This window comes from Mirounga angustirostris, unplaced genomic scaffold (genome assembly GCF_029215605.1).
Source record: "Mirounga angustirostris isolate CCGP_5_RB_7025 unplaced genomic scaffold, mMirAng1.0.hap1 SCAF_7, whole genome shotgun sequence".
Taxonomy (NCBI): Eukaryota; Metazoa; Chordata; class Mammalia; order Carnivora; family Phocidae; genus Mirounga; species Mirounga angustirostris.
Genome location: NW_026991715.1, coordinates 101401317 through 101545495, shown reverse-complemented (window position 1 = coordinate 101545495; position 144179 = coordinate 101401317). Strand labels below are relative to the sequence as shown.

The following is a 144179-nucleotide window of genomic DNA, read 5'->3' as shown; positions in this document are numbered from 1 at the left end:
CAGCCTTACCTGCATCAGAATTACCTGGGAGGGGGTGGTGGGGGGGTTCATTTAAAATGCATATTCCTGGGCCCTACTCCATCTCTCATGAACCCACACCTCTAAGGTAGGGACTGGCAATGTGCATTTTTACTTATGCTCCCACAGTGAATTTTAACTAGTTCTCCAGGTGAACCATTGTATTTGATGATTCAGAAAAGGAGCAAGGCAGAGTCTAACAATCTCTACCAGAAATTTACTGATAAAAAAGGCATTGTAAAGTAACAACCCAGGAAGGAGCTTTTGCTTGTCTGCGTCATACAATTTTTATTTTTTTAGAGGAACAATTATTATCAACAAACATCTGAAGGAAATCTAGTCCATTTATTTTACTTGTTTTGACATCTGCAGATAATGACAAGCTACAGGGAAAAACAGGTTTAAGGATGGTAGCAATTAGTCAATTTGTCACTGATTATTAAAAAATAATATATGCAGCTCCATGTTTCTCCAGAGGGGAGAGTTACAAATTAGTATGGTTGTTGCTGCTGCCACTGCTGTTGTGATTGTTGTTTTTAAAGAATTGCAGCCTCCAAATGTTTGTGAGTAGGTAATATTGTTTGAGGTTTGTTAGGTTGCCATGGCCACCTCAGTTTCCTTCTGCCCGCAGGACATAATGCGCTAGGAGTCAGAATTATGAAGGAGCCTACATATGTAAAGACAACCTGGGAAGCAGTTCAGTCTGGAAATGGCTTCTTCCCTCCCATAATTCCCTGCCTTTTTCATTTTGATACATTGAAAAGCACCTGCTTCTAGCCCGCTTGCCTTCTCCCCCTTGTTTTCTCTCCAGCTCAGTCATTCTCCCAACATCTCCTCGACTCCCCTAGTTACCCTTCACTGGGTTCTTTTGAACCCTTGGACACACATTCTCACTCAACCCTTCTGGCCACACTTCCTCTACATTCCCTTCTAAACTGAAACCTAGCTTTTCCCTAGTAATGATAATACTGAACTCTTAAGTGTGCAGAGATCCTGGTGACACCAGCTTTTTTCTCCCCCAACCCACCCTTAGTCCCATAATCCCAATATGTTGGAACTAGAGGTAGGTCACTATCAATCTCAATATTTCTGCTTCCTCCACTGTTTCACTATTTCCTCTCAAGGACTCCTCTCTCCTTTTAACTTCTCCTGTCTCGTTATGCCATCTTCTTCTGATCTCACTCTTTGTCTTCTAACCTCTGGGGCAAACCCCTCACCTTTCCTGTTGGTCCTGTCCTCTCTTATCCCCCTGAGAAATTGAACATGAACTAGACCCCGCCACAGCTACTTTATCTCCTATAATCCAAAGCTGTTACTTCAGTTCCATCTTTTGTTGATTTAAGCTCCACTTACAGGCCCAGATCCAGTGCTTCTTGTGATAATTTTCCTACAACTTGACAGACATTCTCTCTGCATCACGAAAGCATAGGAACAGCAGGATGTAGTGCTTAGCAATGTGGTTTCTGGATTAAACTACACAGGCAAAGTCCTGGTTTTACCATGTATTGTTTCTGTGATTCAGAGCAAGATATTTAATCATTCCAGGCCTTAGTTTCCTCATCCATAAAAGGATGAAAATAATATCATCTATTTCATAGGGTTGTTATGAAGATTGAAAAAGATAACTCCTGGGTATAATTTAGACTGGTTGAAGTAAGAGAAAACCCAACTCAGACTGGCATAACAACAAAAGTGTTTTATTGACTCACTTTCCTCAAAGTCCAGAAGAAAGGTAAGCTTCAGGCTCAGTTGGATTCAGTGCTTCAGCCATAAGCTCAAGGATCTAATATCTTTCTCTCTCCCTCTGCTCTTTATTCTAAGGTGTCAGATTCAGCCTAAGCCTTACTTGCCCTCATAGTTATGAGAGGCTATCATTAAGTTATAGGCTTCCTCATCCAAAACAGAGTAAACAAAATGATCACTTCAAAAAGCTCTCCCAGAATAGTGAAGGAGAATTTTTTCATACATCCTCAAAAAACCTCTCATGGCCCATTGTCCAGAAATGACTAACAAGCCCATACCTTAACATTGCCCAGAGCACAGGAATTCTGAATTTTTTCAGATGAACCAATCTGCCAAATGGACCAATCACTGTAGCATAGGAGAGGGGATTACAAACCCCAGAAAATATCTTTCTGCTCATAAACTGCACAGTAAATACGAGATGGAAGAGGAGAGGAGAATGGATGCTGGGGAGATGACCTAACGCCCACCATGGGGAGTCAATTCCTTAGCTAACAATGGGCAATCAGTAACACTATACTAATATTAGCACTTACTATTATGCAATTTTTACCTTTAGATTATTACTTCTCATTCTTTTTGTATTGTCATTCATTATTTACATGATTGCTTCTTTATACTCTCCCATCCTCAAGCTTGTAAAATCCTTAAGGCAGTGTGCTTTATTGATTTTTTTTTTTAACACTAACATGGCCCACCCCAAATTCTGTACCTGGTAGGGTACATAAGAAAAACATAACTTCAATAAATGCTGGTTGAATACATGAATAGACTATAAAAATGGTTCTACCCAGTGACAAAGTCTCTCTCTCTCTGGCAGGAATTAGAGATTATAGAATGCTCTTATGCCTTTCACTACAGAACAATTTAATACATTTTAATAATGTTCTTTCTTATACAAAATAATATTACTAACCCACCATTGATTACACAGGCACAGAGAGTGTCTTTGGTATTTTCTAACTGATCAGTAAAAGCTTATTCTTTACCACAATTACATGCAATTTATCCTTTTTAAAATTTTCTTTCACAATAACTTTTGAAATAAATGATTCCATTTGACCAGACTAGATGCACTACAAAGAATCCTAGGAAATGCATGATTTTTTTGGTCCATGTACGCTCACAATGAAAGCTAAAAAATCCTTAAATCAGTACATTTTTACTAAGACCTGTACTTCTCAAAACCATAAATTATCAGGAAAAACTCCAAAATTACATAGTGTGAAGTTATATTTATACAGGAAAAGACTTCCCTGTTAAGATTAACCTTTAAAATGTCCCATTTTCCATAAAATGTACTTCAATTTTAAACCAACATAAAGACAAATAATGCCTTACTCTGCCCTATTTCTTTTTAGCAAATAACATCATTTCCAAACAAGTTTATTTTAATGCTTTGGAAAAGCAGGTAATATTAACAATTCCATAATAATGCAACTAGCAAATGAGTAGCTGTAATTTTTAGATAGATATGGTAAATGGCTTTGTATGTGAGATTTTTGTTGTTTGCATTTCTTTTAAAGTCTGCAGGATTCCAAAATTTTATTACCTAAAAATTATCTGACCTTTTAAAAATATATTATTAAACTTGAAAATGTCTTTGAGAGAAGAAAAGCATGTGAGAGACTATAAAACATACTGCCTAAGAGTAAAATGAAGGAAAATGTGGATTCCTTGTCTTTTAACTGAAATGCTGTAGCCGTGCAGAACCTTTGCTTCTTGTCTGTAGAGATTATGCAGTGAATTTTAAGAGTGGAATCTGATGAAAGAGTAAAACAAGAAATGTTTAGAGAATATAAATTAGTCAGACCATCTGAACTTCATGAAAAGACAGTAATAAATTTTAAAATCATAATTATAGCACATGAACACAATCCTGTTAACACTAGATATATAAAGCTATATTGTACATTTTATATCTAATAATCCACATGCATGACCAGTCACATTTTTATTTCACATGCGTCTTAAAATTGCCACTTTGGTTTATCTCTAGCCACAAGCTTTTCACCACACAAAACAAAGTAAAGCCTCTGAAAATAATGAAACAACATGAAAGATAGTTAATGCAGTGGACAGTAATATATCTCCCTAGAATCTGATGCCTGATCCAACTCCATGAAGTAGATATTATTACCTGAGGCCAAGATGTTAAACATTTTTTCTCTATGCGTCTGAATATTGGCAATCAGTCCCAAAGCCCCTGACTGCATTGTAATGTGAGGTCTAACCAATAAATCTCTTTCCCAAAGCAAAATCCAGCAGAGAACGTGGGCACCATTGATCTCACACAGCGAACTAAATAGCTAAAAGGCTGTACACTCTAAGTTATTCTATTACCTCTGTTGGATCTGCGTGATGAGTCACTCGGTTGAAGCTTTTGATGTTTCCTCAGTAATCAGCCTCCTTGATGGAGCAGGCAAAGTTCATTCAAACTCATCCTTCCAACAGCCTCCACTCTGGCTTCCTTGGTGACCCTAAGTATAGAAACAGTTTAGGATGAAACCAAGACAATGTAAAGAGCCCTAACCTCAGTAATTGTTTATAAAAGGACCTCTTGGAGATGTTCAATATCACAATGAAGAGGAAAATTAAATGCCTTTTTGTCCATAAAATTTAAACAATATGAATTTTTTTAAAAAAAGGAAAATTTCTCACTTGTGGGAGGATAAATTGATGCACTCTTGTTGGATTTAAATTTTAAACATGCATACATTTTGAACCAGTAATTCCATTTCTATAAATATGTCTCTAGAAAAGTGTTCAAAGATACACACAGAAGATATTACAGTGTTGAATAAGGAAGTAGCTAAATTTATTACAGTAAATCCACGCAATAGAATGCCCTGATGGCTATAGAAAGAATTGGGTAAATCTATATACACTGGTATGGAAAATATCCCAATTATATTGCAAAGTGAGGAAAAGCATTTTGGGTAACAGTATCCATAGTATGATTCCTATTTGCACATTATGATTCTGGTTTGTGAAAAGAGAATATACATACTTTTTTCCTTGTACAGACAGAAATTTCTGGAAGTACTCACAAAATACTGGTAGTCTGTGGAATGACGAAAAGGTCAAAGGACCTTAATTTCCCCCTCTAATTTTTTACTTGTTAAAATTTTTTTACCATGAGGGGGGCAAGAAATTCTCTTCTCCCGTATCTTGCTTGTATGAAAGTAAAAATGGATGGTATAAATGTCTGCTATAAAGACTCTGTCAGACACCAGGAACCCATGAATGTTGATTCTCCAATTCAAACAATCATGCATGTCTGCACATGCATGTGTTAGCGTGCACGTGTGCACACACACACACACACCACTGCTTCCTTCCAACACCTTCTAAATCCTGATACCATTTTACATGGCACCAATCTTTACAGTACACCTCCATTATCTCCTAGATATCCTTATTTCAAGGAAGGATTGAAGGAACGGACAAGGAGAAGATTTCATGTAGACATTGTTGTTGTCCCCAGATATTTAGCTTAGGTTTTTCAAAAGAGAAAGTCAGAATCTTGTATTTTATTTTCCATTTCCGAAACAGTAGAACAAAAATATCTTCCCAGATCTATCAGTGACATACAGAAATGCTTCATCTTGCTCCCTAATTCAATCAATCTTGAAAGAAAGACTGGGGTGGGAACATTTAAATATACCAATGCTATTACTGAAAATCACAAGAATGATGAAACTTTGTGTATAATGATATTGAAATAACTTTCAGTGAATTGTGGGTTCTGACAGGAAGTGAGATTTATGACTCCTTTCCTCCATCCCAAATCACAGAAACAGTAAAAAACTACCTTCCAGGTGATTGGCCTCTAAAATAGATGATCTCATACCCTAGCAGTAAAAAAATTTTGAGCAAGCATCCTCCATAGATTTTTATCTATTTATAAATCATATATGTCATGCCATTGTACTAATATAAACATTAGCAAATACAAAAATTAAAATTAAAATGGAGGAAATTTTAAATATATAGAAAATCAAGCTCCTGGGATTTTATTTGCACACTCACCCAATGGGATATCGTTCCAAAATATCAAATAGTAACTATGACAGTGTCTCATACACAATTATAAATTTACATCCCTAAAATATCACAACTTAAGTTATTTTGCCAATGAAAGTTTTCAGGACAACTCTAGCTGCTGAAATGCCTCCTTAGATGGCTGAAGGGTAAAGAATTATATTGAGAAAATATATTATTCTTCTTTCAGTTGGATGTGGGGGGGGGATAGATAATATTTAATGAATGCCTTCTAGGTACCCAGCCTTGCTAACAGTCCTGAAACATATTTAAGATTCCCAACAACTTTGTGTGGTAGATCTCATTTGTCCCATTTTATACATACAGAAATTGTGGATTAAAGGTCCTAGATCAGCCAGTTAGAAACTGATAAAGATATAGTTTCAGAATCTAGTTCGGCTAATTCCAAAATCTAAACACTTAATCAATCATATTTACTGCTCAGAAAAGGAAAACATTAGAAGTCAAAAATTTTATGAATGTGGTTATAGAATATGAAATCACAAAGCATTATATAATCAAAAAATGAGAAGCAATCTGCGAGTTGGGTCTTTTCTTCCTATTGTCTCTGAGCTCTATCATTCTACTGCTACACAGAAAGATTTTCCTCTACCTAGAGATGAAACAGGACCCCACCATATTTATTACCAGGCATGTTAAACTCTAAGAACTTCAGTAGGAAAGGATTATGAGAAATTTTTTTCACACATTTTCAAGTTGTCTCTTTATATCCTATTTTTTCAAATTAAAAAGAAAACCCCACATACATTTTTTTAAACTTTAAATCATGCATACAGTATATGTGACAAATTCTTCTTCAAAGAATGTACTCTGTGGCAGTGGTTTTCAAAGGGAGAGAAATTTGGCTCTCAGGGGACACTTGGCAATGTCTGAGACAGTTTTGGTCGTCACAACTGGGAGTGGGGACACTACTGGCATCTAGTGGGTAAGGGTCAGGGATTCTGCTAAACATCCGGAAGTCCACAGAACAGTCCCCTATAACAAAAATAATTATCTTTCCCAAAATGTCAATAGTGAGGAACTTTGCTCTGAGGAATAATCACTGATGTCAAAGGTGACTATCTAGATGTGTTCTCACATCACTGTTTCTCTGTGACAGTTTAATAATATGAGACTCATAATCCATTAGAAGAATATTTAAAATGATAAAGAAATGTTCATGATATTTACATGTCCTAAAATAATATGTATAGTATGATTAGAGCATTGTAAATTATATATATAAAATTGTATGTAGGCATGGAAAATATTTTGAAAAAGTATCAACCAAAAAAATAGAATTCTCTCCTAGGAACTCTCTGCCACCCTTTAGAAATAAAAAGTATACTTCTTAACAAATGTCATGAAAAATATCTACACCATTACCATCCTACCATCCTGAGGAGGAACACAGTTTATTATTTTTTTAAGATTTTATTTATTTATTTGACAGAGAGAGAGACAGTGAGAGAAGGAACACAGGCAGGGGGAGTGGGAGAGGGAGAAGCAGGCTTCCCGCCGAGCAGGGAACCCAATGCAGGGCTCGATCCCAGGACCTGGGATCATGACCTGAGCCAAAGGCAGACACTTAACAACTGAACCACCCAGGCGCCCCAGAACACAGTTTAAATAATGCATCATCTCAAATTTATATAAGCTTCCTAAGTACATAAGATTTTGTACCCTCTCTTTTCAGAATGTGTCACTGGAAGAGTTTTATTTCCTGACATCAAGTTCTTTAATGATAGAAAAGAGAAGCAGCAGGTGCTTCTCACCAGGAGCCTTTGTGATGGCAGCAGACAGAGTTCACTGTATATTTTTGTTAAGGACCAAAATAGCACCTACTATTCTCATTCCTTCTCTTTAAAAGCTTTCATTGTTATACTATGATTCAAAATTAGAATTACTCTCTTCCACCCACACCAAAAACAGTATGATCACGACACTGCAAACTCAATAAATGTTTGAAACATCGAATATCCCCATTTCAGAATGTTTTATGAGTAAGAGTCATTATGATATTGTCCACTAGGCAGCCTTATAACTTCATTATTGGAATTCAGAAGTATTGATGTCCCTCCAGAGACACAACCATTATTTTAGTAACTAGTAGCCTCACGTGAAGAAAGAAACAACATGGCACAAGTTCTCAGGAATACCACAATGTTTATATCAGCTGACAAAATGATTAGAGAAAGTTTGCTCACCAGTATAAATGAACCTCTAATCTGTATTGGAGAGAAAGGGAGAGAAAGAGAAAAAAAGAAGTTGAGACCACTTGGCCAAGTTACTTGATGACAATATAAAATAATTAGAAATTAAAATTTTTAGAGTAAAGAAAAAAAAAAACTCCCATAAGAGACTGATCTCCCATACAGAATTCTGAATAATTTTTGTAGATAATGCCCCTCACAGAGGTAGAGCTTAACTCTCCACCCCTGAGTATGAGTTGTGCTTAGGGACTTGCTGCCAAAGACTAGGAGTATGAAAGGAGGAAAAATGTAACTTTACAGTGGTGATCCTGATAAGTACTACCTCAGCCAGATAACCAAGGTTAACATCATCAGTCATAAATTATGTTGATAGTATATTCTCTTGGTATGATAAAATGAGAATAGCATTTCATCTCTGTGATTTTCCTTCCACAACTGTATGTTAATCAAAAGAAAAAAACTTTTTTTTAAGATTTTATTTATTTATTTGACAGAGAGAGAGAGTGAGAGAGATCACAAGTAGGCAGACAGGCAGGCAGAGGGAGAGGGGGAAGCAGGCTCCCTGCTGAGCACAGAGCCGGACATGGGGCTCGATCCCAGGACCCTAGGATCACGACCTGAGCTGAAGGCAGCCGCTTAACAGATTGAGCCACCCAGGCACCCCAAGAGAAAAAAACTTCAAACAAATCCAAACTGAGAGGCATTCTATAAAAAAAAAAAAAACCTTGATCTCAAAACTGTTAAGGTCATCAAAAAAAAAAGTCTAAATAAATGTCATAGACAAGAGGACACTAAGACATGTAACATGATATCCTGAATGGGATCCTGAAACAGAAAAAGGATAGTATGGAAAAACTACTAAAATTTGAATAAAGTATGGAGTCTAGTTAGCAGTAATGTACTGATGTTGGTTCCTTAGTGGTGACAAAAGTACCATAGCAATGTAAGATATAAATAATAGGAAAAACTGAGTTAGAGGCATATGGAAAGTCTGTAATATCTTTGTAACTTTCCTGTAAATCTAAAACTACTCTAAAATTAAAAGTTTATTTAAACAAAAAATAAATTTAAAAGTACAGCAAAAATCTGTCCTGCTAGAATTTTTTTTTACTACTGGGTGAAAAGGAACATTAAAACTGAATTTATTTTTTTTAAGGATTTTATTTATTTATTTGACAGAGAGAGACACAGCAAGAGAGGGAACACAAGCAGGGGAATTGGGAGAGGGAGAAGCAGGCTTCCTGCAGAGCAGGGAGCCTGATGTGTAGCTCAATCCCAGGACCCTGGGATCATGACCTGAGCTGAAGGCAGACGCTTAACGACTGAGCCACCCAGGTGCCCCTTAAAACTGAATTTAAAGGGCACCTGGCTGGCTCAGTCAGTAGAATATGTGATTCTTGATCTCAGGGTTGTGAGTTTAAGCCCCACATTTGGTATAGAGCTTAATTTTTGAAAACCTGAAATTAAAAACCTAATAAAAGAACAGTATAAGTAATTTTATGCCAACAAATTTAACAGAGATGAAAGGGACAAATTTTCTGAAAATGACAACTCACCATGACTGAAACAAGATGAAACAGAAAATATGAATAGTCCTATTAAATAATTGAATTCATTATTAAAACATCATCCCAAACTATAGGCCTAGATAGTTTCACTGATACAGTCTGTCACACATTTAAGGAAAAAACAACACAAATCTCATACTAACTCTATCATAAAGTTAAAAGGTGAAAGAACTTCTCAAGTAGTTATATGAAGCCAACATAATATTCATAGCAAAACCTGATAAAGATATGATAAAAAAGAAAAGCATCCCTCAAAAACATATATACAAATATAACTTTTTTTTTTTTAATGTCAAACTGCTTTCAGCAATACACAAAAATAATACATCATTGGTAAGCAGGGTTATCAGGTTATGCAAGGTTGTTGCATGTTCACTCTAAAATCAAAATTCATATGATAATCTCAAGAGATGTAGAATAAGCATCTGACACAATATAACACCCACTCATAACTAAAACCCTCAGTCAACTAGGACAGAAAAGAACTTCTTTCATCTAATATAGGGAACCTATGAAAAACCAATAATTGACATCATACTTAGTTGGAAAATATTGAGCACTTTCTCATTAAATAAATAAAGAATCAGACAAAAATGTCAATTCTCACTACTTCTATCCGAGTGGAGATCCTAGCTATTGCAATAAGGTAAGTAAAAGAAATTTAAAAAGCATACTGATTAGAAAGGAAGAAGTATAACTGTCTATATTTGCAGATTACATAATTGTTTAGATAGAAAATTCTAAGGAATCTAAAAAATAGCTTATACACTAAAAAGTAAATTTGGAAAATCTGCAGGGCTCAAGGATAATATACAAAAATAATTTGCATTTTATATAGCTGGCACTCAATAATTTAAGAAATTATTTTAAAATTCCATTTATAATAGCATCAAAAAAATTAAGAATTAGAATTAGAAAATAATTAGGAATACTTTTAGCAAAAGAACATCAAAATCTGCAGGCTAAAACTTGCAAAGCATTGCTGAGGGAATTTTTTAAACACAGAAAAATAGATATAGATAGATAGATATAGATATATATAGATATATATAGATATATCATTAATTGGAAAATTCAATATAAGTAAGATGTCACATTTCCCCAAGCTGGCTATAGGTATAAAGCAAGTTCTGTTAAAGTTCAATGGGCCTTTTTTTTTTGTAATTGATAAGCCAATATAATTTATATATAATTTATATAGAAATACAATGACCTAGAATAACCACAGAAATTTTAAATAAAGAAAACTAAGTTAGAGGACTTTGACTACCTATTTTCAAAATTTACTACAAAACTACTACAAAGCTACTACAAAATTTACTACTTGATTACTAAGTAATCCAGCAAGGCTGGTACTGGCATAACTTACATGGCTGATACTTAACAAAGGCACCAAAGTAATCTAATAGAGAAGTGAAAATCTTTTCAACCAATGGTGATGAACAACTGGCTATCTATCTGGGAAAAAATAAACTGTGACCCCCCACCTAACACTATACAAAAATTAATTCAAGGTGCATTATAGAGAGACCTAAAGTAAAAGCTAAAACCATGATGCTTTTAGAGAAAACAGAGGAGAATATCTTCATGACTTTGGGTAAGGAAATGTTTCTTGGACAAGTCACAGAAAATCATAAGCATGTAATGTTATACCTCTAACACAAAAATACCTCTAACACAATAATAAAAACACAAATAACCCAATTGGAAACTGAGCAAAAGTTTTGAACAGAAACTTCACAAGGAAGATATACAAATAGCCAATTAACCCATGAGAAGATAATAGTACAAATTGGAAATAGCCCAGCTTTCCATCAATAGGAGACTGGATAAACAAATTGTGGCATAGTCTTACAATAGAATAATATTTAACAATAAAAAATGAATAAATTACCAAAACATGAAAAAACATGGCTCAAGCTCAGAAACATTATGCTGTGTGAAAAAATCTTACACGTAGGAACACCTATTTCATTTGATTTGTATGAAATTCCAAAAATGCAGCACTAATCTATGATAAAAAAACAGAAGTTGCCTCTGGAGGTGTGGGGCAGAGATTGAGTGGAACAGGATATAAGGGAATTTTCTGGGCTCATGGTAATGTTCTATATCTTGACAGTGGTTTGGATTACACAGGGATGTGCATTTGTCAAAATTCTGCCAATAGGCACTTAAGATCTGTGCATTTCATTGTATGTAATTTTTAAAGCCAACACAATAAGTTGTTAAGAAAACTGAACTCTAGTTAAAGATATGCATGATGACACAGGTAGGGGGAAATATACAGAAATCTGCAATTTACTCTGAAATGTAACCTCAAAAATACAATGGCTTAATGCATAGACAGAGCAATGGGTAGATGAGTAAGTATATGGTAAGCAGCAGAATAAAAGGGTAATGGTAGAAGCTAGGTGGTAGGTATATGATCTTCATTCTGAAATTATTTCAAAATTGCTGAATGTTCATAGTAAAATATTAGAAAAACTGAGATTAAGGAAAATTTAGAATTAAACTATGCTATCAAAAACTATAGAAAAAGTTAAATTTATGGTAATAATAGTTTCAGGTGAGTCAAAGAACTGCTCTACTGGAAAAAGTACTTGAGGAACTGGAAAACACCTGTACTGGAGAAAGTAGATTGAGACAGCGGGTTATGTTCAAGGTAGTACATTTGTTGACATTTGAGGTGCTACTTTTTAAATGGTTCTAGGTGTGTCGATGAAACTGAAAAGCTGGTGGAGTAAAGGAAAAGATCATTAATAATAAGTTCAAGAACAAGGAAGCCAGATATTGAAGGGTGGCAACTGGATTTGCCAAGAATGATAATGGGCATTGAAGTCACAAGGAGAACAGTGTGATGTGGTAAGGGATTATGGAGCAGGGTTTTTTCAAAAAGGAAAGAGTTCTAGTCTAGAAGAAGGAAGAGAGCAAGGAGGATACCTACTCTAGCATCTACTCTTGAGGTACAAGGAGCATGAGGGAAGAAGAAAAAAGTACAGCCTTTTCAAGAGAGGTGAACCCATAGAAGACACCTATGTTTCAGTTACAGTAAGAGAACATGATACAAAGAAAGGAGGAGAGGACTGTTTACAGATCAATAATTCAAGTCCCCTAGGACACAGTGGAGGCTCTGGAGTCCAGGAATAAGGGGTTGGCGATGTACAGAGCAGTACACAGATGGCAAAATGAGATGATGAATGTTAAAGAAGATTTTATCTTCTAGAGGTGACTGAGGTAAACAGGAATGTGAGGCATGGTGAGACTAATCCTATCTTTAGGGGAAAGAGAGTGATCAGGTCTAGTGCTGTGGACCGAAGTGCCTCAGGAAAAAAATTCAAACCTCACTCCTCTCTCAGACAGCACCTTGTGGGATGGCTGGAATAAAACTGAAGGAAGGAAAGGATAGCATTCACCAGAAAAAAAATCTGAAATTATTTGAAAATAAAACAAATTTCAAAAATGTAGGCACACACAAAAAAAAGCTCACATTCTTGGAAAGACTAATTTAAAATAGAAAAACTTTTAGAAAGTTTTATCAAAAAAAATAAAAATTTTCAAATAACCAGTGTTAGTCATGAAACAGGGAATATAACTAGAATACAAAGATATTTTTGGTTTTTATTTTGGAAAATTTCAAATCTGTACAAGAGTAGAAAAAATAGAATAATGAATCTGAATGTACCCATCAACCAGCTTCAGTAATTACTAACTCATAGCTAATTTTGTTTCATCTCTATCCTCCATCCATTCCCCCCAGCCTAGATGATTTTGAAGTAAATCTCAGACATCAAATTATTTCATCTGTAAATATTCAGTATGTATCACAAAAACGGAGCATCTATTTTTAAAGGCAGCCACCATATCATCATACTCTCAGTATTCATATTTTAAGATTTCATATTTCCCAGTCATCTTATAATTTTTTTTTAGTTTGTTTGAATCCAAATAAGATCCATACATTGCTATTGATTGAAATGTCTTTCTTTTAATGCATCGTTTCCCTTCCTTCTTTATCTCTCCCTTTTTCCCTATAATTCTTTGTTGAAATGATGTCTTTCATCCTGTGGTTTGCCCACACTCTGGATTTTGTTGATTACATCCTGCAGTGTCATTTAATATGTTTCTTTGTAGTCTTCATAGGCTGAAAATTGGCAATCAGATCCACAGCTTTGTAAGATTCTGGTTCCATTATTTGATAAAACAACTTAGTTCATAGGTGGTATCATGTACTTCCATAAAGATCTGAGTCTCTGTTTTTGTGACATAACAGCTATTGATAATCATTGCCTGTATCAATTAATTCATTAAGGATGAAAAATGGTCATATTCTATCATCAAAAAATGTCAGAGAATATTCTGAGCATCTTCATGACAGATCAACAACTTTAAATAAAATAGACTGTATTGCTGGAATATATATTATGGAAATTGTGTCTTGAATCAGTAAGATACTTTTATAGACTAATTACAGTATAAGAAATTGAAAGGTAATTAATGAAATATCCATGTTTTAAGGACACATTTTCCCAAACCTTCAAGAATTGGATAGCTCCCTTATTATAAACAGTTTCAGAGCACAGAAAAAAAAATTAAAAACTTCACAGTTCATTTTATGAAGCAATAATCATTTTGATATGAAACCAATAAAAGAGTAATAAAAAGAAAATTATAAACCAGTTTCACTGTGAAGATAAAAAAATCATTAGCAAAATGAATCCAGTAATATATTAAAATAACTTAAAATAATAACCAATTGGGATAGATCCAGAAATGCAGAGGTGGTTGAACATCAGAAAATTATTTATATTAAAAGAAAAAACAGATGGATGTTCTCTCTCGCTTCAATTATTTAACATTGTTCTGGATATTTTAGTTAGTGCAAATAAAATGTGAGGTTGTTTAATATTTGAAGATGATATGGTATAACCATATACTAGAAAAAATTTAAAAAGCAAGATTTCAACTGAATAACTGTCACCCAGTAAAGAAAATGCAAATAAGTAGGCTGGAATAAACCTAATATACAAAAATCGATGCCTTTCACATTTGCAGATAATAACCATGTACAATAATGGGGTAAATATGGTAAAATCAATAGCAATAAAAATATAAAGTAAGAATAAACATAAGAAATTCACAAGATAAAAATAAAGTTTTTAATGCTCTTCAGGGACCTAAAAAGATGAACAAATAAAAGCATACCATGTTCTGAGATAGGAAGATTAAACATCATAGAAATGTTATTTCTTCTTAAATTAATCTATAAATGTAGGGCAATCTTCACTCCAAAATTTATATGGAACAATAGAAAAGCAAGAATAGCCAGGAAAAAAATCTGAGCAAAAAAAAAAAAAATCACAGTATTAAAAGGGAATGGCCCCAAGAGGCATTAAAACAATATAAAGCCACTAAATGAATTTAAATAAAAAATAAACAATATAAAGCCACAATAACTAAAGCAGAGTGGTAGCAACACATGAAGAGATAATCAATGTGTTAGAGAAGAAAGTACCAAAATGGACCCAAAAGCATACGAAAATTTAGTATATGTTAAAGAGCATCTTAAGTCAGTAAGAGAAGATGGCTCATGCAATGACAACTAGATAGCCATCTGGAACTCTGGATCCATCTTATCCCTAAATAAATTCCAAAAAGATGAAGGATTTTATGAAACATCAAAGTGTTAGAAGAAACCATCTGCAAATCCTTTCAGAACCTCAAACAGTGAGGCATCTAAAAGAAAAGCTTGATAAAAGACAAACTAAGCAGAGATGTTTAACAACTAATATTATAAATAATGTTTCACAATGAATCGTGGATCACCACATCAAAAAATAATGATGTATTGTATGGTGACTAACATAACATAATAAAATAAATTTTTTTTAAATAAAAAAGATAAATAAATAAATAATGTTACAAATATGTGACATAGAGGGAAATTCCAGCCATAGTACAAGAGTTCCTCTTCTAGAACACCTTTGTTGAAACAATGTGCTAATTACCTTTGCCACACTGATAGATGAAAAATAGTATTTCCACATAATTTAAGTTCATGCTATGACTTTTTAATTTAAACTCTCTATATTCACTTGAAGAAAAAAAAAAGACTGCTTCCCATATTTTCTATTGCATGTAGATACAAAGCTTTGATTACTTGGGAAGTACCCCCAAAACTGGGGGCACCTGGCTGGCTCAGTCGGTAGAGCATGTGACGCCTGATTTTAGGGTTGTGAGTTTGAGCCCCATGTTGGGTGTAGAGATTACTTAAAAATCTTTTTTAAAAAATCTTCCACTTTGGGAACCTAGGTGGCTCAGTTGGTTAAGTGGCTGCCTTCAGCTCAGGTCATGATCCTGGGATCCTGGGATTGAGTCCCACATCAGGCTCCCCTTGCTCTGCAGGGAGCCTGCTAATCCCCTCCCTCTGCCTGCCACTCCCCCTGCTTGTGCTCTCTCTCGTTGTCAAATAAATAAATAAACTTTTTTTTAAATTTTATTATGTTATGTTAAGCACCATACATTACATCATTAGTTTTTGATGTAGTGTTCCATGATTCATTGTTTGCGTATAACACCCAGTGCTCCATTCAATACGTGCCCTCTTTAATACCTATCACCAGGCTAACCCATGCTCCCACCCCCCTCCCCTCTAGAACCCTCAGTTTCTTTTTCAGAAACATAGTCTCTCATGGTTCATCTCCCCCTCTGATTTCCCCCCCTTCATTTTTCCCTTCCTACTATCTTATTTTAACATATAATGTATTTGTTTCAGAGGTATAGGTCTGTGATTCAACAGTCCTACACAAGTCACAGCGCTCACCATAGCACATACCCTCCCCAATGACTATAACCCAGCCACCCCATCCCTCCCACCCCCCACCACTCTAGCAACACCCAGTTTGTTTCCTGAGATTAAGAATTCCTCATATCGGGTGCCTGGGTGGCTCAGTTGGTTAAGTGACTGCCTTCAGCTCAGGTCATGATCCTGGAGTCCCAGGATCGAGTCCCGCATCGGGCTCCCTGCTCGGCAGGGAATCTGCTTCTCCCTCTGACCCTCCTCCCTCTCATGCTCTCTGTCTCTCATTCTCTCTGTCTCAAAGAATTCCTCGTATCAGTGAGATCATATGATACATGTCTTTCTCTGATTGACTTATTTCGCTCAGCATAACACCCTCCAGCTCCATCCACGTCTTTGCAAATGGCAAGATTTCATTCCTTTCGATGGCTGCATAATATTCCATTATATATATATATATAAATACCACATCTTCTTTTTCCATTCATCTGTCGATGGACATCTTGGCTCTTTCCATAGTTTGGCTATTGTGGACATTGCTGCCATAAACATAGGGGTGCATATACCCCTTCGACTCCTACACTTGTATCTTTGGGGTAAATACCCAGTAGTGTGATTGCTGGGTTGTATGGTAGCTTTATTTTCAACTTTTTGAGGAACCTCCATACTGTTTTCCAGAGTGGCTGCACCAGCTTGCATTCCCGCTAACAGTGTAGGAGGGTTCCCCTTTCTCCGCATCCCCGCCAACATCTGTCATTTCCTGACTTGTTCATTTTAGCCATTCTGACTGGTGTGAGGTGGTATCTCATTGAGGTTTTGATTTGGATTTCCCTGATGTCGAGTGATGTTGAACACTTTTTCATGTGTCTGTTGGCCATTTGGATGTCTTCTTTGGAAAAACGTCAGTTCATGTCTTCTGCCCATTTCTTGATTGGATCATTTGTTCTTTGGGTGTTGAGTTTGATAAATTCTTTATAGATTTTGGATACTAGACCTTTATCTGATATGTCATTTGCAAATATCTTCTCCCATTCTGTTGGTTGTCTTTTGGTTTTGTTGACTGTTTCTTTTGCTGTGCAAAAGCTTTTGATCTTGATGAAGTCCCAATAGTTCATTTTTGCCCTTGCTTCCCTTGCCTTTGGCAATGTTTCTAGGAAGAAGTTGCTGTGGCTGGTGTCAAAGAGGTTGCTGCCTGTGTTCTCCTTTAGGATTTTGATGGACTCCTGTCTCACATTGAGGTCTTTCAACCATTTGGAGTCTATTTTGTGTGTGGTGTAAGGAAATGGTCCAGTTTCATTCTTCTGCACGTGGCTGTCCAATTTTCCCAACACCATTTGTTGAAGAGACTGTCTTTTTTCCATTGGACATTCTTTCCTGCTTTGTCAAAGATGAGTTGACCATAGAGTTGACGGTCCATTTCCGGGCTCTCTATTGTGTTCCATTGATCTATGTGTCTGTTTTTGTGCCAGTTCCATACTGTCTTGATAATTACAGCTTTGTAATAGAGCTTGAAGTCCAGAATTGTGATGCCACCAGCTTTGCTTTTCTTTTTCAACATTCCTCTGGCTATGCGGGGTCTTTTCTGGTTCCAAACAAATTTTAGGATGATTTGTTCCATTTCTTTGAAAAAAGTGGATGGTATTTTGATGGGGATTGCATTGAATGTGTAGATTGCTCTAGGTAGCATTGACATCTTCACAATATTTGTTCTTCCAATCCATGAGTGTGGAATGTTTTTCCATTTCTTTGTGTCTTCAACAATTTCTTTCATGAGTATTTTATAGTTTTCTGAGTACAGATTCTTTGCCTCTTTGGTTAGATTTATTCCTAGGTACCTTATGGTTTTGGGTGCAATTGTAAATGGGATCGACTCTTTGATTTCTCTTTCTTCTGTCTTATTGTTGGTGTATAGGAATGCCACTGATTTCTGTGCATTGATTTTATATCCTGCCACTTTACTGAATTCCTCTATGAGTTCTAGCAGTTTGGGGGTGTTTTGGGTTTTCCACATAAAGTATCATATCATCTACAAAGAGTCAGAGTTTGACTTCTTCTTTGCCGATTCAGATGCTTTTTATTTCTTTTTGTTGTCTGATTGCTGTAGCTAGTACTATATTGAATAGCAGTGGTGATACTGGAAATCCCTGCTGTGTTCCTGACTTTAGGGGAAAAGCTCTGTTTCTCCCCATTTAGTATGATATTAGCTGTGGGTATTTCATAGTGGTATTTATGATATTGAGGTATGTACCCTCTATCCATACACTCTGAAGAGTTTTAATCAATAAAGGATGCTGTAGGGGCACCTGGGTGGCTCATTGTTAAGTGTCTGCCTTGGCTCAGGTCATGATCCCAGAGTCCTGGGATCAAGCCCCACATCAGGCTCCCTGATCCACAGGAAGCCCGCTTCTCCCTCTCCCACTCCCCCTGCTTGTGTTCCCTCTCTCGCTGTGTCTCTCTCTGTCAAATAAATAAATAAAATCTTAAAAAAAAGGGGGGGGGATGCTGGACTTTATCAAATGCTTTTTCTGCATCTATTGAGAAGATCATATGGTTATTGTTCTTTCTTTTATTAATGTATTATATCACATTGATTGATTTGTGGATGTTCAATGAACCTTGTAGCCCAGGAACAAATCCCAATTGGTCGTGGTGAATAATCCTTTTAATGTACTGTTGGATCCTATTGGCTAGTATTTTGGTGAGAATTTTTGCATCCATGTTCATCAAGGATATTGGTCTGTAATGCTCCTTTTTGATGGGGCCTTTGTCTGGTTTTGGATCAAGGTAATGGTGGCCTCATAAATGAGTTTGGAAGTTTTCCTTCCATTTCTATTTTTTGGAACAGTTTCAGAAGAATAGGTATTAAATCTTCTTTAAATGTTTGGTAGAATTCCCCTGGGAAGCCATCTGGCCCTGGGCTCTTGTTTGTTGGGAGATTTTTGATGCCAGTTTCAATTTCCTTAGTGGTTATGGGTCTGTTCAGGTTTTCTATTTCTTCATGGTTCAGTTTTGGTAGTTTACACATCTCTAGAAATGCATCCATTTCTTCCAGATTATCTAATTTGCTGGCATATAGTTGCTCATAATATGTTCTTATAATTGTTTGTATTTCTTTGGTGTTGGTTCTGATCTCTCCTCTTTCATTCATGGTTTTATTTATTTGGGTCATTTCTCTTTTCTTTCTGATAAGTCTGGCCAGGGGTTTATCAATCTTATTCTTTCAAAGAACCAGCTCCTAATTTCGCTGATCTGCTCTACTGTTCTTTTCATTTCTATTTCATTGATTTCTGCTCTGATTTTTATTACTTCTCTTCTCCTGCTGGGTTTAGGCTTTATTTGCTGTTCTTTCTCTAGCTCCTTTAGGTGTAGGCTTAGGTTGTGTATTTGAGACCTTTCTTGTTTCTTGAGAAAGGCTTGTATTGCTATATACCTTCCTCTTAGGACCGCCTTTGCTGCATCCCAAAGATTTTGAACAATTGTGTTTTCATTTCATTTGTTTCCATGAATTTTTTAAATTCTTCTTTAATTTCCTGGTTGACCCATTCATTCTTTAGTAGGATGCTCTTTAGCCTCCATGTATTTGAGTTTTTCTGACTTTCCTCTTGTGATTGAGTTCTAGTTTCAAAGCATTGTCATCCGAAAATATGCAGGGAATGATCCCAATCTTTTGGTACATGTTGAGACCTGATTTGTGACCCAGGATGTGATCTATTCTGGGGACTGTTCCACGGGCACTAGAGAAGAATGTGTATTCTGTTGCCTTGGGATGGAATGTTCTGAATATATCTGTGAAATCCATTTGGTCCAGTGTGTCATTTAAAGCCTTTATTTCATTGTTGATCTTTTGCTTAGATGATCTGTCCATTTCAGTGAGCGGGGTGTTAAAGTCCCCCACTATTATTGTATTGTTGTCAATGTGTTTCTTTGCTTTTGTTATTAATTGGCTTATATAATTGGCTGCTCCCAGGTTAGGGGCATAGATATTTACAATTGTTAGATCTTCTTGTTGGATAGATCCTTTAAGTGTGATATAGTGTCTTTTCCTCATGTCTTATTCTAGTCTTTGGTTTAAAATCTAATTTGTCTGATATAAGGATTGCCACCCCAGCTTTCTTTTGGTGTCCATTAGCATGGTAAATGGTTTTCCAACCCCTCACTTTCAATCTGGTGGTGTCTTTGGGTTTAAAATGAGTCTCTTGCAGACAGCATATTGATGGGTCTTTTTTTTTTTATCCAATCTGATATCCTGTGTCTTTTGATTGGGGCATTTAGCCTATTTACATTCACAGTAACTATGAAAAGATAGGAATTTAGTGCCATTGTATTGCCTGTAAGGTGACTGTTACTGTATATTGTCTCAGTTCCTTTTTGGTCTATGTTACTTTTAGGCTCTCTCTTTGCTTAGAGGACCCCTTTCAAGATTTCTTCTAGGGCTGGTTTTGTGTTTGCAAATTCCTTTAGTTTTTATTTGTCCCAGAAGCTTTTTATCTCTCCTTCTATTTTCAATGACAGCCTAGCTGGATATAGTATTCTTGGCTGCATATTTTTCTCATTTAGTCCTCTGAATATATATCATGCCAGTCTTTCTGGCCTGCCAGGTCTCTGTGGATAGGTCTGTTGCCAGTTTAATGTTTCTACCATTGTAGGTTACATATCTCTTGTCCCGAGCTGCTTTCAGGATTTCCCCTTTGTCTCTGACACTTGTAAGTTTTACTATTAGATGTCGGGTGTTGACCTATTTTTATTGATTTTGAGGTGGGTTCTCTGTGCTTCATGGATTTTGATGCCCATTTCCTTCCCCAAATTAGGGGAGGTCTCTGCTATAATTTGCTCCAATATACCTTCTGCCCCTCTCTCTCTTTCTTCTTCTTCTGGGATACCAATTATTCTAATATTGCTTTGTCTTATGGTATCACTTATCTCTCAAATTCTGTCCTCATGATCCAGTAGTTGTTTATCTCTCTTTTTCTCAGCTTCTTTATTTTCCATCATTTGGTCTTTTATATCACTAATTCTCTCTTCTGTCTCATTTACCTTAGCAGTTACAGCCTCCATTTTTTATTGCACCTCATTAATAGCTTTTTGATTTTGACTTGGTTAGATTTTAGGGGGTTTTTTTCCTCCAGAAAGTTTCTCTAATATCTTCCATCCTTTTTTCAAGCCCAGCTAGTATCTTTATAATCATCATTCTGAACTCTAGTTCTGACATCTTACTAATGTCTGTATTGATTAGGTCCCTGGCAGTCAGTACTGCCTCTTGTTCTTTTTTTTGAGGTGATTTTTTCCATCTTGTCATTTTGTCCAGAGAATAGATGAATGAGAGAATAAAATGCTAACAGGGTAACAGCGACCCCAGAAAAATATACACTGAACAAATCAGAAGAGACCTGAAACTGGGGGACAAGAAAGGGAAAGAAAGAGAAAAAAAAAAGATTAAAAAGAAAAAAAAGAATATGATCAAATATGATCAGGCTGGTGAATAGATCAGTGCCACACACTAGATTTTTGGCGTATTTTGGTCTGTTAGAAGAAACTGCCTCCCAAAATTTTAAAGAAAAAATAGCTTATATATGTACAAAAATAAGGGTAAATACAATGAAGAGATGGAATAGGACTATAAAGATGAAAATTATAAAAGATTTTATAAAAGGAGTTGATAAGATAAGAAGTTGGTTGAAAAAAGAAAGAGGAGAAATTTTTAAAAAAAGGGACAGAATGTGATCAGGCAGGAGACTAGAACAAAGCGATACACTAGAGATTTAGGGTATATTTTGGTCTGTTAGAAGAAACTGTATCCCAAAATTTTAAACAGAGAACAACTTATATATATACCCAAAATAAGGTTAACTACTATGAAGGAATAGAATATGACTCTAAAAATGAAAAATAAAAAGAATTTTTAAAAAAGGGATTGATAAGATGTTCATTGAAAAAGGGAAAAAGAAAAATTAAAAACAATAGAAAAGAAAAAAAAAGAAAATTAAAAAAATTAACTTTGAAAGACTAAAGAATCAGGGGGAAAAAAGCCATGAATTCTATGCACTGTATTCCCCTAGCTCTGGAGTTTTGCTCTTCTCGTTGATTGGTAACCTTGGTCTTGGCTGGCTGTTCTTGCTGATCTTCTGGGGGAGGGGCCTGTTGCCATGGTTCTCAAATGTCTTTGCAGAGGCAGAATTGCCCCGCCCTTGCTGGGTCTCTGGGCTAAGTAATCTGCCCGGGTTTGCTCTCGGGAGCTTTTGTTCCCTGAAAGCTTTCCATACAGCTTTGGGGGATGAAAGTGAAAATGGTGACCTCCCAATCTCTGCCCTGGAGGAGCTGAGAACTTGGGGCCCCGCTCCTCAGTGAGCCCCCAGAGAAAAGCAGTCAATCACTCCTGTCTCCCCAGTCTCTGGCCGAACTCCATGCTCACCTGGCCTTTCTATCTCTGGCACATGACCCCATTTGGAGTCTCCAAACCCAGCAGATCCCTGCAGTGTGCTCACGCACTGGTCCTCCTGGGGGAGGAATGGGAGTCTCCCCGGATCTGCCGCTTGTTGGGTCCCTGCTGGAGGAGCAGTGGCCTGACTGTGCTGCGGATCACAGTTTATGGTAACCCCAAGCTGAGAGCCCACTCCTCAGCTCCATCTCTGCAGCCAGCTTCCCTGATCTGATACCTGGGAGCTCTGCCGCACTCAGGCACCCCTGGTCTTCCTGTGACCCCAAGGGTCCTGAGACCACACTGTCCCAGCAAGGGTTTCAGCCCCCAATCAGCCACTGGAGCGATGTCCCTCAGAGGAGCAGACTTCTAAAAGTTTCAATTTTGTGCTCTGCTGCTCTATCACTTGCCAATAGCAGCTGACGGAGGCCCCCATTGTCTGTCTTCCCGAATAGCGCCTCAGATTCACTTCTCTGCATGTCCTACCTTTCTGTTCAGAGAGTTGCTACTATTCTTTTCTTCGATCTCCTGTTGAGTTCATAGGTATCAGAATGGTTTGATCCCTAGCTAGCTGAATTCCTGGGACCAGATGAAATTTAGGTCTCCTACTCCTCCACCATCTTGCTTCTCCTCCTAAATAAAATCTTTAAAAAAAAAAAGGAAGTACCCCCAAAACTGGAGTCAAACTGAGCTGAGGTCCAAAACAGTGCTCTGCCACTTTTTCAATGTATGCCTCCATATAAATTACTTAATAATACCAACCTTGAGCTTCTCCATCTGTGAAAAAGTGCTAGAAGTACCTACTTCATGGGATTCTTGTTGGAAAGAAAATGAGACAACACTGTAAAGTTCTGAGCACACAGTAGGGATTTGACAGGTGGTACCTTTTCTACTCCCTCCTTTCCTTGTGCTCACATGTAGGGCAGCTATATTTCTTCAAAGGGCAAGCTGATCTGGATGGGAAGCACTTGACAAACACCTTAGACTCCCACCACAGTGTTCTAAGGGGAAAGGAACAGAGAAAATAATGAAGAGAACCCATTCATTTTACAAACGGCAAAACTGAGGCCCTTAGGGATGTTTCCAGAGGAATCCCACAAAGATGTAGGTGAACGATGACAATTTCCTCCCATCTCCCAGAAACTGTCAAAACCACATCACTGCAAAACCTCTAACTCCAAACTTCAAAAGGGCTTTTGGCTGGTTTTTCCATGTCCCATGAAATCCCAACAATCTAGTCTCCTCTTCAAACTATCCAAGTTGGGAGTCCAGGAGTGAAAAAAAAACGTACTTTTTCTTTTTCTTCTTCTTTTCCTTTTTCTTTTTTCTAGGCTGTGTCCTTTCTAGAACTGCATAAACAAGTTTGGAAGAGTTAAGGCTTAGAATGCCTCTTGGACACAGCACAAGGGCTCCACCTTCAGCTCTCAAACTGAAGAGGACTTTTTCAAAAATGTTGCTGTCTGAGTTCTCAGAAAGCACATCTGAAATATAATCTCTTCTCACAAAATTTAATCCACACAACCTTTCACTTTTAAATATTTCAGCCCAGAATATTTACCCACTATACATAGGTGAAATGAAAGGTAAGAGTCTCAAGGTGAGTTATACTGATATTAAACAGACAAGATAAAAAATGTATTACATTTTCTTTATGTTCTTCAGGATGCTTGTCTTGATGTATTCTTTATAGTTACAACAGAGTCTGATAAGCTCGTTCATTCTAATTCTCCTGTGGTTTCACTCCATCTATAGTCTCATAATAAAAGAAAAGGTTAATTCTTACCCAGCAAGACTATTCATAAATTACCAGCAATTTTTTAATATCTCACTAAATACATGCCAATTTTTTGGAGGGAAATTCATCTGGACAAAGGGAAGTAAAATTCAGTTCTATGAAGGAGCATTAGTTGGGCCTTCAAGATTGATGTCAACCAATGAGTAGCGGTAAGGAATATTAGTTTATAAAAGCAAAAATAAAAAGCAAATGACCAAAAGATAATTACATAGGATGAAACTCCCAAATTTAGTTGAATTCTAAAGCAGTTTATATAATTACATACAGAGTGGACTAAACTTTCTTCTATCGCATATTTTATGGTGATCTATTAAAGAAAAGCAACAAAGTGCCCAATTCTTTGCAAATTGTGGCATGTAGGAGGGAATTAGTTACATTAAAAGGTATCAATAGGTATCAGTGATAAGCAAATATGTACACAGACACTCAATCTTTCAAAATCCGATTATAAGAGTAAATTTGTTGCTAATTTTCTCCCTGTTGTTTTCTTCTTGTATCAACCAAATTCTCAGGTTTCTGAGTCTCAGTGAAAGGAAGACATAGACATATGCTTACCTTCCTGATAAATATCCTTAAAATGTTTTCTAATCATTGTAATGATCCAAAGACTCAGTTTTCTTATCATCCTCTCTTCTACCATTGAGAAAACCAAACCTTAAAGAAATTAAATAAACCCAGAGTGATGTAGATGGACCAAAAGCCCAAACTCTTAATCCCTCGGCTCTATACACATATTACCCCCAACAGCCCTCACAATAATCTTGTATGTAGATGAGTACCCAATTGAACAAATATTTTTCGAGCAATTTCTATCTGACAGATGTCATGCCTGATGGAAATGAAGCACAGCAATGCCTAAGCTCTCAGAGTCATTCCCAAGTGCTGAAACCAGAACTCAGGCTCTGCAATCAGACCCGTGCACATTCAAAGAGGTATAGCTCAGTGGTAGAGCATTTGACTGCAGACCCATGCACATTCAAATCCTGCCATCATTGCATACTAGCTGTGGAACCTTGTTCAAGTTATCCATCATTTCTATACCTCAGTTTTCTCTATCAGTGAATTGGGAATAATAATAGTTTGCCAAACTGCTATGAGTATTAGAACTACTATATAAAAAGAATCTAGGGGCGCCTGGGTGGTTCAGTTGGTTAAGCGACTGCCTTCGGCTCAGGTCATGATCCTGGAGTCCCGGGATCGAGTCCCGCATCGGGCTCCCTGCTCGGCAGGGAGTCTGCTTCTCCCTCTGACCCTCCCTCTCATGCTCTCTGTCTCTCATTCTCTCTGTCTCAAATAAATAAATAAAATCTTTAAAAATAAATAAATAAATAAAATAAAATAAAAAGAATCTAGTATAATGTATACATACAAGTAGTATTAGTTCTCATTCCAGGGAAACTAGGATCTCTTGGAATTTTTTTCTTCCATGAAAAATTGTACCAGGTCATCCTGACATTTAGTGGCCAGTTTTTCCTGCTTGCCCCAAACATGAGAAATGTCCAGAAGAATGAGCCTAGGTCACGGTTTTTCTCAAGTATCTAATGGAAATATTGTTGTAGGTAGAAAGACAACATAAATGCCCAAGTTCCCTTGTTCTAGCCACTCTCCTCCTCCTTTTTTCTCTCTTTCTGTCTCTCTCAGTTACACACATATACCCGCACACAGTGTCCCAACAGCAAGTAGAACCATTAATAAGATTAGAGTGTTTCACTCAGTGAAAATAAGACAATAAATACAAACTCTATAGAAAGATGCTTGATTAAAGTGTTCCTGTCTTTCTGATGATGGAACCATATCTCACAATGACAAATAATTATCTTTTGGCTAATTATTTCAATTGAAAAAATTGAAAGTTATAATGCCTTTTTTTAAAGTCCTTTCCTGTCTGGCTTTATGTCAGATTTGGAAGGCAGCCACACCTACCTAGGCCCTTTTACAAAATAAGAAATAGCCCAGGAGTTATCAGTAAGATTATCATTACTGAGACAATATTTTTTTTCTTTTTTTTTAATTCTTATGTTAATCCCCTACATTACATCATTAGTTTTAGGTGTAGTGTTCCATGATTCATTGTTTGTGCATAACACCCACTGCTCCATGCAGAATGTGCCCTCCTCAATACCCACCACCAGGCTAACCCATCCTCCCACTCCCCTCCCCTCTAGAACCCTCAGTTTGTTTTTCAGAGTCCATCATCTCTCATGGTTCGTCTACCCCGCCGATTTCCCCCGCTTCATTCTTGCCCTCCTGCTACCTTCTTCTTCTTCTTCTTCTTTTTTTTCTTAACATATATTGCATTATTTGTTTCAGAGGTACAGATCTGAGATTCAACAGTCTTGCACAATTCACAGCGCTTACCAGAGCACATACCCTCCCCAGTGTCTATCACCCAGTCACCCCATCCCTCCCACCCCACCCCCCACTCCAGCAACCCTCAGTTTGTTTCCTGCAATTAAGAATTCCTCATATCAGTGAGATCATATGATACATGTCTTTCTCTGTTTGACTTATTTTGCTCAACATAATACCCTCCAGTTCCATCCACGTCGTTGCAAATGGCAAGATCTCATTCCTTTTGATGGCTGCATAATATTCCATTGTATATATATACCACCTCTTCTTTATCCATTCATCTGTTGATGGACATCTTGGCTTTTTCCACAGTTTGGCTATTGTGGACATTGCTGCTATAAACATTGGGGTGCACCCTTTCGGATCCCTACTTTTGTATCTTTGGGGTAAATACCCAGTAGTGCAATTGCTGGATCATACAATAGCTCTATTTTCAACTTTTTGAGGAACCTCCATACTGTTTTCCAGAGTGGCTGCACCAGCTTGCATTCCCACCAACAGTGTAGGAGGGTTCCCCTTTCTCCGCATCCCCGCCAACATCTGTCGTTTCCTGACTTGTTCATTTTAGCCATTCTGACTGGTGTGAGGTGGTATCTCATTGAGGTTTTGATTTGGATTTTCCTGATGCCGAACGATATTGAGCACTTTTTCATGTGTCTGTTGGCCATTTGGATGTCTTCTTTGGAAAAATGTCTGTTCATGTCTTCTGCACATTTCTTGATTGGATTCTTTGTTCTTTGGGTGTTGAGTTTGATGAGTTCTTTATAGATTTTGGATACTAGCCCTTTATCTGATATGTCATTTACTGAGACAATATTAAAGAAAGGTTATTCACTTCCTGAAATCCCTCACCAAGACCATTCTTTAGCAGAAAAGCTCTGGATTATGTTAAAAAGGCAATTCTTCCCCACACTGTAGTTCATCCAATTTTAGAGCCATAGAGACTGTTTAGCTACCATAGAACTTAGATACTACAGAATCTGCCCAGCTTTTATTCCCTCTTCTCTGAGAATTAACTCCCGCAAAATACTGGAGTGGACCTTTCAGCCATGTTTGTAATAAGTGATTTTTCCTAATAAAATATGTATTCCTAAACCACAGTGGGATATCAGCCTAGACTTGAGTCTCAAACATGCTAATTAGCTTCTGGAGTTAAAACTAGAAGCTAGAGAAGTCATCTTTGATCATATGCATACCAACCCAGAGGAAGTAGTCTATGGTACTAGAGAAAAAGAGAATAGAAAATTTAAGAAGAGAACACATATGGAATGAAAGAGGAATAGGAAAAGAGAAAAAGAATACCTTCTTCAGATCCTGATTATTTCTGGCTCCAGGTTATTAGAAATTTATGAAACCAAACTCCATTTTCTGCCCTTAGTTTCCATGCCTAATCAGGATTCTTTCTGGTCACTTCTTTCACCCTTAAATTACAGTTTGTTTCCAGCAACAAATAATCCCTCACTAAAACATTAGACCCATGCTCTCTTCCAATGCCATTCTACAAAACAGAGATAGACCAGAAAGGCAAAGTTCCAGCCCATTGTCACATGCATAATTAGCAGAACTGAAGCAAAACTGAAGGCTCTTTTGTTTGTAAATCTTCTTTCTACAACACTAATTTCCATTAATTCTCTAAAATGCTAGAATGGAGGCATGAGAAACCCAAATACCATATTTCACAAAATCTAAGATCCATCATTTGTATGACATACCAAACATTACAAATTAACTATGACACATTGCTAAGATGCCAATGATGGTAAGAGACATTCATATTTCAGATATATTAAAATGTGAAGTAAAATGCTCACTTGAGAAGCAGTGAAAATAATAATATAAGGAATTGACTGAATATGGACCAGGGTAAGTTGAAATATATTAATTTTGATCACTATTTGGGAAGAACTCACTGTAAGGTTTCAAGTAGGAAGATGAATATCATGATATTCCTGTTTTAAAACCCGCTCTACACATGTTGCTAACAGTGAAGAATCTTAGCCATGCCGAGAGTGCTTCAAAGATGGCTATAAAGGACACTTTTAAATCCTCTCTTGATTTTCACATCCTCCGTTTGACTGATGTCAAAGTCTTAACACTGTGATAGGAACTGAAATAGAGGCAAGTGGGGTGGGGAGAGAAAAAGTAGGAACCCTGTGTCTCACCTTCATGCATTATTCTTTAATCAATAATAGTTAGTAAGTCCCCACTCTGGGTCAGGCACCATTTCAATACTGGGCCTATAGCACAGAACAAGGGAAATAAAGTCTGTCATACAATATTGTATGTGGAATATTGTAGTGGAAGAACCAGATAATAGACAACAAAATAAAATTAAAGTATCATAGAAAAACATCAAGTAGTAGAATTACTCAAGAAGAATAAAGCATAAAAAAAAGAAGAAGAAATCATAATAAGGAGTCACTCCTTAAAAAATATACAGTTTAGAAAGGAATCTCACATGCATGAAATAATTTTGCAAATCCTTTAAGACAGTAGGTGACAAAGTGCCAATGTGAGTTTGGACACTTAGTATACTAGAATTCAGAGATACTCTCCCAGAGGCTCCCTTTAGTTTTAAATTTTGATCTATGAACCCCATCATTTCATGACTCTGTAGAAGTCTTGATTCAAAGATGTGGTGCCTGATAAGAAACAGCTACTCTGCTGAAATGTCAACCCAGCAAGTGGGAATGAGTTGCACTTAACTTTATTCCTGATTTCCATAGGGTAGCCAGAACCAGTCACCCTAGTCTTTCTTGCTCTGTACTGAATCTTCAAACATTCCATAAGGCAAATTTTTGCATATGAACCTAATCACTGTCTCAAAGTCAGTGTCCCTCCAACCTCCCTCATATCACATGGTGCTTTCCTTACTGAGAAATACCAACTCTTTCTAACTGGTTGTCCAGAGGTGTTCTTCATTACTGTTCAGAGCTGCACTATGTACTTCCCAGGACAACAACCTGAAGCTAAGTCATATCTCTGCCATCACATCACCTGCCCAGGGTTAGCAGATTATTTAATTTCCAGTTGTGGACAAAACAAAAATCTAAACTTCTCAAATGGCCTGAAATCCCTTTTCAGGAACACTTTTAATTTTTGTATTTAATATTTTTTAATTTCCAAAAACCTCAAGCAATAGAGACAATGAATAGCCTACTTGTTTCCCAAACAGCCCAATCTCCAGAGAAAATTACTCTTAAAAGTTTCATGTGTATTCTTATAAAGCGATTCTGTGTTTTGTTTCTTAAAGCATATATAAACATAAATGGAATTTTCTATATGTGTAATCTTCTGTAACCCACTTGTTCACTCAAACAGTAACTGTAGATATCTTTTTCTATAAATAAATATAAATGTCATGTTCTTTTTAGGAGCTACATAGGAGTTTATTGTATGGAGGTACTATAATATGTTAAACTATCACCATATTGATGAGAGTTTAAGTTCTTCCTAGTTTTGAGTTATACAATGATGCTACAAAAAACATACATGTACTTGCCTGATGTATTTGAAATTTGAACTTCTAGGTCAAAGAAAATGCACATCTTAATTCTATCAAGGTAACTATGTTGACTATGAAAAAGAATGTACTAATGTGGATACCACTGTTATATTAGGAGACTGCCTATTGTCCCACACCTGCATCCAAACTGGTTATTACCAATCATTTTCACATTTAATTATCTGATCATTGACAAATAATTATATCATTACAATGTTTACCAAAAAATCAAGGTATTTCCCGCAGTAATTATTCCTTTACATTTTTTTAAGAAAACATATTTACCCTGCCAATAGTATATATTCTGGTAGAAAACTTAGAGAATAAACATTTAAGGAAAAATAAAATATCAGGAAACTTCTGGTGCCAACTAAGGTGGAGAAGCGGTTATAGATTCTCTCTCCCAGTGATTACAACTAAAAATTCTGAAAAGAATGCAAAATGCATGACTTGAAGAATCCAAAAAGTAAAAAACAAAAATCTATCTATAGAAACATAGATACAGATATAGACAGAGACATAGACATAAACAGCAGGTGGATGGAGGACTAAAATCAGAATTTAAATAATGGTCTGCAAAATGGGAGGCTCCAGTCATGAAGAACTTCATAACAGTAGAGAAAACTAAAAGTCTGAGGGAAATAAATCTTTGTGACCAGAGGTACTGGGAAAAGAAACCCCTGGGGAGTCAGAGAATATCCCAGAGAGGAAAGAGCCAGAGAAGGGGATTCCTCCAATTCTGTGCATGAAGTGACGAAAGTCCTGAGCCTGCCTCCAAGCTATGCACACACAGACAGATGCAAAGAAAATAACAATGGCTTCAAGAAGTGAACTACCATATAAACTACTGCCCAGGTTCAAGTCTAACCCCCAAGAGGCACATGTGCCAGACTGAACCATAAAGCATAAAAAAGGTTTGAAAACTGAACTGGCATTGCAAACACCACCCTCAAAAAGAGAATCAGAACTTGTAGTCTGATTGTAACAAGGTTGACTGCCTGCTCAAACAAAAAAAAATAACATTCTGCAGAGGATTTAACAGGACCCAGACTCTACCAACATAATTTCAAAACATCCAGGATACAATCCAAAATTATTCAGCATACAAAGAACCAAAATTATCCAACAAATACCCAGGAGAATAAACAACAGATAACAAGCCTAAGATATCAGATGTTGGAATTATCAAAGACTTTAAAGCAGCTATTATAACAATCCTCCATGAGGTAAAGGTGAACATTATTGAAATTAATGGAAAGATAAAAATTCTCAGAAGCAAAATTAAAACTACAGAAAAGAACTCAATGGAAATTTTAGAACTAAGAACTACAATAACTTAAATTAGAAAAAGTCATTGGGGGGCACGTGGGTGGCTCAGTCGGTTAAGTGTCCAACTCCTGATTACAGCTCGGTCATGATCTCGGGGTCTTGAGGCTGAGCCCCATGTTGGGGTCCATGCTTAACATGGAGTCTGCTTGAGATTCTCTCCCTCTCCTTTTCACTCTCTGTCCCTCCCCCCACTCACACTGGCTCTCTCTCTCTCTCTCTAAAATAAATAAATAAATCTTTTTTAAAAAGCCAATAACAGAGTAATAATAAGTATGCAATCTACACAGAAAGAAAAAGATTGAAAAAGTACATAAACAGAGCCTCCAACCTGTAGGACAAAATCAAAAGATCTAGCATATTATTGGAGTCCCAGAAAGACAGGAAAAAGAAATTGGCACAGAGAAATATCACCAAGAATCCTGTCATCAAGAAATAATCAATTTTAATATTTGATGTGAACTCTTCTAGGCTTTTTTCATACACATAAAGACACACACACACATACACACATATACACAAATACACACACATGGTATTAAAGTATCGAGCCCCACATCGGGCTCCCTGCTCAGCAGGAAGCCTGCTTCTCCCTCTCCCACTCCCCCTGCTTGTGCTCTCGCTGTGTCTCTCTCTGTCAAATAAATAAATAAAATCTTTAAATAAAATAAAATGTTCTATAAAAGATCATTGAAAATAGATTGTTACTGTTACTATTACCTAAAAGTTGATTCCCAACAAGTTAATCCATTCTCCTATATCCTTTTAAGAACTAATCTTTGGGAAGATAAACTGGTGGTGGGAGAAGAGTATAAAACCTATCATTAATATGAGCTGTTCTTATTCCTCAGCTGGAACAGTAATACTCAACTATTTTGGTCACTCCTTCCTTTGTTACCTCACTTTATCTTGAATAGACTACCAGCATAGCACATATTAAACAATTATAGGATTATATTCTTTGAATTTTGTCTCTTGTAGTATACACTGAACCCTTGAAGGGCAGGAAATGAATCGAATTTACTTTTATATTCCCACCAGTTAACCCAAAAGATGCTAGGTACAGGTATGCTGGTTTTTTTCTTAACATATTTTCATCAAAATATGTTCTCCTTCCTCACTGCGAATGCAGAAGATATTCCACTTAAAAATAAAGTGAATTAAAACAATGTATGGTTGCCAGGTGAAATACAGAACACCCAGCTAAATTTGGATTTCAGAAAAAACATTTCTTAGGAATAAGTTTGTCCCAAATACTGCATGTTTGTCTAAAATTCAAATTTAATTGAACATCTATTTTTATTTGCTAAATCTGGCAATCCCAAAATGAATGCAATTGAAATAACTCAAGATTTCCTAGAATATCACTCAAACCAGAGCAAGTTTCTCCCTGAACTAGGAAGTAAGAGTCTCCAAAATCTCCACATATGGAATGTGGAACTTTTCAGCTAACAGCTCTCTAGAGAAGTTTAAACTGGGGCTAGATAACCCCCCTATCAGGAATGGTATATAATAGATTCTTGTATTGCTTCACAGTTTGGACAAGGTCACTTCTAAGTCTTCACCTTTTTGTACATTATCACGGTGTCCCTGTGCTTTGATTTCTGGAGTCCTTACTGCTAGTGGAATTAGAGAATCTTGAAGATTAGTATTTTACTGATTCATCACCACCAGTCAATCCTTGTGGCTTTGAATCATACATCTGTCTCTCTATGAGCGGTTCCCCCACCTTGTTCTGGAATGCCACCCTACTGGGTCCTCCTAGGGAAAAATCCTTTGGGAGCAGGGCCCATGTAGAGATCAAAGCAGCTGCATCAATGCACAGCCAGACTCCATTTCAGAAGCTATTTTGTAAGCATAGATTTATTCCCCTCAAATAATTCTTGCTCAGTTACCTTCCCCAAATCCCCAACTGCTGCCAAGGTTAATGCAAGCCCTGACTCTGCCTGTTGATTCTTATTAATTAAGCCAATCAATGATCTTGTATCATGCAATGTCTATTTTTAATATAACCTATTTGACGGGCTGTATTAATTTAGGAGAAATATGCACTGGCATTCTGGCACATACTTTTCCTAATTATTTTACAGCCCTCGTTCAGCAGTGAAATTAGTCTGTGGTTATCACAGTTAATGGAAGCCCATAGCTCTTAGCTAAGTGATCTCCACGAGTCACCTGATCTTTTCTTGCTCTCAGCTGTATAAACATGATTGCACTATCTATGCAGTCCCTGGTGAATGCATAATTTGAGCGTGGGTGTGAATGTTTTAGCAAAATCTCCTACTTCTGTATGCTTCTTTAAGTGGATGGATAACAAGATTGGGAAGACAAGGCTGTGAAGGGAAAAGTTACACAATAATAGGAGCCAGGTAAGAAGATGCAGCTTCTGAGGATACAAAGGAAACCTGAAACATGACCTTTCCAGTTATGTGTTAAAAGTCAGAAGATGTATTCTCCATGAAAAGCAGATAGGGACATAAAAATTTTCCATGCCTTTGCTCATCATGCTTTTGAGCCCTGCCGTGTCTCTCCTACATTTTCCATCTTTCTCTTAAAAACTTTGTGGAGTTCCTAGTCAAAACTATTAACCCATTCTCTATGTTCCCACTCACCATATTCATTCATTCATTCATTCAATAAGTGCCTACTAGACACCAGACACTGTGAAAGGCACTGGGAATAAACCTGAGCAGAACAAAAATAGTCCTTTCCTTCATGAAACTTTGAGCTAGTTAACGAGACAGTAAATTAAGCAACTTAACTAAAATCAATAACCATAATTGTTAAAATGCTAGGAATGGGGGAAAAGCAGGGTGCTGTGATAGAAAATGACCAGGAGGAACCAACTTTTCAAAAAATTTTGAGGAAAGGCCTCTCTGAGGAGGCAATACGAGCTGAGGTCTGAATGACCAAAGGAACCAGCCCTTCTAAGAACTAAAACAGAATGATCCAGCAAAAGAAAAGCAAGTGCAAAGTCCTGGGGCAGGAATAAGCTTGGTATATTCCAGAAACCAAAAGTAGTCTAGATTGTCTGCAGATGAGGAGAGAGACTGAGAATATGACCCTCTATTAAGCGCTCTGCCATTGGAATCTAAGTTATAAATGGTTGAATATATGTTTCCTTCCCCATTGCTCAGTGGATAATGAACAACTTAAGGGCAGAAATGATACAGTATTCATTTTTCATTACTCACAGTGTTGAGTATGATGCTTTGTGTAAAGTAGGTGCCCCAAAAATGTTAACTGAATTTACTTGTATTTATTTATATGTACTATGAATTCCAATTTTATTTGTGAAAAGAGAAAGCAGCTTCGTCTCTGGAAAACTAGCTAATTATAATAGTTAATATTTATTGAATAGTTATTTACTAGGCACTGTTCTAAGCTGCTTATACACATTCATTTCTTTAAGGCTTACAAAAACCCTATGGGGAGATATTATGTTTATTTCCATTTTAAAGATAAGAAACTGTGGAACAGGTCAATAAACTAGAATTGAGAGCATAATAAGTGTCCAAGTCACGATATGAATCTAGGCAGAAAGGCTCCACATACATGTCCTTAATCATGATGTTAATGATCCTAGCTGTCTAAATATGTCTTGGGAAACTAATTAAGCCATTGAGACACATTAGTACTTAATATTCTATGATTTAAGTTGGATGTATGACATGGCATGAAAGGAATATACTTACCCTGAATATGTTTTATTCAGAATTTATGAAATATATCTTTAATAAATTTCCATCTCTTCTTCCTTGGCTTTAAGAAAGGATTATCTAGTCATCCTTCAACTGATTTGACTGTTGCCATAGAAACTGCTTTTCCTTAAGTTTGTGGAGTGGCTCTCTCAGCTTATAAGACATTCAGCTATAGAAATAGTAGAATACCATAGTCCTAACAACAATGCCAGCACGAAGGGGGTGGCCTGGGGATATCTTCAGTGTTTCCCAATATTCTTCATCTTCTCTCCCTCTTCCCCCAAGCCAATTCAAGTACAGGAATCTATATAAAGTTAGTGTGCTGGCCAAGCAAACCTGTTTTTAAGACAAATCCTTAACTCCATTCTCCCCTGCAACCTGCTTGCTTCCCCTAAGATGCTCTTAAATAAAGCTCTGGTACATTCACTGCCCTGCAATGATATGGAAGAGCTATTTCTTAGAAGACACCTGTTCCTTGGCTATTGCCTTCTCTTAGGACATTTTCCTAGGGCTTAATATTAAGTTTTTAAGTTTTAAGTTAATATTAACTTTAGTTAATATTAATATTAAGTTTCTGGAAACAAATGAGAGGAAAGTGCTAAAGTTTTGGTAAAGCAATTTATTCGTTCTAGAAATCCATGTCTTATACATCCTTTTATTCATTCTCATCTATTACAGATCCTGGCACCCATTAAGTGCTCAATAAACATAGAATAAATATATGGTGTCTCTGGTCCTTTGGAATATATAAATTCATGAAGGAAAGATGACAGGAAATATATGGAAAAGTCATAAGGCTTCCCAGATGACTCCAGCCACAGCAATCCCTAACTCCTTTTGCATATATTATCAGACCAACCCAATCAACATCCAAGACTATCTTTTGCAGTTGTTTTGAAATTGTTTTATTTTGTGATAGAGCATGTTAACAATGCACTGCTGTATTCATCTACTTTTATTTATGTTGATATACTGTCTCTCCAAGTAGATGTTGAGACCCTTGTGGGGCCACTTCCCTTCTCACTGCTCTTTTAACATATCCTTTTTGCTAACACAGTGCTGGCCATATTACAGAGGCTCAATAATATTTGTTTAGTAGCTGATGAATGCAGAAAAGTGGAGAGCTTCCTCAGTGGTCTTGTTCTTGAAGGGAATACAATTTGTCACTCAACCTGTCACTCTCACTCAAGAAAACTTGGAAGGAAGGAAGTAGAAAGGGAGGGAGGGACAAGGGAGGGAGAGAAAAAGCGATGGAGGGAATGAAGGAGGAGGAAGGATTTATTTACCCAAAGTAACCAAAGAATATTTAGTGTGAGAGCTTAGATCATAATATGTGTCTCTGAATTATTAGTCTTTTGTACTTTTTGCTACATTACATGGTCAGTTTTTGAGAGTCAATCTCTGTGGAGGTATAAATTTATTTTGGAGGCTTCCTGCATATTCAAATTAAGTTAAAGATTGGAACTTTACTTCTCATGCAAAGAGAAATTAAATATAAAATTTAGGGATGATAATCTTTGACAAACTAAGGCTGCCTTTGGCTAAAAGTACAAAATGAGTGATGATGATGATAATGATAATGAAGATGATGATAACATTAAGGCCATAATGCCTAACTATACACTCCCTCTATAGAGAAAAAAACTGATGAAGAAGATCTGACCTGAAAGATTCACACACAGTCCTTCAAAACTATTTTTCAAATTTATGAAAAAATAATATTCTGGGTTTTTTCATCCCCCAAAAAGATGCTGAAGAGCTATAGGGAAATTAAAATATCACCCAATTTCCATTTTTAATTGAAAAAAAAAATAACCAAGACAAAAAACTGTCCTTGCACAGAAAGAACATTGCAAACAAAAAATTTTCTAAATTGTTTTAGATTTCTAATTTGGGATCATATTTGTTGTTATTGTTGTTTTGTCTTACTTTGTGGTTGTTTGCCATTATAAAGCAACATCCTAGAATGTCTCTGCCTTGGGAGCAAATAAAATAAGACTCTATCTTAGACTACCAGTTCGACAGTCACAGAAGAGAGAGAGAAGTGTAACTGGTGATTCAGGCAGCCTTCACCACACCCAGATCAGTGTGAGCCTAGGAACAAGACAAGGTAGGAAAGCCTGTGAAAGCAGGTAGCAGGGCAGGCAAGATGGCAGTAGAGTAGGGGACCTCGCTTCATCTGATCCCTTAAATTTAGCTGGATATCTATCAAACCATTCTGAACACTCATGAATTCAGCCTGAGATATAAGAAAATATATCTGGAACTCTACAAGTAGAAAGGTGACATCTTTTTGCAAGGTAGGAAGTGTGGAGACATGATTCTATGGGGAGATACTGGAAGATAAATGGAGGGGGGAGGGAGACTCCCTAAGCCAGCTAATGGAAAGTGATATAACCCGGAGTGCAAAATCAGAACCCTTAGAAATCTGCTCCAATGAGAGACATCCCTTTCTGAAAGGGGCTCAGGGGATGAAAAGGGCAGAATTCTAGGTGGGTCATTGTGGTCTCAGGATCCCAGGAGTCACAGAATGAACAACGGTGCCTGAACTGGTAGAGTGCCCAAGCAGTGGAGCAGGGAAACTGGTTACAGTCAGTGAGCCCAGGAGAGGACACTCAGCTCCAGTGGCCATAAACCTTGAGCTGGACTGGTCAGGTAACCACTCTCTGCATGAGCACCCTGAAAAGAACTGAGACTCATGGGCCATTTACCAACCCATGGGAGGGTCAAAGCTGCTGGGCCTATGACTGGGCAACAGCTCTCAGGGAGGCGGCCCCAGAAAGGACAGTGGTGTGACACCCAGCCATCCCCTGGGAGCAGCAGAGCGGTGTATGTCCATGAGCCTGCAACCACTCTCAGTCCCAAGGCACACAAAGGGCAGTGATGTTTGTAGGTCCCTGGGACTTCCACCAGGAAGGATTGCACAATTGTATGGGGTACATGCCCCAAGAGTCCGTGGAGTTTGGCACACACAAAAGCTAAGACTGTTTGTCCCAGAGGGTTTATTGAAGAGGGGGGGACTGTGATCTTTCAGCTCTGGACCGGAGATTGGGCATGGCCATTTTTATTCTGATCCTCTAAAAAGGCACAGAAAGCCTCCAGGGAACAAAAGCAACACAGAGGACCACCTTACACAGAGCCCAGCCCCCTGGCAAGGGGTGGTGCAACTCCACCCAGGCAAAAACACCTGAGAAGCAACACAGCAGGCCCCTCACCCAGAAGGTCAACTGGAAGAACAGGTGGACAAGAAGTTTATGGATCCCACAAGACTGTAAACCCAGCATCAGGGGAAAATAGTATATTAAGCTCCAGGTTTTTTCCAATGATTTGTTTATCTTTCACTCTAAAATTTTCCAATTCTTTTTTACCTTTTTCCCATTTCATCTAGCTTCCTATTTTACCAACTTATGTCTTTAAGTCACTTTTTAACTTTTATTTTTTACATCTACATTTCATAAATATATGCTTCATTTTAGTCCTTTTTTCACTTCATTCAATTTTATATATAAATATATATATATAGTATGTGTGTGTGTGTGTGTGTGTGTATACAGATACATATGACATTGCTTTCTTTGCAATTTTGGGATATAGTGTCTTCTAACACAAAGACCAAAATTCACTCAGGAACAAGTGGATCACCCTGCTTTGTCCACCCTGTGAGATTATAGTCTCTCATCATCCCCACCTTTTTGTGTTTGGTTTGCTTTTCTATTGTGGTTTCTGAACACTTTGGATTTGTCTAGGATGTATTTTGCCTAGGTCATGGTTGATATTTTGAACTCTGTTCACTTGCTCACCCATTCTTCTCCAGGCAAAATGACTAGAAGTAGGAATTCACAACAAGAGAAAGAACTAGAGGCAATGTTCTCTGCCACAGAGCTAAGTGATATGAATATGAGGAAGATGTCAGAGAGGAATTCAGGATCGCAATTATAAAGTTAATATCTGGGCTTGAAAAAAGCATAAATGACAGTAGAGAATCTCTAAGCACAGAAATAAGTCTAATCAGGCCAAACTTAAAAGTGCTATAACGGAGATGGAGTCTAAATTAGATGCTCTAACAGCTAAGGTGAATGAGGCAGAAGAGAGAATAAGTGATCTAGAAGACAGGCTGATGGAAAGGAATGAAATTGAGGAAAAGAGAGAAAGACAACTCAGAGCCCATGAAGAAAGGCTTTGAGAATTTAATGATGCCCTGAAAAGAAAAAAAGTGTAAGAATCATTGGTGTGCCTGAGGGGGAATAGAAAGAGAGAGAGGGCCAGAAGGTATATTTGAGCATATCATAACAGAAATTCCCTAATCTGGGGAAGGAAACAAGCATTCATGTCCAAGAGGCAGAAGGGACCCAAAATCAATAAAAATAGATCAACACACTGACTTATAATAGGGAGGCTTGCAAATTTAAAAGAAAAAGAAAATTTAAAGAAAAAGAAAATATCCTGAGAGCAGCTAGAGACAGGCGGTTCCTTACACACAGAGGGAGGAATATCAGACTAACATCAGACCTATCCACAGAAACCTGGCAGGCCAGAAAGGGCTGGCATGCTATATTTAGGGTCTAAATGAGAAGAACATGCAGCCAAGAATACTTTATCCAGCAAGGCTGTCATTCAGAATGGAAAGAGCTAACCAAGATAAAGAGCTTCCAGGACAGACAGAAACAAAAAATATGTGACCACCAAGCCAGCCCTGCAAGAAATATTAAGGGGATCCTGTAAGCAAAGAGAGACCCCAAGAGTAACATACACCAGAAAGAAACAGAGACAATCTACAGAAACAGGGACTTTACAGGCAATACAATGGCACTAAATTTGTATCTTTCAATAGTTACTCTGAATGTAAATAGGCTAAATGCACCAATCAAAAGACACAGGGCATCATACTGGATAAAAAAGCAAGACCCATCCATATGCTATCTACAAGAGACTCATTTTAGACTAAAGACACCTCCAGACTGAAAGTGAGGGGGTAGAGAACCATTTACCATGTTAATGGGCCTCAAAAGAAAGCTGGGGTAGCAATCTTCATATCAAACAAACTAGATTTTAAACCAAAGACTGTAATAAGAGAAGTGAAGGGACACTATATCATACTTCAAGGGTCTATCCAACAAGAAGATCTAAGAATTGTAAATATTTATGCCCCAACATGGGAGCAGCCAATTATATAAACCAATTAATAATCAAAGTAAAGAAACACATTGATAATAATACATTAATAGTAGGGGACTTCAACACCCCACTCAAAGAAATGGACAGATCATCTAAGCAGAAGATCAACAAAGAAACAAGGACTTTGAATGACACATTGGACCAGATGGACTTCACAGATATATACAGAACATTCCATCCTAAAACAACAGAATACTCATTCTTCTCGAGTGCACATGGAACTTTCTCCAAAATAGATCACATACTGGGTCACAAATCAGGTCTCAACCTATGCCAAAAGATTGGCATTATCCCCTGCATATTTTCAGACCACAATACTTTGAAATTGGAACTCAATCACAAGGGGAAATTGGAAGGAACTCAAAAACTTGGAAGTTAAAGAGCATCCTGCTAAAGAATGAGCGGGTCAGGGGTGGCTGGGTGGCTCAGTCGTTAAGTGTCTGCTTTCGGCCCAGGTCATGATCCCAAGGTCCTGGGATCGAGCCCTGCATCTGGCTCCCTGCTCAGCGGGAAGCCTGCTTCTCCCTCTCCCACTCCCCCTGCTTGTATTCCCTCTCTTGCTGTCTCTCTCGCTGTCAAATAAATACATAAAATCTTAAAAAAAAAAAAAAAAGAATGAGTGGGTTAACCAGGAAATTAAAGAAGAATTTTAAAAATTCATGGAAACCAATGAGAAATAAAACACATTGGGAGTCGGGGGGAAAGATGGTGGAGGAGTAGGGGACCCTATTTCAACTGGTCCCCAGAATTGAGCTGGATATCTATCAGACCACTCTGAGAACCTATGAAACCAGCCTGAGATGTAAGATCTGGATCTCTACAAACAGAATATCGCAGGCAATTGGTTTCGAGGTACGAAGCGGGGAGCCGTGATTCCACGGGGAGATATCAGAGGATAAACAGCAGTGGGAGGGTGCCTGGCCATGGGGATCCTACACCACCGGTGAGCAACAACCTCACCACGGGGAAAGGACTTTAGGGCAACACCCGGAGTGGAAACCCAGAGCGGTGGGGTTGTGCCTGCGAACTGCAGCCCCCGGGATGGAAACCCAGAGCGGCGGGGTCACGCACATGCAAACTGGGAGTGGGTGGCGGTTTTAGAAGCAGAAAGGGCAGAGATGTGCTCCGACCTGGAGGCAGGACTGGGAGCACCGCGGAGGGGCGCACAACCCACGAAACTGCAGTTTATAGCACCACGGTCAGAAACAGAGACAGTGTGGCCTGGAGAGCTCACTGAAGAACAGACTGCGATCTCTCGGCTCTGAGGCAGAGGGTTGGAAATGGTCTCTTCTGCTCTGACTCACAGAAGAGACACAGAAAGCCACTAGGGAAAGCTGCCAGAGAACAAAAGCTCCAAAAACTGATTTCCACTGAGCCCATCTCCTGCCACAGGGGTACAGGGCAACTCCGCCTGAACAGGATTGCCTGAGTAACAGCGCAGCAGGCCTCTCCTGCAGAAGACAGGCTGGAAAAACAAGAGGCCAGCAACCCTAAGGTCCCAAGAAAACAGGTGCATCTTGCTTGGGTTCTGGTCAATAATTTGGACTCCATACAGTCCCTCAAACACCCATCAACAGAATGACTAAGAGGAGGAGCCCCCAAAACAGAAAAGACTCAGAGATTACGACTTATGCTGCAGATTTACAAATGGATGCAGATATAACCAAGACGTCAGAGATGGAATTCAGGTTAGCAATTGTGAAGATAATGGCTAGAATGGAGAAATCAATTAATGGTAACATAGATTCTCGAAGGGCAGAAATAAAAGGTGAATTGGCAGAACTTAAAAATGCTATTAATGAGATCCAATCCAATCTAGATAATCTAACAGCTAGGGTAACTGAGCCTGGAAGACAATATAATAGATAAAAAGGGAAAAGAGGAGGCCAGGGAAAAACAACTCAGAATCCATGAAAATAAAATCAGAGAAATAAGTCACACCATGAAGCATTCCAATGTCAGAATAATTGGAATCCCAGAAGGAGTAGAGAGAGAGAGAGGACTAGAAGATGTATTAGAGCAAATTGTAGCTTGAGAACTCCCTAATCTGGGGAATGAAACAAACATTCGAGTCCTAGAGGCAGAGAGGACCCCTTCTAAGATCAAGGAAAACAGGCCAACACCCCGGCATTTAATAGTAACACTTGCAAATCTTAGAACCAAGGAAACCATCTTTTTTTTTTTTTTTTTAATTTATTTGACAGAGAGAGACAGCCAGAGATGGAACACTAGCAGGGGAAGTGGAAGAGGGAGAAGCAGGCTTCCCACAGAGCAGGGAGCCCAATGTGGGGCTCGATCCCAGGACCCTGGGATCATGACCTGAGCCGAAGGCAGATGCTTAATGACTGAGCCACCCAGGCGCTCCCAAGGAAACCATCTTAAGGGCAGTTAGGGGGAAGAGATTCCTTACGTACAGAGGGAGGAACATCAGAATAACATCAGACCTATCCACAGAGACCTGGCAAGCCAGAAAGGCCTGGCGAGACATATTCAGGGTAATACATGAGAAGAACATGCAGCCAAGAATACTTTATCCAGCAAGGCTTTCATTTAGAATGGATGGAGAGATGCAGAGCTTCCACGACCAGCAGAAAATGCAAGAATATGTGACCACTAAGCTGGCCCTGCAAGAAATATTAAGGGCGGTTCTCTAAAAGGAGAAAGACCCCAAGAGTGATATGCAACAGATATTTACAGGGACAATCTATAAAAACAATGTCTTCACAGGCAACATGATGACAATTAATTAATATCTTTCAATAATCACTCTTAACGTGAATGGCCTAAACGCTCCCATAAAACAGCACAGGGTTGCAGATTGGATAAAAAGACAGGACCCATCCATATGCTGTCTACAAGAGACTCATTTTGAACCTAAAGATACATCCAGACTGAAAGTGAAGGGATGGAGATCCATCTTCCATGCCAGGGGACCTCAAAAGAAAGCTGGGGTAGCAATTCTTATATCAGACAAATTAGATTTTAAACTAAAGTCTGTAATTAGAGACACAGAAGGACACTATATCATTCTTAAAGGGTCTATCCAACAAGAAGATCTAACAATTGTAAATATCTATGCCCCCAACATGGGAGAAGCCATCTACATAAGCCATCTGTTAACCAAAATAAAGAGTCATATTGATAACAATACGTTAATTGTAGGAGACCTCAGTACTCCACTCTCAGCAATGGACAGATCATCTAAGCAGAAAATCAACAAGGAAACAAGAGCTTTGAATGACACACTGGATCAGATGGACCTCATAGATATTTACAGAACATTCCACCCTAAAACAACAGAATACTCATTCTTCTCAAGCACACATGGAACTTTCTCCAGAATAGACCACATACTGGGTCACAAATCAGGTCTCAACCGATACCAAAAGATTGAGATTATTCCCTGCATATTCTCAGAACACAATGCTTTAAAACTGGAACTCAATCAAAAGAAAAAAATTGGAAGAATTTCAAACACTTGGAAGCTAAAGACCACTCTGCCCAAGAATGTTTGGGTCAGCCAGGAAATCAAAGAAGAACTTAAACAATTCATGGAAATCAATGAGAACGAAAACACATTGGTCTAATACCTATGGGATACTGCAAAGGCGGTCCTAAGGGGGAAATACATAGACATCCAAGCCTCACTCAAAAAAATAGAAAAATCCCAAATTCACCAACTAACTCTACACCTTAAAGAACTAGAGAAAAAACAACAAACGATGCCTAAGCCACGCATTAGAAGAGAAATAATTAACATTAGAGCAGAAATCAATGAATTAGAAACCAGAAACACAGTACATCATATCAACGAAACTAGAAGTTGGTTCTTTGAAAAAATTAATAAGATTGATAAACACTGGCCAGACTTATCCAAAAGAAAAGAGAAAGGACCCAAATTAATAAAGTTATGAATGAAAGGGGAGAGATCACGACTAACACCAAGGAAATAGAAACAATTATTAGAAATTATTATCAACAACTATATGCCAATAAAATCAGCAATCTGGATGAAATGGAGGCCTTCCTGGAAACCTATAAGCTTCCAAGACTGAAACAGGAAGGAATTGACAACCTGAATAGGCCAATAACCAGTAAAGAGATTGAAGCAGTGATCAAAAACCTCCCAAAAACAAGAGTCCAGGGCCTGATAGATTCCCTGGGAAATTCTACCAAACATTCAAAGAAGAAATAATACCTATTCTCCTGAAGCTGTTTCAAAAAATAGAAACAGAAGGAAAACTTCCAAACTCATTCTATGAGGCCAGCATTACCTTAATCCCCAAACCAGGCAAAGACCCCATCAAAAAGGAGAATTTCAGACCGATATTCCTGATGAATATGGATTCCAAAATCCTCAACAAAATCCTAGCTAATAGGATCCAACAATACATTAAAAGGATCCTCCACCACGACCAAGTGGGATTTATCCCCGAGACGCAAGGGTGGTTCAACATTCGCAAATCAATCAGTGTGATAGAACACATTAATAAGAGGAGGGAGAAGAACCACATGGTCCTCTCAATTGATGCAGAAAAAGCATTTGACAAAATACAACATCCTTTCCTGATGAAAACTCTCCAGAGTATAGGGATAGAGGGAACATTCCTCAAGTTCATAAAATCTATCTATGAAAAACCCACAGCGAATATCATCCTCAATGGGGAAAAGCTGAGAGCCTGTCCCTTAAGATCAGGAACACGTCAAGCGTGCCCACTCTCTCCACTGTTGTTCAACATAGTACTAGAAGTCCTAGCAACAGCAGTCAGACAACAAAAAGAAATAAAAGGTATTCAAATTGGCAAAGAAGAAGTCAAACTCTCTCTTTTCGCAGATGACATGATACTTTATGTGGAAAACCCAAAAGACTCCACCCCCAAATTACTAGAACTCATCCAGCAATTCAGTAATGTGGCAGGACACAAAATCAATGCACAGAAATCAGTTGTTTTCTTATACACTAACAACGCAACTGTAGAAAGAGAAATTAGAGAAACGATTCCATTTACAATAGCACCAAAAACCATAAGATACCTCAGGATAAACCTAACCAAAGAGGTAAAGGATCTATACTCTAGGAACTACAAAACACTCATGAAAGAAACTGAAGAAGACACAAAAAGATGGAAAAATATTCCATGCTCATGGATCGGAAGAATAAACATTGTTAAAATGCCTATGCTACCGAGAGCAATCTATACCTTCAATGCCATCCCGATCAAAATTCCAATGACATTTTTCAAAGTGCTGGAACAAACAATCCTAAAATTTGTATGGAATCAGAAAAGACCCCAAATCTCTAAGGAAATGTTGAAAAAGAAAAACAAAGCTGGGGGCATCACGTTGCCCGATTTCAAGCTATATTACAAAGCTGTGATCACCATGACAGCATGGTACTGGCACAAAAACAGACACATAAAACAATGGAAGAGAATAGAGAACCCAGATATGGACCCTCAACTCTATGGTCAAATAATCTTTGACAAAGCAGGAGAAAACATGCAATGGAAAAAAGACAGTCTCTTCAATAAATGGTGCTGGGAAAATTGGACAGCCACATGCAGAAGAATGAAACTCGACCATTCTCTAACACCATTCACAAAGATAAACTCAAAGTGGATGAAAGACCTAAATGTGAGACAGGAATCCATCAAAATCCTAGAAGACAACATAGGCAGTAACCTCTTTGACATCGCCCACAGCAACTTCTTTCAAGATACATCTCCAAAAGCTAGTGAAACAAAAGCAAAAATGAACTTTTGGGACTTCATCAAGATAAAAAGCTTCTGCACAGCAAAGGAAACAGTCAACAAAACAAAGAGGCAACCCACAGAATGGGAGAAGATATTTGCAAATGACACTACAGATAAAGGGCTGGTATCCAAGATCTATAAAGAACTTCCCAAACTCAACACCCAAAAAACAAATAATCAAGTCAAAAAGTGGGCAGAAGAGATGAACAGACACTTCTCTGAAGAAGACATACAAATGGCTAACAGACACACGAAAAAATGTTCATCATCATTAGCCATCAGGGATATCCAAATCAAAACCACACTGAGATACCACCTTACACCAGTTAGAATGGCAAAAATAGACAGGGAAAGAAACAAATGTTGGAGAGGTTGTGGAGAAAGGGGAACCCTCTTACACTGTTGGTGGGAATGCAAGTTGGTACAGCCACTTTGGAAAACAGTGTGGAGGTGCCTCAAAAATTTAAAAATAGAGCTACCCTATGACCCAGCAATTGCACTTCTGGGTATTTACCCCAAAGACACAGATATAGTGAAAAGAAGGGCCATATGCACCCCAATGTTCATAGCAGCAATGTCCACAATAGCCAAACTGGAAAGAGCCGAGATGCCCTTCACAGATGAATGGATGAAGAAGATGTGGTCCATATATACAATGCAATATTACTCAGCCATCAGAAAGGATGAATACCCAACTTTTACATCAACATGGATGGGACTAGAGGAGATTATGCTAAGTGAAATAAGTCAAGCAGAGAAAGTCAATTATCGTATGGTTTCACTTATTTGTGGAACATAAGGAATAGCATGGAGGACAGTAGGAGAAGGAAGGGGAAAATTGGTGGGGGGAATTGGAGGGAGAGATGAACCATGAGAGACTATGGACTCTGAGAAACAAACAGGGTTTTAGAGGGGAGGGGCGAGGGGGGATTGGTTAGCCCAATGATGGGTATTAAGGAGGGCACGTACTGCATGGAGCACTGGGTGTTTTACAAAAACAATGGATCCTGGATCACCACATCAAAAACCAATGATGTATTGTATGGTGACTAACATAACATAATAAAATTTAAAAAAAAAAAATCAGAGAAAAAAAAAACGCATTGGTTGAAAAACCTCTGGGATACAGCAAAGGTGATCCTAAGAGGGAAGTATATTGCAATACAAGCCTCTCTCAAAAAATTAGAAAAATCCCAAATACACAAACTAACCTTATACCTAAAAGAGCTGGAGAAAGAACAACAAATAAAGCCTAAACCAAGCAGGAGAAGAGAAATAATAAAGATTAGAGCAGAAATCAATGAAATAGAAACCAGAAAAACAGTAGAACAGATCAACAAAACTAGAAGCTGGTTCTTTAAAAGAATTAGCAAGATCAATCTTTGAAAGAATTAGTAAGATCAATAAACCTCTGGCCAGACTTATCCAAAAGAAAAGAGGAAGGACCCAAAATAATAAAATCATTAATGAAAGGGGAGAGATCACGACCAACACCAAGCAAATACAATTTTAGGAACATATTATGAGCAACTATATGCCAACAAATTAGGCAATCTGAGAGAAATGGATGTATTCCCGGAAACTTATAAACTACCAAAACTGAAACAAGAAGAAATAGAAAACCTGAACAGACCCATGACCACTAAGGAAATTGAAGCAGTAATCAAAAACCTCCCAAAAAACATGAGTCCAGGGCCAGATGGCTTCCCAGGGGAATTCTACCAAACATTTAAAGAAGAAATAACACCTATTCTACTGAAGCTATTTTAAAAAATAGAATCAGGGACGCCTGAGTGGCTCAGATGGTTAAGCATCTGCCTTCGGCTCAGGTCACGATCCCGGGGTCCTGGGATCGAGTCCCGCATTGGGCTCCCTGCTAGGCGGGGAGCCTGCTTCTCCCTCTGCCGCTGCCTCTCTCTCTATCTCTCTCTGACTCTCATGAATAAATAAATTTAAAAAAAAAATTTTTAAATAGAAACAGAAGGAAAACTTCCAAACTCCTTCGATGAGGCCAGCATTACCCTGATCCTAAAACCAAGCAAAGACCCCATCAAAAAGGAGAATTATAGACCAATATCCCTGATGAACATGGATGCTAAAATACTCACCAAAATATTAGCCCATAGGTTCCAACAGTACATTAAAAGGATTATGCACCACGTCCAAGTGGGATTTATCCCTGGGCTGCAAGGGCAGTTCAATATTCTCAAATCAATCAACATGATAGATCACGTTAATAAAAGAAAAACAAGAACCATATGATCCTCTCAGTTGATGGAGAAAAAGCATTTGACAAAACAGAGCATCCTTTCTTGATTAAAACTCTTCAAAGTGTAGGTATAGAGGGAACATACCTCAATATCATAAAAGCCATACACAAAAAGCCCATAGCGAATATCACTCTCAATGGGGATAAAGAGAGCTTTTCCCCTAAGGTCAGGACTACGATAATTGTTCCACCTAACCACTGTTGTTCAACACAGTACTAGAAGTCCTAGCCTCAGCAATCAGACAACAAAAAGAAATAAAAGGCATTCAAATCAGTGAAGAAGTCAAACTCCCATTCTTCACAGATGACATGATACTTTATGTGGAAAACCCAAAAGACTCCACCCCAAAATTGCTAGAACTCATACAGGAATTCAATAATGTGGCACGATACAAAATAAATGCACAGAAATCAGTGGCATTTATGTACACTACCAATTTGACTGAAGAAAGAGAAATTAAGAAATCAATCCCATTTACAATTGCACCAAAAACCATATGATACCTAGGAATAAACCTATCCAAAGAGGTAAAGGATCTGTATTATAAAAACTACAGAACACTTATGAAAGAAAATGAGGAAGACACAAAGAAGTAGAAAAACATTCCATACTCATGGATTGGAAGAATAAACATTGTTAAAATGTCTATGCTGCCCAGAGCAATCTACACATTCAATGCAATCCCTATCAAAATATCATCATTTTCACAAAGTTGGACCAAACCATCCTAAAATTTGTATGGAACCAAAAAAGACCCCAAATAGCCAGGGAAATGTTGAGAAAGAAAACCAAAGCTGGGAAGCATGACAATGCATGACTTCAAGCTATATTACAAAGCTGTGATCATCAAGACAGCATGGTACTGGTACAAAAACAGACACATAGATCAGTGGAACAGAATAGAGAGCCCAGAAATGAAACCTTAACTCTATGGTCAACTAATCTTAGACAAAGCAGGAAAGAATATCCAATGGAATAAAGACAGTCTCTTCAATAAATGGTGCTGGGAAAATTGGACTGCCAAATGCAGAAGAATGAAATTGGACCATTCTCTTAGACCATACACAGATATAAACTCAAAATGGATGAAAGACCTAAATGTGAGACAGGAATCCATCGAAAGCCTATTGGAGAACAGGCAGTAACCTCTTCGACCTTGACTGCAGCAACTTTTTGTAAGACGTGTCTCTAAAGGCAAGGGAAACAAAAGCAAAAATGAACTACTGGAACTTCATTAAGCTAAAAAGCTTCTGCATGGCAAAGGAAACAGTCAACAAAACTAAAAAGCAACCAACAGAATGGGAGAAGATATTTGCAAATGACATATCAGATAAAGGGCTGGTATCCAAGATCTATAAAGAACTTATCAACTCAACACCCCAAAAACAAAAAAATCCAATCAAGAAATGGACAGAAGACATGAACAGACATTTCTCCAAAGAAGACATCCAAATGGCCAACAGACATGAAAAAAGCTCCACATCACTTGACATCACGGAAATACAAATCAAAACCACAATGAGATACCACCTTACACCAGTTAGAATGGCTAAAATTAACAATACAGGGAACAACAAATGTTGGTGAGGTTGCGGAGAAAGGGGAACCCTCCTACACTGTTGGTAGGAATGCAAGCTGGTGCAGTCACTCTGGAAAACAGTATGGAGGTTCTTCAAAAAGTTACAAATAAAGCTACCCTATGACCCAGCAATTGCACTACTGGGTATTTACCTCAAAGATACAAATGTAGTCAAAAGAAGGGGCACCTGCACCCCAATGTTCATAGCAGCAATGTCCACAATAGCCAAACTGTGGAAGGAGCCAAGATGTCCTTTAACAGATGAATGGATAAAGAAGATGTGGTTTATATATACAATGGAATATTACTCAGCCATCAGAAATGATGAATACCTACCATTTATACTGATGTGGAAGGAACTGGAGGGTATTATGCTAAGTGAAATAAGTCAATCAGAGAAAGACAATTATATGGTTTCACTCATATGTGGAATATAAGAAATAGCACAGAAGATCATAGGGGAAGGGAGGGAAAACTGAATGGGAAGAAATCAGAGAGGGAGACAAACCATGAGATACTCTGGACTCTGGGAAACAAACTGAGGGTTACAGAAGTGAGGTGGGAGGATGGGGTAACTGGGTGATGTGATGAGCACTGGGTGTTATATATAACTGATGGATCATTGAGCACTACTTCAAAAACTAATGGTGTACTATATGTTAGCTAATTGAATTTAAATTTTTAAAAAAGCAGGAAACAATGTTCTGAACACTTCATGGCAGAAAACAAACCTAAAGGCTACTCCTGAAGGTCAACCAATAGGTCTATGAGAAAACAAACAAACAAACAAATTAGGTAGTACTAATTTTTATATTCAGATAAATGTCAATCTCGTTGGAAAGCTATTTTAAAAAACATAAAAGTATAGAAAAGTAAATTGAAGTAAATCAAACTTGTGCATCTGGAAGGACTCCATGGGGATCAATTTAAGATAACTAACACTGGGGGCACCTGGGTGCCTCAGTCAGTTAAGTGCCCAACTCTTGGTTTTGGCTCAGGTCGTGATCTCATGGGTCATGGGGTCAAGCCCCATGTTGGGGCTCTGTGCTCAGCAGGGAGTCTGCTTGAAGATTCTCTCCCTCTGCCCCTCCCCTGACTCATGCTCACGCGCTCTCTCTCTCTCTCTCAAGTAAAGAAATAAATCTTTTTAGGGGCGCCTGGGTGGCTCAGTTGGTTAAGCGACTCCCTTTGGCTCAGGTCATGATCCTAGAGTCCCAGGATCGAGTCCCGCATCAGGCTCCCTGCTCGGCAGGGAGTCTGCTTCTCCCTCTGACCCTCCTCCCTCTCATGCTCTCTGTCTCTCATTCTCTCTCTCTCAAATAAATAAATAAAATCTTTAAAAAAAAAAAAAAAAGAAATCTTTTTAAAAAACGATAACTGGGGCGCCTAGGTGGCTCAGCCAGCTAAGCCTCTGCCTTTGGCTTCGGTCATGATCCCAGGGTTCTGGGATTGAGCCCCGTGTGGGGCTCCCTGCTCAGTGGAGAATCTGCTTCTCCCTCTCCCTCTGCCATCTCCCCCCCACTCATTCTCTCTCACTCTCTCACACTCTCTATCTCAAATAAATCAATAAAATCTTTAAAAAAGATAACTAACACCCAATGTAAAAAGTAATTTATATGTACATTACATATTTATATTTAATATATAAATTATTTATATAATATAAACTTATACAATAAAATTGTGTAATTAATAATATATAACTTATAAATATATGTAATATATATAAATTGTTTTTATATAGGATGTTGGCCTGTTATATATATAAGAAGAATTCTAAGACATATATATGTAAGTATTCTAAGAAGACCCTCTGTAAAATAGAAGCAAGACTAAGTACAGTGCTCATGTCTTATTAAAACAATGTGAGACATTTAAAATTGGGCTTGCCATTTCTCTGGCAGGACAAGAAATTTAGCCAATTTAAGACTGAGAAGAAAAATGGGCTACACAAATATATCAGATGGAAAGTAAAAAATAAATAAAGTAACTAAGGCCAGGAATTTCAAATGGAGCTCAGTGAAAAGGGAGAGAGAGAGAGAGAAGAGAGGCCAGATGAAAAACAGATCATAGCTTCTCGCCTGAGGTAAGGTCTCTGAGTTGGAGATGGGGAGAGTGGTTTGCAGGGCACAATATATGTCAGATAAGCCTGAGGCACACATTCTTATAGATGCCTCTGCTTTGGGCCCCTTGACTAGACCATGACCCAGAGATTCCCACACCTTTTGGATCTCTGACTAGAACCTCTATATGGATCTCCATTGGTTCTCGCTCACCCAACCACCCTACATTCCACATTTCATGTGTATAGTTTTGGGACACAGTATGTTTCTGTATGCCTCTACAGACTTTTCCAGTCCCTGGACATTATCCTTATTTGGAGTTACTGTGCCAGCCTGATTCCCCAAGCTATTAGTTATTTCTTCACAACTTATTTCCAGTCTCCTTGGTTCACGCTTATCAATGAAATGCAACATGATACAGTGGAAGGAAGTTTTAGAGTCAGACAGATCTGGGTCCACACCTACTCCAGTTTCATCCTTATGGAGTCACTGTCTAGGTTTACAATAATTTTAAAAACCTGACTTACTGGGATGCCTGGGGGGCTCAGTTGGTTAAGTGTCTGTCTTCAGCTCAGGTCATGATCCCAGGGTCCTGGGATCAATTCCCACATCGGGCTCCCTGCTCAGCGGGGAGCCTCCTTCTCCCTCTGCCTGTCACTCCCCCTGTTTGTGCTCTCACTCGCTCTCTCTCACTCTTTCTCACTGACAAATAAGTAAATAAATAAAAGTCTTTAAAATTTTTTTAAAAAATAAAAATAAAACCTGACTTACTGTCACATTACACTTGCTCAAAAGTTGTAGTTATTATTATTATCTGAATTCGATTCAGGCTTGGCATTTCATTCCAACCTATTTTGTCATTTTTGATCCCCTGTGGAAACAAAAAAAAAACTGTCTTATTTTTCATTAATTTATTCAAAAAGTATTTTACTGGATGCCTACTCTCAGCTTCTGTGGCCCTGGAGATGCAGCAAGGAGCAACAGAGAGATCCAGACACGGTGCCTGCCATCATCAAATCATAGCTGTTAATGTTATGGTAATAAGTGCATGAAGAAGAAGTCCAGGAGGCCTAACTTATTCTAGGCGAGGAGTAGGTCAGAGAAAATCCTAAGAAAAGTTCCTTCAAACCGAGACCTAAACTGAGTAGAATGAGTTATGCAAGCAAAGGGAGCAGAAAACACCTCAAGAAGAAAGAATTATGTGTGAAAAGGCCAGAAGAAGAAAGATTTGGCACATTTGAGGACCAGAATACAGTGTGGCAGGCCAAAGTAGGATGCTCGGGGGAAAGACAGTCACTGTTAAATGTATAAAGAGCAAAGGGGTCAAATTTGAACCATAGAAGAAGTGTAACAAGAAACCACTCCCAAGTCTCTGAATTTCTCAATGAGCCAATGAAAAACGGAGCACAGAATCTTTGAGACAGACTAGGAATAACAGGTTTCTTGCACAAAATTGAGCTATACATGGTGAATGTCACAGAAATATTGGGAAAACAATTATATCCCAGGGAGTTCCTATTTTTTAAATATATGTCAACCCATTTTAGAGACACTTTAAGGCAGCACTGGACAACTAAGTAATTCTCAGCCACCATGTGTCAGTCGACCTCATAATTTTCTATTCTTTCCTTCCCTCTTTTTTGCTCCCATAGAAATGTGCTCCTAAACCTCTTTTAACATTTCACAAGCTTGACTGTAAATACCCACTTGTTTGTGTTTGTTCCCATGTAAATTGAGACTGTGTTATCTCCAGTGTCCAGAACAGTGGGACACAAATGAAATGTTCAGTAAAAAACTGTATTCATAAATTTTCTCCCATGCCTGGGATATACTTCCCCTCCTGCTTCTTTTTTTGTGAATAATTTATCTTTCAGATAAATAGATGCCCTTTCTGTGTATTTCCTCAAAACCTTACTCATCACTGTCTCTATCCACCTGTATTGTAGTTGTCTCTTCTCTCTACCCATCAGATAGACACAAAGAATCACATCTATTGTATTTATTCTGCCCCTAGGACCAACTGAAGATGCTTAATAAATATGGGCTAATTAACTAACGTGTTGAATTTATGAAAAATGAACTTGCTCATAGGCCTATTAGCCTCATGTTCATTTTATAGACAATGAGATCTGTCTAGTCAGCAAATTTAGACCAGTACTACACTTAGAACTCACCAAGCCTGAGATATAACTATGGAACTTATCCTAAATTTGGCTAATTTTCTATGGCAGACATTAAGGAAAAACTATTGGCATTCAGATTTTTGTTTGTTTTATTTTTATTAATTCTGTAAAGGAAAATGCTTTGTCATTAGTATCAGCCATTAAAAAATAATAATAAAAGACAAAAAGGCAGAGGTTTCTAAGTACCTAGAAAAGGTAATCAAGCAAGAAACTGAACAAAACCTCTTCATCACAAAAGAGCAGAAAATAGCAAATTAATTCTAAGGCTCTCTGGGGGCTGAAAACAAGTGAATAAGTGCTAACAATGCTACAAAATATTCAACAACCATGAGCGTGAATGTGTTCTTTTAACAGAAAGGATCAGTCCATTGTATCCCAGCAGGGTTTGCCAGCGTGTACACCATGGAACATTCTCTGGGAAGGTCCCATGATCACGTAGGTTTGGGCTGAATGCCTCATCTTCTTTTGCAATTAACATGTACAGCAATGAAGAAGCTGGTTCCACCTGTTTAATGCAATGCTTTCCAGACTTGTTTAACCTCAAAAGCTTTTTTCTCCTCCCCTTAACACCAGTTAATACTTAGAGTAATATTCCCCCAAACACCCTTTGGAAAACACTAGTTTATGCAGTGGGAGACAAGAAGTGGATCAAAGAGGGGCACCTGGGTGGCCAATCAGTTAAATGTCTGCCTTCCGCTCAGGTCATGATCCAGAGTCCTGGGATGGATCCCTACAATGGGCTCCCTGCTCAGCGAGGAGTCTGCTTCTCCCTCTACCCTGCCCCCCTGCTTGTGATCTCTCTCTCTCTCTAGTAAATAAATAAAAAATTTTTTTAAAGATTTTATTTATTTACTTGACAGAGAGAGACACAGTGAGAGAGGGAACACAAGCAGAGGGAGTGGGAGAGGGAGAAGCTGGCTTCCCACTGAGCAGGGAGCCCGATGTGGGGCTCGATCTCAGGACCCTGGGATCATGACCTGAGCCGAAGGCAGATGCTTAACGACTGAGCCACCCAGGCGCCCCAATAATTTTTTTTTTAAAAGGAAGTGAATAAAAGAGAAAATCTATCCCGAGAAGATATGTACTAGTAGGTCTCTAACCACATGCAAATGTAAACCTTGTCTGATAGAGCACTCTACTGCCTTCAATTCTGCTATTGAGATATTTCTGTGTCTCCTAAAATCATGACAAGTTAGTCCATAAGGAGAACTGTAGGGGCTGACTGTCCTCCCTAAAAATGAAATGAAGCTAGTTTGATATGAAGTTAGAAATTCCAACAGCTTTAATAATACAGTTTCCATTGTCAATCACATCTTTAATAGATGCATAGCCCCCAGCAACCTCCTAGTCCGTTTTTTGGATGCTCTGTATCCAAAATGTCCTGAGAATTTTTCTCCCTTGCTGCTCTAACTTGGTATGACATTGTCTATTTCAAACATGCGGCTAATGACATTTCTGGGGATTTACAGGTAGGAGATACAGAAAGGCCTACAGAAAAAATGACAGTCATCATATCTTCCAGATAGGAGCTGTGCAGATGACAGACATGGTTTCCCATGACTGAGCTGCAACTTTTAAAACTTAGTGTGGCTAAGTTTTGTCCCTGCAAAACTCCCATGTTGAATCCTCACTGTGATGATATTAGGAAGTGGAGCCTTTGGGAGGTGATTAGGATCAGATGAAATCATAAGAGGAGCCCCAATGAATGACATTAGTGCACTTATAAGTGTCACAAGAGACCTGGTTTCATCTCTCTGCTCTCTGCTATGTGAGGATACAATGGGAAGATGACAGTCTGCAACCCAGAAGTGAGTCCTCACCACAACTCAACATACTGGCACCCTCATTTTGGACTTCCAGTCTCTGGAACTGTGAGAAATAAGCTTCTATTGTTTACAAGCCACGCAGTCTATGGTATTTCTGTTATAGCAGCCCAAACAAAGACTCTTAGTAACATAATCCAAAAATGTATTAATAATGAAGAAAAAAGATTTATAAAACATATCATTTGTGGGTTGATTTTATCATTTTCCAAGAAATTTCAGATGTACAGAGCATCAGTAGCAGAGTTCCTTTAAGTGACAAATTTTCTTCGGAACTTTTTCAAGGCACACTCAATATTTAAACATTTTCAATGTCAGAAAGGATACCAGAGATGCAAAAATACAAGGGGCTGCCCAGTAGAAGTTCACAGTCAAATGATGGATACAAACCTGTAGTTAAATAGTTTTTAATACATGTTCTAATAAGATAAGATCCCATAGATTAGCATCATGAGACGAAGTAATTAACCCAGCTGGGAAAGTCAGAGAAGGCTGTATCACAGAGAAAACGCTGGAGTTAGGTCTTGACGGATCAATAGATGTTTGTTGGATGGATGTATTTGAGAAGGGCATCCCAAGCAAGGAACATCACATGGGATACTTGAAACAGTCTAGTCAGTACAAGAAACTGTGAGGCAATGAGTAGTGTTGGTTGTTAAGAGGCAAGCAGGGGAGAGAAGGAAGGAAGGGGGTGATACAGGTCTACCTACTTGACAACATAATAATTTTAACTATTTTTAAACTCACATATGTCAACTGAGATTATTTTTTTCCTCATTTAAAATACAAATTAAATGTGGTAAGAATTTAATACAGCAGAGTTTTTTTTTTTTAGATTTTATTTATTTGACAGAGAGAGAGACAGCGAGAGAGGGCACACAAGCAGTGGGAGTGGGAGAGGGAGAAGCAGGCTTCCCGCTGAGCAGGGAGCCTGATGTGGGGCTCGATCCCAGGACCCTGGGACCATGACCTGAGCCAAAGGCAGACGCTTAACGACTAAGCCACTCAGGCGCCCCAATACAGCAGAGTTTTTATAACAGCGAGTCAATACCAGAACTAAATTGTCATCTGCCTACAAACCTTTCTACTAGACAAGAGCTTCTGGGTGAAACTAGAATTCATTTTTACCAAAAATTCATTTCTACCAAAACAATTTTAATTTTTCTGACAAGTGGCTGTTTGCAAGGAAAAACAAAGTTCCATCCATTCATGCAGAAAGAAAGCAACAGACCTAAAGCTCCCTTATACCTTCTCTTTAAGCCACAAACTCTAGTCATGGTATTCCAATGTGAACTGATGGAGGCTCCCCAAAAGACCATTAGGTCAACCTGTTGAAAAAGGAACAGCTGTCAGTGAATTCATCTGGGTTCTTTCATTGCAAGTAAAATAAATGGAATCCAGTTGTCTTAAGGCAGGAAGAAACGTATGGGAAAGAGATGGGTCAGCTCACAGAATTGAAGGAAAAGCTAACGCACCAGACTTCTGAGAACAGCTTCAGACATCATGAGTCTCTGCAAGAACTCAGATCAGTCTCCTCCAGAAGCCCTCATCGGGATGGAAGAACTGCAACTATCTTAAGTTTTTCTCTTTCCTTTTAAGATTCAAAGTCCAGCGACAGAAGATCTGATCAGCCAGCTTTCATTCCTTATCTACCCTTTAGCCAATGGAAGACAGGGCACCAAAACAAGTATGTTGAGGGAAGAATAGGTTCTGTAAGCAAAATCTGGATGCTGATACCAACATAAGAGAGGAGAGGCTAAGCAGACAAAATCAATAAAAGACCACCACAATCCATTCCATTTGTCTGTAAGTAGTATCACACATCTAGAAATTTACAAATAATCATTCCACTTATTCACTGAAATTTACATCCTGTACACACCTAAATGGGTTGAGATGGAGGAGGTATTTATTACAAGGTCGGGAGGGAGGAGAGTAGGAAAGTTAAGAGCAAAATCTAGGGAGGCAAACTGCAGGATCAAAACTCACTAGGGGAGAGAATTCAGCCAAGTTTCTTAACTTCTCTGTGCCTCAGTTTTCATATGTAAAATTAGGATGATAATATTAGATGAGGTTCATAGTAGGATGGTAATATTAGAGCTGTCAGGAGGAAATATGAGCTTCACACGTGTGATGCCTTTAGGGCTGGTGCTGGCATGCTGTACGCGCTCAATAAACAGGAGTTACTGTCATCTAGTTGTCTGGCACTATGACTTCTAGACATATTTCTCTCCCCCTTTAAAAACTTCCTTGATTTTTATTTTCTCTAGATCATCTATATACCATCACAGTATCATAATAGAAATTCAGAGTGAGAAGCATCTTTGTTTTTCTTCACTGTCTCGTTTCTCTCCTACCTAAAAAGAAGAGTCAAGGGCGCCTGGGTGGCTCAGATGGTTGAGCGTCTGCCTTCGGCTCAGGTCATGATCTCAGGGTCCTGGGATCGAGTCCCGCATCGGGCTCCCTGCTCCTTGGGAGCCTGCTTCTCCCTCTGCCTCTCTCTCTCTCTCTCTCTCTGTCTCTCATGAATAAATAAATAAAATCTTAAAAAAAAAAAAAAAAAGAAGAGTCAAGACTCCATTTAGATTTCAAACTAATGTTCTCTGACAATTGTTCGTCATGGGTAGCACTCAAAATACAACTCCAGTGATTTTTTTTTTTAAAGATTTTATTTATTTATTTGAGAGAGAGAGAATGAGAGAGAGCACATGAGAGGAGGGAGGGTCAGAGAGAGAAGCAGACCCCCCGCTGAGCAGGGAGCCCGATGCGGGACTCGATCCTGAGACTCCAGGATCGTGACCTGAGCCCAAGGCAGTCGCTCAACCAACTGAGCCACCCAGGCGCCCCTCCAGTGATTTTTTTTTTCCGAGAGGTATATACAGCTAAGGTTAATGGAAGTGCCACTTTCAAAATAGGTCTGCCCTGGGCAACATAAAAGAATTATTTAACAGGGCACAGGGCATAGGACACACCCTAATATTAAAAGGCCTAGCAACTAAAATTAATTTTACAAGCTCCCACACACACCAATTTTCACTGCCTCTGAATTTTCTATCTAAATTCCTTTTTTCCCCTTGTACAGGAAGGTCTTAAAAAAATAAGTAGGAAGACGAAAAATCCTTTCATTTGCAAACCAGTGCATAGACACCACTGTACCTTTTGCCCATTTAAAGGTACATGACTTTGTCCTTTTGCTGTGTCTTCCTTCTCTGTTTTCTCTGCATAGTTGATTGACAACAGTAACAGAGTAAGAATAAAATACCTATTTCCCTTCATCAAATCTCACTGCTTTTTAAATTGTCTTGGCTAGTCTTCATCTGTAAATACCATATCTATGAGAACAGATGCCTTGAAATTTGCTAAAGAAGACGAGGCTTTCTCTGCTTTTTAATAAAAAAAAAATCTTCAACATAAGTAAAATAGAAAGAGATTTCTAATTGTTGAAAATTTTGTTTAAGGCTCTAAAATACTTATTGTTGTTAACTTGTTCAAAGCTTAAAATAGAGGATAAAGTTCCAAATTAAACTAGACAGTTTTTCTTCAATTACATTCTTGGAATAGACATTTAAAATAAACTTCAAGCTAAGAAATTCTTGATCAAAATGCTCTCAAAAGTATTTCAAAGTCCAAGATTGTGTCTTTATTCTCTTACACTTGGTTTAAGAGTTAATCTCCATGAAATCCTTTGAATTATTTTTTAAAGATTTTATTTATGTATTTATCTGAGAGAGAGATAGTGAGAGAGAGCACAAACCGGGAGGAGAGGGAGAATCAATCTCCCCCCGCCCGATGCAGGGCTAACCCTGGGATCATGACCTGAGCCAAGGGAAGATGCTTAACACACTAAGCCACCCAGGCACCCCAATCCTTTGAATTATTATAAAAGCAACTGTGCTCTTTTGGCTCATAACTGGTTCTGTTGGCTTATTATTTTAATGCATAATTTTAATTTCAAAGTTCTTTAAATTAGCTTAGTGTTATTTACATATTGCATAATTCGAAGACTAACAAACCAAGATATTACAGAAGGGGAAATTTTCAGTTCTATAATTTGTTAATTAGGACTGCAGTATCCATATAAGATATCTCTAGGTAATCTAAAATTCTCTAAAGATAGGCAAACTGTCCCATATTATAAGAGAAAGAAAACAAAAAGCTGACAAAATTTTAGATATCATAATGTGACATGATGTCTTGCTTGTGCCAATTTTGCCCTATTCCCTAAACTTTTTGACTTAATTTAAAGGATAAAAAAAATAATAGAGGAATTTAAAAAGGTGTCTCATTGTAGATCCTCTTCGCTTCTCACAAAAAAAAAAAAAATATTCTCATGGATATTCACACATAAGAACAACTAAAAAGTAACTTAGAATAAAGATGAATAGATACTTTATTGCCAAAATCTGGGTGGAACTTCTAGCAGTGCTATGGCTTATGAAATTGGATAAAGGATAAAAAAAATCCTTTACCCATGCCTTGGTTCAGCAGACAGAGTAACCCAGAGGGAAAGTAGAAAGACATTTCATTTCTCTTCCACTCTAGTTTGATGCCTGAGAGATCCAGGATCTGTCCCAATAAGAAAACTGGATGGGCATTCATCTACTAAGAGAGTGCTTCTTGGAGATGAACAGAATACTGTCTCCTCATGCACTCTCCTTACTGAACCTTTGGATTTCTACAGGTGTCCAGCACCCACCTGCCCTTTTATAATTTCAGAATTTCCCTATTGTGTGTTATATTAGTTTCCTAGGACTACAATAACAAATTAAAACAAGCCAGATAGCTTAGAACAACAAAAATTTATTCTCTCACAGTGCTGGAGTCTAGAAGTCTGAAATCAAAGTGTCGGCAAGCCCATGCTCTCTCTGAAGGCTCCAGGAGAGGATCCTTCTTTACCTCTTCCTAGCTTCTGGTGGTCATGGGCAATTCTTGTTATACTTGACTTGCTGCTACATCACTCCCATCTCTGCCTCCATCATCACATGGTGTTTCCCTGTGTATCTGTGTCCAAATTTCCTTCTTGTAAGGACACCAGTCATTGCAGTATAATCCACCCTAATCCAGTATGACCTCATTTTAACTGGATTACATAAGACCCTATTTCCAAATAAGGTTACCTTCATACATACTAGGGGTTAGGACTTTAATATAGCTTTTAAGGAGGCACAATTCAACCATATATGTTCTGGTAAGAGACAATGCCTTATTGCCCTCTACTGAAACAGAAGGAGTCAAATTGTCCCCCTTTCCCCCAGGCACATGACCTGATCCCAGTCAAATGGATACTCCCATTCTATAAAGTTTGATCAAGTGACACAAAGGTAAAGGACACTTAAATTTCATTCCCAAATGCAGCAGTGATGCTCTTCTAACAACCCAATAATTGTACAATATTTTCAAAATATTAAATCTCTTTTGGCTTAAAATAGAATGATGTTTATTATTTGGGAAGGACAACTCTCAAAATACAAATAGGAAAAATAGAAGGAAGGATGGCAGAGGTATATATCTCCCCTAGAAAGTTAATCTCTGAAAGAAAAGAGTGTGTGGTGTTAGAAAAGCTAAGAAAGGAATAGTCTGAAAGAAGCACATACTGGAGTATGTATATGGAATCAGTTCAAAATGTTAAGGTTCCAGGCAATATGGTTTAAGAATCCCTATATTTAAATCTGCAAAGCACTGAGGAATAAGCTACTTTCTTATAGCTGATTTGATACAAAAATCAATAAGCAAAGAAGAACCATATGAAATGCACCAACCCTATGTTGGTAAACACTGAATCTGGATAAATCTCTCCTAATTTTGGGGTGGATGGATGGATAGATAAGATGCCCTCAAAGAATTAATGATATATGCAGAACATTAAGAGGAGACTATCACACTGAAGAATCAGAAGAAGATTGTAACTCTGAAGGTGATTCATTAGTAAAAACAAAGGGAAAAACAAATTTTATAGCACTCCTCAAGAGGATGTCAGAATACCTAACCTTTATGAAAGAAGAGCAGAAAATCAAATGTGAAGTAGACTGAGAAGGATAAAACAGCATAATTATGTGAAAATAAAATTGATGTATATAAATCAATGAAATTAAAATTAGATCAAATATTATATTAAAGAATAAAATTGACAATGTGAAAAATATTTTTAGATTTTTTTTATTTATTAGAGAGAGAGAAAGCATGCACAAGTGGGGAGGCAGGGAGGGACAGGGACAGAGGGAGACACAAAAGCAGACTCCCCATTGACTGGGGAGCCCAATGTGGGGTTCAATGCAGGGCTGAATCCCAGGACCCTAGGATCATGACCTGGGATCATGACCTGGGACCATGACCTGGGAAGGCAGATGGTTAACTGACTGAGCCACCCAGGCACCCCAACAATACTGTGAAAATTTGACATGGAGCTATGTTAGGTTTGGTTTGGTGTGGTTTGGTTTGCTTTGGTTTGCTTTGGTTTGCTTTGGTTTGCTTTGGCTTGGTTTGGTTGTCCATCAAACCAGAGGTAAACATACCAGGCTAAAACACGAATCAAGCTAAATAAGGATGAAATACCAAGTAGAGTTGGTTACTACTGCTAAATTCCACATTTACCATGCATCTCTTAATAGATAGAGATGTCTTCTATAATTAAAGAATTAAGTGAGAAAAAAATTGCTTTGTTTTCTGAAACACTAAAAACTGTCATATAAACTGACAGTTTGTTTGCTATATTTTTCTGATACTTTAAATGAATAGCATAGGGTTTTAGATCTAAATCTTTTAACAAGTCAATTTGGAAAGATGAGCCTAACTGAACACATATTTGGATGGAAATGAATAAACTACCCATCAACATAATGTGAAAAGATAGTATACATTAAAGTGTCATAGGAACATCTTTCTTATACTCTTTCTGTAGTCTCACCTTGCCAGATAAAATGCCAATGTTGGCCAAAACTTCAGCTTTCTTTTAGAAAAAGCTTCCAGGCTTCTCTTCATCCCCTATTGGATTCTCCCTACAGTAAGAAGGGCTATAAATAGTTTGGGAGTCTGGTGACAGTCTGACATCCACACATTTACTTTCTTATGCTGAAATTCTCAACTAGGGGTGGTTTTGACTGCCAGGGGAGATCTGGAAATGTCTAGAGACATTTTTTACTTCCATGACTTTGGGATGGGGTAGAGGCCAGAAATGCTGCTAAGCACCCTACCACACACAGGAAAGCCTCCCACAAGAATTGCCAGCTCAAAATGTCAACAGTGTCAGGGTTGCTACACAGAATGAAGATCTCTGCTTTTTCGTGGTTTCTGTCTCATGTTCTTCCTTCCTCTTGCCTATTCTACTTCCCATTTCAATGAAATAAGAAAACCAGTTAAATTTTCCACCTTCACCTGGGATGGTGAGTTTTACTTGCATGAGATCCAGGAGGCCTTATTTGTACATGTGTTGCCAAAATGGCTTTGTAAGGAACAGTTTGAGTGTCGGAGGAGCAGGCAGATTGGCCACCATATTTACTGTGATGGGATCACTCTAACAGACTATTTGATCTGTCAGAACCTTTTCCTCTCATCGTTTGAAAGACTCCAGGAGAAATGGGCTTAGAGGGTAGGATCAGGATTTCTTTCTGTTTTTTTTTTTAACATATAATGTATTATTTGTTTTAGGGGTACAGGTCTGTGATTCAACAGTCTTACACAATTCACAGCACTCACCATAGCACATACCCTCCCCAATGTCCATCACCCAGCCACCCCATCCCTCCCACCCCCCTCCACTCCAGCAACCCTCAGTTTGTTTCCTGAGATTAAAAGTCTCTTATGGTTTGTATCCCTGTTTCTTTTACGTATAAGATGCTTGTTAGATATCTAAGTGGAAATGTCAAGGAGCCTATTGGACATGAGTCTGGGACTCCAAGAGAGATAAAGTTGGAGATGTGAATCTGGAAATTATCAGTAGTGGCCATTTGAAACCATGTCACTGCATAATTTTTTTTCAGGAAATGAGGATAGATTAAAAATAGGAGGACTGAGAATTGAGCATTCCAGTATCTCAATATTTAGAGGTCAGGAAAAGCCAGAGGGATCGGCAAGCACTGAGAACCAGAGGCTACTTTCTGAGAGAAGAATGACATAGACATTCAGAGAAAGGGAAAGGCTGGAGGAACTCTTGAGAGAGAAAGAAAAAGATCTCAGTTCTTGTCTAGAATGGACATTAATTATTTTGCTTGTCTAACATCCACTCCTAATGTCTTAGTTTAGGTACCTTAGAAGCAGAGCTTAAGGAGTTATTTACTGAGACTATACTCTCAGGAAAAAGGGAGTGAGAGAAGCAGGACGGGACAGGAGGGAAAGCCAATCAAGGTTATGCTCTCTCCTGGAGCTTTGGAGCATGATGTGCATTATTAACTTATTCCCTCCTTGAGAAAAAGGACAGCCCTTTGTCCCCTTGAATCAAATAGTCACTAGATGCATGTTGCTGGAGGAGAGGGTGGTTTACTTTCTGGATGAGCCGAATCCCTTGGCTGAGGGCATTATCTGGAGAAGAGGGAAGCTCTGAGCTGTTAGCCAACAACAATCACAGCCGAGCAGGGACAGATCCAGGAGGGACACCAACAGCACCTACCACACCTTCTTCTGCTGTTAACAGACCTCACTGTTCCTTCAAGGAACCACTCCTCCCCAATTTCAACTTGTTCTGGTGGGGTCGACTCTACCCTTCCACCCTTACTCTAGTGTTCAATCCACATGAAACAGACTTCCTCAAATAGCATTGTAATTATGGGTTTAGGCATCAGCTCATGACCCAATTTGGAAGACTAAAGACCAGACTCAGAATATTTGCAATTGTTTCTATTAGGAGAGGAAGTATATCTTCACTAGGGTTGCTAAGATCTGAGGATATACAATGAAATTGCAACTTCACCAGGAGGAAGAAGCCTACCCAAGAATAAAGCCAACACAGAAGAAAACTCGGCTTAGGGACAAACTCCTGACATGGTCTGCACACCTGGATATAAACGTACTGATTCATACACGCTTTTTAGGAGTGTTAAACAATCCCTCTCAGCCTGAGTTGAGTTTCTGCCTCCCCTTCTCTCCTTGAGGTCTAGACGTCTGCCTAAAACTGACTTCTCTGTGATTTGCAGAATTTCCTAAAACAGATTTGAAGAGCCCTTTTTTCCATGTAACAAAACATGCTCTAAGACATATATAATACATATAGATTAACAATCCAAAAATTATAATACAATTAAGTGAACAACCTTAAAATATCACCAAATATATTTTGATCTTTCCTGAATGAGCAGAAGGCACTTCAAATAATCCAATGCCTTTGTTATGTTTTCTAACACCAAATATCATTGTAAGATATTTTTCCATTTGGAATAAATATTAACGAGAGAAAAACAGACTTTTTACTGGCATTTTTCAAAAACAAACAAACAAACAAAAAGACAAGAAAACCATCTCTTGATTCCTTGCTGAGTGAGAAGCCAATTATTAGGACTGTAGATTGTGTTCTACTTTGATTATCTAGTCTTTTGTCTGATTTAACTTGTATGAAATGCTATAGGAAATCACTTATTTCTAATATAACTATTATGAAATCCTAGTTAGAAATCACTTATTTCCTCTACTTAACCCCTTGTTCACAAAACACATCAAAATTATGCTAACATACACTGATCCAGCACAAATCTAGGGAGTAAGTACATCACAACTGATTTTGTTGAAAATCTGACAGTTTCATTGAAACCCTTATTCATATCTGTATATGTGTCTTTCTGTATTACAGTTCCACATACTGCAGTTGTTCTTTGACCCCTAAGGGGTCATGTTCATTCCCAGTGATTTCAACCCAGTTCAGTTATAGCAGAGACTGACTACTGAGTCCCATGCTCAAGTGTCCTCCCTCATACACATTCATAGGTGTTTGGGGCGTTAAACTATTGCTAGAACTACAAAAGTTTAACTATTTTTTAAATATTTTATTTATTTATTTGTCAGAGAGAGAGAGCAAAGCAGGGGGAGCGGCAGGCAGAGGGAGAAGCAGACTCCCTGCTGAGCAGGGAGCCAGATGTGGGGCTTGATCCCCGAACCCTGGGGTCATGACCTGAGCTGAAGATGCTTAACGGACTGAGCCACCCAGGTGTCCCAAAAGTTCAACTATCTGAAGAGAGATCAGTGAGAGCAAATAGACCATAAAGAATCTAAATGGATATTTAGCGAAAACAAGTGATAATAATATCATGCACCCAGACAAATGCTGATGAATGCCAATTAGAAAGACAATGTATGATGAGATACAAAGTCTACTGGAAAACCTGTGATGATGGATAGATTTTTGTGCCTGTTTGTTTTTTATTAATATGACATCACCCGGTAACAAGAGTCCTCTTCTCTGCATTTTGTTGCCATAGGAGAGCCTTCAGAAGAGATGAATTTTCTTTGATTCCACCTCCCCACAATCCCCTGAGCTCCTCGGGGAGCAATGTCAATTATACCATCGTCAATGCAAATGGCATTTTAAAGAGTTAGTACAGCAGGCAGCGAATGTTAATGCTGCTCACAAGTGCCAATGTGCACTGCAGACTTTCCCCTCAAGTCTGCAGCCCATCACATGTCTTTATTCATTTAGATCTAATCCTATCAACCGAGAGGACAGGGCACTGGCTTGCTCTCTGCCTTTGTCACTCAAACTTACCTATGAAAAACAATCCATTTTCTAAAGTCGGGCAGTGTGGAATTCAGTTTGGCAGCCAAAAGATAAACTCCTATATACAGAGCATGATAATGAGGAGCCTGCTGGCTTTCTTGCTTGATGGGTTATTCTTATTAAGATAAAATATATTCCAAAAGCAATTCAGGAATATAGAAATCAGCTAGTTCATAAAAAGTTATAGGAGCTTAGCCTTTCCAATTAAGGAAACAAATACGATGAACATGAACTCAAACTCAGTAGAAAAGCTTCACCAGTAGAAATTCCTCCTTCTGTTGCATTTTTTCCTCTTGTATTTTTTAATGTTGCGGTATTAAGAAGAATCTCACAATTCTGTTATGATGAGAATTTAGATGGCTTGATAATTGAGTCATCTCTACTAAGGTTTTATGTAATGAATGCTTAATTTGTTGTAACAAATAAAGTCTATAAGTAAATAATTACCTTAAGTTGACGGAGCACCTACCATGCACAGGCACTATGCTAGGCATAGTGGGGGGCATAGGAAAGCATAAAATGAAAGACGTTGGTCTTGCGCTAGAGAAGTGATGGTATATTAGAGAAGACACAAAAACCAGAATGCAAGAGAAGATATAAAGCTGGAATGTCACAACAAAGCAAATGTGTGTAGATCGTAATCCTAAAGAAACTCAAGTAATAAAGACACGGGAGCAGCCAGACTGAGGCTGGTTGACATGAGGTGACGGGCCTAAAGTTTTAAGATATTTACTTTATTCTCTAGGCAATAAAAATCTAAAGAATCTTTGAGCAAAGCAGTGACATGGTGAAGCATTGAAGGAAGATAATAATCTCAGTGGTATATCCATTGGACTAGAAAGATTACCCACTGATGGTGTATGAAATTATTTTACGTGGTGCATGAACATGGAATTAAATAATATTGAATTGCACAGTGAAAAATATGTTCCATTTTGATTTCTTTTAGAAGACTTGAGGGAGAAAGTTTTGGGTTTGGTACTAATATGGCTTTAACACCTCTCCAACACTTTGTTAATTCTCTTTTAACAAAAGCAGTCACATTCACTTAGAATTCAATAAAACTGTTTTTGATAAATTTGCATTTATTTTTACAGTTACCATCATTTATGGTGACACTCATTTCCTATTTATGTGAATAAGTAAAATTAAATAATATAAAGTTTCTATTTAAAATAAATTTAAATTAATTTATTTAAAGGGGAAAATTAAGTATATAATGGTACATGTGTTATGCATATATGGCAAAATTTAAGAAATGGAATGGAGTTGTGTTAAGTTAGGAAAACATAGACCTAGGCTAGGAGCCACTAAACATTTTTTTAATGAAATACATGTACGTGTGCAAAAAATGTTTGATCAAACATGTTCACCACAGCATTATTATAATACAGAAAAACCAAAAACAAATTAAATGTTTCTAAATAGAGAAGAGGTTAAATAAAATATGACACACCATTCTGGAATACTATGCAGCTGCTCAAATGGGAAAGACCACAAGTGAAAAAAAAAGGCAAACAAACAATTCATTAAACTACACATTTGATATGATCCCAATTATTTTCTTAAATGTATACATGTATAAGTAAGTATACATAAGTGCACGGGAGAACTGGAAAAATCATCACTGTAGTTAATATTATTCGTCTTGGGAGATGTGAATGTGGAATCCAAGGTAGTACAGGAGAGACTCACATTTTCTTTGATATATGGATTGTTTAAATCTTAAATTCATGTATTTTTTAACTGTTGCAATTTTTTAAATACTTAAGAGAACAAGGGAGACCTTCAGGTAAATTTCCATTTATTTTACTGGATGAGAATGGATGTGGAAGTGAAATTAAAAACAAGAGGATTGTATGAAAGACTATTCAAAACGTAGTTAGAGAACTTTGAGAATCAGTTACATGCCTCTCCCTTCCCTATTCCATACAGCCTGTCTGTACATCATCTCTGCCCCAACAGGATAAAGGGGGCTTAGCCTCTAGAGAAAATAAGAGAGCTTTACTGTCTAGATAGCAGAGCAAAAGGCATAGTTAAGGGTGGAGATAATATATGGAAAAAAGGTATTCTCTATCAGGAATTCCCTGGATGAAAGGGCCCACTAAGATCACACAATAATGGAGCTCATAATCCAGAAGCCCCAACCGTGCTCTCAGGAGCTTCCTGTCAGGTGTTTATTACCCCACTCTTAAAGGATCAGCAACATCAGGAAAAAAGAAAAGAAAAAAAGAAAAGAAAAGAAAAGAAAAGAAAAAAGAAAGGAGAAAGAAAGAAAGAACATGAAAGGTGGAGTTTGAAAGAAAAAGCAACTTGGAGGAAGAAGTCTTTTCAAGGAGAATAAAACTTCAAATAAACAGGGGCTCCTGGGTGCCTCGGTTGGTTAAGCGTCTGACTCTTGATTTCGGCTCAAGTCATGATCTCGGGGTCCTGGAATCGAGGCCCACCTCGAGCTCCTCACTCAGTGGGGAGTCTCCTGTTTCCCTCTCCCTCTGCCCCTCCCCCTGCTCGCTCTCTGTCTCTCTCTCTCAAATAAATAAATCTTTAAAAAAAAACTTCAAATAGGGGCACCTGGGTGGCTCAGATGGTTAAGCATCTGCCTTCAGCTCAGGTCATGATCCCAGGGTCCTGGGTTGGAGCTCCATGGCCGGCTCCTGGCTCGGTGGGGAGCCTGCTTCTCCCTCTCCCACTCCCCCTGCTCAAGCTCTCTCTCTCTCTTTCTGTATCTCTGTGTCTCGAATGAATAAATAAAATCTTGGGGAAAAAAAGTTAGATGGATTAGGTTCCACTCTTTAAAAAAAAAAAAAAATTCAAATAAATTATCCCTACTTTACTCAAAAGATTAAACAAGCTATAATATAGGTGAAATAAGAACAGAGTATTATTAAAAGAAGGAGGAAGAGAAAAAGGAAAGGAGAGAGGGAGAGAGAAAAGAAAGAATCAGAAAAAAAGAGCCTCTGGGAAAAATAAATATATACATATACACTCTTATATGTATATAGATATATATGTGTGTATAGGGGGATGTGTATATGTGTATGTGTAACTCAATGAAATAGATAAACAATGAAGATGAGGAAATCTCCCAGAAACTGAACAAAAAGACTTTGGAGAATAGTTGTGCCCCTATTTATTATATTTATGTGCTTTTTTCCAGAGTGGTTCACTCATGGCTTACCACAGTAGACCTCACTGGCCCATTTGCTTACCTAGATCTTCTAGTTTCCCGGCTTCCTATAATACTTAGCTTTCCACTATCACATCAAGGGCTAATTCTTCTGTAGAAAAGTTCTAGTTCATATTTCCCAATTTGGCTCCCAGTCCAATTTCCCAATCTAAAAAATGTTAAAATGTAAATCTCTCACTTCTATGCTTTTGGCCCTGGAAGAAGGGGGAAGTCCACTCTTAACAAAAGGAAAGGAAGAAAGAATCTAGTATTTACTTGTTTATATCAATCTCTCCCTCCTGAATGTAAGCCACATGTGATGAGGGACTTTGTTTGTTTTTGGTTTTTGGTTTTTGGTTTTTTTTTAAAGATTTTATTTATTCATTTATTTGAGAGAGTGAGAGAGAGAGAGAGAGAGAGAGCACATGAGAGGGGGGAGGGTCAGAGGGAGAAGCAGACTCCCTGCTGAGCAGGGAGCCCGATGTGGGACTCGATCCCGGGACTCCAGGATCATGACCTGAGCCGAAGGCAGTCGCTTAACCAACTGAGCCACCCAGGCGCCCCGAGGGACTTTGTTTTATATTCTCACTGCCTAGAATAGTGCCCAATGCAATATAAAAGCATAGAAAATACTTTGAATGAATGAATGAATGAATGAATGATGCATGCCAGGCATATATGGCTTTTAGAAGTGCCACAGCAACTTGGGGAAAGAATGGACAAAGTAACAAACATAAACGAGAAATATTCTAACCAGCACAGATTTTATCTCTTACCACACTTGTTTTGAAAAAATCTCAAGTTAAGGTATGTCTGCAGTTAACTCCATTTCCCTCAGTCTAACTCTAATCAGACCACACCCAGAGGCACCATAGTCTATCTCTGTAATGGCTTTCTTTATGTACATATTTGTGATCCACTGATTACCAGTTGTTATGGGATACTCTTAGGGAAATTCCCTATATGGGTCTAAGAGTCCTTAACCCTGCCTCATGACAAGCAATACTTTTTTCTTCTTGTGAGAGGCAGCTGGTTTAGTAGGTTGTGAGTTATTCTTTTTTACTTAATGTTTTCTTAATTTTAGCAAAGTAATACATCCACTTGGCTTTATAGTCATAATCAGACGGTGGGGTAAAGACTGAGCCATTTGGTTGGGGAGCACCCATTCTCAGCATTTGTGTGCCCCTTCTGTCTGAGGGTATATGCCTGGCTGTCAGTATTCTGCAAGCATTTCAGAAGAATAACGACAGGGCATCTCACCATTCAAGGGGCACATTCAACAACATCTCACTGGGATCCACAGCTGTGCAAACCTCTCCATTGTGAACCTCCTATTTTCTACGAGGATGGACAAGGAGTAGTTTCCAGACTAACAAGGGTAAGAGAGGTGATTTGGGGTGTTAAATGTTCATTACACACAAGTTTAACAAATCCCCATTTTTAATCATTTGCCATGCTCCCTTTTTAAAGCTCCCTGGTATCTCCAATTCTTCAGCCTTTCTAGATTTTAGGACATAATTTTCCTTTTCTCTCACTGGCTTAACACTTCAGGCTTTAATACCGCAGGCTAACCAGTTCAGTTTCTACTATTCCATCCTCATTCCATTTCCAAAATGTTGTTGACTTCTTTCCTGGGTTGTCACCTTCTCTTGTTTCATTTTTTTAAATAAGTATATATTTTTTATTCATTTTAGGGGGGTTAGGAGGGTGCAAAGATAAATGGAAATGTTCAATCCTTCATGCTTAACTGGAAGTCCTTTTTCAATGTCCTTAAGCCAATGCCTCTATGCCTTCTAAAAGGTAAGCTGTATATCTGAATTGAGAAAAAAGAATTTGTAATGCCCTTAAATCTGTTACAGGACTCTTTCTTTAGAAATCATGCATCTTTCAATTTTCAGGATTTTATTAAACAATAGTGATCAAATAAGGAAAAGAATGTTATAAGTGGTTGTCACCAAAGGTCTATAATTTCTGCCATAAGGGAAATAAAAGAGGCAGAAATTCATTCTCCCACCAATCTCTCTCTTTCTCTCTGCCCTTCCCTGCCTCCCTCCCTCCCTCTCTCCAAGGAGAAACTGCAGAACATTGGTAGCATTGCTAGAAATGCATTTCCATGTACTTGTCCATGTCCATTCTCTTCAAACCATGTCAGTTCAGGGCAAAGACTTTTCAGAAAGTTGAAGAATCCCATGTTCAGACAGGAAGTAAATAGAAAACAAAACCCTCTGACAGGTCTCTGTCTCTTCGTGTCCTATCATTTGTGTTTCATTTGGGATCAAAAGGGATCCAAGTAATACTTCCTCCAGTGAAGCAGTAACCTTGGGCCAAACTAAGGGACAGATCGGAAGGGGTTCCTAAAGATCAGTCCTGGTACATTGATCTGGATCCTATCAGATGCCTTGGAGTCAGTCCATTGCTACCATATACTATTGATAAGGTATACTATTGATAACACTGACCATCGAGTTTTGGTCCCTTCTTTCAACTTTGTCCAGCATCCAGGTTTCTGGGACTTAATCGTGAGCACTAATATTCCAGGCTTTCCCATTTCTATCTCAATTTCCTGACTCACAGCCCTCCGGTGGCCTCTGAACACCAGTAAATCTGGGGCCTCACGCTGCTGCTACCAATACCATCTGCCCTACGGTACTGGTCTTATTCCCTCTCTCCTTTTTCTGATTCACACTGCACAAGTGTTAGCCTATTGCCATTTCCGTGACACCATCATCCCCACTCAAAAATCTCTGAGGTCTCCTTAGCAGTCAGAAATAAAACCCACTGGACTCAGCCTATGAAACAGTGCCATGCACAAAATGCCTATACCTGGAAATTACCCAAATGGGTGATACCACTTCTCTTCAGCATTTTCTCTGTCAGATATTTGCCTAAGTGTCACCCTAAGCCTCTTCAACTCTGTTCAATCCTATACATGCTTAAAGGGCTAGACCACATGTTACACTTTCTAACCTAATATTTTGAATTTACTTTCACCTCTCCTTTTCTGCTCTTCTCAGTTTTACACTTAATTCTACATGGCCTTATGTTGCTATTAACAGTTCCTGATTAAGGAAGGGACAAAAAGATGAGTTTGATGAACAAATAAAAGACACAGCGAAGAGAGAATGGTGAGCGAAGCTAGGAATTATACAGGTCCCCAATCAACACAACAGAGCGACTGGAACAAAATTCTTATTAATATATATTGTTACAGCACTATAAGCTTGTTATAAAAGAGAAAAATTAAAGTATGCAGTTAAGTAATGACTCTTCCCAGCTTATTTCCCAGTAAACATTTGGACATCATGAAATCAAAATAGCTTAATTCTGCATTTCCTTTTACTCTTTTTATTGGTTTTACTAATTGCTAACCAACCTCTCCACCCATGCACCCACACCTAGTCTTCTTGTCCCTAAGGACCTAGATTTCCTTCTAGCATTAAAGTTATACCATTTGGGTGTTCTGAAGCAAAAGATCTATCTTAGATTCCAAAATTAAGAGAAAAACACCCTTAGGTATTGTGTGCCGTGCATATTCAAAAAGAATATGACTGAAAAATACGGTAAAAAAAAAAAAATACAGCCCCCTCCTCCCTACTTGGGAAAGGTCTGTAAGCTGTATACACTTTAAAAGTACTCTTTTCAAGCATCACATTGTCTCATGATATGGATAATAAAATTTCCCTGGGCCACTAAGAATAAGTTTACTATATTTTTAGGTAAACTCAGTAACTATTAAAAAAAACCACAGGGAAAGATTTCTGATGTTAAAACACTGATAATTAAGGACAGAATCAAAGAAAATTTTCCTTTGTTGAAAACAAAAACTTAGGCCTGAGAATGCAGTATGAACATATTCACCATGGTCCAGGAGGAATCACTAGAGACAGACTCAGATCCAGGCACATCCTGACAAATATTTTGGTTTACAGTGATAAAGAAAACATCCTAAAAGCTTTCAGGCAAGAGGAAAAAACAGATTACCTACAATGAGCAAAAGCTAGGCTGGCCTAAGAGTTAACACTGAATTGTATTTTTTTTTTTAAGATTGATTGATTGATTGATTGATTTGAGAGAAAGAGAGAGAGTGCACAAGCATGGGGGAGGGGCAAAGGAGAGGGCGAAGCAGGCTCCCTGCTAAGCAGGGAGCCCCATGCCAGGACCCTGAGATCATGACCTGAACCGGCTTAACTGACTGAGCCACCCAGGCTCCCCTAAATTGTATTTTGAAGGAAAAATTTAGTGACTCAGCTATTTTGGTATCCAGATCACTTGTTTTATTTTTGTTTTTAAGATTTTAATTTTTTTTTTTTAGATTTTTTTTTTAATTTATTTATTTGACAGAGAGAGAGCACAAGTAGGCAGAGCAGCAGGCAGAGGGAGAGGGAGAAGCAGGCTCCCCACTGAGCAGAGAGCCCGATGTGGGGCTCGATCCCAGGACCCTGGGATCATGACCTGAGCCAAAGGCAGACACTTAACGACTGAGCCACCCAAGCGCCCCAAGATTTTAATTTTTAAGTAATCTCTACATCTAACCTGGGGCTCTAACTCACAACCCAGAGACCAAGAGTTGCATGCTCTACTGACTGAGCCAGCCAGGTGCTCCCCAGATCATTTGTCTTAAATGTATAAAGATATGGTCAGGTGCACAAAATCTCCAAAACCAAACAAAAATTCCTACTTGAGGATACAACTAAACCAACTAAAAGATAAATTAAAATTAGGGGGCGCCTGGGTGGCTCAGTTGGTTAAGCGACTGCCTTCGGCTCAGGTCATGATCCTGGAGTCCCGGGATCGAGTCCCGCATCGGGCTCCCTGCTCGGCAGGGAGTCTGCTTCTCCCTCTGACCCTCCTCCCTCTCATGCTCTCTGTCTCTCATTCTCTCTCTCTCAAATAAATAAATAAAATCTTTAAAAAAAAAAAATTAAAATTAGGAACTAAATTGAGAAATACATTAAATAAATAGTCTCCCTATATAATTTGCACCAAACATTGGGAATCTGATTTGATTATGTGCTATTTATTGCACTGAAAGATGAAACTTGACTCTATAGTGCCTTGCTCACATGTTTCTCTTCTGTATGTCTCCCTTTCTTCATTCTAGTAAATATATTTCTTCGGCCCTCTGACAAATGCACCAAAAAAGGCTAAAGATTATGAATCATCTTTCCCAAAATTTTATAGCAATTTATGGCAATCTACAGCAAAGAGAACAACATTAAACACTTAAATAATTTGCCCAACCTATTGAACTTGTTATCCTCCAAAAGGAAACAGAAACCACAATTCTACCACCAAGTCTTCTTTTAATATAAATAATAGGAAAGTTAGAAATATAATAGAAAATCACAGATCGTTGTCCAAAGCAGAAATTATAGGGTCTAGGGGAAAATGTGTAATTTCTATCCTCCAAAACTCTAATATGATGTTTACATATCCATTTAAGAAGGGAAAAATCTATTACCAAAATTATTGAACTTCAGCTTCTGGCCACAGCACTCAATTTGGGAGTCTCTGTTGTTATTGAACATGAAGCTACTCAACATAATTGGAAAGCACTGTGGTAGAGAAAATACTGCTCATTTGTGGGGAAAAAATTGAATTTACTTGCAATAGCATTGTTCCTCTCACGATTTTAAGAATGGAAAAAAATGCCACTTGGATTCTCCAGACAGATGTGTTCACATCTTCCCCAAGGTATTTATCAAAGTTTCATAGCAGGGGAAAAATGGGTATTTAAAAAGCAAATTATTTGTATATGGGTGTCTTGTTGGGTTCTTTTTGCAGATGCCGTAGGCACATATGTAACTCTCTACAGTGCTCTCTTGCCACTTCAGCAAAGATGCTGGCTGTGCAGTGGTGCTCATGACAGGAAGGGCAGAGCATGGACAGGAGGCCGAATGTCACCTGAAACCTTTGAATAGAAGAATATAAGCATCTTCTTCCATTGCTCATAGGGACCCAGAATTACATTGGAAAGGCCACTGGGGAGAGCTGGAGCTGTTCCTAGGAATGGCCTTTTTTAGTAATAAACAGTGTTTCACAAAGAAACTGTACTCAGTTCAAAAGCCATGACTGAAAAACCCTAAACAAATTTTCATCAGAAACTTAATGGAGGGGCACCTGGGTTGTTCAGTCGGTTGAGCACCCAATTCTTGATTTATGCTCAGGTCATGATGTCAGGTTCTGTGCTCAGCACTGAGTCTGCTTGGGATTCTCTCCCTCTCCCTCTTCCTCTGCTCCTCTGCCCCTGCTTATGAGCTCCCGTGTGTGCGCGCACAGTGCGTGCTGTCTGTCTCTCTCTCTCTAAAAAAAAGAAAGAAAAGAAAGAAAGAAACTTAATGGAAATATCATATAACATGGCAAAAAGAGTTTAAACTTTAGAATCAGAATGACCAGAATTTAAATCCTAACTACCCACCCAGCATATAATTCAGACAAGTTATCGAGAATCTCTGACCCCCTGTTAGTTCATTAGCAAAATGAGGATAATAATACCTGCCTCACAGAGTGCTTCTGAAGCTCTGAGTCAATATATGTAAACCATATAGTTACTCTACAAATACTATTAATGATGTCACCAGATCAACCTGGAGAAAAGAAGAAATTCAAGGGATTACTATCTGCAATAAATAATACGATGAACCAGTAAAATTTTATTATAAACTATGTGTCCTTCAAAATTTGGGGTGCTGTGGACTATTAAAATTATGGTTTTACCACATTAGTCAAATAATAAACTCCTGAGGGTCGTAGACTAAACCATGAGTACTAGAAAAAGCAGAAACCTTTGTAGAAAATAGGGGCCAGGAAGAGGGAGATAGGAGTTGAGCCTTAAAGAATGAGCAAATGAAAGAGAAAGCAAGGGGGGATAGGAGAGGAAATTAGGAGTGTGTGTGTGTGTGTATGTGTGTGTGAGCGAGAGAGAGAGAGAAGGAGGGAGAGAGAGTGCACACCATATGGGGATACCCAAATGAGTGCCAATATTGCATTAATTGCCTCACATAGTAAACACATTTAATTATCAGATAAACTCTGAGAGGTATTATCTCCACTTTACAATAAGGAAACTGAGGTTCACAGAGGTTCATAGAGGTAAGAAACACAGAGCTATCATTGACAGAGTGAGAATTTGAACCCAGGTCTATCCAATCCAATACTTAGGCTTTTCTCAACATCATGACTGTCAAAATAATGATAAACATGATCAGAATGAAGTGTGCGGTTCCTGCTGAAGAAGATGTACTTCTATGTTCAGAGGCCTCTGGATGTCCATTTTGTAACAAAATCCTAAATTTTCTTGAATTCCAAGCTGGAGGTAAATATACTGTTAGCCACTCTCTTTAAAATATAGGAAATTGGCTCTTTTTCCCATGGGCAGAATTTGCTTAGCAGATCCGAGAACCCCTGAAAAGATTTCATATTCCCTTTTCACCTACCTCCTAATCCCAGTAAGTTCTGTTTCTTACTGAGAGAAGAATTGATTTTCATTCGTATTCACTTGAAGTAGGGAAGGTCATGGCTAGAACACTGGAAATGTATTGTCTAAAGAGCACAGTTTGTATCTTGCTTCCGAGAGATCTTTAAAGATGCTTTGGCTTAGCTGACTTTTCCTCCCCTCCTGCATCCAAGAAACATCCTCGAGGGAAAGTCAATTTCAAATCTTCACACTGCAGAGGCTCTGGGGAAGTCAGTTGCAGAATGCAGATCAGTCTGTTTCTTCTCTTTTGAGATAAACGGAATCTGGGAAGAGTTTTGAAAGAAAAGTTTTTGAGCAATCCTTAGGGCCTACACTATGCTCTGATCAGATCAAGAAACAAGGTTTCAATCTAAAAGCCAGCATGTGCCAATCTGAAAGCCAACTTGACTCTAGCCTTGATCCCCACTAACAGGATTTTTCTTTTTTTTTATTTCCAGGATCCTTCTCAAGCTTTACATTTGATATGTAAACATTCTTAATTAGTCTAGTCATTAAATAGTTCTCCTTTGCAAAAGCTTGTCCATGACAGGTTTGTTCTTAAAATGGTGTATATAAGGAATGAATGATTCTGCAATTTCCCGACAAAGAACTCTGTAGAATCTGGAAGCATTGAGATATTCGTAATCACTCAGACACAGAATTATCAAAGCACACTGTGGCTTCGTATATCCTTTTCCTAGCAACTCAAATCATCTTTAATTTCCTTTTTTAAAAAGTAGATATTTTACATAAAATTGTCTGGAGAAAAAAAAAAAAAAACTCTACAGAGCAAATGTTAGGCCAGCCTTTCTCTGCTGTGACTGATGCTGGCGAGGGTCTTGAATATTCATGCAGAATACTTTGTAAAAATCATGTGGAGTGAATATCACTTCTTTTTCCTTTCCCCAACATTTTCCCACTCTGACGAGAATAATCCAAAACTTTGGGCTGGGCACCAACCAGATTACATAATTTGTAAATTTTTATTGCAGTGACTGGCCAAGTTTAAAGCTTACAGGAAATCCTTCTTGAATGGAGATACTGGGGAAGACGGAAGCTCTCCCAACCTGCAGCTCCACTCAGGTAGTGAGCAAACAAAGATGATCTAAGAGGTGAACTGTCAAGAGCCATAAGCCAAAGACTCTAAGAGAAGACTAAGCCTCTAGTCTTGGGATAAATAATACTGTGTATTAACACAAGTGCCAGGCCCATCATAGATGTTTTGCATGCATTCTCTCATTTAATCCTTATAACTCTATCATGTACTTTTCATAAGTGAGGAAACTGAGGCATAGAGTGGTCACACAATAAGTAAGTGGTAGAGCCATGGTTTGCACCAGGCCGTCTGATCCCAGAGATTGCACTTTCAGCCACTATGCAAGCTCATTTCTTTCAATTACTTTCTAGACTGTGAGCCCCATAAGGTCAAGGACTTGGTCCATCTTGCTCATTTGCATATGTCCAAAATCCTAGAACAGTGTCTGGCACATAGTAGGTACCTAATGAACATTTAATTATTCAATTATATAATTAAATGATGAAAGCATAAATCAATTCCCAATCTAGCTTGTTCCTTTGGTCTTCACATTTACTGGAGACAGAAAACGGGACACTCCCAGGTGCATGAAAGATATGACCAAATGAAGAATCTCTGCCCCAGCTATTTCTCTGATGTGGACCCAGCCAACAGACAACTAGGACAGCAGTGCCTCCCCTCTCCCCATCTTTGTGAATATTTTTTTCTTCTTTTTGTGTAAATCCTGATTAGCCTCTAATGTGCAATTCCCTAACACCATTCTTTTCCAGCATTAACTATGTGGGATGTGAAGGCAACAGAAAGGAAACAATTTTCTTCTCCACACTTACCCACATAAGGTCCAAAGCCCTGATATTGGACTGCAGCATTTCAGAAAATCTCCCTCTTAGAATAGGCTCTTTCCCACCATGCAAACCCATTTATTCTTCCCTAATGTCTCTAGTTTCCACCCAGCTCCCCTAGGTAAATCCTCTGGCTGGACTGTGTGCCTGACTTTACTTCACCTCCCTGCCTGGAGGCTTCCTTTATGATCTTTCTTGGCTTGTCCCTGTCAGTCCTTGAGCGGTACTGTCCCAGGTAGACCTAGCTCAAGCTCCTAGAACCCCAGACCCATCCAACTCCTGGTCCCCCTTCCTAGGGCAAGAATTTGGACATCTGTAAACTGGTCCAAATCACCTGTACTCCTCTTCTCCCCAACATTGCTATTCAGAGGAAGTATAGCATCAAGCTTAAGAAATCAGATTCTGGAGCCAGACCAAATCCACATCTCAGCTTAGCCACTTACTTGCTGTGACCTCGGGCAAGTTATTTTTCTTCTCTGTTCTGAGTTTCTCCGTTCGTAATAGTAGTAGCTCCATCATGGTTGTAAGGATTAAGGGAACATGTGTAAAGCACTGGGACAGTGCCTGACCCACAGTAGGTGTTCTGTAAGTGTGAGCTGTTGCTGCTGTTGCTATTGTTCAGGAGAAATAAGGTATCAAGAGCATCTAAGGAGAGCCTTAGAGTAAGAAAAAGATGTCATGATCTGAACACTAAGGGCAACTCAGTGAAAAGGAGGAGTTCTACCTCTCCTATTTTGCTGGAGGTGCTATGTGAATAAGGGCAGAGTATACACATAACAACCTCCTTTTCTCCCAATGATGTCAACTGTACATTCTCCTCTTTAACTCCTTAAATACTGAAGCCACATATCTAGATTTTTTTTCAGTCTTTTTTGTGACTCTTTTCTCTGAGTAAGAAGAAATTTTAAGGGTTCTGGGGAACTGAGTTATTAATTTTCTGAGGCCTCAGTTTACCATGAAATGAGAGGGTTGAATTTAAATTACCCAGCTCTACTATCCTATAATGGGCTGGGCTCCCTGACCTCAGCTAACTTCAGCTGAGCCACAGAAAGTTGAGCATCCTGATCCTCACTGTTCTCACTGCCCTAAGAGCAAGGTATGGCCCTTTTAATCACACATCAAAAAACATGTTGAGGAGGCTGTGGGTGGGAAAAGACAGGCAATTAGGGCATAGAGACTAGAATGAAGAATAGGTAGAAACAGAAAATCAGAATGTAACTAAAACACTGATTACAAGGCATTCAATTTAAAAAATGTGCCAGAGGGGTGCCTGGGTGGTAGACTCGGTTAAGCGACCAACTCTTGGTTTTGGCTCAGGTCATAACCTCAGGGTTGAGAGATCAAGCCCCATTTTGGGGTCTGCACTCAGCACAGTCTGCTTAAGTCTCCCTCTCCCTCTGCCCCTTCCCACCATTCTCTCTCTCTTTCTTTCTTTCAAATAAATAAATACATCTTTAAAAACAAATAAATAAAATAAAATAAAAATGTTAAAATGTGGTGGAGATTTGGCATTTAGAAAATAGATATTACAGCAGAAGATTGAAAACAACTTACACGTGCATCACCAAAGTAGGCTAAACAAACTATAGTAGCATCATTAAATGAAATGCTATACAGCCTTTAAAAACAATTAGGCAGCTCTATGCTTTGTAAGTCCTGTTAAGGAAAGATGTCCTTATTGCTATATGAATATATGCATATTGCTATATGAAAAAAGCAAGATCAGACCATAAATACCATTCTCTCCCTTATACATGCACACACACATACATTTATACATGCATAAAATATTTATGAACAAACATATGAGAACCAGCCACAATGGCTGCCTCCTGAGAGAAAGGAAGACAGAAAGAAAAGAAGACTTACTTTTTATGGATGCCCTTTTAAATATTTTGCATTTTGAACCATGTTACTCTCTGTTAATGTAAATAAGCCAATCCAATACTGTATGTCAATTATTCCTCAATAAAAAAATTAAATTAATGAATATGAAATAAAAATTTGAATTTATCATAATTCCCACAGTGGAGAAAATAGAAAGTTATAATATTTGAGAACACAAAGTATATTATATAGTAAATACATTTAACCTACATAAAGCAAGCATACACAATTCTGCTGATTTAAATTAAAGCAAAAACCTTCATTGATATAATACCTGGGAATTTCTTCAAAATGATACAGGTGGAGGGGAAATGAATGGGAGTTTAGATGAAAACACAACGGGCCATGAATTAGTAATTGTCGAAGCTGATGATAGGTACACAAGGTCCCTTATACTTCCGTAAAGTATTGAGGGCTTCTGTCTACTTCCTTAAGTGACTAAAATTTTCCATAATAAAAAGCATTTTTAAATGGCTTCATTAACAGTCTATAAATAAGTAGATAGGCTTTTTATAGGGCTCTCAGGTAGACCAAATTGATTTCAAGATGTGAAGTCTGTGAGCACAGACCTAGTAAAGGGTAAGAGAGCATTTCGCCAGTATTTCGCACAAGGAGCACTGGCTTGAGGGCAGACATGAGACTCAAATTAGGCTGAGAGTGAAGACCTTGCTGAGGCAGAAGCTGAAAGCATTTGTTGCCCCAGAAATAATACTTAAGTTGACATCTATCTTATTAAGACTTTATTCTTTAGAGCAGTTCTAAAATCACAGCCCAAATGAGAAGAAGGTACAGACTTTTCCACATACCCCCTAACCCCATCCATGCACGGCCTCCTTTATTATCAACATCCCTCACTAGAGTGGTACGTGTATGACAATCAGTGAATCTACATTGACACACCATAATCTCCCAAACTCCATAGTTTACATTATTAAGGTTCACCCCTGGTGTCATACATTCCATGGGTTTGGACAAATGCATAATGACATATATCCATCATTATGGAATCACACAGAGTACTTTCATTGCCCTAAAAATCCTCTGTGCTCTGCCTATTCATCACCCCTCCAACCCTTAACAACCACTCATCTTTTTACTATTTCCATAGTTTTGCCTTTTCCAGAATGTCGTACAGTTGGAACCATACAGTATGTAATTGGTATCACTTTAAGTGTGACATAAGTAATTTTTTTAGATCTTTCTAAACCAGGATCACCATCCCAGTAAGGTTTTCAGGTCAAAAATAATCCTGTTCCTTTTAATTGGTTATTTCTCAGTTTCCATGTTTATATTTGCCTTCTGCCTACATTCACGGGTAAGATATAACAACAGAATGATTTGGGGGGCGCCTGGATGGCTCAGTCAGTTAAGCATCTCATTCTTGATTTCAGCTCGGGTCATGACCTCAGGGTTGTGAGATCAAGCCCGGGGCCAGGCCCTGGGCTGGACGTGAAGCCTGTTTAAGATTCTCTCTCCTTCTCCCTCTGCCCCTCCCCTCCCAAAAAAATAAAGAAAAATTTAAAAATTTTTTAAAAAACAGAATGATTTTCTATTTATCTCAATATTTTTATACTTTGAACAAATTCAGATATTCTGATTTTAAAGGAATTTGACAATTCAAGGACTATGACATAAAAATGTTTTCCTCTTTTAAACTCAAGTTGCTCAAGAGTTCAGCAGATGCATTTCCCACATCCAGCTGCCTCAATTTCTCATTACCTTGCTGATGCATTCCGGAGAGACCAAGATGGACCACGTGAGCCCATTGAGGGCTTATACAACACTGATACTTCCAGGACCCAGCATCTCTTGTCAGTAAAGTTGGAGCAACAAAGGTGAGTGTCTCAGAGGCTGCTGCTAAGCTTTTTAAATTCTCCTCCTCTGCTTACTGCTATCTAAAAGGTGGCTCTTTGACTTTTCCTTTAGAAAAGCACCATTTTCAGAGATCACCTAAGGAGTGCTCTCCTCTGGGAAGAATTAGGCATACGTATTACACCATTCCATTCACTTGCAAAAAGTTGGAATCAAGTATAGGTCCAAGTAGAATGAAGAAGTTAGTTAAATGTGTTTGGGATGCTTTGTTCCCGGGCTGCTTCCTCCTCACCCTGATATTGCCTCCCTTTTATATGTGTTGCAAGAAAGGGCAGTGGGCTTCTGTAACCTCATACCTAATTACTCTGAGACTTTGAGTAACTGAATATCGATCACTTCATCAATAAAAATGTGGATAAAAGACCTACCCCGGTGACTTCATATAAGTCTTGAAAATGAAATTGAGAAGTCTTGTGCAATTATCATGTGTTACATGTTGATCCAAGCTGGTTTCCTGCAGCTTCGAAGACAGGCTGTCTTTGCCTTTCCCACCTCCCAAACAGCCTAGCCCAGACTGGTTTCCAGCTCCACGGTTCCCCTGAAACAGCTCCAGCCAAGATTGCCAATGACCTTCATGCTACAAAGATCTATTGGACATTTTCGGTCCTCATCTTTCTAGACACCTAGAAATTGAAGCTATAATTGATTGCTTTCTTGAACCACTCTTTCCTAAATATAGGCTCTGCTCTTCCACTCTCCTAGTATTTTACAGCTTTCTGGCAACTCCACAACCTTCTTTGTTAGCTCATTCTGTCTGTTCATTTAAAAGTTTTCTAAATTTCTCAAAGGTTTTGGGTAGGTAAGAAATTAGCAGAGATGTAGGGTTCATCTTTATTGTTGTCGTTACCTTCGTACATGTAGAGGGGGAACACATTCCCCTTTAACTTAACAGAGAAAATTCACGAGTATTTACACTTCTTGAAAAATGAAGATGTCAGTTTAAATATTATTTCCAGGGCAACACATTATTTAAAAAAAACTAATGAGATTTATAGACATTTTAGAGGTTAAGGGTTATCTTCACAGAACCCGTCAATATGTAAAGTCCAAGTGCCTTATAGATGTTATTGTTAAAATTATCTGTTGCAAGGAGAATTTTATGACGCAAAACAGAACCTGCTTTTTTGCCAGCTACAAAAGAAGGTGGAATTTTTTTCCTCGTGGCCCTAAGATTTCTTGCACCAGCAATTAGAGGAGGCTACACTTTGAAGGCTAATACCAGAATTCCATTAGTTAACTCAGTTAGTAAAAGAACCGTGACTGAAAATGTGGAACTTAAAATTTGGGGGGTGGGGAGGATGGGGTAGGATAGGATTTTTAACAAATGTGAACACATAATGTTTTGCATCTCTAAATATTCCAGGCCCTCTGTGTTCATTTCCAGGCCCCTACTACTGTTCTTTTTCTCTATACACCTTACTGCATGATTATATCTATTCCTGTGGGCTTCATTAGCTTCTCTTTGCAAGGGACCCCCAGAATACATCTCTCACCTGGCTCCTCTTCAGCTAATTTTGTGATCATGGCAATTCTTTGATATGACAGGAAAAGGGAAAGTGAAGGCTGTCCTGTGCATCGTAGGCTGTTAAGCATTATTCCTGGCCTTTATCCACCAAATGCCAGTAGCATTGCCCTCTCTCGCCTGCGACATCCAAAAACGTCTCCAGATATTGCCAAATGTTCACTTCAGGGCAAAGTCATACCCAATTGAGAACCGCTGACCTACATAATAAACACTTAATATGCCATTTTATTCCCCCTTCCAAAAAAAATAAATTAGGAAGTTAATGCACCAAGAGCATTATTTTAAGGTTCAAGGTGGCTTATAATTAGGAGTAGAAAGGAGAGCAAATCTAGCAAACAGACCTCCCATTAACGTTAAAGTAGACTTTTGGTTTGTAAATATCTGGTTGATCTGCTTTCCTGGATATGAATATATTCACTTTGAAAGATAACAGTAATTACATTCCCATCAAAGTTAACGTTAATTAATGTCAATAAATTGGAAAGACAGTTACACTGAATTTACAAAAATTCTTTGAGGCATGGAATTGTTTTCCCCAGTTTTCAGAAAGCTTTATATCAAATGTTTGGTTTCTAACTATATTAGTAAATCAGTAAAGCTTTTAGACAAATTAATTTTTAAGTAATGAATTTAATTTCATAGTTAGCTTTTCCAGTAAAATTTCAGAATTACATAAACATTCTAGATTTTAGTTGGTCTTTAATAATTCATACAATGTGCATCCCTCTCTGACTTCAATGGGTGTTTCATTCTGAATGTGAATAATTTCCTCATATTTCATGCATCAGCCTGTCTTATTTCTTAATCAAATTCATTTGTCTTCTGGACCAGGTGTAGCTTTGGGTCGTCCTAGAAGTAAACCTGAAGTTATGTTTAGAAAATACCAAAGCATTATCATTAAACTCACATAAGCAGAAGATGAAAAACCTACCCAAGACAAAATAATACCTATCTTCTATAAATTAGTCTTTGCTATGAGGCTGGTGCTGTACTAAATCCTTCACATACTCTACATCACTTATGTTTTACAACATCCCTTTGATGTAGGGACTATTATACCCATTTCACAAATGAGGTAAACAAATTAAGTAACTCACCTAAGCCATCATATAAAGGCAGGAGTGGAAACCCAGGTCCCTCTGACTCCAAAAACCAAATTATTAACAACCAAAGTACATGTCTGCTTGGTGGGGCTGAGAATCAATATATATTAAACATCTCTGAGGGCCATTCTAGTCATGACACCTAGTCACTTAAAAAACATGTAAGGCTTAAGAGAAGCCTCATCTTTCATCCTAGAGGAGCCACACACTAGAGATGATCTGAGTCAAGCAAACTGGTCCCATATTTGTTCATATATCTTGGATTTAACAAGATAGGATATCTAGGAAGTTGGGAAGGAAAGCCATCAACTCTTACTTGTCCTCCCAGAATTCAACCTTTAGTTTTTGGCCATGTGGGCTAGGGTAACCAATCATCTTGATGTGCCCAGGACCATTGCCTTTAAGCACTGAAAGTCCTGCATCTGCAAAACCCTACCTATGGATATGTTCCCTCTCTCTACCTTCTACCAAATCTCTCTGATGCCAGCTGCCCTTCTGCATCTCCAAATGTGGCTTGTTGTTCATTTTTTGAGGAAACATAAGACTTTACTATGTGATAAGCATTATACTAGGTGCAAAGGATATCAAGGCTAAATAAATAAATAAATAAAATCTCTCTATAGGCACCATCTCACTGCTGTATCATTCTTTCCAACTGTTATCCACCCTTTTATTTTTTTTTAAAGATTTTATTTATTTGACAGAGAGAGACACAGCGAGAGAGGGAACACAAGCAGGGGCAGTGGGAGAGGGAGAAGCAGACTCCCCGCTGAGCAGGGAGCCCGACACAGGACTCAATCCCAGGACCCTGGGACCATGACCTGAGCCGAAGGCAGACGCTTAATGACAGAGCCACCCAGGCGCCCTGATATCCACCCTTTTAAACACAAGACAGGACTAAGACCTACCACCTGCCATCATACTCTATAAATACTAGGTCCCATCTGCCCAGCTCTTCTTCCTCAGCTAGCTGCTCTAGCAGCTGTCTTGTGTCCACCTGCTGTATATACAAAGGCCAGTCTACGCACCCACTGATTAAACTCCTCACACTATACTGACAAAGGTTTCAGTACTCTCTTCTGGATTCAAATCCATTACTTCTTCCTTCAGTGTGACATGTTTTAGATGACTTTAGGGAATGTGATCATTTTCTTTACAGTGCTAATGATCCTCAGCCCTCAATTATTCTGTGAAAAACTGGATTAAGCAGTTTCCCAAAAGTTGATATAGACATTTCTTATGAAAGAAAGTGGGAATGATTGAAAAGAGAAAACAGTGGCACCTGGGTGGCTCAGTCAGTTAAACGTCTGCCTTCGGTTCAGGTCATGATCCCAGGGTCCTGGGATCGAGCCCCATATCGGGCTCCCTGCTCTGTGGGAAGCCTGCTTCTCCCTCTCCCACTCCCCCAGCTTGTGTTCCCTCTCTCACTGTGTGTCTCTCTCTCAAATAAATAAATAAAATCTTAAAAAAAAAAGAGAGAGAAAACAAAAGGAAATGGATTATAAAGGAAGCCTACCCTGCCAAGAGGGGAGCTAGAAGTGGCTAAAAGCAAAGGACATGCCTCAAGAGAACAGTTGAGTTAATGATGTGCTTTCTCAAGATCTAGACAATAGATCCTCAAGTAAAACACTAGGGGGAAAAATGGTTATTAGAGGATCCCCTTTTAAAAGATAATTTCAATTTCTAGAAATCTTGTTTTCCCATCCTTAGTACCTTTGTTTCTCTGCCCCCTTAGTTCTATGTTAGTGCATTTTCTCCCTCTACTTGATAAAGCCTCTAGAGCGAACACTGAGAACTTCTCAATACTTAAGTACTTAAAAGAATATATTTCTGAATATGTTCATATCAGTCCAGCCACTTATTACCCCTGCTACCTTGAATAAGTCAGTCATTTTTCAGGACCCCAGCTTCTATAACATGAGTAGAATGATAATAATCAAATAAAATAACTAATATTTATTGATGTATGTGTCATGGATACCTGTTGGTTTTGCCTATATATAAATATATCCCTTCACTCTCTTCCTACTTAGCACAATCTATTGTGAGCCAATAGATGTCCTTTAGTGTTTCTAACAGTTTGAATTGAATTTTTTGTCTCATTTAAACAAAAGAAATTTGAACAAGCATGAGACCCAGGTCTGGCCAATCAGGGTATATACATCCCTCAGATTATAATAATCAGGGTTCAAAGATATGCAGAGAAGCAAAGGTAAACTCTCCTCATGACTGCTCAGCCAGTGTTTTAAGAGAAAGATGTTTTCTTTCCTTTGCCAGGGTTGCTAAGCAATCTCTCCTTGCAAAGAAAAAAACCTATCTCAGAAGTAAGTCTCTTTGGGTGCCTGGGTGGCTCAGTTGGTTAAGCATCTGCCTTCGGCTCAGGTCATGATCCCAGGGCCCTGGGATCGAGTCCCACATAGGTTTCCCTGCTTAGCAGGGAGTCTGCCTCTCCCTCCTCCTCTGCCCATCCCCTCTGCTCATGTACTCTCTCTCTCTCTCTCTCAAAATAAATAAATAAATAATCAAAAAAAAAGTCTCTTTTTCTAATCATATCCTTTGAGTATGGAATCTAGCAGTGCCAAATCCAGGTCTAGCCTTTAACTTTTAGTTACATAAAATATATTCCCTTTGAATAACTAGTTTGCATCATGTTTCTATTACTTCTAAGTGAAAAGGTCTTGACTAGTCCCTCTATTCTACTTTGATAAGACTTTTATGTACATGAGAAATGGTAATTATCCCCACTTTATAGATGATAGAAGTGGCTCAGAGAAGTTAAGTGACTTGACCAAGGTCACACAGCAAATAATTGAGAACTTCTAAACTCAAAACTCTGTTTTTACTAATCCTGTTAAATGACTCCAGATGATTTCCTGAGATTGTTCACAATTCTTAGATTCTGATTTAGCAGTTAAACTCTATGGGACAACATGGAATGGGGCAGACTTGTTGGATGATCTCCGTGGTATGTCCTCAGAAAAGATTTCATCAAAGATTTAGCCGGCTAACCCCTCCACAAAACTCCTAACAGCTGTGGATTCTGTTTGTCATTGTCAAAATCAAGTAATTTAGCATTATTCATTTTCCCCCAAAACCAAGACTGCCTCCCAGGTGAACATTTACCACCTGGTTTAAAGGAATGCACAATATTGGTGCCCAGAAGCAGAGTCAGCAACATTCACATTTTACTGCCTATAAACAAAATAAAAAGCAGGCATTCTAAGGATGTCAAATGACGGCATCTGCTTGTGTTAATTTCAATTAGTGGTGGTGGTGGTGTTGGTAGTGGTGTGGTGGCCATAGTACCTTCAAAACAGACATTTAAATCCAAGCAGGAAGAATTCTAGTAAGGAAAAAAAAAAAAAACCCAAATTAAACCACCCAAAGAGACGAGTAAGTCCATCGCATTCCATGGTACATTATAAAATCATGCTCCTTCAGTCTTTCCTTCTTTTTTAGAATAAAGAAAAAGTTGAGAGTTGGGTTTGGTTACACATTTATCCTGTATAAGTGAATTTTTACTGCCCAGACACTGGACAGAATTTAGAGCTAGCCCGTATTTATGCATAACTTTCAGATGGATTCATCTCTTCCGATTGAAAGAGGAGAGTAAGGGTTTAGTATGAGCAATTAAACCCATCTTGTCTCTCAGCCTCTGGAAATGGGTATATCCACAGAACTCTTTATTAGTGTGTAAAGTCTCCTATTATTGCCATAACAAAGTACTATGAACTGAATTACCTAAAACAACACAAATTTATCTCTTAAAATTTGAAGGTCAGAAGTCAAAATGAGTTTTGAGGAACAAACATCAAGGTGTTGGGAAGGCTGGTTACTCCTAGCATCTCCAGGGAGAATGTGTTCCTGGCCTCTTCAGATTCTAGAGGCTACAACATTCCTTGGCTCCTGTCAGCATCACTCCAATACCTGCCCTATCATCATACAGGCCTCCTCCACCTTTGACCTTGCCTCCCTCTTCCAAGGATGATTGTGATTATAACTTTAGAGTCCATACGATAATACAGGATAATCCCACCACCTCAAGAGCCTTCGCTCCATCACACCTCCAAACTTTCCAGCAACATTTTAACCTTCATGTTCTGGGGCCTAGAATGTAGACATCTTCGGGAGATCCCAATTCAGCCTACCACAATAAGGAAAACTGAATTCTTACTGGACACTTAGAAAGAGAAACAAAATTTAAAATAAGAATTTAAGAATAATCATATGAACAGTTATGAAACCCTAGATAGCTTTCTAGATGGGAGTAGAACATGTATGGATGAAAAACAGCCATGCACTGTCATCTGTAGGAACAGGCTAAATTACAACATGGTACAATTAGGCCAGACCCAGGAAAACTGGACTCGGCATTTAAAAAGGTAAGTTGTAGCCCTAGTTTCACCACTTGCCAGCTCTGTGAGACCTTATATGAATTATTCAACATCTCTAAACCTGCTATACTCTCTGTAAAGCAAGGTTACATATCCTCTCCATAGTGCTATTGTAAGTATAAAATATAATACATGCAAAACATAAGCCCAATGCATGGAATGTAATAAGTAGCCTATAAATGTTAACTAGTCATATAATAGTAATGATAATTATTATAAGTTCAATCATTAAACCTGTGAAATAATTGACGATATTGTCCAGGGAGATTGGGGATTTCTTAGGGGGGCTTTTTTGTTTTTTTTGTTTTTAAGCCAGACTAGAAAATTGTTTTTCTCAGAGACCGCCATAATTTTTAGAATCAGAAGGGTTCATTTTTGCCTGAGGTCTATCTCTAGCAAACAAGAAGAAATTATTGATCCCCAACTTGTTATGCAATCCTGTACTCTTCATAGCAGAGATTAAAAAGAAGACTAAGATGAATTCTCTGTCCTCAGGAGCCTTCCACTGTAGTTAATGTTGACAAGGCTAACTTATTTAAAACACAGCAAAATAAGAGACAATATCAAGTTGAGTCTAAATTATACAGAATGAATTGTAAATGCAATAACATCCCAGGAGAAAAACAGATTAGTATGGGATAGAGTGGTTAGGCCAGAGAACAGGCATAAACTAGAACTTGAAGGATGAGTAATACTTGGAGAACCACAAAGAGGGCACTGTGAGGCATGGAAAATTGAATGAGCAGACAGGCAAAGGCCAGAGGCCGAAGAGACAGCAATCACGGCAGCCTGCCAAGCCTAGGAAGGTTAAAGGAAGCAGGTGCTGGAAGAAAAAACATATGTGGCAGTGGTTAAGAGTAGGGACTTGGGAGTCACAAAGTTTGGGTTTGGATCATGTCTTCATGCTAGCTTTGTGACCTTAGACAATTCTTTTAACGTCTCTGATCCTCAGGTTTCTTGCCTATAACATTTGATGATTGATAATATCTGCTTCCTTGTATTGCTGCAAGATTAAAGACAATACATGTGAAACACTTAGCACAATGCCTGGTGCATACTGATAATATAACAAATGCTGTTTCTAGTAATAGTTGTACTAGTAATAACAGTAGTAGACTAATCATGCTTGATTGGAGAATCACAGACACTCAAACAGAATGTAGAGATTATTTTATCCAGGCCCCTCATTTAACAGGGAAGATAACTCAGGTCTGGAGAGATAAGATGATTTGCTTAATCTTTCATTGGATGACTCAGAATCCACTGTTCTGTCCACCTCACCTGTCAGATTCAGCATTCCTACTTCCAAAATAACTAGTTGTTGGTGCTCTTGAATATGCTCTATTACTGCTAACTTAGGAATATATTTTAAAGGAATGCTGAGTGTTAGCTGCCTCCAGTCAGAGCAAGGATATAAGAAAGCCAAATTCTGCAAACAGAAGTTTTCAACCCTACAATAACCACCACCAAGAGTAGAAGCTGAACAAGGCCACTAAGGACTCAAACTCATTGGCCTGGTCTTCCTTCAAGCCAACTTCTTACCCATCTTTCAGCTAGAAAAATTCCACTTTGGTCTCCTGGAGTTTAAACTAAGTCCATTAAAAATCTCTTGTACATATTGGAGGGTTTTTTTTTTAATGCTCTGGAATTTCTCATCCCTGGAAATATATGTAAAGATAATTTCACAAAACACTTGTTGTGATTCCTAATAAAAACATTCTGAAAGGAGGATTCTTTAAAGAGTTGGTGCAGTAAAGAATCAACAAACCATGTTCTTATACTGCCCCCTTCCGGTAGATGGCTGAAAGAGACAGCCTGCATGGCTTCAGAAACTAGCTCAATTTCATTCCAGTAAAATCTCCCTTTTGTAATCTCTTTGCCCCAGCCCTGTTGATAGGCAGCTGTAGGTAATTTCCTTGCTGGAAATAGTTATCCTGGATGAGTAACTCATTAATGTTAAAATGAAGACAGTTTGGGTGCAGTAAGTAGAGAAAAAAATTACTCAGCTGTCTGCATGAGGCAGGAGCACTGACGCTGGGAAGAAACAGAACCTCTTTCTTGATTTCTGAGAATGGATGGTGGGAAATTTCCTCAGACACTGAGTTTAGCTAAATCACAGGAGGATTCCATTAAACATACGTAAGCAGCAGGCACCCACCTGAGCTTTCTTTCTTGGTAAGAGGGAAGGAAAAGCTGATTTCTATAATTTTGCAACTAGAGATCAATTTGTGGAATAAATCCTAGCCTCTGATGGATCTTCCTTCCTGAAACATGATTTTTAAAAAGCTTGAGAGAAGACTTAGGCAGGTATAATTCCTCTTCATCCAATCTATTAGTTATGATAAGATAGGCTATGCCACAGTGACAAATAACTATAAAATCTCAGCGCCTTAATCCAAAACAGTTAATTTCTCACTCACATAGAATTCACATGACCAAAGCACATTGTCCTTACCACACTGTATTGTAATTGCCTATTTATCAGCTTTTCATAACAGACCATGGGCTATCTTTGAGTAGGGACTATGTCTATCCAGTTCTCTGTTGTATTCCCATTACCTAGCCCGACATCTAGTGCATAGTTGCTCAAGAAGTATTTGTTGAATAAATTTAAGAATGAATAGATGAATAAATGAAGCAAACTAAATACCTCTGGGCATCACTTCCAGGCGCTCTGACTTCTCTTTCTCCCTCTCTATACTTTAGGTGCAGACTACCTAGCAAAGGCCTGTTTTAACATTGGGCTATTATTACCTTGTTCCCCTAGGCTTCTGCCGTGGTACCATGCCCGTGTAATTGTGCAATCTCTTTTAAAGGTGTCCTTGGTGAGCCCTTGACAAACTTAGGGTGTGAGTCAACAAGGGTGGGAAGTAAATATTCTTAGCAACCAGGCTTTGAAAGGCTTTGGATTAGGGAGAGGGTGTTGGATATAGGACAGCCCACTGGAGCCCTCAGAGATAAGCTGCTTGGGGAACCACTTAACAAAATGTTGCCAGCACAATGCAAGAAAAATCAAAAAGGCAGTGCAAGACCCAATGAGATCACAGGGAAAAAGCGAAAAAGAAACATATTCCGGATGGGAAGAAAAGAAAAGAAAATGGCACCTGAAGATGTGATTACTCATCAAAACAAAACACATCCATAAGTCTTACTAGCAGAGCGGAAGACTCCAGGAGATGCTTTTCCCTTCCCTCTTCTCTTTTCTTTCTATACCTCTCCATTTTTTACCTACCAAACACTACCTGAACTTATATTGTGACCAACTATCTTGAATTCCCTTCCGTAAAGATCTTTTTATTTCCGACTGTTTCTTAGCAAAGACCCTTTTAACCTTTCTACGTTGGTGGATACCAAGCAGGCAGCCATGGCTCTCTATATTCCTAAACTTAGACAAGAAATCCTCCACGTATTTATTTTTTGATTACTATTTTGCACCTAAGACAAGATAAGGAGTATGTGTGGAATCACAGAAGGTGCTGGGACATAAAAATCTCTGAACCATAAACTTGCAATTAGTAAGAATTATACCAAGAGGTACTGAGCATATGGTTTTAGAAAAGGAACAATTCTATGGATCATTCTTAGTACTTCGAGATTGAGGACTAGCTTGCAATTTGTACTGAAACACAGGCTAATATCCCCAATTCCTCCCTCTTTCCTGGCCCCAATGCACTTGATCCTGCATCTCCAACAGAAGGTGCCATTCCCTACCCCCACCCCATGGTTAGAGGGAGAACTGCACTGTCATTGGGGGTTATATTTGCCTGACCTTTTGCATACTCACATTAGGCAGTGATGACTATTTCTGGACTGCAAAATACTAACTGAAGAACAGATAGATTATATAGTGTGCCTTCTAAGTGGCATGTTGCTATGGTTTCTCACTGAAAGAACAGAATTCTCTCCTGTTAGGTCATCCAAAATCTGCAGGATTGCACCAAAATGCTTCTGCAAAGTAATGGACTGTCCTTTGAACACAATGCCATCTATATGATCAAATCCAGTCTCAAATTATCAGGGAACATGATGTGTTTGTGAAAGAACGTATTTATTGAATGCAGTAGGATTTGCAGGACATTTAGACTAAAACTGAGGTACTGACCTCTGTTGATAAGGCGCCTTTCCAATATTTATTATCTGTGTCCTTTATGCCAGAAGTTATTGAGACTGAACCACCTGGGCATGCCAATGGGAGCACAGCACACCTGTGCTTACAAACCTCCAAAAGCTTCTCACTGCTCTTAAGATCAAATCCAAATCCTTTCTCATGGCCTAGCTGTTCTCGGTATGGTCAAACCCCAGACAACTCTAGTCTCACCTCACTTCACCCCAATCTTCCTCCCCCAAGTCACAATCTGCTACATCACCTTCTTTTACTTCATTCAAAGCTTCCTATAAAACATCATTTTTTCCCTGCAATAGGGTCTTTGTACATGCTATATCTTTTGCTTGGAATGCCTTTCCTGGCCTACCTGAACTCTTACAAATCTTACAAATCTCATATTAAATACCACATCCTGGGGCACCTGGGTGGCTTAGTCAGTTAAGCTCAGGGTCGTGAGATCAAGCCCAATGATGGGCTTCATGCTGGTCATGGAGCCTGCTTAAGATTCTCTCTGTTAGGGCACCTGGGTGGCTCAGTTGGTTAACAGTCTGCCTTCAGCTCAGTTCATGAGCCCAGGGTCCTGGGATCAAGTCCCACTTCTGGCTCGCTGCTGAACAAGGGGCCTGCTTCTCCCTCTCCCTGCCTCTCTGCCTGCTTATGCTCTCTCTCTCTCTCTCTCCCCCTCACTCTACCTCAAATAAATAAATAAAATATTAAAAAAAAAAAAAGATTGTCCCTCTCTCTCTCTTTGCCCTTCCTCCATCTCAAAAAAATAAATAAACACTACCTTCCGGGATATCCATCACTCCAATTACATTAAGTTGCCATTTATACCCTCTGACAGAACTCTGCACTTTATTTCAGAGCATGCATCAATATTTGAAATTAGTTGTATATTCCTGATTAGTATATATCTCCTCTATTAAAATAAAGCCTTGAAGTCACAGGTATATCTTTTTGGTCTGCTATATTCCCAGAACTTACTATAAAACTTAGTAGTAGACATTAAATATTGAATGAATGAATCATCCCACTGACTTCAATCCCATTTACTTAGTAATTAGAAGGGACTGAATGTCTATTTACTTACTTATCCATTGAGCAAGTATTAAAACTGAGGAAAAGTCAATGAGGTCTTGCCCTTAGGTAGCTTATGAATATAGTATGGGGAAATATTCCAGGAAAAACAAATAGCTATATACAAATGAAACAGTAACTTGCATGGAACATTTTTTCTTGCCTCCTGGGAACCTACCAACAATCATGGGTAATTAATGCCTACACATTGCAGAGTTGTGCTAGACACATCTCTGAAAAGCTTGCTAAAAAATTACCGGTCCACTAGTAATGCTTGGTTCATCACAAACCTCCAACTAGGATAAAAGAAACCCAGAGATTCAGTAAGGAAGAGAGAGTACATGAGGGGTATTTGTGGGAATAGAGTGCTGTGACATTTATCCCCTCTTTCCTCAAACCACATAAAGGGTCAGCAAGAGAATCCTTTGGGGAGATTGGAGAACAAAGATCCAGAATGTCTGGGCAGAGAAAGGTAGCTGATCCAGAGCCATCCTGAAAGGACTTCTGCTTCAAGACAAAGGGCACACCAGGAATGCATTGCCAATGGGTAGAAGCTAAGAGGATGTCAACAGCCTAAGAGGGCCGTGCTTGTTCTTCATAGAGTATCTAAAAGACCCTTACCTGTGCCCCACAATAGGAAGAGCCAGAAGGTTACCCTTGTCATGAAAGAAAGAACCAGTAATCAAACTGACCAACATCAGAGAAGTAATATTTTGCCCTTTCTCTGTAAATCTGGTGTGAATGCATGCACACGCACACACACATTCATACACACTCTATGCTCAACCCTAGAGGAGCCAGAAGCAGCAGAGTGAATGGAAGGATCAGGTGAACAAGCAGAACCAAAGAATGAACCACATTGCTCTTTCCCACTGGCAGACGGGAATCAAGGGTCAGGCCTGGGGGTGGAAAAGGATGGATAGAGAGAAACCTTGAATAGGATGAGAGATTAAAGTTTTGATTTAGGTTGTATTAGAGTTCATAGTTCCTGATAATGAGAATGTTCAAATACCTGAAAGTATGTGACATTTGCTGAAGATATCTTCCGAGATTGGAAAAGGTGATCCAGAGTTTAGTTGAGGGCAGTGCTTGGAAAATAATAATGCTGATTGCTGATTCTACCTTCTCAAGTCCAGTCTGTCCAATAAACCAACCACATAAAACCAAAAATTATAAGTTCAATTGGAAGAGTAAAAATAAAATACTATAGGCTATCCAAGTTGATGTAACCAACTAAGACCCTTCTCTGCTTAGGAAATTACTTAACTTAGCAACCAATGTTCTAGGAATATTAGAAATAATAGAATAACACTTGTACCTATTACATATGTAAAATGCATTCATATTTTTCTCTTCCTTCAGCAGAAATTATTCATGAAAAAGATGAATTTCTCAATTCCCAGGAAAATTGCAACTGTGAATAATTCAATAATTTTTGTGAATGTAAAATGACAATATATTACATCCAAATATGTTGTCCTATGCAAAGAACTTCAATGACAAATGTCTCTCACTCACTCATAACTACCCTGGGTAATTGGTAGAGAAAATGTTACAGGACTTCCATTTTATAAGCAAGGAATGTGAGACCAGAACAGGGGTCTGCAAATTACGACCCACTACCTATTTTTGTATGGCCCATGAGCTAAAAATGGTTTCTACATTTTTAATTCACTGAAAAAATCAAAAGACAAATAATATTTAATGACACATGAAAATGATATGTACTTAAAATTTCACTATTTATAAAGTTCTAATGAAACACAACCAATGTTGTTCATTTACATATTGTTTATAGCTGCTTCCATACTGTAATAACAGGAATGAGTAGTTGTGACAAAGACTGTATAGCTGGCAAAGCTTAAAATATTTACTATTTTCCCATTAAGAAAATATTTCCTGATCCCTGCTCTAAGAGGTCAAATGACATCTAATTTCACATGCTTCGTTAGCTGCACAATAGTCATAAAACCACTGAGTCAGGACATAAATCATTTCATCATATTTCCTATATATATTGATAGTGTTTATGTATTTTTATTTCCCCCTTCTGTTGGGCCACCAAATTTTCTTCTGGAAAACAAAAGTTCATAAAACTCATAAAACCTTTGTTTAGAATGCCCTTCCCCCCATATTTGGCCTGCCTTAAATCTTACAAATCCTCCAGATCTCACATTAAGTACCACATCCTGAGATACTGATCATCCTAATCCAAACTGAGTTTTCTTTTATGCTTTCTGACAGGACTCTGCACATTCTCTTCAGAGCACTCATCAAAAGAGTGCTATGAACTGGGCAGAACCTTAACAATCATACAATCCAGAAGCCAGCAAACTTTCTACAAAGGGCCATATATTTAATATTTTAGGCTCTTCAAGGCCATACAATCTCTGCAGCAACTTTTCAAAAGTCTGCCATTATAGCACAAAACCAGCTATAGGCAATACCTAAATGAGGGAGCATGGTTGTATTCCAATTAAACTTTATTTACGATAGGCAGCTAGCTGAATTTGGCCAGTAGTTGCTGTTTGCGAACCCCTGATATAGCTCATACCCTCATCTTAGTTTCATTGGATTTTTCACGCCCTGGAATTTATCACAGAACCCAACTTAGAGCAGACCTGCACTTGATAAATTTTTGAGGAAAGGAAAGAAAGAAAGGAAAGAAAGAAAGAAAGAAAGAAAGAAAGAAAGAAAGAAAGAAAGAAAGAAAGAAAGAAAGAAAGAAAGAAAGAAAGAGAAAGAAAGAGAGAGAGAGAGAGAGAGAGAGAAAGAAAGAAAGAAAGAAAGAAAGAAAGAAAGAAAGGAAAGAAAGAAGAAAGAAAGAAAGAAAGAAAGAAAGAAAGAAAGAAAGAAAGAAAGAAAGAAGAAAGAAAGAAAGGAAGAAAGAAAGAAAGAAAGAAAGAAGAAAGAAAGAAAGAAAGAAAGAAAGAAAGAAAGAAGAAAGAAAGAAAGAAAGAAAGAAAGAAAGAAAGAAAGAAAGAAAGAAAGAAGAAAGAGAAGAACACAGGGACACAAGCAAATGTATTCATTTTTTGGAAATGGTTCACAATATATTTAGGGGAACAAGTTATACACAAGTGAAAATATCTCAAGGTACAAAGCCATGTATCAAAAGTGGCCCAGATACTGTGGGCCATCTGAACTCATAAGAAGGAGACGCCATAGGTAGGATAGAATTTGACTTCGTACTGAAATTTATTGCTTGTCTTGGGTTTTTTTTGGGGGGGGGATGGTGGCATTAATTAAATTTGTACAAAGAAGGTCATCACTTACACATAAAAACTCACTATTTTTATTTATTTTAATTCCAGTATATTTTACATACAGTGTTATGTTAGTTTCAGGTGTACAATACAGTAATTCAACAATTCAAAAATTACTCAATGCTTATCATGGTAAGTATAGTATTTAATCCCCTTCATCTATTTCACCCATCCCCCACCCACCTCATCAGTTTGTCCTCTATAGTTAAGAGTCTGTTTTTGGTTTGTCTTTTTTTCTTTGTTCAAAAACTCACTATTTTTAAAACATGACATAAATCTTTTTTGTAGAACAAGAAGCCCTTGAGGGGCGCCTGGGTGGCTCAGTCAGTTAAGTGTCCAACTCTTGATTTTGGCTCAGGTCATGATCTCAGTGTTTTGTGGTGGAGCCCAATACAGGCTCCGAGCTCAGCTGGGAGTCTGCTTGAGATTCTCTCTCCCTCTCCCTCTCCTCTTCCCCCTTGCTCTCTCTCTATCTCTCAAATAAATAAATAAATCTTAAAAAAAAAAAAAGCCCTTGAGTGGTACATATAATCATTTTTGTTCTAGGATTTGAGTATATTAGATTTTCTTAAGACATGGCACATTTTTGTTTGAAGCAATAGAATCCCAAACAAGGAATTTCCTTAGGCCAGTGGTTTTTAAATTTTAGGGTGTTAAAGAATCATCTAGAGAGATTTTAAGCATAGAGATTCCTGGGTCTCACCTTGGACCTTCTGAACCAGAATCTCCAAGTTACAAGGGAATATCCATCTTAAAAATTTCTCCCTCACGTAAATCTTCTGCAATTAGTCTGTGGAGAAACTTCATTAGGCTTTTGTTTTAACGGAAATTGAACTTTGGTATTAATGGTAAAGATGTTAGGATTTCATGGAAAAAACACTTTATAGAAGAGAGTAAATGTCAGTATGTCAAAGTCCATAGTTTCCTTGCTAATTTTTTCCAGGTATCTTCCAGATACTGATCACCTTCCAAGATTTCAAATTTTCTGTCTTCAATTGACAATACATTAATTTAAAGGAGGACTATGTATTATTTAATATCATTTGCCTTCTTTTTTAGATTTCTCAATGCATTAACTATACATCTAAAAATTAGACCGCTTATACATTCACCAATTATCCTATGAAGTTATAGAAAGGTTGTGTGTTGTTTTATTTTGAAGCCATTTTTATAATCTTGAAAAATCAAGCTGTTCTTTAAATAGGCACAGTGTCATGAATTCAGAGTGTCTTTTGTTAATATCTGGTACCCCAAACTGGTGACAGGTCCAGTTGTCATTACCAGTGAATGCATGCCAGACACTAACGAAGCATAGTATTTAAGAACTTAAATTTTTCATTCTCCCTACTGTCGAGCAAAATGTTCCCTCCAGAAGGACATTTTCAACCATCAGGCTGGCAAGCCTTGGTCACTGAGCTGTATTACTAGCATGTATGAAGTCAAAATATGTTTGTGCAAATGCTCATGAACAAAATCCTATCTCCTTTGATCATCCCTCCTAGGAAGAATCAATTCTTCATGCTTTAATGTGAAAAGATCTGGAGCCATAATGAGAAAAGCTAATTAACTGAGCACTTACTATATACCAGACACCTTAAATATCAGTATCAGTTTGTCATAATGACAGCCTGTGATGGAGGTTCCATTATCATCTCATTTTACAGATGAGAAAACTGGAGATTAACTGCCCAAGGCCACATAGTTATTAAATAACAGAGATGAGATATGGACTTGTGATCAACTGACTCCAAGCCCTGTGCTACATTATTTCCCAAAAACTACGAGATCCTGGTGAACTGGAATGAGCATCAGGCTGAGATCCAAGAGATAAATGTTCTTCTCTCAGCTGTGACACTACATAACTGGCTAGTTTTGACCATGATATTTCCCCTCTTTGGGTTTCCATTTCCTCTTTTACAAAAAGTGGTGATTGGACTACTAGATGAATAATAAAATTGCTTCCAACACTAATATACCATGATTTAAGAGCAGCCACTTTGCACAAAAAAAGGAAGACCAGAAAGACAATGGGAGCCATCTGGATGTGAAAATGATGAATGGCAAAAGCTGTTGGAGCAGATAGTCTCAGATTAGCATTCAGTGCCACGGGGTCCACACACCACATTGCGTCTCCTGCAAATTGCCTGCAGCTGCACTGATCTAGAGGCCATTTAGAGTTCGGAACCCTTCACAAATTGTTCAAGGTAGTTGGTCTTGGGCTTCCCAGGAACGCACTAGCCCCATAAAATTACATGTCTTGTGATTTTGCCAACTCTGCTGTTAGAGGTGGAACAAAGTTTGTTTGTTTGTTTGTTTGCTTTGAACTCAATTATCACTTCATTTTAGATAGAAAAGATGCCTTTGCAGATTCTTTCCTGAGTAGCTGATTGTGGAGGATTTTCACATCAGACAAAAAATGAAAACCATCTAAAGAAACAATGATGAGAGAAAAGCCACAGTATTCTCAGGAGCCATGAGTCTGCATGCACTTTTAAAGGGGCAGGCTTCCAACACACATGCCCCGATCCATCCATAATGCTTTTCTCAAGATTCTCACAGATATTTAGGAACTTATTATTACTATTCATTCATATATGGAGATCCTACAGAAATCTCATTCTTCTCTCTGTCCTATGTTAACTGTAAGTTTCCCAACATATGATTCTCGCAAAGTAGTGCTGGAGATGACAAAGGAGAATTCCATCATGGCATACAGAGCAGAGCAAAGAGTTCTAAATCTAATAGCACACATTCTCGTTCCTTAAAATTTTCAAAGCCATCTTCACCACTGGGAATTTTTCAATGGCTATATTTTGTCTCAAAATCCTAGCCTCAATTATCATGTTGTTTGACCCTTTCCCCAAGTCCCTGGCTCCTGAAACCCTTGAGATACCCTCTCAAAAATCAAATACCTGTCATATTCTTTTTTTTTTTAAGATTTTATTTATTTATTTGAGAGAGAGCATGAGCAGGGGGAGGGGCAGAGGGAGAAGCAGACTCCCCACTGAGCAGGGAGCCCAACATGGGGCTCGATCCCAGGACCCTGGGATCATGACCTGAGCTGAAGGCAGCCGCTTAATGGACTGAGCCACCCAGGCGCCCCTGCCTGTCATACTCCTACACAGAAAAATTGGCTATTTATATTGCCCTCTCCTTCCAAACTGTGTCCAGATCTTATTTCCTCATACTCCCAAAGAACTCTGCCACTAGCATGCTAATTTACAGAAAAACACCTGGGACAGGGGCGCCTGGGTGGCTCAGTTGGTTAAGCGACTGCCTTCGGCTCAGGTCATGATCCTGGAGTCCCGGGATCGAGTCCCGCATCGGGCTCCCTGCTCAGCAGGGAGTCTGCTTCTCCCTCTGACCCTCCCCCCTCTTGTGCTCTCTCTCAAATAAATAAATAAAATCTTTAAAAAAAAAAAAAAACACCTGGGACATCATTTGCTATTACCCAATCTTTGTAGAACCATAATTGAACATAAATGGGGCTCCACATAGTCCAGTCTCACACAGTGTATTACTCAAGGAAAAAAATAATAATTCTGATTCTGATTCTGACTCAAAGTATTCAAAAAGATTCCTTTAAAAAAAACTCACCACATCATATCTTAAAATTCTTGTCCCAGTTCTCTGCACCCCAACTTTCATGTTAACTTCCCAAAATTGTTCTTCCCAGTTGATGATTACCAGAGGGGAAGTGGAGGAGATGGGTTAAATAGGTGATGGGGATTAAGAAGTTCACTTGTCATGATGAGCCCTAGGCAATGTATGGAATTGCTGAATTACTATATTGTACACCTGAAACTAATATAACACTTACGTTAACTATACTGGAATGTAAACAAGACAACAAATGAAATGCAGCTGAATCTTGCAGTGACAACTATCATACCTTGAGTTCTTAAGACAAAAAATACAATATGCCAGAAACAAATTAAAGTTCTTTTTGACATAGTAAAATAAAAGACATGACTGAAAAGAGGTTTAATTTGAGAACTGTACCTGAAAAATGACAGCTGTGAATTGATTTGATGGAACAACAACTATTAGAGGGAACCAAAAACAACTATTTGCTACAAATGCAAAAGAATAGTATGAACAGTGTATTTGTAGCTTTAGGCAATATTCAGGCAACAGAACAAAGCAGACCCCATATTTTAAAATCCAGTCCAACTGAGTGTTGACAGCAGAATGCAAATATACAAGAGATCCTAAATCAGTTAAGGTTCATTGACTGCAAATAATAGAAAAGCTTCTAACTAACTTAATCAAAATAGGACATTATAGTAGTCCCCCTTATCTTCAAGGGCTACATTCAAAGACCTCCACTGGGGGCGCCTAGGTGGTGCCATAGGTTAAGTGTCCAACTCTTGGTTTCAGCTCAGGTTGTGACGTCAGGGCTGTGATCTCTGGGTCCTGAGATCGAGTCGCACGTGGAGCCCTGGGTCCAACCCCAGCCTTGTGCTCCACACTCAATGTGGAGTTTGCTAAGTTTCTCCCTCACCTTCTGCCCCTCACCCCCGTGCTTGCTGTCTCTCTCTCTCTCTCTCTCTCACTAAGATAAATAAATAAATCCTTAAAAAAACAAAGACCCCAGTGATGCCTGAAACCACAGATAGTACTAAACCCTATATACAATATGTTTTTCCCTATACACACATATCTGTGATAAAGTTTAATTTATGAATTAGGAACAGTAACAGATTAACAAGAATAATAGTAAAATAAAACAATTACAACAATATGGTATAATGAAAATTATGTGAATTTCATCCCCTCTGCCACAAAATATTTTATTGTGCTGCCCTCACCCTTTTTCTTCTTGCGATGAGGTCAGATGAGAAAACGTCTATGTGATGAGATGAAGTGAGGTGAATGACGGCAGCATTGTGACTTAATACTAGGCTACTACTCACCTTCCAACAATACATCACAAGAAGGATCACCTGCCTCTGGGCCACAGTTGACCATGGGTAACTGAAACTGCAGAAGGTGAAACTGCGTATAAGGGATAAGGGGGGGACTACTATATTATAAAAATGAAAGAATGCATAGGATAGAGAGGAAGGTTTAAATCTGGCCACCTATCTCCTCTACTAGAAATGCTTAAATTTCTTTTAAGTATAATTAAGATCAAAACCAAACCATTAATATTACCTATACACCATGCATGGCCTGGCCCCTTCCTGCCTCTCCAGCAGTTTATTTCATGTCTCTCTCCCTTCATTTCTAGGCTCCAGTCAGACCTCCCTGTTTTCTTCTACCATTGTCCTCTAGCCACAGGGCCTTTGCACATATTCTTCCCACTTTCTAAATGCTTCCCTCCACACACCCCTTCTTCAACTAGTTCTCATGTATGTATCCTTCAGACAGAAGCTCAAGCTATACTTCTCAAGTAAGTGAGTTTGGTGATGGATATATACATAAAAATTTAAACAACAAAAAAATATTATTAACTACCTCAGGAAACAAAAAAATTTGTGAGAGAAAGGAAAAATAAGTATTGTATACCACATGACTAAGGCATGAATATGTTTACAGACAGCAATCCTAGTGCCAAACACTGAGTTTTCTAGACCAAGTTATGACAGAACTCTAATGAGTATGAGTGAAGGGTGAAGAGAACGATTACATATGTGAAGAAAAAGGGGTGAAAGAAAGCCAAATCTTTATGTTCCTTTACAGAAAGGTCACCAAAAAGTGCCTAAAAGTGAAAAATCAAGACATAACACAAAAACCTGCTATTTAGAATTTTGAAGATAAATACCAAAAGAAATAGCTGGAAGGGTTCAAAGTATTTGCCTCTGGAGGACTGGGAACAGGAGAAGCAGGAAATAGGGTTGGGAGATGACTACTGACTTTAAAATAAGTCTTGAGAAATCATTTGACTCTTAAAGTCAGCTATACATATAACTTTAATTTTTAAATGACAATATTTTTAAGAAGCAGTAAATGTGCTAAAGGGAAAGTAAAATATGAAAAATACAATAAGAGTGAAGCTAATGTATGTTGTAAGAATTTGTGCCTCTCCTAGAGCTGGGCCACCAATTTGATCTTCTCTAGCAGTATACTTTTTGAAAGAACTTTTAGCCAAAAATCTTGTTCTCAGAAAAATAGAAATCTCAAGATTACAATTAGCACATTATGTCTAAAAAGGCATCCTCAATTAAAACTGTTCATTGAAAAGCTACCGGTAGAGTTCCCGGAAGTATTAGGTCTCTGGGAAAAGCCTATCTAGAAGAATTCCTTCTCCAAAAGGCATCAGGACCATCAGTGACATTTCTTTCTAAATGAAAAAAATGATGTTTGATGACCCACATATGTGATAAGGCAATTATTTCTGATACAGAAAAGAATGAAGGTCATGTTCTGTACAGAAAACGCATAAGCTTGAGAATTAGGAGAAATGAGCTTTGGACCCATCCTAATACAATAGTCATAGGCTAGATGTGGTACTGAATATCTGCAATGTTGCTGTCCAAATTGAGATGTTCTATAAATGTAAAATATGTAATGGCTACTAAAACATTTAAAATCACATGGGTAGTTTGTATATTTCTGTTGGACAATTCTGCTCTAGTCTTGGCTCTTTATTTAGTGGTTTCATGGTGGCAATATTATTGCAAGTCACTTGGGCTTCAATTTGAAGTGTGAAATGGGAGTTAGAGAGATATCCTCTAAAATCCCTTCTAATCCTAAAGCATGATAGAGACTAATGAATTCTAGACTTGAAAAGCCAGTGGATGGTTCCTTCAAATGGCTCCCACCACCACATTGAGCTTCCCTCCCTGCCACCATCAACCCCATCCAGACATCTTTACCAAATGCTGCCTTGACTACTCGTTGATATATGTCCTGTCTGAAAAGCTTTACAATTATTTTATCACATCCTAATTCCTGCTTGAGGAAATCAGTGTTATCAGCCTGTTTGTCAGATGAGGAAACAGGCTTCAAAAGGTTGAGTGACTTGGGAAGAGCTCAGAGGCAGCATGTGAAGGAGTCATTATCCACATTCCTCTGAATCCAACACCTGAGTCTTCATTTGTGTGCTCTGCCTCCCTTTACAGAATCCAAACTGGTTTTCCTTTGCCACCTAAAGGATAGCCTCAGCTCTTTTAGTCAGTACATTTCTCCTGTTTATCTTCCATCCCCACATCCTCAGCTCCTGAAGGGGATGATTAATGAACAGTATGCACCACTATATTCTGAAGTTCTGTGTCACTTGTTTTAAAATGAATATTATACTTTAAGGTATGCCTATAAAATAATGTGAAGTGGTTGGTTTTTAAGAATAAATATCTCAAAAGACATACCCATGACTATTGTCCACTTCAGATGAATACTTTGAATAGTTATTCCAACATTGTTCTTAATGAAAAAAAAAAGAAATTTAACCTCTCTTTATAAATTGTCTTGGGAGCCAACAATACATTTCTTTGAACGCCTGTGGCACAAATTTTCTTTTTCTTTATGTATTGTTTTTGTCATACAGAGAACAAGATATCAAAATGACTCAAGAATCAAGCTGAAGAAATTCCTAGTGGCCTAAGAAGGGACAATTTGAACATGAAATAATAATAATAACTCAAATATAGTCATAATAATAATATGACTCAAATATAGCAAATATTTGAAAAACCATACTGAAAAAAAGAACTCATTTATCAGCACTGGAACTTGCTATGTCACCAACTCATACTCAAAATTGACAAATTAAGGGAATAAATCAAGCATTTAGCCCAACTTTCCTATATGAATTATATTTCAAAAAAGTTAGTAGCTGCTGAGGAAAAAGTCCTTTACAGAACATTTTTAGCTAATAAATGCAAAAAGAATGATAAAATTAGAAAATTACCATTTTGCAACCCCTAATAAAATAATGGGTCAGGTCAGGGCAATTATCAGCACAGATGCTAAGACCATTAGGTGAAATGTGGTGAACAACTTTATAAGGAAGAGATCAGACTGATACTATCTGAAAACAGAACATTCAAAATTATGTATCTCTTCAAGTGATGTAATAAAGAGTACAAAGCACTTGCTAAAAAAAAAAAAAAAAAAAAAAAAAAAACACTAAATCTAATCAAGCAACCAATTCTAACTTCCTCTTTTTTTTTTTTTAAGATTTTATTTATTCATTTGAGAGAGAGAGAGCATGAGCTGGGGGTGGGGGCAGAGGGAGAGAGACAAGCCATCTCCCTGCTGAGCAGGGAGCCTGACACAGGCTCAATCCCAGGATCCTGAGATCACGACCTGAGCCAAAGTCAAACACTCAAGTGACTGAGCCACCCAAGCATCCCCTAACTTCCTATTTAAAGAAATATAGAGAAAAAGTTAAACACCAGAAGAAACCAATCAGCCACATTCAGAATCCAGCACATTCTGCAGGACAATTAACTTCATTTACTCAATAAATAGCATTCTTTAACAAAGAAAAAAAGAGAGAGAGAGAGACCTTTGTAGATTAAAAGAATTAAGAATATAAAACTCAAATACATGGATGTATTTGAGTAGCTCATGGGTGGCTCAGTCCGATAACCCTCCAACTCTTGATTTTGGCTCAGGTCATGATTTCCAGGTGGTGAGATTGAGTCCCACATTGGGCTCCATCCTCAGTGGGGAGTCTGTTTGAGATTCTCTCCCTCTCCCTCTGCCCCTCCCTCCATTTGCATATGCACACACGTGTGCCCTCTCTCTCTCTCTAATAAATAAATAAATCTTTAAAAAAAGAATATAGGGGCACCTGGGTGGCTCAGTCAGTTAAGCGGCTGCCTTCAGCTCAGGTCATGATCCCACGGTCCTGGGATCAAACCCCACATCCTGCTTGCTGGGGAGCCTGCTTCTCCCTCTGCCTCTGCCTGTCATTCCTCCTGCTTGTGCTTTCTCTCTTTCTCTTTCTGTCAAATAAATAAATAAAATCTTAAAAAAAAAAAGAATATAAAAACCAAATACAATGTGCACACCTTGTTGGGACCCTGATTCAAACTAATTAAAAAAAAAACAAAAAAACAAAACACTTTTGAAATAATCAAGTAAACTTGAATATAGACTGGATATTAGATAATGTTAAGAAATTGTTAGGTATGATAATGGCATTGTGATTGTGTTAAAAAAATATGCCCTTATATGTCAGGGATGCATAATAAAGTAGTAACTAAAGTTATCAGACATGAGGGCACCTGGGTGGCTCAGTCAGTTAAGCATCTGCCTTGGGTTCAGGTCATGATCCCAGGGTCTTGGGATTGAGCCCCATGTGGGCCTTCCCATTCAGCTGGGGGTCTGCTTCTCTCTCTCCCCCTACTCCTGCCCCCACTCATGCTCTTTATCTCTGTCAAATAAATAAATAAAATATTTTTTTAAGAAGTTATCAGACATGATATTTGGGATTTGCTTTATTTTTTTTTTTTTATATTTGGGATTTGCTTTAAAGGATGAAATATACCAGCAAAAAACAACTCCACTGCCACAAACAGTAGTAGCAGTTGTAATAGGGATGGGAAATAAAATATGGCTAACAAAATGTTTTATAATATGAAAACTGGATGATAGATACATTAGGGTTCATTATGTTTTTCTTTCTATATACATTTGAAATTTTCCATAATAATATTTTAAGTTTCAAATAATTTGGAAGCAAGTCTTATGAGTGAGGTGTTGATTAAGATGTGTTATTCCATTTTGGTTGAAAATTATGTTTCTCCCATAATGAGTGGTTTTCTTGTGCGTTTCTGAAGGCAATTTCAAAAGAGGAGAACTGGGTTTTGATTACCATTCTGGGTAACCTTGGGCAACCAGGCATCCACACATTTTGCTTTCCTTAACAGTCAACAAAAAGTTCACTTGACCACCAAGGTCTTTTCTAATGCCATTCTAGAGTTGTTTTGCTCTATAATAGAATAATTGGATAAGGGAATGTTTTTTTAATGCAATAATAATTACTTTCTAATAAGTATTCTTTTTTAAATAGTTTAAAAATAGCTTCATTACCTATAATGACTATATTTAATATTTGACCACAGTGATTACACAAGATCAGACATGTTTAAAAGCAATCAATTCTATGAATAATATCTTATGAGAAAACTACATAAATTTGTACTTTTCCAGTAAGAGAGAACCCATCACCCTGGGAAATTCGTGCCTGCTTGTAATAATCCAATTCTGATGGTCTACATGGCTCAGATCACCAGATAAAAGCTTTATCTACCATAACAAGTAGACTGGTTGCCCCATCACACAGCAAAGATTCTTCCAAACAATAATCTGAGACTGTATAGATTAGAAGAAAAAACCTGGAGGTTTCATATTCTTCAAACAGTTGTGCTAACCTTGTGAATCAAATATTACCAACTAAACTAGCCCCTACACCCCCCCACATTTGGTACACACAGAGATGAAGTGAGGCCAGGATGATAATGAACTGTGGGCTTTGGTTTTTTTGTTTTTGCTTCTGTTTTCTGTTTTTTCATTCTCGGTCTGTTATTTTCTCCACAACTCTGTTCTATACTCTTTCAGTTCCTTGAAACACTTCCAATTAAGATCATACAAATCACTCATTCAAAATATTTCTATACCTTTCTTTTGATAATTTTAATTTAATTCAATTCAGTTTAATTCAATTGCTAAATTGCTACTGTATGATTTGATTCTTAAATTATTTTTTATAAGACAGATTTTTCATATTCAATGTTGTCACTCTTTACTTAAGCTGATTTTAAAACTCCAACTCACTCACTGTTTCTCAACAAGGGAGGAAATATAACTTGCAATCAGTAAAATAATTAAACATTTGTACCAGAACATGGTAGATATAATTAACTGCAACTCGAATTAGGTTTAAATCTGAAATATTTGAGTGATGGCTAATTACCTTAAAAAATAAAATTGCAATTATTTGCCTTTATTATTCAATATGAGTACTATTTTTTCTTAATTGCAAATAATGAACCAACCTGTCGATAATTTATATGTTAAAAGATGTCAGATCTAGAAGAGAGTAGAATTTGATGCTGCAGTTTTGAAGTTTCTGGAAATATGTCTGGTTTCTTGCCCTGCCTGAGAGAGTAATCACACCCTACCTAGATCTAGAATTTTGAGAGAATTTATGCAATCATCTTTTGTTTCATTTTTCTAAGCCCTTTCAAGGTAAAATTCTCTACTGTTTGAAGAAATGAGAGGTCTGATGAATGTGAAACAGAGTATTGCTTCTGAATTCCTTCTTGAATTTCATATCAGTTTACAAAATCCCAACTAGATGATTCTGGGTTGAAATGTATGAATTTACCTTGATAAACTTCCAAATACAAATTATGATTATTTGCAAAAGCCCCGTGGGACACAACTTGAAATTTGGGCTGGACTCCATGGCTGTGGGTAGTTGCCCTCATCTCTAGCAAGTGCATGCTCAATGTCATAAAAATGCTCCACCAAGAACACACTCAATAAATACTTGTTAATTAATTAGTAATTTCTATGGCAGCAGATTCAGTTGAATAATGGTGGGATATTAGAAGACTCAGACTACAAAATTTCTTACTGGTTAAGTAGTACCTATGAAATGGTTTTTATCATATTAAACTTCCCTGACTTGAGCTATATCCACATGGTGCAAAGTGAGTAAATATTTGGCAGTTTTTGCATTTATTTGTTAAGGAGAGATATACAAACTAGATCTGTATTTCAAACCCAACAGTGTGATGGTAGGCATTGACCAAGTAAATACAAAGAATATCAAAAACCTGTTTTGTTCTTGGAGAAAGACCTAATTAATCACTTCAATGTCCAACACAACTTGAGGTTTGCTTTTCACAAAATGCTGCCACAGACATCTTATCTTTTCCTTCCTTTTTCAACAACAGTGTGAGGTGGTATTATTATCAGTATTATTATACGTTGGAAGAAACTGAGACTTGGAGAACTTCAATAGCTTAACCATGGCCATAGCAAGCAATAGCACCAAAACTGAAATCCATGTCTTCTAACTCCAATACTTGAACACATTCTACCCCAAAAGGTCAACTTCTATTTCAGTTATTCTTTAATTCTTCCAACCTGCTCTCTTGTTTTTTGAATGTAACATCATAATGAAAAAAGAATTAGGTTACATTAAATAATTGTGATGAGGAAAACTGTCAAAAATAAAGATAGGCAATGTTTTGATTTGCGAACTTTTGCTTTGAAAGTTTATAAAATGAATGGCATGAAACATGGAGCCTACAAGTTGACCTTTCTCATTAAGAATCTTTTTCCCCAAACTGAGAGTTTTCCCCTAAGGTCAGGAACATGATAGGGATGTCCACTCTCACCACTGTTGTTCAACATAGTACTGAAGTCCTAGCTTCAGCAATTAGACAACAATAAGAAATAAAAGGCATCCAAATCAGCAAAGAAGTCAAACTTCCACTCTTCACAAATGACATGACACTCTATGTTGAAAACTCAAAAGACTCCACCCAAAAATTGCTAGAACTCATTCAGGAATTCAGCAAAGTGGCAGGCTATAAAATCAATGCACAGAAGTCAGTTGCCTTTCTATACACTAACAATGAGGCAAAAGAAAGAGAAATCAAGGAATCAATCCCATTTCCAATTGCCCAAAAACCATGAGATACCTAGGAATAAACCTGACCAAAGAGGTAAAGGATCTGTACTCTGAAAACTATAGAACACTTATGAAAGAAATGGAGGAAGACACAAAGAAATGGAAAAACACTCCATGCTCATGGATTAGAAGAACAAATATTGTTAAAATGTCTATGCTACACAAAGCAATCTACACATTCATTACAATCCCTATCAAAATACCATTAACTTTTTCACAAAGCTGGAACAAATAATTCTAAAATTTTAAGGAACCAGAAATGACCCCAAATGCCTGACTTCAAGCTATTTTACAAAGCTGTGATCATCAAGAAAGTATGGTACTGGCACAAAAACACATAGATCAATGGAACAGAACAAAGAGCCCAGAAATGGGCCCTAAACTCAATGGTCAACTAATCTTGGACAAAGCAGGAAAGAATATCCAATGGAATAAAGACAGTCTCTTCAATAAATGGTGCTGGGAAAATTGGACAGCCACATGCAGAAGAATGAAACTGGACCATTCTCTGACACCATACACAAATATAAACTCAAAATGGATGAAAGACCTAAATATGAGACAGGAATCCATCAAAATCCTAGAGGAGAACACAGGCAGCAACCTCTGTGACCTTGGCTACAGCAACTTCTTGCTAGACACATCTTCAAAGACAAGGGAAACAAAGGTAAAAATGAACTACTGAGATTTCATCAAGATAAAAAGCTTTTGCACAGCAAGGAAACAGTCAACAAAACTAAAAAACAACCTACAAAATGGGAAAAGATATTTGCAAATGACATATCAGATAAAGAGCTAGTATCCAAAATCTATAAAGAACTTATCAAACTCAACACCCCCAAAAAAAAAAAAATCCAATCAAGAAATGGGCAGAAGACATGAACAGACATTTCTCCAAAGAAGACATACAAATGGCCAACAGACACATGAAAAGATGCTCCACATCACTTGGCATCAGGGAAACACAAATCAAAACCACAATGAAATACCACTTCACACCAGTCAGAACAGCTAAAATTAACAAGTCAGGAAACAACAGATGGCAAGGATGCAGAGAAAGGGAAACTCTCTTACACTGATCGTGGGAATGCAAGCGGGTGCAGCCACTCTGGAAAACAGTATGGAGGTCCTCAAAAGGTTAAAAATAGAGCTACCTTATGACCCAGCAATTGCACTACTGGGTATTTACCCCAAAGTTACAAATATAGTGATCCAAAGGGGCACATGCACCCCAATGTTTATAGCAGCAATGTCCACAATAGCCAAACTATGGAAAAAGCCCAGATGTCCATTGAAGGATGGATAAAGAAGATGTTGTATGTATATATATATATATGGAATGGAATACTACTCAGCCATCAAAAAAAATTAAATCTTACCATTTGCAACAACGTAGATGGAACTAGAGGGTATTATGCTAAGTGACATAAGTCAATTAGAGAAAGACAAATAGCATATGATTTCACTCACATATGGAATTTAAGAAACAAAACATGAACATAGGGGAAGTGAGAGAAAAATAAAATAAGACAAAATCAGAGAGGGATAGATAAGAGACTCTTAACTATAGGAGACAAACTCAGGGTTGCTGGAGGGGATGTCGGGGGGATGGGGTAACTGGGTGATGGATATTAAAGAGGGCACTTGATGTAATGAGCACACTGGGTGTTATATGCAACTGATTAATCACTAAATTCTACCTCTGAAACTAATAATACACTGTATGTTAATTGTTTTTAATTTTTAAAAAATGAATCTTATTCCCCTTCAGTGAGTGCCAAAAGTTGGAGGCAGGGAGAGGTAGATAGAATGGTCAGTAGAGCTGGAAGCACTCCTTAAATCCCAGACTTATTACAAAAATCTGGGTTCAAATCCAACTCTGTGTTACTGAGCAATACTGAATGTCTCCGAGCCTCTGGGTCCTGTGGGATTAAGTGAAATATCACATGTGTGACTCTGACACTGACAACTGTTCGAAATGACTGCATCTAGCCCAGTATTTCCCAAATGGTTAAGTATGTTGTTTTAGGTATTTTTTACCATCACTACACGTAACAGCTGTGACATATTGAGGTAGATGTAATTATATTGAGCAATTATTATTTTTGGTAGTCTATATATAACTCATCAGATACTGACCAACACATTATCTCAAGGCGCAACCTATTTAATCTGGCATGGCTGATATTGGCCCCCTCCTCCTTGCCTAATCCAAAAACTCGTTCTCTGACCCCTCCTCAACCTCATTCGTCTTTGGCTCTCACCTCCAAGTTCCCCTTAACCTTCCCCTCTTGGGCCTCAACTCCCTGGCTGCACTTTCCCTCAGCCACTCTCTTCCCTAAGGAGGGGCTGTAGAAGACAGGTTACAGATCAGTGAGCCTGAAGGAGGCAAGGCTGTGGCCTGGTGTTCCAGTGCAATGGCATTTAGGAGAAGTAGCTGAGAGAAAGTATAGCATGATTTAACATGGAACAGGCAATAGCCCTTTTTCTCCAAGATTCCTCTTTCCTAAGTTCCTACTGGCAACCCTTTAATTTAGAGCTGTCTTTTGTCTTACATCTCCCTTATTCTCTAGATTCCCTCCCTTCCATCTCTGGGCCCAAACTTCTTTTCCTAAGAACTTCCAGAAAGCCCAGTTCTGTCTTCCCTCACCTGTTCTAGAAAACTCTTTCCTTCTATTTTCTCCTTCATACTTCTTTCTTTATAGTTTTTAATTTTTTTTTTAATTTTTTATTTATTTGCGAGAGAGAGAATGAGAGACAGAGAGCATGAGAGGGAGGAGGGTCAGAGGGAGAAGCAGACTCCCTGCTGAGCAGGGAGCCCGATGCGGGACTCGATCCCAGGACTCCAGGATCATGACCTGGGCCGAAGGCAGTCGCTTAACCAACTGAGCCACCCAGGCGCCCTATAGTTTTTAATATTTTAATATTATTTTCATCCCTCATATTTTAACCTGTTAAAATAAAAAAAGTCTTTTTTAAAATGTTAGCTCAATAATAGTAAAGGTGTGATGGGATATGGGGAAAAAATGAGAAGGATATGCAGAACCTGAAGTTTGAGGAACAATAAACTAACCCAAATCTTTCCCTTTGGAAATGAGAAACTGAAATCCAATGATGTTACATGAATTGCTCAAAGTCACACAGCTGACTAGTGCCAGAACCTGAGCAATCCTCAGCCTTTCTAGCAGCATGTCCCCCAAAGCAGACATATGCAGATTAGCTATGGTTATTCAACACAAAGAGACATAGCATGCCTATTATAAAGAGGCCCAATGCCCCATTCATTTGGATGTAATTAAATGTCCTTTTGTTTAGAGACTTTCCGGCCCCTTCTATTCCTCCATTTTCAATTACAAATTCAAATTGTAGAATAAATGTTTGTTAAGAGTTGAGGAGGGATGTCTGGCTGGCTCAGTCAGTAGGGCATGCAACTCTTGATCTCAGCGTCATGAGACCCTCAAGCTCCATACTGGGTGTAGAGAATAATTTAAAATAAATAAATAAATAAAATAAAACATACCCAAAAATTTTTTTAAAAGAATTGGGGAAAGAGATGTGGCTAGCAAAATATTATCACACAGTTGGCCCTATTAGTGTCTTCTGAGGGAAGATGTACACACAAACACACATACACACACGCTCTAGACTCAGAGGACATTGGTGATTGATTTAAGTAAAAAATGAAAGCTGTATCTCTTTTCTTTTAGTATGAAGAACTAAAATGAGAAAAAAAGTTATACTAGGGATCTTTAAAAATGATGGGGCGCCTGGCTGGCTCAGTGGGTTAAGCGGCTGCCTTCGGCTCAGGTCATGATCCCAGGGTCCTGGGATTGAGCCCCGCATCAGGCTCCCTGCTCAGCAGAGGGCCTGCTTCTCCCTTTCCCTCTGCCTGCCGCTCTGCCTACTTGTGCTCTCTATCTCTCTGTCAAATAAATAAATAAATAAATAAATATCTTTAAAAAAATAAAAAATATAAAAATATAAATAAAAATGCTGAGTGATAACATCTGAAGTTTCTATAGGGACCTCCAAATGCTGCAATCATTCCACTTCTAGAACTTAGTTGATTCTAAGAAAGAAAATAAAGTTAATAAAGATCTATTACCTAATTCTGGGCTGAGGCTGAGTCACTGTGTAAACAAACTTCAGTTACCAGCCTGCTTTCTCAAGGGTGAATCAATTGCCTTGAACAATGAGTATAGTGAGTCTTCCAGGCTTCGTCCTGCAAAATAGAATGACCCTGCATTGTTCTGTGGAAGAATGAAGTACAAGTCAATGTCTTCTGGGTTTGCTTCCTCTCTTCTATTTTGAAATTTGAATTTGTTCAACAAGCCTGCAAAGATGAGCCACTAAGGGAGGAGAGTTGGTACAGTGCCATGAAGGCATGAGAGACAATGAACTTAGTGACCTGGATTCTTTTCATGGCCAAAATAAAATAAAATTCCCAAGTCCCTGGAGAAAGAAAACTTACCAATACATTTACAGTAAGAGGAAAAGGACTAATTAACAGACCTTCCTTCCTTCTTTTTTTCAAGACTCTGCTCTCAGGAAAAAGCTGGGGCACTACTATTCCACTGCCCCTTCTATCACTTACCAACTAGTGAGGCAAAACATTTAAGCTTTATGACTTTCAGCCCCCACCCCCCCCCTCTAAAATAAGATGATACTAATATTACCTACCATTATATTAGTACAAGAATTAAGTGAGATAATACATCTAAAACATCTAGCAATATGCCTGACACACAGTAACCACCCAATAAATAACAGCTATCATTTTTATTATGATGTATGGCAATGACAGTGAATGAACTCTGAACACTTGACCTCCAGAAATCAGATGAATCTAGAGCAACCTTCAAAACCCACACATGTAGGCCTGGAGGCTGATGAGGATATTTAAAGGAAATGAAAATGTGATATTTACCTTTACTGGCATGAGTGAGTTTCTTTTCCTTGCAACCAAAAAAGTTTCAATACCAAAACACTTATCTTGTCTGTTTTAGTGTTCCCACACTAAAAGATGGAGGAATATACTCAAAAGCTTCATGTAAAGAGAAAATAGAAGCTGAATCTGAAAGTACTTTGTAAGCTTAGGTTTGGGGGACTTCCAGGTAAAAATACTCTCCCTCTAGAAACTCTTCTAAAGTAAGAGGAAGGGGATTTTTAAAGGCATGAACCCAAAAGGAAAAGGTGAACAGAACCCAAAAAGGCAGAGAAGAGACAACAGCAACCCTTCCAAGGTGCCAGACGGGTGAGTGACATTGTCTTGGACCTTCTAAACCAGACTAGCTAACACTATCAAGTGACCTCAGTCAACAACAGATGGAGAATAATCCCCCAGCTAAGTCCCATTCAAATTCTTAACCAACAAAATGATGAGACAGTAGGTGTTTGAAGCCATTAATTTGGGGTGATTTATTGTACAACACTGGAATACAGAAGGCAGAATGGGGCTGCTGTCACTGAGACATTGGGCGGAGATCCATTTCTAAATAAGCAAATTGGAGGAGTTCACAAGGATGGTAGCATTTCAGCTGGTCTTAAAGGATAAGTGGAAAACAAGAAGCATTTCACACTGTGTATAGTATAAGCTTGAAGATGTTCTCTCTTTCAGAGGGCTTTTGAGAGCCCTGGATCCTAGTCTGAATATTCCTTCAAATTATGAGGAAACACAAGAGTAAACTAAGAAGTAAAGTTCCAGGTGGTAATGAGAAAGAAAAGTAACTCCATTAAAAATATTAGCTTCTGGGACGCCTGGGTGGCTCAGTTGGCTAAGCGTCAGCTTTTGGCTCAGGTCATGATCTCAAGGTCCTGGGATTAAGTCCCACATCAAGCTCCCTGCTCAGTGGAGAGTCTGCTTCTCCCTCTCTCTCTCCCTCTGCTGCTCCCCCTGCTTGTGCTCTCTATCAAATAAATAAATTAAATATTTTTTAAAAATATTAGTTTCAATTCTAAAAAATAAAATTATGAGAAATACATTATTGCCCAATACCTTTTGAATATTGCTGCCTGCAGAAAGTTTTCCTTACCAATGAAGAGACCCTGAACTTTTAATATAAATATTACTGCTCTTTTTATTGAACTGTATCAGGAAAAGATGATTTCTGTTTCAACTGATAGAATGCCAGTTGAAACCAGCTTAATCAATGAGAAAACTTTATTTATTTAATGAGACTTTATTGACTGAAGACACTTAAAAGTTCAGACATGAAACTGACCTCTGAAAATTCAAATGATAATTTCATTATCTCTCTCCTTCCCTCTGAGTGTTGTGTGTGTTATCCTTTCTTTTTTTAAATTTTTTTTAAAGATTTTATTTATTTGAGAGAGAATGAGAGAGAGAGAGCACAAGAGGGGAGAGGGTCATAGGGACAAGCAGACTCCCTGCTGAGCAGGGAGCCCGATGCGGGACTTGATCCTGGGACTCCAGGATCATGACCCGAGCCAAAGGCAGTCGCTTAACAAACTGAGCCACCCAGGCACCCTGTGTTATCTTTTCTTATCATACAGAGGCTTCTGTCATAAGATGTTGAGCAAGCAATGACTTCAGATAAGACTAAGTCATCCCAGCTTAGTAAACCCAGAGAAAAGAGAGAGCTTCTTGATCCCAGTCCCTCCTTACTAGTATTTAAAATCCCAGGGAAGGTCTCTGATTGGCTGACTTGTTCACATGCCTGCCCTTTCTCCAATTATTGTCAGTGGTTGATAGGGTAATATGATTGGCCAGTGCCCAAAGAAGTAAGTTAATATCATTGGCATCCCTCAAAGAACCACCTATAATGAAGGAACGACAGTTCCCACAAAAGAAGAGGTAAGAGTGCTATGAATCAGAAGAAGGGTAAAAGTGTTCTGGGCTGATATAAAAAAGAGATGCCTAGCACAAGGATGTAATGACTGATTTTTTGTGGTTTTTGAGTGTTTTTGTGTGTTTTTTTTTTTTACTTTTTATTGATTTTTGTATTTTTTTTAAATTTATTAACATATATTATTTGTTTAGGGGTACAGGTCTGTGATTCACAGCCCTCACCATAGCACACACCCTCCCCAATGTCCATCACCCAGCCACCCCATCCCTCCCACCCCCCTCCATTCCAGCAACCCTCAGTCTGTTTCCTGAGATTAAGAGTCTCTTATGGTTTGTCTCCCTCTCTGGTTTCATCTTCTTTCATTTTTCCCTCCCTTCCCCTATGATCCTCTGTCTTTTCTCAAATTCCACATATCAGTGAGATCATATGACACTTGTCTTTCTCTGATTGACATATTTTGCTTCAAATACCATCCATGTCATTGCAAATGGCAAGATTTCATTTTTTGATGGCTGCATAATATACAATTATCTATATATACCACATCTTCCTTATCCATTCATCTCTTGATGGACATCTAGGCTCTTTCCATAGTTTGGCTATTGTGGATATTGCTGCTATAAACGTTGGGGTGCGGGTGCCCCTTTGGATCACTACATTTGTATCTTTGGGGTGAATACCCAGTAGTACAATTATGGGTCATAGGGTAGCTCTATTTTTGACTTTTTGAGGAACCTCCATACTGTTTTCCAGAGTGGCTGCACCAGCTTGCATTCCCACCAACAGTGTAGGAAGGTTCCCCTTTCTCCACAGCCTTGCCAACATCTGTCGTTTCCTGACTTGTTCATTTTAGCCATTCTGACTGGTGTGAAGTGGTATCTCATTGAGGTTTTGATTTGGATTTCCCTGATGCTGAGTGATGTTGAACACTTTTTCATGTGCCTGTTGGCCATTTGGATGTCTTCTTTGCAGAAATGTCTGTTCATGTCTTCTGCCCATTTCTTGGTTGGATTATTTGTTCTTTGGGTGTTGAGTTTGATAAGTTCTTTATAGATTTTGGATACCAGCCCTTTATCTGATATGTCATTTGCAAATATCTTCTCCCATTCTGTTGGTTGTCCTTTGGTTTTGTTGACTGTTTCTTTTGCTGTGCAAAAGATTTTTATCTTGATGAAGTTCCAATAGTTCATCTTTGCCTTTGCTTCCCTTGCCTTTGGCGATGTTTCTAGGAAGAAGTTGCTTCGGCTGAGGTCAAAGAGGTTGCTGCCTGTGTTCTCCTTTAGGATTTTGATGGATTCCTGTCTCACATTGAGGTCTTTCATTCATTTTGAGTCTATTTTTGTGTATGGTGTCAGAGAATGGTCCAGTTTCATTCTTCTGCATGTGGCTGTCCAATTTTCCCAACACCATTTGTTGAAGAGACTGTCTTTATTCCATCGGACATTCTTTCCTGCTTTGTCGAAGATTAGTTGACCATAGAGTTGAGCATCTCTGTTCTGTTCCATTGATCTATGTGTCTGTTTTTCTGCCAGTACCGTACTATCTTGATGATTACAGCTTTGTAATAGAGCTGGAAGTCCGGAATTGTGATGCCACCAGCTTTGCTTTTCTTTTTCAACATTCCTCTGGCTATTTGGGGTCTTTTCTGGTTCCATAAAATTTTAGGATTATTTGTCCCATTTCTTTGAAAAAAGTTATGGTATTTTGATAGGGATTGCATTAAATGTATAGATTGTTCTAGGTAGCACAGACATTTTCACAATATTTATTCTTCCAATCCATGAGCATGGAATGTTTTTCCATTTCTTTGTGTCTTCCTCAATTTCTTTCATGAGTATTCTATAGTTTTCTGCATACAGATTCTTTGCCTCTTTGGTTAGATTTATTCCTCAGGATCTTAAGGTTTTGGGTACAATTTTAAATGGGATCAACTCCTTGATTTCTCTTTCTTCTGTCTTGTTGTTTGTGTATAGGAATGCCACTGATTTCTGTGCATTGATTTTATATCCTGCCACTTTACTGAATTCCTCTATGAGTTCTAGCAGTTTTGGGGTGGAATCTTTTGGGTTTTCCACATAAAGTATCATATCATCTGCAAAGAGTGAGAGTTTGACTTCTTCTTTGCTGATTTAGATGTCTTGTGTTTCTTTCTGTAGTCTGATTGCTGTGGCTAGGACTTCTAATACTATGTTGAATAGCAGTGGTGATAGTGGACATCCTTGCCACATTCCTGACCTTAGGAGGAAAGCTCTCAGTTTTTCCCCACTGAGTATGATATTCGCTGTGGGTTTGTCATAGATGGCTTTTATGATACTGAGGTTTGTACCCTCTATCCCTACACTCTGAAGAGTTTTAATCAAGAAACGATGCTGTACTTTGTCAAATGCTTTTTCTGCATCTATTGAGAAGATCATATAGTTCTTGTTCTTTCTTTTATTAATGTATTGTATCACACTGATTGATTTGCAGCTGTTGAACCAACTTTGCAGCCCAGGGATAAATCCCACTTGGTCATGGTGAATAATCCTTTTAATGAACTGTTGGATCCTATTTCCTAGAATTTGGGGAGAATTTTTGCATCCATGTTCATCAGGGAAATTGGTCTGTAATTCTCCTTTTTGATGGGGTCTTTGTCTGGTTTTGGGATCAAGGTAATGGTGGCCTCATAAAATGAGTTTGGAAGTTTTCCTTCCATTTCTACTTTCTGGAACAGTTTCAGAAGAATAGGTATTAATCTTCTTTAAATGTTTGGTAGAATTCCCCTGGGAAGCCATCTGGCCTGGGCTCTTTTTTGTTGGGAGATTTTTGATTACTGCTTCAATTTCCTTAGTGGTTATGGGTCTGTTCAGGTTTTCTATTTCTTCCTGGTTCAGTTTTGGTAGTCTATACATCTCTAGGAATGCATCCATTTCTTCCAGATTATCTAATTTGCTGGCATATTGTTGCTCATAATATGTTCTTATAATTGTTTGTATTTCTTTGGTGTTGGTTCTGATCTCTGCTTTCATTCATGATTTTATTTATTTGGGTCACTTCTCTTTTCTTTTTGATAAGTCTGGCCAGGGGTTTATCAATCTTACTAATTCTTTCAAAGAACAAGCTCATAGTTTCATTGCTTTGTTCTACTATTCTTTTGGTTTCTATTTCATTGATTTCTGCTCTGATCTTTATTATTTCTCTTCTCCTGTGGGTGTAGGCTTTATTTGCTGTTCTTTCTCTAGCTCCTTTAGGTGTGGGGTTAGGTTGTGTACTTGAGACCTTCCTTGTTTCTTCAGAAAGGCTTGTATTGCTATATACTTTCCTCTTAGGACACCTTTGCTATATCCCAAAGATTCTGAACAGTTGTGTTTTCATTTTCATTTGTTTCCATGAATTTTTTAAATTCTTCTTTAATTTCCTGGTTGACCCATTCATTCTTTAGTAGGATGCACTTTAGCCTCCATGTATTTGAGTTCTTTCCGACTTTCCTCTTGTGGTCGAGTTCTAGTTTCAAAGCATTATGTTCTGAAAATACACAGGGAATGATCCCTGGTACTGATACTGATTGAGACCTGATTTGTGACCTATGACATGATCTATTCTGGAGAATGTTCCATGGCACTAGAGAAGAATGTGTATTCTGTTGCTTTGGGACGGAATGTTTTGAATATATCTGTGAAGTTCATCTGGTCCAGTGTGTCATTTAAAGCCTTTATTTCCTTGTTGATCTTTTGCTTAGATGATCTGTCCATTTCAGTGAGGGGTGTTAAAGTCCCCAACTATTATTGTATTGTTGTCAATGTGTTTCTTTGCTTTTGTTATTAATTGGCTTATATAATTGGCTGCTCCCATGTTAGGGGCATAGATACTTACAATTGTTAGATCTTCTTGTTGGATAGGATATAGTGTCCTTCCTCATTTCTTATTATTGTCTTTGGTTTAAAATCTAATTTTTCTGATATAAGGATTGCCACCCCAGCTTTCTTTTGATGTCCATTAGCATGGTAAATTGTTTTCCACTCCCTCACTTTCAATCTGGAGGTGTCTTTGGGTCTAAAATGAGTCTCTTGCACACAGCATATCAATGGGTCTTGTTTTGTTTTTTGTTTTTTTTTATCCAATCTGATACCCTGTGTCTTTTGATTGGGGCATTTAACCCATTTACATTCAGGGTAACTATTGAAAGATATGAATTTAGTGCCATTGTATTGCCTGTAAGGTGACTGTTACTGTAGTTTGTCTGTGTTCCTTTCTGGTCTATGTTACTTTTAGGCTCTCTCTTTGCTTACAGGACCCCTTTCAATCTTTTTTGTAGGGCTGGTTTGGTGTTCACAAATTCTTTTAGTTTTTTGTTTGTCCTAGAACCTTTTTATCTCTCCTGTTATTTTCAATGACAGCCTAGCTGGATATAGTATTCTTGGCTGCATTTTTTTCTCATTTAGTCATCTGAATATATATCATGTCAGTCCTTTCTGGCCTGCCAGGTCTCTGTGGATAGGTCTACAGCCAAACTAATGTTTCTGCCATTGTAGGTTACAGACCTCTTTTCTCAAGCTGCTTTCAGGATTTTCTCTATGTCTCTGAGACTTGTAAGTTTTACTATTAGATATTAGGGTGTTGACCTATTTTTATTGATTTTGAGGGGGGTTCTCTGTGACTCCTGGATTTTGATGCCTGCTTCCTTCCCCAAATTAGGGAAGTTCTCTGCTATAATTTGCTCCAATATACCTTCTGCCCGTCTCTTTCTTCTTCTTCTGGGATCCCAATTAGTCTAATGTTTCATCTTATGGTATCACTTATCTCTTGAATTCTGCCCTTGTGATCCAGTAGTTGTTTATCTCTCTTTTTCTCATCTTCTTTATTCTCCATCATTTGGTCTTCTATATCACTAATTCTCTCTTCTGCTTCATTTACCCTAGTAGTTAGAGCCTCCATTTTTGATTGCACCTCATTAATAGTCTTTTTGATTTCAACTTGGTTAGATTTTAGTTCTTTTATTTCTCCAGAAAAGGATTCTCTAGTATCTTCTATGCTTTTTTTCAAGCCCAGCTAGTATCTTTATAATCATCATCTGAACTCTAGTTTCAACATCTTACTAATGTCTGTATTGGTTAGGTCCCTGGCAGTTGGTACTGCCTCTTGTTCTTTTTCTTGAGGTGAGTTTTTCCTTCTTGTCATTTTGTCCAGAGGAGAATAGATGAATGAGAACACAAAATGCTAAAAGGGTAACAATGACCCCAGAAAAATATACACTAAACAAATCAGAAGAGTTCTGAAACTGGAGGGAAAGGGGGAAAAAAAAAAGAAGAATATGGTCAGGCTGGTGAATAGAACAGAGCCACACACGAGATTTTGGGTGTATTTTGGTCTGTTAGAAGAAACTGTCTCCCGAAATTTTAAAGAAAGAAAAACTTATACATATATATACAAAAATAAGGGTAAATACGATGAAGGGATGGAATATGACTGTAAAGATGAAAATTTAAAAAGATTTTTAAAAAGGAATTAATAAGATAAGTTGGTTGAAAAAAGAAAGAAAAAATTAAATTAAAAAAAGAAGAAAAAAAAGAGAGAATGTGATCAGGCAGGAGACTAGAACAAAGACATACACTAGATTTAGGGTATATTTTGGTCTGTTAGAAGAAATTGTATCCCATAATTTTAAAGAAAGAAAAACTTATATATATACAAAAAATAAGGTTAAATACAATGAAGGGATGGAATATGAGTGTAAAAATGAAAATTTAAAAATATTTTAAATAAGGAATTGGTAAGATAAGATGTTGGTTGAAAAGGAAAGAAGAGGGATGCCTGGGTGGCTCAGTCGGTTAAGCGTCTGCCTTCAGCTCAGGTCATGATCCCAGGGTCCTGGGATCGAGTCCCACATCGGGCTCCCTGCTCCACGGGGAGCCTGTTTCTCCCTCTGCCTCTGCCTCTCTCTCTCTCTCTCTCTATCTCTCATGAATAAATAAATAAAATCTTTAAAAAAAAAAAAAAAGAAAAGTAAAGAAGAAAAATTCAAAAAAAGTAGAAGAAGAAAAAAAATAAAGAATATTTAAAAAATTAACTTTGAATGACTAAAGAATCATGGGAAAAAAGCCATGAATTCTGTGTGCTGTATTCCCCTACCGCTGGGGTTTTGCAGTTCTCATTGATCGGTAAACTTGGTCTTGGCTGGCTGTTCTTGCTGATCTTCTGGGGGAGGGGCCTGTTGCCATGATTCTCAAATGTCTTTGTCCAAGGCAGAATTGCACTGCCCTTGTCAGGGGCCAGGCTAGGTAATCTGCTCGGGTTTGCTGTAGGTAGCTTTTGTTCCCTGCAAGCTTTCCCTACAGCTTTGGGGGATGAGAGTGAAAAAGGCAGGCTCCCAATCTCTGGCCCTTGAGGAGCCAAGAGCTTGGGGCCCCACTCCTCAGTGAGCCCTCAGAGAAAAGCAGTCAATCACTCCTGTCTCCCCAGTCTCTGGTCACACTCCATGCTCACCCAGCCTGTGAGTGAGTGTTTCTATCTCTGGCACACGACCCCATTTGGAGTCTCCAAACCCAGAAGATTCCTGTAGTGGGTTCCCACACCACTCCTCCTGGGGGAGGAAAGGGAGTCTCCCCAGATCTGCCGCTTGTTCAGTCCCTGCTGGAAGATCAGTGGCCTAACTGTGCTGCAGATCACAGCTTATGGCAACCCCGAGCTGAGAGCCCACTCCTCAGCTCCGTCTCCTCAGCCGGCTTCCCTGCTCCGGTACCTGGGAGCTCTGCCACACTCAGGCACCCCCAGTCTCCCTGTGACCCAGAGGGTCCTGAGACTACACTGTCCCAGCGAGGGTTCCACTCCCTGCTTAGCCACTGGAGCCATGTCCCTCAGCAGAGCAGACTTCTAAAAGTTCCAATTTTGTGCTCTGCTGCTCTATCACTTGCTGGTAGTCAGCTGAGGGAGGCTCCCTCCCCACCACAGTCTAGCTTCCCAAATACCCCTGGTATTCACTTCTCTGCACGTCCTACGTTCCAGAAAGTGGTTGCTTTTCTGCTCGTAGAATTGCTGCTATTCTTTTCTTTGATCTCCTGTTGAATTTGTAGGTGTTCTGAATGATTTGATAACTATCTAGCTGAATTCCTGGGACCAGACAAAATTTAGGTCTCCTACTCCTCCACCATCTTGCTCCTCCCCCCTTGTTTTTTTGTTTTTGTTTTTGTTTTTGTTTTTTTTTGGTAGAATTACAATTTGACCAATGAACCCTCACACTTTTAAGGGCAGCATTACTCTCCATTCCTAATGCACTCTTTCCTCATCCCACCTCAATCTAGCCTGACTAACTCGAGACTTAAGAAATCATCACCCTTGAGGAGTTAAACAACTTGCACATCACAAAGAAGGTCAATGAATAGATCTAGGGCCATATCTCACCTTTTCTGAATTCCTGACATGTGCAGCAAAGGCAAAACACTCAAGCAAGGATACATACCTCTTGAGAATGCAAAATAAAAGTACAGAGAACAAAAGTAATGTGAAGAATGGATAAATTTTCCACTCCTGCACAGCAGACTTTATTTTCAAACATCTCATTCCCTCTCAAAAACTGCAGTGCAGATTTTGCAAACATGATGGGTTACATAAGCAGGATTATGTACTCTTCATGCAAACTCTAAAGCCAGCTGCCCATCCAGTTCTATTTCCCAGATAGGAAAAAGGATTACTACACAGTTCCGACACAATGCTGGAAAGACATTGATAAATTCTGACTCTCTCATTTCAAATTAAGGGAGGAAAATATATTTGGAAAGCTTCTCTTAATGAAAGCAATGACATTCGGATTGTGATTATGGTTTAACAGTTACATATGTATGGGTATATCAGCAATCCACACAACATATTTGAGCATTATGGGTTTCACTGTGTCCTCCAAAAATTTGTATATTTAATTCCTAACCTCCCTTACCTCAGAATGTGACTTTATTTGTTGATGGGGGTCTTTGCAGAGATAGTTAATTTATAATGAAGTCATTAGCATGGGCTCTAATCTAATACAACTGGTATCATTTTAAAAGGGGAAATTTGGAGACACATACACACACAAATACACACACACAGAGAATGCTATATGACAATAAAGGCATTGAGCAGGGTGATGCTTCTACAAGCCCAGGAACACCAGAGATTGCTGGAAAACCACCAGAAACTGGACAAGAGGCATGGAACAGATTCTCCCTCATGGGTTCACAAGGAACCAACCAAGATGACACATGATCTTGCCCTCCTAACCTCCAGAACTGTGAGACAATAAATTTCTATTGTTTAAGCCACCCAGTTGGAAGTACTTTGTTACAGCAGTTGCAAGAAACTAATACTTTAAGCAAGAAACTTCCCATCATCGGAGTGGAAATAAAAGAGGGAATGTATTACCTCTGAGAACTTTAATCTTTTATTATTGCATTCACCTTAATAAAGGAAGGGTTTAGTCTATTCCCCCCAGACCCAATAAAAGTCAGAAATTGAAGTTTAACTAACTTCACAACATAGGCCAAAGATTCTACTATGTTTTATTCAGTAAAATCAGATTAACTGAAGCAAAATTCAGTTCCTTCCTGGTATCTAAATTATCCAGATAATGGTCTCAACCCAACTTTGGTTGGTCATTGTGAAGTAAACCTGATTTCAAATAAAGGAGTTTAGATCCACTTTGACCAAAAAAGGCTTAACACCTCCATCAGTCTCTGTTCATTGTCCCATAGAAAAGAGACCATACAAAGGCAGGATTTTCCTCCCCTAAACTGGGACTACCTGCTAAACAATTTGGACCCAGTTTCAGTGTGTGATCTGCTTTTCCCTTTTAGTTCCAGGTAGGTTCATGTTTCTCCTTATACAACTGGTAGTGAGGGGTGAGAGGGAGGGGTAGAGATGATGTTCGAAACACAAACGTGGCAAGCCCAACCATCTGTGTCTATGTGCCTATGTGTCAGGTGAATGTCGAGACCAGTAGCTGTCTAGAATACCCAGATTTCTCAACTTTTCTATTCCAGATGCACTGGAATTCCACTCAGACAAGAAAAGGAATCGGACCTTTACTAAAGAGATTAAAAAGCTGATATCGCTAACCCCTAACTCCCACGTTTCTTTTACTGGCCAATGTATAGTTTTGGCAGAACTATCTGGTCCCTAACTACCTATTCACTGGTCATTCTGAACATGAAAGTCAATGGTTTCCCCAATAGGTAACAAGAAGCAGAATTCAGTGAAAGTAGTTTCTCAGTTGGCCCTAAGGTAGGCCAGGGAGTTTGAGACTTATTGTCATTTTGATCTCATTTGGGGTTACTGTCAGGCATAGTAAGTTAAGTGGGGCTAAGATTACTGCATCATTCAGGAAACGAGGGTTCTAGGAGATGCATGTGGTCCTGTTCTTATCTCTGTTGTCTTTTGATTAGAAAACATGGCTATTTACCCAACTGCAGAAACCCACTTAGGAATGTAAAGAGCATGGTGGATGATGCTAACCTATGCATTTAAACTGGCAAATGCCAAGGTGCCTTATGTAAGTAGATGGTGAGCATTTTGAAAAGGCTTTGAGGTACATATGTTATGAACAGAAATAAAACTGCAAAGCCTTAAGGAATCCCTTTCAATTTCAGCCCCATCCACCTTCCCCAACCTACCCAGTCCCCACAGATGAGACTCCTGTCACTTCAGGCTTAGTATCACCTCTCTGCATGCCCCCATCCCTGGGATTCCACCCTTCATACTGCCTCTCAGTTTTGAAACTTGCTTCACTTAAATTGCTCTATTCATACTACCTTGCCATCCGACCTTGACTTCACCCCTATAGTTAAAAGATCATCTCTATCTCCTTACTACATCCCAGCAGCAGCTTACCATCCTGATGGTTCAAAGCCTTGGTTTATTACTGTTATTTTAAGCTTGCTCTATATTAAGAAAGATATGTGATTTTATCCCAAATGCTAGTTCCTATTAATTGATATAGACTGCTTCAGGTGCTATGTTAGGAAGAATTCTGAGGTCTCATCCTAACTTAGCTGGAAAGGATGCTTTGGCAGTTAGCGATATTTGCCATAGGCAATGGAGAGGAAAATGGAAAAACATTTGCTATATATTTGCCAACCATCCCCTATAGCACCAAATCCTATACTTCGTTTTAGTTATTTCCTCAAACACACACACACACACACACACACACATCATTTTGAGTGATTTTAGTTATATATTCTTGCATCTAGTAGTTCAACCCATGTAATCAAAACAGTTTTAACCACATGGTAGCAGTCTGGTGTTGCAAATCCAGAAATTTGAAAATGGGGTTCGTAAATTTAACTTGTAAGAAGACAATGGTAACCTAACAAATTATAAAACATTTGCATGTACATTTATGTTTATTAACCATATTTCCTCAAAAGATCCTGAATAAAAGTAGTATGAAACAAGTCATTTTGATGGACTAGCAGGGGAAAGAGATATGGTCTAAGAATGGGGTAGGGCCTGGGAGGTCAAGCCTAGAGAATGGAGGGTCTTTGGCACACCAGGTTTAGGAACATCCAAGGGGATCCTGAAAAAAAGGAAGGGACCTCTGAAAGAAAAAGGCACCAAAATCAAGTCGCGTTACTTCAGGACTTTCGAGGGTAGATACTAAGTATAGGAAACATCTTGTGAATGAGATGGTATTAGACTGTCCCAAAATGAATAACCTTGAAATTGAAATCCACAAAAAGAAAAAATCACATGAGTTAAAGCTTCCGTAGTCTATCTTTAAACAGAATTTGGGGGAAAAATCTATTTAAAACAAGCATTTAGAAAAGCATCATTTCCCTGGCATGATTATAATGTGCTTCATGTTGGCAAGAAGACTTCATTTCCAGTGATATTTTCCAATTGTTAAAATAAAAAAAAAAATCCCTGCCACTTTCTTTGCAATCCATAATTTTGTATTTTTAATTTCAATAACTCAAGTGTCTCTAAGCAGAAATAAGCTGCATATTCATGAGCCCTGATTTGCTGTAATCATTATTTCTGAGGCTCTCTATCTGTGAAGACTCCAAGTACTTGAGTCCTTTTTCTCAGGCAATTATATCAGATTGGCTTGGAGCTGAGGGAGTTGGAAGACCCCACTTCTTCATTTTCTCTTTGAAGGGCTCTGTGGGTCTATCTGAGGTCAACTTTCCTTGCTCCCAAACAGGGCTGATAATTAGTTGCCTCAACATTCGCAGGAGGGATAAAAGTCTATTTAATATGTTAACTAGAGAATTGTTAACTTTTCATCAATCAGCCTTTGGTCATAGACAGCAAAGGGAAAACCAAAGGGAAAATAGGATATTTTAAATTGAGCTGAGCAAAAAGTAAAGGAAGGAAAATATATATCGACTATGTTTTGTATATGTGAAAAACATGGATACAGAAATAAAAAATTAAAACATAGATGACCAAATGGCAAAAAAAAAATCATAACATAAAATAACAAATTACTAGGTACTAAAGAAACATCTAGAAATCATCAATCTTCCTGTCTGAAACATGGCTTCTCTTAGTGGTAACAGCCCAGAATGAAATGGGGGTTCAAGGAAATGGGGGGGCTGAATGTCAGTTCTGCTACTTATCAGCTAGCTATCCAAGCACAAGTTCCTTAACCTCCAGGCCCTGTTTCTTTATCAAGACTGATAGCCTCATCTACAAGGGAATGATCACAGTTCCTTCTAAAGGTTTGTTGGCAGACTTAAATGAGATGTATCGAAGGATATAACATGGAGTCTAGCACAAAGTATACGCTCAATAAATGCTGTGCCTTGCTCTGCCTGATTTCTTTTTTCTCCTTTCTGGCTAAATAGCTATTCTGTTTTGAAAGGCCTCACAGCTCCCCTTAGCAACCATTCTAAATTTTAACAAACACCCCATTTAGGCAGTTCTTCCTTAAAATACCAGAAGAGATCTCTAGAAGTCAACTATCCCTTTGCCTGCAATTGGATTCCTTGGATATAGGGAAAGAGCACAAACTCAGGTTCGAGATCTGGCTCTGCTATTGACTTGAATATGACCTTGGGTTCTCTAACCTCCAGTTTCCTCACCTATAAAATGGGGGTACAACAAAGGTACCCTACAACAAAGGATACCTTTTAGAATTTTTTAACAGTTGTATAAAAGGACTTAACCACAGTAGCTGGACAAAGCAGTAACCTAACAATTAACATTGCATGTTGGGATGTCTATTGTAGTATTCCTGGTTCCCCAAGAAAATGCCAGCAAGAAGAAACAGCACGTGTGGGCACTGTGTCCTTCCTTCCTGCAATTATTTGGCAATAGTTATGTGGTCATGTCATTCAGATCCGGAATCAGTTTGAATCTGCAGGTAGCTTCCACTCAAAACCTCTATTTTTCAGATGTTGTGGTTGAAGTTCAGAAAGTTTAAGTACCCTTGTGGGGTTACATAGCAGAGGAAATCTGAGATTTTTAAAGCTGTGAGATCAAAATAACTGTGTGTCTTAGGGCAACTGCTCAGTTTCCTAGAGCAGCACAATTCTATGCCTTTAACAATCTGACCCAAGACCACTTTTTTCCAGCCTGTCAAATGTTTGTTTTTTTTTTTTAAGGATAAGTTTAATTTGAAATATATATTAGTAGCATACAAATTTGTTCACTGATTTATAGAATGAATCTCTACCAGGGAAATAATAACATTTTCTACATAAACTCCTTGAGGGCAAAAGGACTATATCTTATTCTTTGGATCCCTAAAAGTACTTAGTAAAATGCCTGCTACTCAGTATTCATTAAATGAATCATGGAGAATTATCTAATTTGAGGGGCTCCCTTACTTTTCTCTGGCTCTTTCATTACTGTGCCATTCACGAAAGACAGAGTAGCTCTTACCACCTCTGAACCTTTGCACTTGCTGTTCTTCTCCTTGCAAAACTCTTCCTCATCTATTCAATTAGGGGACTTATTCTCTTCCTTCAGTTCTTGGCTTAAGCACCACTTCTCCCCAGAGGACATCCCGACTTTCCTTTGTAAATTCCAGTTACTTACTTACTATCCTAACACCCCTGGTAGCTTCTTTAATTGTGCCCATCACAATCAGGATGACCAGATGGTGTTGTTTACATAAGCTATATGAGAACACATTATCTGACTTGTTCTCTGCTCCATGCCTAGGGCCTACCATTGTTCCTAGCAGCCAGGAATGGCTCAACAAATAGTCACTACAAAAGTGAGCAAAGAATGCAAAGCAAGGGCCCAGAGTGAATTTCTGATCTAGTATCAGGAATTCGTGAACCAACTCCCATTTGTCTTCTGTTATAGAGTTAGAAAACGTTAGAAAACTTGGATTTCTCTCTTCATTATTTAAAAAATTGATCAACTAATTAAATCATTCTAGGGTGCAAGTTTAGCTCGCTGGTGGATTTTAAAGGCTTCACATCCCAACCTGAGGCTTCAGCTTGATCTCAGGTGACCATGAAGGCTCCTAAAATCAAGACTCGTAATTGCACTGAAGAGTTTTGTGTTTCTTTTGAAAATTGAGCCTCAACTGCTATTCAGGAGATCAGCACTCACGCTTTAGTTTGTTCTTGTTTGGTTACAGAGAAAGAGCAGGTCGATTCCCAGTACAATGATTAAAAAGGCATTTCCCCCTCTTGTAATCTTTCCATATGAGTGAATTAGAGCTGACAGACCGTTACGGCAGTAGAGTACCCAGCTGACAATATTGACTGAAAAGCAACTACCTTGCTGATTTTCTGTTGACTTAATGATGGGACAGGCACAAATGGAGCTTGCTGTTTTCGCTTTTAGTCCTTAATCCTGCCATACTGCTTAACCACCACCATATTGGCCATGTAGAAAGAGAGCAAGCTAAAAATAAAAGCCCTCCCAGGGTATTTTGAGACGACCACAAGGCCGTATCACTCTCACATTTAGAGTTTTCTCCCTCACATCACATCAGTGAATCATATGAAAATAAACCCCACATGCCTCACTAAAAGTAATTTTTGCTACCTAAACATTCTTAAACATTTTATAAATGTTGTTAAACAATCTGACTTTATGCAGCACATTTAATTTATATCAGCAATCATCACAAATTCCTATGAGGAGAGAAAATTAATCTAAAAAAGGTTTTCGGGGCGCCTGGGTGGCTCAGGCATTAAGCGTCTGCCTTCAGCTCAGGTCATGGTCCCAGGGTCCTGGGATCGAGCCCCACATCGGGCTCCCTGCTCGGCGGGAGGCCTGCTTCTCCGTCTCCCACTCCCCCTGCTTGTGTTCCCTCTCTCGCTGTCTCTCTCTCTGTCAAATAAATAAATAAAATCTTTAAAAAAATAAAATAAATAAGCTTTTCAAAATAAAGACAAAACAAAAAAATAAACATTAAAAAATAAAAAAGGTTTTCAAATTGAATGAAATTTTATGGCATACATTTCAGAATTTTTTTTAAGATTTTATTTATTTATTTGACAGAGACAGAGAGCACAAGCAGGGGGAGTGGCAGGCAGAGGGAGAGAGAGAAGCAGACTCCCCTCTGAGCAGAGAGCCTGATGTGGGGCTCGATCCCAGGACCCTGGGATCATGACCTGAGCTGAAGGCAGATGTTTAACCACCAACTGAGCCACCCAGGTGCCCTCATTTTAGAATTATTAAAATGGATGAAGATGAAATAATATGTTTTGTGAATGTCTGATTCAACATTTACTCCATTATGAGTTTTTAGCTTTTTATTGCATTTTTGAGCCAATTAAAAGGATCTTTTTTTCAGGTCTCAAACATAGCCCTTTAAAAAGCCCATTAACCCTAATCTCCTAGTAGATAAGTCAGCCCTACATGTGCCTGATGCATGCAAAAGTTACATTTAGAACTGATCATTTTCCATAGATAATCATTCCTCTATAGTAAAAACACTGGCGGATTATCCTGCAATTGTGCACAAAAGTAAAATAAATAACATTTGATCTATGGGGTAGAGAAATGAATAGGGTATTGACCCCATTCAGTGAAAGACTTAATGGAAATGAGATAATTTTGACAGACCTAAATATTGAACCTACCAAATAGTAGGTACTCACGATTATTTATACTCAGGTTAGTCTATCTTATATAGAGTGGCCATAAATATCTCTGTTTCTTCCACCTAAACCAAGTACCCATGCGTCTTCATTTGGGGGTGAAAAGTGACTATATTAAAATATTTTACCTTAAATTTATGTTTCTTTTGTGTTCAACAATTTGGAAACTTCTGATACCCCAGAAACTTGTGCGAAAGTTGACATAACCAGTGTCAAAGAAATAGTTTGCATGCTATGCACTCTCTTATGCATACATACACTGAAAGGGCTTCTGGTCAACCATATTTTCTGAGAACATGTATGTGGGGTATAAATGAGCAGACAAAATAATCCAGGGCATGGGATATCCATATTCTCATTTCCGAACAGGTTGGTGTTAGCCTTCAGTGTACTTTGAAGCAATCTTTTTAAATCACATTGGTGATTGGGTAATTCTCCTCTTCAGCTATCAAATATTCTGAAGCTCATCCCTTGAACTGAATGCATTAATATTAAAACCTGCAAAAGAGTGACCTTGGGGAAAAAATAAAACAAAAAAAAAGTGTGTTCTGACTTTTCCCGTTTCAGAAGTGACTTCATCAGTGGCTGCCGCCCTCTGATGCCCAACCAGCTGAATCACGATGACGAGAATTAATATTTACGGAGCACATGTAATATGCCAAGGCTGTGCTTTACATACATTACTTCCTTTCATTTCTACAGCAGCACGTCGAGACAGATACTATCTCCATTCTACAGACGGCAGAACTGAGACTCGAAGTTTAAGCAAGCTGGAAAATCTCACGGCTGACAAACAGCGCCATCCGCCTTGAAAGCCAAGCAGTCTGACCTGAGAGCTATCACTCTTACCCTCCAGACTACAGGTGCTCCTCTCTTAAGGGGATAATTTAATTCAACTGATTATTTAACAGGCCCAGGCAAAATTCTAAAAAGGAATGGAATTTTTCTTTTTTTACTAGACCAACATTCCTGACATGGTGATATAAAAACATGACAGCCTGAACTCCTGAAAACTAAACTGATTCTTTCTTGTTGTCAATTATTCAATAAGATTTAATTGATAGTGAATGCAGACAAAACCTTTCTGGATATGGGGGGGCGATGCGGTAGGGAGGGTCCAGGCATCCTCATATCGACAGCATCAGCTTAAAGGATGTACTCTAAGAAAGCTACAGCTTTTAATCTTCAAAGTAAATATTGATTGACCTCTTTTTTTTCCTCCAACTTTTGAATAAGATGTGGAAAGAAAATAAAAGAGTGAGCTAAGCTGAGAACATGATCAAGGAGGAGAGGAAAAAAAAAATACCCCCATTATTCGGTGCTCCCTGGCTTCACATCCTTCCAAAGAACTAATCTACCCTGATAGCTATTTGAATAACTCCATTTGACTTGGGTGATTTGTCAGCAAAACTGATAGCCATAGAACTGGAAATATCCTTTTCAACTTGCAAAGGTCTGCACTATCTTCTTGAGGCTTTCTTTTGTGGTCTTTACTAAACACAAGCAAGGGAAGCACAAAGAGGTTCCCTGGAATTCAGTGGAGCTTCTCATTTACCTGGGTGCTAGTCTGTGCAAGCTATCACAAATACCACAGACTGGCGCTTCAGCAAAAACAGGTATTAATTTCTAATGGTTCTTGAGGCTGGAGGTCCGAGATAGGGTGCCCACGTGGTCAGGTCTGGTGAAGGTCTTCTTCTGGTTAGGGACTGCCAGCTTCTCACTGGGTCCACACACGGTAGAAGAGGCAAGCCAGCTCTCCAGAGCCTCCTTTCTAGGGGCATGGATCTCACTTCCAAGGGCAGAGCCCCTGTCTCCTAATCCCAAAGGCCCCACCTCCCATACCATCACACGGGGCATTAGGATTTCAACATGTGAATTTGGGGGGACACAAACATCAGACCATAGTTCTTTCCTAGATAGGTATAATCTCTTTCCCTCTTTCTCTCTGTCACACACACACAAACACACCCACACAAAATAACCTTTATTTACTTCACAATTGCAGGCAGGCCTCAGCTACTTAATGGCTTTTATGATCCTAATACATATACATTTCTACATGCTTTCATCATTTACTGAGCACCTCTTATGTCCTAGACACTATGAACAACACCAAGTATACAAGATGAATCATCTGTAGCTCCTACTGGATTTTGAAGAGTCTTCAGTTAAGGAGACAGACATTTGGTGGGGGGAGTTAAATTTCTTGAGCACTTACACGTCCACTGGAGTGATTTCCATTTATTCTCTCACTTAGTCATCAAGAGAGCCTCATGATGTAGATACTATTTTTTTCCATTTGCCAGTCGAGGTAACTGAAGCTTGCATAAGGAAAGTAATTACAGGATCAAAGTGATAGAATTACTGCCACTATTACTAGTAGAAGCTCACATATATATTAAGTACTTACTGTGTACCAAGAATTGTTCCAAACACCTTACCTAGATTAGCTTATTTACTTTTTTTCTTTTAAAGATTATATTGATTTATTTGAGAGCATGAGAGAGAGAGCATGTGTGTGAGAGAGAGAGAGAGAGAGCACAAACAGGGGGAGCAGCAGAGGGAGGGGAGGAAGCAGGCTCCCCACTGAGCAGGAAGCCCAACGTGAGGCTCCATCCCAGGACCCTGGGATCATGACCCAAGCCGAAGGCAGACGCTTAACAATGGAGCCACCCAGGCACCCCGCTTATTTACTCTTATGACCTCCCTTCTACCAATAAGGAATCAGTAGCACAGAGATGTTCAATAAGCTCTCCAGAGTTACCCAACTAGCAGATGGTCTAGCTGGGAGGGAAACCCTCACCTTATGATACCAGTTGCTCTTAATAACTCCCAGACTCAAGTCTGATCATCCCCAAATCCATACTCAACACAGTACGAAACTGAAAAGCAATGTAGGATGTCCCCAATTACAATAATGTGTCCATCTTCCTGGTTGGAATACTAATGAAAGAAGAGGACTGAAGGACAACACTTTTTTGTAACAGATCAAATGTCTTTTGGAATGTTTTCTGATCTCAATCTACAAATGGTACTCGGAAGTTATAAAATTCAGCAAAAACAAAACAAAACAGAAAAACCCAGGGCTCCATCAAAGTGCCATTACATGTTTCAGTTTGCCACCTACTTTTCCTGTTTATAACAAAGGAGTGAGTGACTGATAGTCATTTACTATATAATAATGCTTTGCAACTCTGACTGGTGTATTCCATCAGCTCCATGAGAGCAAAAATTAGGTCCATTTTTACTCACCATTTTGTTAGCAAACTGGGCATCATGATTAGCACATAGTAGTCACTCAGTAAGTTTTTTTTTTTGGATATATGTTGAGAAAACCTGTCTGAACAAGCACTTAAGAGTATTTCCAGGGCGCCTGGGTGGCTCCGTTGGTTGGGCGACTGCCTTCGGCTCAGGTCATGATCCTGGAGTCCTGGGATCGAGTCCCGCATCGGGCTCCCTGCTCGGCGGGGAGTCTGCTTCTCCCTCTGATCCTCCCCCGTCTCATGCTTTCTCTCTCTGTCTCATTCTCTCTCTCAAATAAATAAATAAAATCTTAAAAAAAAAAAAAAAGAGAGAGAGAGTATTTCCAGGGCTGGGACTAGCAAAGGGCAAGTGAGGCACCCATTTTGACTGCAAAATCTAAGAAGACACCAAAAAAAAACCCTTTTGCCTCAGGCTCCAAGATGACTTAGCACGGTATTTAACAGATCAGGTCTTTACAAAAAAGTTTGGTATTTTGTTCACGTGGATTATTTTACATTTTTTTTTTCTCTGCCCTTATTACACACATTCTGTACACACACTCAATAAAGGCAATATAAGGCAAGAATATAAAGAAATGACTGAGACATGGATCCTATCTTCCTGGACTCACACGGACGTAGATTATTTTATTTGTAAACACAAATAAAATAGAGAGTAGAAAGCGATGCATGCCATAAGAATTCTAACATCCAGTTGGGATCAAAACTTTTTATTTCTCAATCAATTAAACTGATTTCTTTTCTAAATAAATCTAGAAAAGACTCAAATAACATCCTGCAAATAAAACCAGTGAAACTTTTTTCTTTCTTCTTTTCAATGAAAATTCTAATGTTGGAATATGGAGAACAGTTATTTTAAACCTTATGTGTGATTCTTATCTTAGAAAACTCGGGGCTGAATCTAGCTGTAATTTACTGAGATTGTAAAAACCCTACTAATTCTCAAGGGTTTAAGTGAACATGATTTACCATCCAGTTAAACTAACCTGGGCTCCCTTTCAGCTGGGGGGTCTTGGGCTAATTGCTAAACCTCTCTGACCCTCAGTTTTCTCCAATGTAAAATGAGGGGTAATAATATTTAGTTCATAGGGACGTTATGAGAATTAAATGAAACAATTTATGTAGAGTGCCTGGCACGTGGTCGTTACAGAGGCAGTGCCCCCACGGGTTTAATTAAAGCTTTGGCTCTCTGCCTCTCAGTGAACAAAAAACTTGAGTGTCATAATTAATGAAAGAAGTCCAAAAGAATAGAATGTCAAAACCACACGCCAGATAGAAACGAATGAGCTGGCATCCTTTCCAAAGTCTTGGCTTTTTTTTTCCCCCCCTCCCAAATTTAGACTTTTCTGACTGCTTGAAAGGTGGCACGAGGCTGCCATCTAGTGGTTGAACTAATGAAAACCAAACGCTTGTATTTAAGAACCAGAGCAAGGGGACTTTAATTTTAAAAAAACACTTCCTTAACGCAAGATTTGATTGGCAGCAAAGTACCAACTTCCTTAAGCACAGCAGCAAAACTACTGACACAAACACTTCTCTTGAGTTCTCTTCAAGTCTGCGCCCCATATTTCCAGCTGTCTTGGCCCCACCATCTTGTCAAAATCTGGGTCAGCCACCTATCACCACTAAAAGACTGGTGTTTTCACCAGTGTTTTACACTGTTATTTCATTTCTAAAAATTTCTAACACAAGGTCATTCCATGAGAGATTTGCATTTTATATTTATGTATTTGAGAGAAAGAGAGCATGAGCTGGAGAGAGAGGCAGAGGGAGAGGGAGAAGCAGACTTCCTGCTGAGCAAGGAGCCCTATTCAGGGCTTGATCCCAGGACCCTGTGATCATGACCTGAGCTGAAGGCAGACAGTCAACGACTGAGCCACCCAGGCACCCCAGAAGTGTGGATTTCTAACGAATTCCTAGATGATACAATGTCATTGGTCTGGGGGGGCACAGTTTGGTCCCCAATTTCTTTCTTTTTTTTTAAGATTTTATTTATTCATTTGACAGAGAGAAAGCACGAGCAGGGGGAGTGGGAGAGGGAGAAGCAGGCTCCCCGTGGAGCAGGGAGCCCGCTGTGGGGCTTGATCCCGTGACCCTGGGATCATGACCCCAGCTGAAGGCAGACGCTTAACTGACTGAGCCACCCAGGTGCACCTGGTCCCCAGTTTCTAATGACAGAATTTCATAATGGATACATGGTGAGGGAGACAATTTTTAAAGGAACACCTTTACAGACTTTTCCTATGCCACGTCCTGTATTTCTGAAATCCATCCCTTCTCTCCATCCCCCACCCCTGCCACCTCTGCACTCGTGACCACCGTCTCTCTCCTCCATTCCTGCAATAGCCTCCCTCAGTTTTGCCCCCTTCAGTAGATTCTTCATATGTAGACTGAAGTGACCAAAAGTATATCATCATCCAGCCCCATCAAAGGCTTCCAATGGACCTCAGGACCCAATTCAAACATATCTTTTAAGACCTTTTATAATCTAGCCCCTGCTAGAGCAATTAATAATTAATTATATTATTATTATATTATTAATCTAGCCCTTGTTAGATTAATTACAATAAATTACAATCCATCCCCCTCTAGCCAATCCTGCACCTTACTCATTGTGCTCCTTTTGGCACAGTGGTTCTCGAAGTGTGGTCCCCAAAACCAGCAGCATCAGCATCACCTGAGAACTTGTTAGAGATGCAAATTCTTCAGCCCTCCCAGACCTGCTGATTCAAAAACTCTTGGGGTGGGGCGCCTGGGTGGCTCAGTTGGTTAAGCGACTGCCTTCGGCTCAGGTCATGATCCTGGAGTCCCGGGATCAAGTCCCATGTCGGGCTCCTTGCTCAGCAGGGGGTCTGCGTCTCCCTCTGACCCTCCCCCCTCTCGTGTGCTCTCTCTCTCTCATTCTCTCTCTCTCAAATAAATAAATAAAATCTTTAAAAAAAAAAAAAAAAAAAAACTCTTGGGGTAAGTCCCAGCTATCTGTGTTTAACAAGCCTCCAGGGGATCACTGCCCCTGCAGTCCTCAACCATTTGTCAAGCATGTCATACCTTCTCTCTCACTGCCACAGTTTTGCACCTGCCTCTCCGGGAAGACTCCAGCCCTACCCCCCTCGCCATGAGAATTCCTTACTGCTCCTCAGGTCTCAGCATTTACATCAATCACTTCTTCCCAGATAATTTCCCCATCCAGCAGTCTAGATTATCCAGGCTCATGTTAGGAATTTCACAGCACCCTGCACTTCCCTCAGCACCCAAGTCATTACCATAGTAGAATGTAAGTTATGTGTTCACAGGCCCCCATCCTTGTCCAGGTGCTGACTGCTTTTTATCATATGCACACTGTATCTCAATGCCTAGGGCAGGGCCTGGCTCAGGACAAGTGTACAGTATTTGTCGAATGAGTAAGTATCACATGAACAGTTGCCCTCTCCACTCGGCACCATACATAAGACATAAAAAGGATTAGTAGCCATGAGTAAGATATTTTCTTACTTAGAGAAGATATCTGGCCTGCATGCGAGCCCATTGATTTCACAGTGAACCATGAGCAGCTCTGGTCTGAATAACATTTTGCTGTTTTAAGTCAGCCTTAGAATAACAATGTGGCGTAAGCAATGCTTTGTTTAAGTTCAACAAACACGCTGAGGTCTTTGAGGTCTTATGATATGTCAGGCACTGAGCTAGGAACCAAGTCTAAGAAGCACCTAATCTCTTATGTGAGAAAGGCACACAAACAGTTAGAATAGTGCCACAGGATCACAGAGGAGGTAGAAACTGTGTGGGCCAGTCAGGAAAGCCTTCAGCAAGAAAAGTGAGTTAAGCCATTGTAGTGAGTTGAATAATAGCCCCCAAAAAAGATATATTTAAGTCCTAAGTTCCAGTATCGATGAATGTGATACTATTTGGAAAAGAAGTCTTTGCAGATATTAATTAAGGATCTTGAGATGAAATCATCCTGGACTTGGGGGGGGGGGCTAAATTCAATGAGTAGTGGTGTCCTTAAAGAGAAATTTGAGAAGAGAAAAAATCAGGAGAAGGCCATGTGAGGATGGAGGCAGAGATTAGAGCGACAGGGAAAGGAATGCCAAGGATTGTCAGCTACCACCAGAAGCTGGGAGAGGGACTCAGAGTCTCCCTCAGAGTCTCCAAAAGAAACCAATTCTACCAACATCTTGGTTTTGGACTTCTGGCCTCCAGAAAGGTGAGAGCATAAATTTATGTTGTCTTAAGCCACCAAGTTTGTGGTAATTTGTTACAGCGGCCCTAGGAAACTATTACAGCCTTGAAGGATGCATTGAAAGTAAGCTGCTAGCCAATGAAAATGGAAAGCACAAAAGTAAATCTCATGAAATCATGTAATCCGGAGACAGCAAGAGATCTAATGATAGAACAACTCAAAAGGTAGGCTATCACCGGGTTGTGCAGGGCTGGGAATCTTGTACTGTGTTAGAAACTAGAATCATATTAAGAGGTATTTGGATATTATTATGGCCTGCAAACTCAGGAAGAAGGGAATTACCTTACCTATTATCATTGCTCTTACCCAGACATAGAGGAGGAAAGGAGCACTTTAATACCAGCCAGGCCTTGAATCCAATCTCAAGAGAAGAAATCGAATAATCAAGTTGAACCAGGTAGAAGTTTTCTTTCTCCTAAGCCTCAAACCAAAACAGATCTGAGGCCTATTCTCTCTATGCATGCCCCCAACTTCCAGTTTTCTTTACCACTATGTTGCAGTAAAAGCAAACAGTTAAAATCCAAACTGAAGCACATTAACATATTCAAAAGTTTAGCTGAGTACACATCAACCGGAATCAGGCAGCACCAGAGTTCGTGGCTGGGAGGACTCCACTGATGGGCACAGGGGTAGAGGTTGTTAGAGAGAAAGCTTGGAAGCAAAGCAAAAAAATTATCTGAATGGTTATAGTTTAAGTGGTTGCCTTATTTGGGAAAGCCTGGTAGACTGTTTGTGATTGTTGTTCCATTTGATTTTCTCAGATTCCAGGGCATTGTCTCTGACTGAAGTTTTGGTTTGCTCAGTAGGATACCAAGCATGAGAGCCTTCCCAGTCTAATGGCCTCCTTGCTTAATTACTTTAACGAAAGCAAGCCCACACCCTGTGGCATCACCCAAAATGGAGCAGGAGAGTTCCAGGAGGATTGTATTTACTCGCCCACACTCAGTGCCTGGCACTGGGGCACCTGGGCCACTGTTCTGGGACCAGCCTCAATGTGGAAAAGAGATGGATAAGAACAGTTACACCCACTCCAGGACAGGTCACTCCCTCTCAAACTCGCCACAGGATGCCTGTTGTAAATTTTATATATATAAACACATATATATTCTTATGCCCACACTATGTACATACTCAGATATATACATACGCACATATACACATATATATAAAGCAAATACAATTTGCATTAAAGAATTTCTTGGGGCATCTGGGTGGCTTAGTCAGTTAAGCGTCTGCCTTCGGCTCAGGTCATGATCTAAGGGTCCTGGGATCAAGCCCCACATCAGGCTGCTCAGTGGGGAGTCTGTCCCTACCCCACCCCCACTTGTGTGCTCTCTTACTCTCTCTCTCACTCTCGTTCTCTCTCTCCTAAATAAATATTTTTTAAAAAAGAATTACTATTTTCTGTTCACCAAAGGGTTTTCTTTTTTTCTTCTTACCTAAAATCACAGTTACTTCATAGTTAGCATGTAGTATGGTATCTAAGTGGTTGAATTCCAGGCTTTTGAACACATTCAGTTGTTAGTAAGATACTCTCTGTCTTCTTTGACAGATCCTGTAAAGTACTTAATTGTGAAATGTTGTTTGCTCATAGCATCTCTTCATAAATAACTGCAAAATAAGCTATTTCAAATGAAAAGAAGATAAACAGCTATATTTTTAACCCAAAGAAAGAACTCTTCAGTCTACCTACTTTGAAACACATGATCTGCCTTAGCCAAGATTTAATTTTATTTTGAGGGTGGTCCTTCTCAGCCTCCAAGCCAAATGCCCCCCATCACCCTACCCTCAGAAACTTCACACGTACTACTCTCAAGGCCCCAGTACTCACCAGTCTGGATTTGATCCATTTCCCAGGCCAAGTCATGTGGAGTTCACATGCCGATCCTCCTTCTTCTGTGACACCTGCCAGCACAGCACGGAAGTACTTGATCAACACAAGACCTCAGAGGCAAGGGAAGTGGGCCCTCTCTGAGCCAGTTCCTATAATTACAATGTAAAGCCAAACTAAAATGGAGTCAATTGATAGGAGGAGCAAGATGGCAGAGGAGTAGGAGACCTAAATTTCGTCTGGTCCCAGGAATTCAGCTAGATAGGGATCAAACCATTCTGAACACCTACGAACTCAATAGGAGATTGAAGAAAAGAATAGCAGCAACTCTCTGAACAGAAAAGCAACCACTTTCTGGAAGGTAGGACGTGCAGAGAAGTGAATCCGAGGCGATATTCGGGAGGATAGACAGCGGGGGAGGGGCCTCCGTCAGCCGCTTCTGGCAAGTGATAGAGCCTCGGAGCACAAAATTGGAAACTTTAGAAGTCAGCTCCACTGAGGGACGTCACTCCGGTGGCTAAGTGAGGGCTGGAATCCTCGCTGGGAGAGTGTGGTCTCAGGACCCTCGGGGTCACAGAAAGACCGGGGGTGCCTGAGTGCGGCAGAGCTCCCAGGTATCGGAGCGGGGAAGCCGGCTGCAGAGGCAGAGCCCACGCGCGGGCTCTCAGCTCGGGGTGGCCCTAAACCGTGATCTGCGGCACAGTCGGGCCCCTGCTCCTCCAGCAGGGACCCAACAAGCGGCAGATCCGGGGAGACTCACCTTCCTCCCCCGGGAGGAGCGGCGCTGGAGCGCATCGCAGGGATCTGCTGGGTTTGGAGACTCCACCCGGGGTCGGGTGCCAGAGACAGAAACGCGCGGTCACAGGCCGGGTGAGCACGGACTGCAGCCAGAGACCAGGGAGACGGGAGTGACTGACGGCTTTTCTCTGGGGGCTCACTGAGGAGCGGGCCCCGAGTTCTCGGCTCCTCCGGGGCGGAGATTGGGAGGCCGCCATTTTCACTCTCCTCCTCCAAAGCCGAACAGAAAGCTTGCAGGGAAAAAAAGCTCCCGAGAGCAAACCCGAGCAGATTCCTTAGCCCCAAACGGCAAGGGCGGGGCAATTCTGCCTCCGGCAAAGACATTTGGAAACCACGGCAACAGGCCCCTCCCCAGAAGATCAGCGAGAACAGCCAGCCAAGACCAAGTTTACCGATCAATGAGAACAGCAGAACTCCAGCGCTAGGGGAATATAGCACACAGAATTCATGGCTTCTTTCCCATGATTCTTTAGTCTTTCAAAGTTAATTTTTTTTTTAATTTTTCTTTTTCCCTTTTTCAACCAACATCTGATCAATAAAAAATTCTTTATTATTTTTCATTTTTAGAGTCATATTCTATCCCTTCATAGTAGTTAACCGTATTTTTGGTATATATATATATATATATATATATATATATGTTGTTCTCTCTTTAAAATTTTTGGATACAGTTTCTTCTAATAGACCAAAATATACCCTAAATCTCTAGTGTATGGCTTTGTTCTAGTCTCCTGCCTGATCACATTTTCTCCCTTTTTTTACAAATCCTATTCTTTATTTTTTCAACCAACTTCTTCTCTTATCAATTCCTTTTATAAAATCTTTTATAATTTTCATCTTTATAGTCATATTCCATCCCTTCATCGTATTAAA

At 38.7% G+C, this 144179-nt stretch overlaps 1 long non-coding RNA gene across 1 annotated transcript; it reads right to left on the bottom strand.

The window, feature by feature from the left end:
• Positions 1–76679: 76679 nt before the first annotated feature.
• Positions 76680–142589, bottom strand: LOC135365266 (uncharacterized). Its single transcript, XR_010412906.1, has 3 exons — positions 142509–142589; positions 77621–77924; positions 76680–76771 (listed from the first exon to the last, which is right to left on the bottom strand). It is a non-coding gene; the product is annotated as an uncharacterized LOC135365266 (long non-coding RNA).
• Positions 142590–144179: the final 1590 nt, after the last annotated feature.